Consider the following 144,179-nt stretch of genomic DNA (forward strand, 5'->3'; position numbering starts at 1 on the left):
CTGTCTTCCTCAAAGGTGTCGGCATGTAGTATGTTGATAAAAGAATTCTGCGGAGGCAAGGCTGGGTGGAATGATAGAGCTGTCTTTATTGAAACAGACTTCAGGTAGCCCAGTGTCCGAGCAGAGTGTGGCCGCACATCTGGCGTTCTCCAATCAAACTCCTACGCCTTCAATCTTAGGAATTATACCCAAGGCCACCCCCTCCAAGTCTCTACTCATAGGATCCTTCTTAAAGTCCCTTGGGCAGTACCTGCCATCTCCTAATTGGTCACTGTGGTGGGTTGAAGGTCCATCTATCCAATCGACTAGAAAAGGAGGTGGTCCATCTCCCATAAATGACTAAATCTGTTACTGTAACTCCTTCGGTCTTGTACTCCTAAATTACCTAAATGAGTCCTCTATCCTTTTCTGGAGATGTATGTGTTTAGATATCATCCTCCATTGACACAGGTGTCAGGCTCCATTTTAGTCCCTATAGTGGCCTTGTCCCCTGCTAACCTTTGACCCACTGAATGCTGGCTCCAAGGTCCCTTGGAGATGTGAGCCCCGTATTGTCTGCATTCCATACCTCACACAAGGAGGAGGAACAGGTTATATCTAAACTGAGTTGAATTGAAGGCCAGAATGTGTTGCCGTCCAGAAACCTCACCATCTTGTGCAATTATCCTGTGCAATAACAACAATACTATTTTATTTTATTTTTTACACATTTATATTGTTACACCGAGTCTGTTTATTTCAAACAATGTATTTAAACACTGTATTTATTGATGCATCCAACCTTCAAAAGGCAATACTCTTACACTTTATTTAAATGTATATAATGCATGTTTTTGCCTCCTGTATATAATGCACATAGGGTATAGTCCTTTCTATATTGTATATTTTCTCTCTTATCTAAATCTTTTTAGTATTGTTTAGTATTTTTAAGTCTTGTACTAAGTGTTTGTCTGTATACCTGCTACTGTCACAGGTGACTTTTCCCTTTGTTGGAAGTCTAAAGTCTAAAGTCTCTGTTCTTTTTTCCACTCATCAGTCCACCCTTCTATTCCAGTGTGCCTCAGGGCTTTGCAGCCGCATTATCCTAAAGAATATCTCGACTCTGTTGCTGTCTGGTCTGTTCTGGTGTTACTTGATACTTTACCATTAGAACAGGACAGTTTTGAGGCAGGAGAGGGTAATGTGTGTGTTGTAACAGCATTTTTATGGACCAACTGATATCTAAAAGTAGATCTTGATTTAAACTTCACCCTGTATCAATCTGAATTTGACATGTGACTGATCTTAATTATTAATCTATTCATAACCAACACATTTTTGTGATGTCCTGGTGCATATTTCAGACTCAGGTTGTACTGGGCAGTTGCAGGTGTGAATGTGTGATTGTGTTAATGTAATCAGGGTGTTGCTGTAAAAGAGGAAAAAGGGTATATGTATGCAACTGAGTCTCACTGTGAACTTCTGGGTGCAAACCACTTTTGCATGATGTGCACTTGAAGGTATCGATACATACAACGTGAGGGGGATGAATGGGCATTTTTTTTAGCTAATTATTGAACCATGACACCCTAGTTAATTATTTTGCATGTTGCAACAGAAATGTCACAACATTAGAAACTTGTATGTGTGTTACAGGTAAATGTCATGACTACGATTAACATTTGATATAAACTAATTACATCCATAGGAGCAACTATTGAACAGTCACTCACTGAGAATTCTTTACCTGTACTCTGTATACTTTGATGTAATGCCCAATAACTGAACCTTATGCTCCTGTTTCCATACCCACACTGTGACTGCATTTTAATTTTATACTTTCTGTCTATGGACAAAGTCAGCGAACGCAACATGTAATTGATTTTTGGATGAAAGGTAAAAGGAGAAACTAAGAATAAAAGCAACATAGAGAGAGAGGGAATGGAGAGAGACAGACAGACAGAGAGCTGTTGTGTTGAGAGGAGAGGAAGTGCCTGTTAATGGTGTTTGATCGATCAGAGGAGCAGCTGTTCCTATCCTTGAAACAGAGAAAGAGGAGGGCACCAAGGCTATTTACTAGATTTCCCTGTGAGATGAGCATGCTTCTCCTTTACTGTGCTGAGACCATTGACACAGAGAAAAGAAGAGTTAGTTTATTTAACAACAAGCCAGGACAAACAACTGTTGCTTTCCCCAACTTACTTTATTTGCAGAACGTTATGGCTCAACTGGAATTGTTGGCTCTTTGGTAAATTCTGGAACAGCTATTGAGGAGACCAAAGAAGAACTCTTCGGTGCATCCTGCTTCAGTACAGGATCATTTATTTTGAAGACTCAGGACTAACTGTTTAGCAGACACAAGACCAAATAAGATCTCAAGAGGCTCAGAAGATTTATGACTGACACAGACTTATGACAAGCCCATATTACCTTACAATGTGAAGGATGCAAAATGAACTTCAATTGTAGCTCTATCCAGTGTGGCCACTGTGCCCCTTGTACCTTTACAATCTATGCTGCAGTTCCTGGTGATGGACCCTGCCGGGAATGGGGAACCAGTGGGAGAAATGGTACACTGATTCGTATGTTAATTAGTTTTCAACAAGTAGTACCACCCTTTTGCCTGAAAACTGTCACATTTTAAGACCATGAGTATAGTCTAACCCAACAGCACTGGTATTGGTGTCAGTTTGTTTATAGATTAAGTACATCTTGAAAACTCTGGTTTCTAATTAACGCCAGCATGGGTTTTCTTCAAGCATGTAATGGTTGTAAGGGCTTATGACATGTCATGTTTGGATGGAGAGTTTTAAATTTGCTGTTTGGAATTCCAGTGGAGCCATAAAGTGGTAAAACAAGGTATTTCTTGGAAAGTGTTGTATTTTGTGTAATCTTATAATATAATAGTAATATTCATCATCACAAAATAAATCTATATTACATAATGTAAGTGTCTTACAGAACACACCTCACACACAGCCACAGTAACCACAAATGGAATTACGTCAAAGAGTGTCACATTTCACCGGGGTACCAGACAAGGATCCCTACTCTCTCCTTCATTGTTTGCCATCTTTATAGAACCACTGTACATTAAAATATAATCTGCATATAGGCTAGTTTTCATGATGGAGGTTTGAGGTGTGATTTCCTTGAATAATATTGTCTTGGCATATAGCTGCAGCAGCTGTATTTCAGAACAATATCATTCACAGCTAGCTGGAACACTGACTTAAACGTCTCTCCCTAAACCAACTTCTGGATATGAATAACCACCACTCAATACTGAATGTACCAAACTGGACTGGCAAACACAGACACTTAGGCACAATAGGCATGACAGATAAATAATGTTCACGCACTCTGGGCTTGCCAACCACTCTTTCTAGAATTCTCTTACTCAAAAACTCTCCACCATCCTGGACTATAGAGTCCCACCATACTCACAGCTGTGTCTGCGAGGAGACACTTCAGAAATCAACATACCTAACAAATACAAGAACAGCTTGCTCATTTAACTGTTGGTACGAAAACCAATTCCCTTAAACTGGAAATCAAAAAGATCAATAAGTGTTAACCACTTATCAGAAGAGCTTGGACTATGGGAAAAAAAATCCCTGCTCACAGTCACACAACATCACAGTCCTGAAGGAAAGATGGTCCCCATTACTGTCCTCGTTAGGGTTGGACTAATGCCATGCACATTCCTACATTACCACACACATCATATTGCAACACGCATCCAGCCAGATATACACACCCACAGAACACCCATCTACACACACTCACACACACACCTACACAAACCTACAGGAACCTACACATGCCAACATATACACACACATACACACTTAAAATGAGTTTTCATCGGGTTTGTCACTGTTCCACTGATAGTCACACGATTCTACTCTGGCAGTCAGGGTTCTTTGTTGTTTTGTTTTTTTCCCCCCTATCTGTACCCTCCCCTTCTCTCTCACCTCCTCCTTTCACTATGTGTGTGTGTGTGTGTGTGGATGTAGCAACGGTGTCTGCAGTAGCGGAAAGGCGCACCTGCAGATCATCAACTCATCAACCTCGGCTATATCATCCTGGTCTCCTCTCTGCTTCTGTGCCAGATTGCTCCCTCCCATATGGTGAATACACCATTACTCTATAATTCCAGACTTTTTTCTTGTGTTGTAATTTTTCTTGTAATCTATTCTCTTTTTTTTTTCTCCTAACCAGATTTCGTCTAAAACTCATGTTTTTTCCCTTGTGTGCAGAACCTCCTGACCTCTCAGCTCAACATTCTGCTCCACTGACTCACCTGAGATTCCTTCACGTTGCCACCAAACAACCCAGCCTGCCTGCCCTCCTCGTCATCCACTCCCTCAAAGAACTGTTGCAAAATAAATACCTTTAAATTGATCGATTAGCTGGCAGTTCTGAACGACAGACTAGTTTACTAGTTTGCTGGCTGATTTGTTAACTGTCTGAATAGCTGCTTTGTTTGTTCACTGGTTAAAGGATTAACTATGTTTTTGGCTAACTGGTACATGACTTAGCTAATATAACTGGCTGACTTGATCTCAGTTGGTTGACTGGGAGACAGAAAGAGTTACTAATTGACTTGCTGGCTGGCTGAATGGCTTAATGACTGGTTTGTTGGCTGGTTAGTACAGCAACTTGTCTTACTGGTTTGCTGATGATTAACTGTTTGTTTTTTTTGAATGACTGAATGAGTTGAATGTTTATTAACTAGGCTAATGATTGGTCAATGTAAAAAGGCTGGTTTGTTGAATGACTGGTACCCTGACTGACTGTTTTCCTTGGTAATCTGGTTGGCTGGTTGGTTGATTGGCTTAATGATTGAATTATGTGTATCTGTTAGACTGTTGTGCTAAATGCCAGGTGGACTGGCTGGTTGGCATTTTAGCTAACATAACTTGCTATGGAACTAACTGACTGGTTGTTTTAGGGGTTGTTTTTTGTCTGATTGGGTTTGCAACTGACTGTCCAAATGACTGGTTTTGCTGACAGTTTGTTGGTTGGCTGGTGGATTGAAAACAGTATGTGATTGGCTGTGTCAGTGTCCAGTGTGTTAAAAGATTTGTTGGCTGATTGAATGACTGGTTTGCTGGCTGGTTTGGTGGCTGAATGAATGTTTGTTTACTGACTGATCTGTCGCCTTTGTCTCTCCATGGGATCATTGTTACTGGATAATCTTATTTTGTTACACATGCACACACACACACACACACACACACACACACACACACACACACACACACACACACACACACACACACACATGCACGCACGCACGCACCGTAACAGTGTTTATTAGCCTTTACTCACACCAAATGCCACAGGCAGATGAAGTGATGATGTCATACTTTGCTCTGATTGGTGGGCTCTGCCTTGCTCCTCCCCTCTCCCTCTCCTCCCTGCCTTCTTTGCTCTGTCAATCCTCATTCACCCCATCTCTTTTCAACACCACCCACCTCTCTCTCCTGTCCTCCTTCTGTCTCTCCATCTCTCCTCTCCCCTCTGTTCCACTCTGCTCCTGCCAGGAAGATGATGATGCCGATGATGATGTGACACTCTGGCCAGCCAATGATCATGCAAGGAGAGGGTGGAAGGGGTGTGTCCTTAGCCAGAGCTTTGAGCTGATTGACGCTGAGAGGACCGAGGAGGAAGACGGGGCAGAGAGGGAGGTAGAGGAGGGTGGGGGAGGCCTAGTCCGAGTGGAGGAGCTCCTGCGCTGGCTTAATAAAGGAGGAGAAGAGGAGGAGGAGGAAGAGGAGGAGGGAGGGTGGAAGCTGTCACCTGTCAAAGGGGGATCAACCTGTGCTGTCATGGAGAAGTATCGACCAAAGAGGCCGACCACCCTGGCTCTGTTCCCACAGCTGCCTCAAGCTGGCACCCAGGTAGGGCGGTTGGGAGGATCCCCGGATTTTACAATGTGTGTGAGTGTGTGTATGGTTATGGGTGGGTCCTGTGTTTAGGATTAAGCAGGAGTAATATCAGGCTGAATAAATGGCTTACGATGTGTGTATGTGTGTTTCCTGGGAGGATCCTGTGTTCAGAATGAGCCAGCATTGGCTAGCTGTGTATCTGTGTGTGTGTGTGTGTGTGTGTGTGTGTGTGTGTGTGTGTGTGTGTGTGTGTGTGTGTGTGTGTGCTGGTGGTAGGTCAATTATGAAAATGGTTCAGCAGTAGCTATATGCTGCTGTGTTTCAGTTCCTGCTTTGTGTATTGGTGGCAATACTATTTGCAAACATCTGTATTATATGTAAGTCTTGGTCGGTTTATTCATAAGACAGTCATGTAGCTGGCTTGTTTTCTTCCAGCAGACCCACAGTAGATGAGCAGCTAGGGTTTCACTGACTTGCTCAAGGACACTTTGATAGGATACACTGGATGTTGTGGGTAATAACCCTGATTGCACGGTTAAAACAAGCTGTTCTGACATTTCATGAAATACACATTTAAGAACATCTTCTAGTAAGAGACCAGAGGAAGAGGAAAATACAATACCAGGCCAAAGAGCGATATTTCATAAAAAACAAGTCTAGATGAAGGTGAAGTAGATAGTCTTGGGTCCTCGGGCAGTGTTCAGTGATGAGTGCTCTCTGGAGGGAGCAAACAGTGGAAGTAGTAGTCTACTGGTGTATCCCTTTAAATGAGCAGCATCCTGTTTGCTATGTCAATACAGATCAGGGCAGAGTCATTGCACCCTAAACTGGGTTTCCCTTCAGTATCAACATCCAAATCATTCAACATAGAGAGGAATTCCCTTCCAGTTAAATTGACAAATCATTTCAGATCACTGTTTTTGTGACTGCTGGTGTCAATTGAGCTCCAAATATTAATATAATAGAAATACACTACGGGTGAGATTTTGTCATTAGTTAGCAAACAAGAGGGTAGGAAAGTGTTATGCCTTGAATTCACAAAATTCAACATTTTCAGGTCACAGAAGAAAACCAAAATATCTGTAAACATCTTTTAATGGCTGAGCAGGCAAAAACCTAATTAATGTTCACAATCTGTAGCTCTGCTTGGAAATAAGGTCAGTAGCAAAGGTTAAATGATTAAATGTTGATTAACAGAACATATCTGACACATTCAGATCATTCAGGTCTAGTCCCTTGACTTTCACAGATCTTTTTTAACAAGCAACTGTTGCAAATGTCACAAGTAAAAGTGTTGATGTTTTAGAGGTCACAGAAATAATGCTAATTATTATCTTATCAGTTGTTTTAACTCAGAAAAAACAATGGTTAGTACTAAGAGGTTTGATGAGTCTAGCAAATGTAACGACTATATCTACTGTATCTAAACTGGTGGCCTTTCTCTCTTCCAGTTTTCACTAGTCAGTTTCCCCATTATGTAGCTATGCTACTATATGACGCGCACTTCACTTCACATTTTATTGCAGAACATCTCTGTTAGTACCCTCGCTAACATTTTGTTAACACCCATGCTAACATTTTGTTAGCCTCTTTGTTAGCCCAATAACTGTTAACTTACTAACTAAAAAACAACGTAAGCAGGGATTCTGACATAACCTCTGTGCTGGTTATTGTTCCACTGATATGTTTTTCATGGTTTGTGTCAAATGTTATTCGAAGCTTGGAATGTTAGCTAGCTAGCTATACTGAGAAGACTAAGCTAAGAGATTGCAAAATAACAATGGTACAGTCGAGAGTGAATTAAAGGCACATACATTACACACTACTGTACGTATTCATCATTATTCTGCTTCCCTCTTAATCACTTGTGATGGATGTTCAGTCCACTATAGCTCCTGTAGGAGAGATCAAAGCATGATAAATACCCAGCTCTTGGTGCACCAGCAGTTTTGCAGGACAGATGCTGTATAAAGGACTTCTTTCCAGACTGTGGTAAAGATGAGAAGAGGATAACATTACCACAGTTTCAACAATGAAATTCCCACTAAGCAGTAAATGTTTCACCTCCCAGTCCAGCTTCAATCAGCCAATAAGCTTGACCTTATTGGGGTGTCATCAGCCATAATTGGATTGGTTAGGAAAGTATCTAAATGTTTTAAACCCATTGCCAACATAGTAGTTATGTATTCATGTACAGCAATCAAAATGTTATCAGAATCAGTTAATAACTGTACACTGTAGTGTTGGAAATGCCCTCAGTCCACGTGTCATCAGACATCACATCCAGTAATCAAACATGCTCCATGGTGATTGCTGGACTGTGTGTGTGTGTGTGTGTGTGTGTGTGTGTGTGTGTGTGTGTGTGTCATCAACTGTTAACAAAAAAAAAAAAATCAACTAATTATGAGTTCTAAAACCAGTGTGTGAGCTGCATAGTTCCTATCATTAATGAGTACTGTGGGCCTTATATGTTTCTATCTGATATTTTACATAAGGTACTGATCACTTACAAGTAAATCAATAATAACAAGACTTCATTTGGGCATTCATTAGTTTCCATTTATTCCATCTTACATTGTGAAAACTGTCTTACAAATACTTGAAGCTTAACCTGAGCTTGAGTAGTTAACATGTTTTTTCTTGTCTTATCGCTATTCAGTAAACTGTTTGACATGCATGCCCATGTGAAAAATGGCACATTCACATACTGAAATCTGAGATATGAACAGTGAGCACTGACTTTGCTTTGCTGTGGAAAATTCAAGCCAACAGAGACATGCTGATGAGGAGAATGTGGATTTGTCGAGCCACGGGTTGCTGTACGGTGGCGACGATGCCTTTTGACATGTGCCCTTTCCCTTATCCCTTCAGTGTGCATGGGGGTTTTAAAGGCATGTGGTGAGTAAGAGGAGGAAGGTGCTATAGCTGATGGAACATGCAAGTGAGGCCCAGTAAAGGGACCACTTTGAAATAAGTAATCTAATGATAAATAACGCAGCTGTCCATGGCCTCTGGACAACTGACTGACTCCACACTGCTTACTGCTGTTAAGAGGGAGCGAGGAGGAGGTCGATGCAGCATCACAGGCAGCCACATTGATCTGTTGTGTCTGTCTGAAAGTCATTTCAAGTTAAGTGTCCAGTGTATAGGGTTTAGGGGGATCTATAGGCAGAATGGAATGCAACATTCATTATCATGTTTTCAATAGTAAATAATTACCTAAACTAATAATCACTGTGTTTCAATGACCTCAGAATGAGCTGTTTAAGTCACCAAAGGGAGCTCATCCTCTTCCACAGAGCCCCCCATGTTGCACCGCCATGTTTCTACATTATCCCAAAATGGACAAACCAAACACCTGCTCTACAGAGGGACTTTAATGTTTTTGGTTGTCACTGCAGGGAAGGGTGAGGGGTATCAAGTTGGTTGCAATTTGCAACTTTATTTCTGGGCGCCACTAAATCCTACACATTGGATGTCTTACACTGAATGGGAGGAATCTGGTGTCTGCGCAGGGCTAATGACAGACTTCCTCAAGAATTCAGACCTGTTCTGAAACAGAGTTCGCCGTCATCATAAAACAGTTATTGATCCTTCATAGTCACAAATGGATATGTGAGCTCATCATCATGCATTCTGCCAACAGCTGTGTTTAAAAGAGAGAAATACTATTAAAGAAATGGTGTGTTTTTCTTTCACTGGCTTCCAAAACTAATGCATGAACTAGCCAAGAATCAGAATCAGTTTATGGAGGTCAAAACACAACATTTCAGATCATAGAAAAGGCTTGATTCAAATCTGTTCCATGACCTAAAATGTCATTGCGTTGTCTCAAATGTCATTGTGTTATGACCCTCAGAGCCACTACAGGGAGAACTAGTTAAACCCAAGCAATTGTCACTGGTTTTGCCATTATTAATACATATTTTTACTTAAAAAAAAAAAAAACAAACCAAAACACATCTTTACCAAACAAGTTTCATTTTTAAAGCAGATCTATCAGATGAAGACTTTATTTTCTATTTATCTTATTGTTTGTGTTTTGTGTGAGGTCCATCCCCAATGGAACCCCGATGGACCACAGGATTCATGGACTTGGTTATACATCAATTTAATAAGTTAGGAAATAAGTAAGTTGCTTAAAATCAAAAAGGGCTATGTACAATATCAGTAAGAATATGCATTAAATAAAATAATTTATTATTATTTATTGAATAGTTTATTACATGAAATGATTTCAAAATAAATTCAAAAATGCATTTTCAAAAGAGAAAAAAAACTGTATGGCTGTATTGGAATCATCTAATATATTATTTCATAGCCACTGCAGTAGCCAGACTATATTAGTGTTGTTAATTGGTAGGTGAAAACATCTCCCTGCTCTTTTAGCTCTTGCCTCTCTGTAAAATGTCCTTTGAAATGTAAAATCAGTTCTGTGTGACTGTGGTTGCTGGGAAGTGATTGCCAGTGACTGTTTCACATTAACATTATCTAACATATCTACAGGACATCACCGGTTGATTGTCAGTGTCCTCCAAAACAATGTACTTGGCCTTTTAAAAAATTATTCACTTGAGTGTTTTCTGATCTGCCATCGATCTGTAGCATATTTTCACACGATATTGGGTGGCTGTAGGCTTTCTGTAGTAATCTGATGTCACGTAAATAAGACAACAGTTTTCATAGGGTACAGTTTAATAACCAGATTCCTCCAGCTAGTTGTCTGCTGGAGAACAAAAAAATTATTGGTCATGTATACAGATGAATGAGTTTCCAATCATTTTTTTGCTACACATTTGCATAACAAACATTTCAAACAAGGAAACCACCAAAATTACTTAAAGTAATTCATGCACTGATGGTGGTGGCTGCCATGCAAGGTGCAAGCTTGCTTGCATTGACATTGCAGTGCAGGTTGCCAGGAAATTCGTAAAAGGTCCATTTAAGTGTTTAAAGAGGTAGAGTTTGACCCTAGAACAGTAGGTGGTTATCCATAACACAAAAATTAAGTTTGTTACAACATGCTTACCTGGCATGTTCTACTGACAGTTCATGTTCTAGAGTCCAGCAAAGGATGCACTTTGTAAGAGGGTTATATACGTATCTGTATCCGTATGTAGATACATATACATATATATGCATATGTAGTATGTATTTGAATGCGTTCGGTGTAATCCAGTTCAACACAACCACTTCCTTTGAAAGGATCAGTTGAATCACAGCTTCTCTGACAGAAAAGAAGATGGTAACTCTGTATGTGATACTGAAAGCGAGAAGTTTCTCGGTGTCAGACAGAAAATGAAAGATGGCGTTCTGACTGTTGTTAGTAATGAAACTGGCTCTATCAGCTTCCTGTCTCCACATTGAAATCACCACAATGTTGCTGTAATATCAGGCTCAAGGAGGGTATCATCAGAGAGAGGCATGTGTTTAACAGAGAGATACTTTGATTCCCCGTCTTTCTCTCTTCTACGCATACACACACTGAGTTACCATAGTAACAGAATGGCGTGTGCTACAGGGATGATGCATGATGGGATGTCAGTAAGTGAGTCAGCGTTCTGCATGGCTGAGGCTGGACCGTCAAACTCACTTCCTGGTCGATGCTGTTTCCTCTTCCTGGAATTTACGTGGGTGGGGGGATGGGGGTGTCTCTTCTGTAAGTGTGTGTGTGTGTGTGTGTGTGTGTGTGTGTGTGTGTGTGTGTGTGTGTGTGTGTGTGTGTGTGTGTGTGTGTGTGTGTGTGTATGTGTCATGTCTTGAATTTTGTTCTTACACTACTGCTGTGCTTCATTAACTCTGTCCAGGACACCATCAACAACAACTCTTTGGGTAAGAAGGACAGCTGGAAAGACTCCCGCTCTTCCTCCCCACATGTTACAGGTATGAACCCTACTGAGTGTGACAAAATAAACAACACCAAAAACCAACAGACAATAAAGATAAAGGAACACACACTTAGTGGGAATAAACCATGAAGAGGATCCATGTTCTTTATTTGCACACAATCAGTGACATAGCTCTGTTAACATGGATAATTTGTTCTATAAACAAAAGAAAATAAGACACGAGGATAAGCTCACTATACAGATATTGTGACCTTAAACATGTTCTAGCTTCTAGAAACACACACTAACATTTTAACTGTATACAGCACAGAACCCCAGATCTAGCCTAGATTCTAGTTGAAGTTCAGTTCAAGCATAGTCCAAGATTCAAAGTGCACAAAGTACTTCACATATAAATACATGATGATCCCAATATCGCGCCGACAATTGTACCAAGTCATGACTCAAGAAAGCCTTTCTCTGTTGCTCTCCCTTTCATTTTGCTTTGAACAACTATGAACATCTGAGCAAAGGGATAAAAGATGTCACACTCACTCATTAGTCCATAAAGATCTCCTCACAGCACAGTCTCCTCAGTAATCCAGCAAAAATAGCAATTTAGGGAGATACTTCTGGGCTCCGTGAGCTAATGTGAGCTAATGTACCTGGCCCATTTTGACCACAATCCCTTATGTTTCTCTGATTGCATTGTTTCAGAAAGAGTTAGTCTCTCTACTTTGTAAATGTCATGAACAGTATTTACCAACCTTCTAAAGTTTGAGTGTCTAGTTGTAACCACTCCCTGTTCAGGGCTTTCTTTCTTCTTTTCTTAATTGATGCCATACTCATAGATGTTTAAAGAGATCCTGATTCTCAATCCATAATCTTTTTTGAAAGTTTCAAAACTCTTTCAAAAACCAACAGTATGCTGTTAGCTCATTACTTTATTAATCCATGTTTTAAATCTGGTGTCTGTCCTGCTGTGGATAAAATCTACATCATATGCACACCATCGTTATATTTTCTCTGCACCCCTCAGGTTATTCTTTCTGACTACATTCTGCCAGATGGAAGCAGTTCCTACAGATTCTCCCTCTTCTATTTCCTTCCACCTTGCCTTGAACTGTGAATCACAATCACAGACAAAAAGGTCTTAATTGATCTGCATAATAGTAATCTTATAAGTTCGACAACGCCATTCTCCGTTTCTCTTTCAATAATTGCATTATTTTGTATTTCATTCTTAGTTTCTTACCCATCCAGATATAACAAGAAATTAACTTATCCCATTCAGTTACTTGTTGATCATTTATTTCAATTGGCAGGGAATGAAAAAGATACGGTACACAAGGCAGATAACCATTTTTACTGATTCAGTTCTTGAGTTTAGACTAAGGAACACTATTCCATTAGAACTGTCTGAAGTTCTGAAATTTAAAGAGACATTATTAGCTTTAAAAACTTTTGTAGTTTGAGTAGGGTTAGCTCCCAGATACTTTGTTGTCTTATTGTCACATCTCACCATATTTGGTAAAAAGGTGCTTTGTTGGATCAAAGTTGAAGGCCTTAAAACTAGGACCTCAATGATAATTTATCATAACATTAAATGCATGTTCTTGGGAGAATGTATTTGAAATATTTTATAATCAATTGTGACATTTCTTTCCAATTCATATGCAGAATAAACGGCTTTCTGTTGGCTAATTTGATAATCTCTCTGTATGCGTCATACATAATCTAATACTTTGTTCGTGTTTGTATTTGCGTGTTAAGGGGATCTCATACCACCAGCACAACCAAAAGCAGAGGACAAAGTCCGGCAGAGCACGCGGCGTCCGGCCCCCAAACCGCCCATTGGAAACGGAGCCAAGAGCAAAGCCAACACTCAGGCTGCTGCTGCCACCACCACAGACGCACGCGCCCGACCACGGGACAGACAGGTGTCTGGAGCCACGCACACACAGTCCTCCAGCACACAAAGAGGTCAAAAGAGGGTAGGAGGAGGCGGAGGAAGAGGAGGGGGAAGAGGAGCGACAGCCATGAGAGAGAGGAGCCTGCTGGACATCAGAGGAAAAGGTGGAGTGACAGTAGGGAAGGAAGACAGAAGAGGGGGGAGACTGTGTGAGGGGAAGGAAAAAGACAGGAGTGAACATCAGAGGCCAAGAGAAGCAAATGGACTGAAAGGCCGGGGGACTGATGGGAAAGGAAAAGCAGGTGCTAAAGGGGGTAACAAAGGAGGGGGAGTCAAGCCAAATAACATGCCAGGAATTACCCAGGAAGTTTATCTGACAGCCATGGTGGTCCCACGTACGCCTGTAGCACCAAGAAACCAGGACAAGGCCCAAGACCAAGGTAATCAACCCGCCTTTGAGTGGTGCTGTGAAATTTCTGTTTTTTGTTAAGCACATTAGTTTTCCCTTCTGCTGCAAAATGCCACTTCAGAGGAAGTTCCATCTAATCTAACCATATGTGATCATAGATGTTTAAAGGGGTAATTTGTAAGATTAGTGTGGAACTTGTTACCTTTTTTGTACCTTAAGAGGCAATATTCTGATAGCCCTCATAGGTTCAGCTGGGAGTTTAATATGTAAACAAAACAATGTCAAAACAGTTAATATTCTTACACCAAATGTTCTTATTAAACAGAAGAAACACAATGGTACAGCGCCTGATTCAAGTTGACCTCTTAACGATCATAATTACGGGCTTAATTACCTCATTTAAAGTTTCATGCCCTACATGGTTAGAAAGTTTAGATTCTTGTGATTCCATTCAACTCACCAATAGTGTCTGGGTGTGTCACTAGTACATCATGCTTAAAACACTTGACTTATTCCCAAATGCAGTGGCGGTCCTCGCTTGCATGACACCCTGGGTGAACCTCACCTTTAGCACACCTTATTGCACTTTCTGTTCCACTTACCTTTTCTCTTCGATACCTCAGTATTTTATTTTATTTACTGCAGCATTTTATTATCTACCTCAGTATTTTATTTTATTGCTTCTAAATTGTATGTATTGTATATAGTACTATATTGTTTCTATATTTGCCCTTGTATATTAATTGCATTTGTACTATGTTATTATTACTGACATGTGCTTTATGTGGAAGCAATTCATGATGTGATTGAGTTTAGCCTATTTAGTTGTGCACTAGATAAATCCCCTGCTTCACCGCTACCCTGCTACCAGTAGGGAGAGCTGAGGTCCAAAAGTGAAACTTTTTATTTTTTTTGCAAGTGCTCATGCCTCCCTGGGCAGCCCATATAGCCCATTCTAGGAACCACCCCTGCCCAAAAGTCCACTAGATGCATTTCAGTAGCATATTTTGTCGAAACACAGTATTCCATCATTGAATGGAGACAAAATAGCAATAAATTGGGATTTGGATGCTTTATAATGCTTTTAATTGTAAGAGAACTAATCTCATTTCACAGCAGACGGCATTATCCCTCTACACCAGACATCCTGAGATGGCAGCCATTTGATTGAAAGCTGAGTTACCTGAGCCACTAACACTGCATCAGATGACTGTTTCATCATGTAACCAATCAGATTTCAAATCAGCAATACATTTATTTTATATCAGTTTTTTAAAGCTCTAAACCTGGAAATTGTGTAAATTTATGAGGGTTTTTTTTAGTTAGTTTTCCCTTTTGCATAGGCTGTTGTTCTATCTTTATGATGATTTTTCTATGCCCAACGTAAGTACGTAAGTTTTAGTCACTGTTACTCTTGGACAAGGTATATTGAGTTCACAGAATGGCATTTTTGCTACACACCTAGATATATTTTTAGAAAAATGAGTGTAAATGTTCATTTTCAGTGATATTTTTATTAAATTAGAACTTGGACCATGTAAGTCTATATGATGTGGACCCATTTTGTTTGCTAGCCAATAGGAGCATTTGCAGGTCTTCTGGAGGCTGATATATGCATTAAAACATTTAGGCAAGAAAAATTAATAAATACCTCAGTGTGCTCAGACAGTTTGTGAAAATAAACCAGATTAACTTTTCAGAAGAACTCAAAGCCATATCTCTACTCCAAACTGCTTTGCAATTACTCTGGTAAGGACTGGGTAGGCCTTTTGTGATCATTTTACATACATTTTCAGGTATAAAAAGAGGGTAACTCATCATAAAACACACTTCAGTCTAACTTGACATGAACTAGAATTCAGTTGTCTCCACATTCACCTCTGGTTTGGTCCAAATAAATCCTCAGTTCACAGAGGAAGATGTTAAGGTATTGGGTTCTGTACGCCATTTACCCCCACTGCTGATGTCCAACTCCCCCCCCTCTCTCTCCTCTGCTGCGTCATGCATCTCCTGTCCCCACCTGCTGTGTTTTCTTGCTCCCGGAGTCATAGTCCTGATCAGAGCTGCTGCAAATTGCCTCCGTACTGTCTCCCCTGTCTTCAGACTGGCATGTGTTGTCTCAGAGGCTGCTGCATTAACAAACTGTAAATGACGGTAGCTAGCTACAGCTAGCGAGGATGGCTAGCAAAGAGCAGAAGTTGTTTCTTCCTATGGTGATATGGTGCCCCCTACATTTTTGGAGCTATTTTCATATTCTGGCTACATTTTACAATTTACTCCTTTAAGGTATATATGTGAGGTGGTGTACAAAGACTCAAAAAACAATTTTCAGTTAAGTACAAGCCTCCATGCCGTGTGAGCTGTAATAAACTAAAACTCAGCCACACATGTACTGTACCTCCATCTTGTGCCACTGTTGATGACTAGAGGGACTCAGGGGCTTTTATTGTGTTATTAACATTGTTGAAATGACATAGTTGTGTTAAGAGAGAAATGTTGGTAGGATAAATAATTTTTGCCAGGATGGAAGTGTTGTGTGCCCCCGGGGATTTATGCCTATGGCTAATACGTTTGTCCACATAGTACTGTTAGTAAGCAGCTCTTGAATTGCTATATTACCCCTTGTATCAACCTTTTGTCCATATGTTGTGTTCTTAGGCCAAAACCATGACAGGACCCAGGATAACGCCCCTGCCCTCTCCAGGTCCAGCAGCGAGGGCGGGTCAAACAGAATGTCCCTCAGCTCAGACACAGAGGGCCCCCCTCCAGGGCCCCTGCATCCTTCTCTATCCCGCAGAATCAACCCTGACATCAGCGAAGAAGAGGGGGAGGGAGATTTGACTCCCTTCATGAACGGCCAGAATGGTCTGACCAGCTGCCTTGCAGATAATGAAAAAACAGATATGGACTATACCAAGTCAGAGGTGAAAGTAGGGGGAGGAAAAGGTGACAGTAACACTGAGGTGGATGGCACCAACTCTGTCACTCAGGGAGCTCATGCGGCTGCTCAGACCCTACCAAAGAGTGAAGCTACAGCAGGATTAAATTATGATTCTGTTAAATACACTCTGGTGGTCGATGAACATGCTAAGTTGCAGCTAGTCAGCCTAAAGGACTGCTTCCACCGTTACAATGAGCACAATGATGACAGCGATGCAGAGACAGTCTATCAGTCAGCCAATGAGGAGGAAGACCCAGAGTATAAGGACGAGAGGAAGAAGAGAGAGGATGTAAGGAAGCAAGGTAATGAAACTGATTCCTTCTCAAGATGGATGAACACCGAGCAGTATCACACACAGTTGAAAAGCTGAGGGGATACAGATAACTTTGTTTCTCTTTTGCTTTTCTACCAGTAAGGATGACACCGTCCCTAAGGAAAGTTCTTTAAAGAGCGGAAAATGTTCCTAGATAATTTCATGGTTATCTGTCCATGTCTAAATTCTTTTTTAAAGATCTGAATGCAGGAAAAGATGCTTAGGGTAATTTATAGATTCCCACTGAAGTTTACTGGCTCAGTGCTCTGATGTCATTTTAAAGTGGGAGAAGGAGAGAGAGAGAGGAGGGCCAGGGGCACATTTCTTTGCATCCTTTATGATAGACTTTGTAAAAGTGGATATTGCATAATTATTTACATCTTATAATATGCAATACTAAGTCATTGTGGTGGAGATAGAGGACAGGTTACAGGGTCAGCAAAATCATCAGGAATTGTTTTCTAGGAACCCTGAATATCCATTCTGGATTTCTTTCTGGAAATCTTTGCAGTACTAGCTAAAATATCCTGCCTTGAATCCAAGCTTGTGAGTCTGGTGGTAGGGCATTAAAACAAAGTTTATTGTGTTTGTATGTAGAGCTTTGTGTCATCTGTGTATGATCAGAAATAGATCTGCCATCCTCTAACAGAGTAGAGGACCCAGTAATAAGCCTTGGGGAACACCACTAAACAGACAATGTTCAGAACGCCGCACCTCTTACTCGATGACTGTGAAGGTGTAACCTCAGGAGGGAAGGCTGACTGAATTTGAAATCAAATCTGCACCCTCTGTAGGGACAGGTTCTTGTTTGTTGCTGCTATCAATTTGACTTTCCCTGTTTTCTGCTCCAAGAGAGGAGGAAAGAAGAGGAAAAGGGAATAAGGGAAGAGGAGGAGATGAGGAAGAGAAGTGAAGAGGATGTGAAGAGGAGGAGGGAGGAGGAGGTGAAGAGGAGGAGGGAAGTTGTAGCAAGGATCTGCAAGCAGTCCAAGGTAACATCTACCACGACCTCAGAGGAGGATGAGTCCAATGGAGGAGGGGCCGAAGCCTCCAGAAGCAGGAAGTTCCTTAACCTGTTTGCCAACAACAGTGGCCATTATAGTGCTACTGGTTTGTATATTCTACATATTTAGTTTAAATCAAACAGAATATCATCTCCTGTGGCACATATTACTACACTTAACCAATCAAAGTTGCCAGTATCACAGACAAATAGCTCTGCATCTATGATTTCAGAAAATGCACTGACAACATAACTGTTTCTAATCATATGGATGCAATTATAATGTGCTGTGATTGAGATCCTGACAAAGTTCTTTTGCTCTAAATGACATAATTGAATAATCGCCGTCAGTGGACAGTGGACCCTGTCTGACTCTCACTCATGGGGAGAAATGTTTTCGTTGTTTTCTGGGGGAAAGTGGACTAAAGTCATGGTGACTGTTTTTCTATACAAGTTGCCAGAGACAGACACCGCACTGACAGGGCATTGGAATGAGGCTATTGTCACACATTTTAGGTCTTAGATGTAAAGAAAAATACCACACCACCAACATTGAATCACTTGATTTCTTTAATTGAATTTTATTTATTTATTTGTCCATCTATTTATGTATTTATTAATCTATCTATCTAGCTAGCTATCTATCTAGCTATGTAATTAAAGGATGAATTTGAAACAAAACACAAAGTGTAGGCTCTTGAGTGTAACATCAAGGCTGTATCATTCAGGTGCTGGGTCATTTGGTCTGTTCTCCTGTGTGCTGGATGGAGTGGAGAGACATCAGAGCCACAGAGCTGTCTACAGGTTAACACACACACACACGCGCGCGCGCACAAATGCACACATTACACAAATTTATTGGGAAATGTCCAAACACATTAGATTATAATCTGTACATTTTTATTCCTGTCTTTAGGTTTGTACCTCGTCATGCAGATGAGCTCTGCCTAGAGACTGATGACCCAGTGTTAATGCTGAGCCGGTCTGAGGACCTGTGGTGTCAGGGTTACAACATGAGGACCGGAGCTACAGGCATATTCCCCGCCTTCTATGCTGTCAATGTGGCCAAAGACGTTAGCCAAGGTGAACTGCAAACAACTAGATTGTATAATCAGATATATCTTCATCATCAACAACATTTGATGTGTGTTTCACGCTTCTTTGTCCTGTTTTCTTTTCTCAGTCCAGAAAGATGGCTGTGTAGAGCAGTTCCTGGTGCGATTCCTGGGGTCAGTTCAGGTCCCCATCCACAAGGGCAACGATGTGCTGTGTGCTGCCATGCAGAAGGTACATAAAGACAGAACCACTCAATGAAAGCCATGTAAGCATCAGTGAAATAGTGGTAGGAAAAGACAACAACCTCCATCATCTGGCCTAGGCAAAAACATAAATGAAAAATGATTGCAAACATATGAATGCTTTTTAAAATGATGTATTCTATATTTTGATATTACCACTATAAGTCTAATATTGACATTAGTATTCAAATGAAATGTTCAATCACAGTGACAAGTTCTCAGAGAGTCGGCACCTAATGCTACAGTGGCTTCCATACAAAATAGACTTAGGGTCAGTTTTGATCATAAAGCTTAAGGTCACCCAATACTAAAAATCCCCTCATCATCTCCTCCCCCATGCTGATGAATAGTCAAGCGAAGTTACATTACAGTCCACAAACATTTCTGGAAAACAGCATTGCAGCATTCTCCTAAACAACTGAAGTGTCTGGGACGTTAAAAAAGACAACCGAAAAATACACAAATCGTCTCCGTACAACTTGTCTGATGTAATCCAAGTCTCTGGTAGCCAAAGACATAACAAATTAATTGAAATTGAAATGTTATTTACACCCTTTTGCGAGCCCAAATCTTCACTGTGGCTGCTAAGCTAATTGCGTCAGCACACACCCTTTCTGAAGATGGAGCTCACTCATCCATCTAGGGTGTAAATAATGTCTTTCAGAATAATGACACGTGGATAAACAGTTAGTGTTCTGTTTTGGCTTCTGTAACAATGAGTCTGGTTTTGTACCCAGCTGTCCTCTATCAGCCTGATCAAGGTTTAACACGGCTTGTTGTAAATTGGCTCAATTTCTCCTGCATGAGTTGGGTCAATAACAACATGTTTTTACCCACCCTCGACATGCAGATGTTTAGTTTTAGTTTGATTTGGTTTGGTTTTGAGATTCCCTTTTTCATTACAAATTTCTTTAAAAGGAGAAAAACAGTGAAACCCATTACCAGCGAGATCTGTGGATTATCCTGAGGAACAGCAATGAGCCGAATAACTTTGTGTGGAATTCTGTTAATTTATGCCTCCATCTGTTGCATTGAGGTGGAGGCAGATATCTAAGAGGCAGATATCATAAAACCAAGACAATCTGAGAATTGGTCGCACTGGCCCTTTAACTGGCCTGAATTCACTGTGCTGTATGCAGTCTGTGCAGAGCTGTACCTGTTGCAGCTAATCACTTCACTGAGTCTAAATCCTTATTAAGAACATTACAGCACAGAGCTGGCTACTTCAGCTTCAGGCTTAGTTTGTACAGAGATCTGTTCTATCTTTTCACTTCATGTTTTGCTTTTACTGATGCGATTTATTGATTCCTGTGGTGAAATTCCCTCACAGAACACAAACAAGTGTTCTGAATACTCACTGGGGGAATAATTAGCCCCTTACATAACCATGAAAAACACACAATAGCTGCACATTTGTGTGGCATCAATATTAGGGATGTTAACATAAAAAATTTGGTGTCTGTTTTTTATAAATTGCAGTCGATAAACCATATTCTTTCCAGTTAATCTGATTTGTTAAATTAGTTTAAGTCAGTTGAAAGAAATCAGTGGAAGATAATAGCGCTGCAGTAACTGATTATTTTTTCAATTAATCAATTTGTTTTTGTCAGAAAAAAGGGACAAAGCTGTCAGTCCGGAAATGTTCTCTTTTGTCCACATCCCCAAAATATCCAGTTTACTTTTTAGAGGAGGAAGGAAACCAGAAAATATTCACATTTAAGAAGTTGGAATTAGACAGATTTGCCTTTTAGGGCTTAAAAAGAAATCACTCAAACTGATTAAAAAATATGAGATTTGATCCAAAAAGGTGAACATTAATAACATTCTCTGAAAAAAGCTGTCTGATTTCCGACTGTCTTAAAGCAACATTATGTAGGAATTGGTGTTTTGTGCAATTTGGTGGCCCTGCAGTCTGTACGTGCAACACCACTGTGGTAATAATGTCACATTTAATGTCAGATAGAGTGGGCTGTGCGCTTTGCCCCGTGACAAAAAAACTATGAAAGCTAAAGCAAAAGTTGAATCCCACGTGTGTGCGCGCGCGCGCGCGCGCGCGTGTGTGTGTGTGTGTGTGCGTGCGTGTGTGTAAAACCCTCTTCCCAACTTACATTGGAGTGAATGGAGCAGTTGAGAGCTACTCTTGTCGGTTAGAGGCAGATTATTCAAAATCTGTAAATCCTACCGATAAAGTAGACACATTGTGAGAAAGAAGACAAGTGTGGCTACAACTTTGGAAAATATCACTGTTTTTGCTATTGCTGTTAGTGTAAACTCTGGAGCAATGTTTCCTGATTATTTGTGTTAACAGGTGGCATATAACAGGCGGTTAGCCAGTCATGCTCCCTCACCCTGTGTGCTGGAGGTCAGTGTGAAGGGTGTGAAGATCAGCATGCAGGATCAGTGTCACTCTGCTCACAGGGTGCGTGCACTTCTTAATCTACATATCACCTACCTACCTTATTGAGTGTCACACATAATGGAAAACTTGCAGCTGGTTATTTTGATGTCAGAAACAAGCTACTTTGCTGTAGTAGTTGTAGTAGTTAGGTGTATAGCACTCTACAGTGGCAATCAGCAGTAACTACAAGCTACTCTTAAAAGGTAAGGGGAACTGTGCCAATTTGGATATATAATCCCAGGTGTTTCTTTCAGATTTAGCCCTACATAGGAGCCTCACACACAACTAGACAAACATTACCTCTTTGACTCTCTCAGGGGGACCAGTGTTTCCATTTCTTCCAGCTGAAGAACATCTCATTCTGTGGGTGTCATCCAAAACACAGCAAGTAAGTGGGACAGGCACACACACACACACACACACACACACACTGTCTGTTTATGGCATTTAATTCAACAGACAATTAAGGATATCTCTATGAGCTACAGCAAACAAGCTGCATGTTTTATTGCATTGCAGGTATTTTGGTTTCATCACCAAACATCCTGACCAGCAGCGTTTTGCCTGTCATGTGATGATGTCAGAGACAACATTACATCCTTTGGCTGAGTCTGTAGGGTAAGAAACAATACATTGTTTACTATTTATATTTTAATTGATTATATCTCTGAATGTTTTTGACTTGCATTTGTCAATGCACATAATAGTTGTTATACACAGATACACGTAAGTGTTAACACTGACAGCATATTTACTCTTTGTCAGCGAAAGCACAGCATAGCTTTTTACCTCCATTGATGAAGGCCCAAACCTCAGGTACAGATAACTCTGAGAGGAGTCCCGAAAAAAGGAAAGGGTCAAGGACACAATGAGTACTTTTTAAGGAATTATTTCCTTTAGACTACAAAAACAAGTTAAAAGGGGACAGGTGGGTGCCTGGTGGGTCTGACATACCAGTACCTGTGAAGCAATCAAATACAATCCAGAAAGTCCAGGTTGAGTCACAGATTTTTATAAGGTTTGTCTACAGTGGCCCTGAGAGCTCAACACAAATACAGAAACACACTGCAAACACACAAAAAGAAAACAAAAGTACTTCAAGAGGACACTGTGCTGGACACAGTCTGGACACGTCACTTGTTCCCACGGTTTATGACTCATGAAGTTATCAAAGTTTATGTCTGTGCATCAGCTGTTTATGTACCTGACTGTCAGAAGTAAGACAACGCTTTGCAAAGCAGTGAAACCTGGCAGTACAATCCCAGGCTACAAACGAATTCAGCTGTCTTATCACCACTGCATTGCAGTCCAACACCCAGCATAACTTATTTCAGTTGGGCATCATGCAGATGAAAATGCAACCAGCACATCAAGAGCAGTTTGGGATTCGGTATCTTGCCCAAGGACACATGAAGACCAAGGGAATCAATCCAGCGACCTTCCGATAACAATACGCTGGCTCTACCCATGAGTCCCAGCTGCCCACAGCTCAACACGTGTGCCATCATCTGTTCTGTTTTTGTGATGGTCTGTTTTTCTTCTTCTCCTCTCTGGTGTCCCACAGGAGAGCATTCCAGCAGTATTACAAGGAAAACATTGGCTACTCGTGCCCCACTGAAGACATCTTCATTGAATAACATGTGTCCTCCATCCACACTTTGTACTGAATACTCACTATGTGATTGTAAGCCTGTCTTACACCACATACTGGACCACAGATATCTTGTTTCCAGAGTACTTGCATGGTAGATTTCTTTTCTTACCTGCATCCAGTGATACAGTGAGCTTTTCCTTCTCTTGGCCATGTCACGGTATAATTACCTCTATGGATGGACAGGATCAAATGAGGTGTTCCATACAGTAAGAACGAATGTAACATCAAGTTACCCAAAAACAAATATCTGATACTGATATAATTTATGGGCTAACAGGACTTGAATCTAACTGAATGCAAATATCGACTCTGAACTATATGGTCTTCAGGCCTGAAGTTAATTTAGTGACAGAATGTTTAAACAGTATCATCAATTTGTGAACTTGTGGTGACAGCACACTAACATGAGCATGATGGCAAAGTTTCTGCAGTTGGATCCTGATCAGGCCTGGTATTAACACCTAAACACAAGTGGACAGTTCTGAGTGTCAGCTCACACCTGACATTAACATGCATATGAGTTGCTTAATATTCTCCTCACTCAACAACTTGTAAAATCAGACCATTTGTTAAGGGAGTCTGGTCTTATTGTTGATCAGTTGAAACAGACAGTGGATTCACAGCTTCAGTCTTCTTCTCCTTCTGCTTCTGCTTCTTCTTCTCCTTCACAGCTGTACTCACAGCTTTCCACTTGTGATTGGATCACTAAGGCTACTGATAAAACCAGGTCTGAACAGGGCTTTGATGTTTGTTAACTTCCAGTTTGCGAAATGTGACAAACAGGTCAACCACAAGGAAAACATATTAAAGTCTTGCACATTTTGAAATGTGACACATAATGACTTTAGTAGGAAGAAAGGTAGCAAAATGTTGCCTCTTAGTACACAAGTAGCTGGGTAGGCATTGAGCTTGATCTTCAATGCCATTTTTCACACCAGTTTCAGGTGAGACAAGCATTTCATTTTTACAGATATCACTGAATGCATTGACCTAGAATCCAGCCTTGGTCACCTGCTTGGAAGGCAGATATACTAACCATAAACACGTACTATAAGAATCTGCCTGTATGTGTATGAAAAGGAGGTAAATCTTCTGTCTTTAAATTAACTTCATAGTTAACTTTACTTTAAAGAAGGCCAACAAAAGGCACTGCTTTGAAAGAATATACAATGAACAAATGGACCTGCTTGTTTCTTTGCACAGATGAGGACTGATGTTTCCAAAGTATAAATCTATACCTTATAACCCCCAGACTTGACAATCTACTGTTGAAAGCCTTTGAAGTTGCTGTTAAGGTGCCTAATTTCTCTTTCTGCTGCTTGATGTTCATTTTCTTCCAAATGTGGTTTCAGCTACATGCAAGGTTTCTCTGGTTGAGCAATGACATGAGTCCTTTAACTTTGTGTGAAAACAAGGCCCAAATGACGCTGTGCAATTTAGTATGTGAGCAACAGATCAGACTGGTGGGATGGTGGATCACTGTGCAGTCCATGTCTATGTCTGTCCGCATTACTATCAGCTCCCACTTCTTTTGCACTGCCTGCTCAAATCTAGGATCAAAACTGGGGTTGAGTCAACCTCAAAATACTTTTCATCAGACATACAGATTGTGTCCAGTTTTTTTTAGCTTGGATATCTTTATAAGTAAATACAGAACTTGGCCGCCGAATAGTGATCGGAATCACAATCTTACTTATTGTTGTTCTTTCTGTTCAGTTTTTCCTTGTTGGCTTTAGAAGATGAACTCCAGATTGGTGAATCAAAATCTTATTTAAGTCAGTGGAGGAAAAAGTCTGTGAGCCTTTGGGTTCTTTGTTGCTTCTTCCTCTGATTAAGGGGTTAGCTATGCTAACCTCTGGAGGAGCTGCCACTGTTATTTTCAAACCCACAGCTTCTTTCACTGGTCATCACACTTAAACTACGCCTGTAACAACCAGTAGTTCCTCTTTGGACACTGATTAAACCACTGTGTGTTCTGTCCCAAGCATATAGCTTGAATATAGAACAATAATAGAACTAGCTATCAAATGAAAAATATGGTGTCTGTTCCAGTCCAGTGGGAATTGCTCACCCGGCACATAATGTACGCCCTGGTTATGCACAAAGAACTTACCAAAGAAGGAAGGGTCATTGCGTCAATTAATTGTAGAAAACGGAGAAACATTTATACCCAACATATCCACACTGTATCACTGATGGATAAATGCCTCCAGAACATGAAAGAACAAACTTCAGAGAGGTGATTTACCGCAGAGTTTTTTCACAAATTATTAGGGGTGATAATATCATATAATAACACCCGATGTTGCTGATGAGACTGCAACCACGCTGCAAAGAGGACCCTCACTCAAATAAAATGGAAGGACAATAAAAACTGTCAACATAAACTCAATGTTAACCTCCTCTATGAAGTGTGTTCTTTTATTTTCTGGAGACATTTCTTAATTTCTGTGTGCTTCTCCCATTCACCACAGCCCACAAGTGAGATTTAGTGACCTAATGACCTTCTGTCTTTTTTTAGGAGTTTCTCCCACTGGCTCCACCAATTTAAACAATTTCCTGTCGGGGATTAATAAAGTATTCTGATTCTGATTCTGATTCTGAATAGGTTCCCGCTCTGCCCATAGACTTAATACTGTGATAACATCACAGATTTTTGGATTGCTTTTCTCAGTTTGATGAATGTTTTAAAAGAAATCAACCCCCATGGATCAAAAATGTATAATAAATGCCATTCAAGGTGTGGTGTCAACATTTACATAGACGTCTCTTTCATGATAGAGAACTAGGGCTCCAGGGGAGTTTTTCACTGCTATACTGTAATAGGCCCCTGGGCTAAATTGTTGGCAAGGCTGTATGATGCCAACATATCCAGGTCTAAATAGTAGTCATAAGCTTGAACCATGGCAAGATGGATTTGTGAGCTCACACAATCACGCAATCTCACTAGTCCAGCTGCCTCACAAGGTTAGGAGACCAAACCAGAGCTACAATGATGGTATTCTTTATTTATTTATCAGGTCACATGAAACAAATTCTAATGTTGCTCTGCATCTGCTGGATGGGTAAAGAGACAAATAGCAAATGGCAGTGGCTGCTTTTCTGTTGTGGAAATGTTGTGTTTCTTTTCGTTGTGTCAGCTTGTGGCCAAAAATAATAAGTTAATGCACTTGGACTTGGAACTGACCCTCTTGCAGAAGCAGATGTACTACATGATTTAAAACTGATTTGAGCAGGTACAGTGAATGGAAGTGAAGCCTGAGATGTTTTGTGTTTAAAAACAGTGCCTATTTTCTTTGATTTTTCTCTGGTGTAGTGATGGTGACTGTCCTCTGTGTTAACTGTTGACTTCAGATGTCTCCAATCACAGAATCTCAATGGATACTATCATAGAACAGCAGGTCTCATTCAGATGAGTTGTCATAGTAATAGTAGTGGGAAATGATATGGTACACCTAAGATGGCTGCCATGGCATGTTAAATAATGAGCTGATGAGCCACAGGCCAACTAGGGTTTAGCTGGTATATGGAGCTGCTATTGTCTTTCAGTCAGACGCTATATCATGATCCGATACTGGTTGACTTATTACATATTCACTGTAGAGCTGGTCAGTGTTCTATGAGAAGAAGTGGATCCAACATGATTGTAATGCATTGTTTTAATGAGATTTATGAGAAGTACAGTAGAGTCAAAAGGTCTGAGACCACTTGCCAACATATTTCTAATTTGCATTTGTTTCTAATGTAATGACATTCTTTTTCATTACAAATATCAGTTGAACAGTTTGAGTGAAAAGTGAAATCTTTGATAAAAAGGGACAAGAAATGTATGTAGTTCAGTTAGAGTTAGACAAAGCATTTTTTCTGAAAAGCATTTTAGAAATCCATGGACTTTGAACATTTTAGTTTAGCCATGATTTGACTTGGACTTGATGCTGCAGCAGGATAATGAGCCTGAACACACCTCAAAGCTTTCACACAACTGCTGAAGACCATACAAGTCCAAGGAGTCCTGACTGTCTTGGACTTTGTTTCTTGCCAGCTGGACCTTTGGACATTTCAATGATTCAACTTTTCTTGCCAATTGTTACATTTATATGACCTTTGTAATGAAAAAAACAACAACAATAACAACAACAACAAAAAACGTAGTCCAGTCAAAACAAATGCAAAATAGAAGTCATTTGACCAGTGGCCTCAGACTCTTTAACCCCTACGGTATGTGTGATTAAAAATCATTATGTTTGTAGTTTTAATAGTTTGTGCTGCTATTTTTGTCGAGATTTTTGTCCCATGATCTTGCTGCTTTTGTAGCTTGGGGAGGATAAGAATGCAAAATTTAAAAACAGTAAACATTTAATGGTTTGTCATGAAAATGGTCAATGGAATACTATACAAGGCATGCAGCTTATATTTGACCATAGTGGCATCTGTCTCCAAAACCTGTATCAGCTAAACCCTTAACGTGAGACAAACTTCTTTTTTGACAAAAGAAAAAAAAAAAATCATTTCCAGAGAGCCATTGTCTTCCATTATTTCACAGTACAAACAGAATTCACTTATGCAGCAGAAATTTTACATCAAAAGCAGATAAGAAATTCACTCTGATGGATTATACAGTTTGAGTTTGATTTTCATACAGGTGCACACTAAAGTGCACGACAGTCAATGATAATCTGGAAGAAAATGCTTAAAAAAGTCATCACGTTCATTTCCACGCTGGCCATCTGAGGTGCACAACAGGAAGTTGTGATCCACCAGAAAGTGTCCTTTCCATGTATTCCACTGTTGTGATTCCATGAGGAACACCATGGGGATCTAATGTACATGACTCACTATATATATATATATGTTATATTTCCTGTATAGATACTGTATGTATGTATGTTTGTATAGGAGTTATTATTGTATGCTGTTGGTTTGACTAAACCTGGGTATAACACCGCATGATATCGATGTTGTTAAATGAAGACACACAGATGCACAGACTGATGATGATGATGGTGATTATTCTTGTCAATAAATCACGTTTACAGCTGCACTCAGAATACATGCTCTTTAGTAAGAATCAAATAGAATGTAAGTCACTAACGCAGTAAACATTGTTTATAACAGAAGCTATACTGGTTTTGTCCCATAAAATTAAATTAAGGAACTGCAGATATCCTCCTCCGTGAAAAAACAGTCAAATCAGTTGACAAATTAATGATAGCTGAAAAGTATCCATACACTGTCATTGAGACAGAAGAAGACTACTCCTGCAAATACAAGCACAAGGGGCCTCCTTTTATTTTTTTTAGGTTGCAAGACATCATTGAGTCATTCAAACCTTTTGTGTGTTTGATTTAAAGGGACACTGATTTTTCAGATGAAGGTCAGAGCCCATTCTCCAGGAAAACTAGGTCAACGTATATAGGTAAGAAATAAAAGCAGCTTATTCCGACCCGTATTTACACTTTTTTTGTTAGACGCCGACATCTAGTGGCTGCAGTAATTATTTCTGCAGCAAAGGAGGAATTGAGGATAAGGAGAATTAAGAGTGAAAAGTCAACAAACATGTGATTTGATTGAGGAGACCCCCAAGTGTTATTGAGAAACCAGAAGTCAACAGTGCGTTCTCTGAATTGACTAAAATGGTGAATTTACTTAACATACATAATCCAACAATAGTTTCTTGGGTAACAGGTGCATTTGTAACTGACGTTATAGAAGTAACATATTATTTTATCCCAAACCACCATGTTTTCCTAAATCTAACCAAGAATTTTTAGTGCCTAAACCTGACCCCCTGCAGCTGAATGACAAAGGTCTGTATGTGTTGCTGGAATGCTGCAGTATTTTGTTTTGCGAATGGTGAGATGTGACATTTTGGGAGATACTGACAATTAGCCTACTCAGTTGTGTGCATATAATGAGGTCTGGAGTTGGTATGAGGTTAGTCATACATTCAAATAATTTGCCTAAAACAGTGACTGTAAGGATTTTAATAAACATTCAAACTCATTTAATGGAAAGGTTTTTTTCATCATGTTGAATCCATTGGAATACATTAGTCTGTTTAATTACTTAAGAATTAATGCAGACTTGCACATAAACCTTATGTGCTTGTTATTACACATGAAGTTAAGGTGAACTCGTCTGTTATCATTATTCAAGTGTTATACATAAAAACCAAGTTGGTTATTCTGTCTCCTCTAGTAAATCACAAATCAATACATTTCACATTGACTCAAAATGATAGATTGCGTTGCATAACATTGATCTTATATGACAGAATTAGATGGGGAAAACTTGTCACTTCCTTCAGTGTATGTCTGTTTTTTCAGTGTTTAACCAAAACAGGGAACTAATGGGTGAGATATATTGAGCTCTGCAGCATCCATTTTACTTGTCTGGTAGTTACTTGAAGACCCCACTTAACATCAGTAATATATCCCACTGAGTAAGTGAGTAACAGAAATCATCTTTATTAGGCATCACAGTTACATCTTTATTAATCACAGTGTGAGCTAGGATATTATACAAATCATATCACATTCACATATCAACCTTAATGCCATTCTATTCATAACAAAGTAACAAATACATCAGCTGTTCATGCTTGAGCTGTCCACTGTGCAGATTATGATCAGGAGGAACGAGGAAATGCATAATTTAACAGTTCTTTAATATGTTCACACAACAGTGGTAGCATCTGCCCTGCATTCAGTGATATTCTGTTTATCCTTCAGTGCTTTACTGGACAAAGAGAAAACAATAGCAGGATGGAGGGTTCTCTTATGCACTGATGTGTGGGTTTAATGGGCAGGAAACTTTTCACAAATACCATCCAGCCACAGTGTGTCCTGGACTTGTGAAGGAAGGCGATGTGTCACAGAGTGGTGATAGGTCAGAGGTCAGTTTTCAGAGGAGTCCGTCTCTTCTGTGGAGCCATCACTTTCCACCTCCATTTTCCTCCTGTGGTGGATGTTCCTCCTGGGAGAGGCCTTCCTCTGCACCTCCTTCAGCCCCCCAACAGCGCTGCCACTGCTGTTGCTGCCAGGACTCACTGAGATCTGGGCAATTCTGGACAACATGGGGACAAGAAAGGAGATTTATGGAGAACAAAGGATAGGAGAAGAGAGGACAAAGGAAAACAAAGAAGACAGAAAGTGCAAGTACAGGAAAGAAATGGGGACAGCAAAATCAGAGGAAAGAAGAAACAGTCATCCCATGCAGTATACAGTATACTGTGTGTGTGTGTGTGCGCGCGCGAGTGAGTGCGTGTGTGTATGTGTGTGTGTGCTTACAGTTTATCCAGTTCCTGGTCCATCTCTGGGTCAATGAGCAACTCTGCCTTGCTTGGTAATGCCCCTGCAGAAAAACAAAATTCAAGTTTGTAAAGCTGTTGTTGGGATCCAAAGATGAATTCATTAATTCTGAGATTTGCATCAAATTGTTTTTGAGACCACTTGCTCTATATCTGTGACAAAGTTGAGCCAAGGACACAATTCACCACAATCCTCTCGGTATTCTCTCTCCAAAGCAGCAATGAGAGGTCCTGCTGGTACCCCAGCTCCATTAGCACCAGAAGCTGTGACAAAAATCAGCTAACTTCACTAGCAGAGGAACACAAGCAAATACGCAGAAAGCTGCTACCCGCGCAAAGGAAAGGAGAAACCAGTTTCCTCCACCTTCTCTCACTGGGCACGGCAAGACGGTACTGTTCAACATTGGGAACAGCTTGGCATCAGCTAAGGAACCACCAGAACCTTTTCTTCATAGACTGGTAACGCAGAACTGGGCCCGGATAGCAGACAGTATGGCATAGCATTGCTAAGCACAGAAGTGTTTAACTCTGGTTAATGTAATGCACATGTGCTCCACCTATGTGGTCTGTTCACTGTGCGGGCCTTACTGTGATCTCTGCAGTCAGGTTATTGATAGTTGGCTTTGCCACACAACTAAGTGACTAAGACTCAGGATATCTGCCTGCTACTAACCACCTTTCTTATCCTGGCACCAGTATCTCATATGCTCTTTCATGCTCAGCCATATAGCATCTATGCCATTTTTCCGCATCTGCCAGCCAGGATTTGCATTTCCACTACAACTTGGCTACCTGCTTGAAGGTGTGTCTTAAACCAATGATGCACTTGTCTCAATCCCCAAAGTGCTATTGAAGTATCGCCGCTAACAAAGCTAATTAAGTCACAAACCTGTTTTATTTACTGTAACTTCTTCACAAACAATGTTGTGTTTTCACCAGCAGTCACTAAACATGACACAGCTGAAAGTGAACACGATGCTACAGTAAAACATAGCAGATGTTTTAAAGAACAAACATGATGAGAGAAACTAAAGAGATTCAGTTAGAAGCTACAAAAGTATTATAGCTTTCTTAGTCGGTGCAACATGGCATGGCATTACAAACCCTAGCCACCATTTTGTTGAGATATTCCAGATGTACAAGCACACACGCACGCACGCAGGCGTATATAGTATATGTCAGTTAGATTGCAAGACCTTTTGAACCTACATGCTTTCTATTTGTACAAGTATGAATGTCACCAACCTCTACTCCAACATCCCTTTACTATACTAGTTTTTAAGTTAATTATTAATCAAATTGAGAGGTTAGTATATATCTATGAGACTGAATCTTTGTCTCAGAAGATCCAGACTACAGCTGCAAGACCTCAATCCCTTCAGTCGAGTCTTAGAGGGAATTCATACTATTCATATATGGGCCACTGTTATGATTAAGCAGCATTATTGAGATCCCTCTTGTTAATATAGCCGCCTCTATTCGAGAACATGTCTGATAAAAGTGAACAGCCAATCAGAGTGATTTCTCTCTCTGATGCATTGCCGCCAATTCCAAATGTTCAGTTCACCAAAAAGCCTCAGACAAGGGCTGTCCAGTGCCTACAGTGCGGGACACATAGCTCTGACTACAGCCACAGACGGTCACTGGCAGCCGTGACAATGCCAGACTGCAGCCTGGTGTGTCAGGGCCTTAAGTCTCAAGTCTTCAGCTCTGGTATAAAATAATGTAAATGTATAATCATACAGCCAACTGTGCTCACTCATACATATATACATTTGTACACTTTAAAACCTATGAAATTCTAACATTTTGTTGAAAATGTACATGTATGATGGTAGTGATGGTAGGATGTAATGTTGAACTCACCAACAGTTTGGTTGATGGTCTCGTGTTTAACCAGTCCGATTAGGAAGTCGTAGTAAGACACTTTGTCAGTCTGTCCCAGTACTTCCCTTATGCTGGACCTGGGAGGATGACTACACACAGACACAGACACCTTTCGTTAACTTTATTGAAGTTCGTTAAACCTCTGGTCATATCAACAACACACAGACTGTCAGTTAGTGCCATTAGCAACATGAGTCTCCTGTGGTTGAAGGCTGTGGGATTTATATTACGTAATATTGTAGCAATGAGTAGTGATGGGTCTAAATTAGGGCTGTCAAACGATTAAAAATTTTTATCTGATTAATCACTGAGTAGCAGTGGATTAATTACGATTAATCAACATTCCTAAATATGACCAAAGATTTCACATTTTCTCTGTATATTGTTGTTGGAATGGAAAGATAAATGACAGGAGGCAGATATATATGTTTAACATTTGTTTTGTATTCATGACAAATCCAAATGATGTTATTACTGAGATTGAAAAAATAACTCAATTTCCTAATTTCCCAATCTCCTATGCCATTCTAAACAATTTGTGCATCTTAGCCATTGCTCTTTTGGATGGATGAAAGATTTTTTTTTAACAACTGCAATTTCACATAATGAAATGTGTCCCTTTTACCTATTCTTCTTTTAGCCAGTTGCTGGGGCAAACTGTCACTGTCAGCCATAACGTTAGAGCGAGGACAAGTGGACAGAGTGGGATAAATAATGGGATATACGGGGCGGGTCATTCTGTGCATGCGTTAAAAAAATTATCGCGTTAATTCCACAAATTAATCATCTTGCGTTAACGCGTTAATTTTGACAGCCCTAGTCTAAATGTAAACATTTTGCCGTGTTGTGGCTGGTGTGCCACACGATGAGGCTTCGTGACAACTCCCAGCTGTGTCTGTGGCAAGGAAAAACGTTTTTTTGTTGTGTAGTTTGTTTAATTGAGTGTAATTTGTGTAGAAACAAAAAAAGACATTTCCTGACCTCCCATCAAAAACATCCAATGTTAATTAATTATGTGGTGTGTGCGTGCAGTCAAACACTTAGGACAGGGTTATACAAAAAAAATCCAAAAAGGTCCTGTAAGAGAAAATGTCCTCCATCGAAGGTCCAGAACATCATAATGAATAACTTGATGCTCGATTGGATTGAGATCTGGGGAATTTGGAGACCAAGTCAACACCTCAAAGTCATTGTTGTGCTCCTCAAAACCATTCCTGAACCATTTTTGCTTTGTGGCATGGCGCATTATCCTACTGAATGAGGCCACAGCCATCAGGGAGGTCTGCAACAATGCTTAGGTAGGTGGTATGTGTCAAAATAACATCCACATGGATGGCAGGACCCAAGGCCATCCAGCTATGCAGCCCCATATGCAACAAACTGCAATGCACTGTGTATTCTGACACCTTTCTAATCTGAGCAATAGTAGTTTGTCAGTTGGATTGGACCACATGTGCATCAATAAGCCGTGGCCGTCTATGACCCTGTCGGTGGTCCACCACTATTCCTTCCTTGGACCACTTTTGATAGGTGCTGACCACTGCAGAGCGGGAACATTCCACAAGAACTGCAGTTTTGGAGACCCAGTCGTCTAGCCATCACAATTTGGCCCTTGGCCCTTTGGCCCAAACTCGCTAAAATCCCTACGCTTGCCCATTTTTCCTGCTTCTAACACAACTTTGAGGACTACATGTTCTCTTGCTGTCCAATATATCCCTCCCACTAACAGGTGCCATGATTAAGAGATAATCAGTGTTATTGATTGTTGTTGGTAGTCATAATGTTGTGCCTGATCAGTGTATTCCTCTCTGACAGTCATGTCTTTTCTTGTAAATACTATATATTATATACACTATATACACTATAATATCAAACAACAGGTTTGGAGAGAGTGTGTGGTCCCAGCGAGTGATCACTGGAATGTGTATGTGTGTCCTACCTGTGTTTGAACCTGTCACAGAGGGCGTCGATACACTGAGCCAGTGTGGATGGTTCCACCCCATCCTGCTGCTGCTCCTCCTTGTCATTCTCATCTGCAGCCACTGAGGGAAGCTGCTCAATGGAGGTGGACGTGGGGACGATGACAGTGTTGGGACTCTTCCCGGATAACAGATCCTGGTAGATCACCAGCACACTGTCCAGAAACTCTACAGACACATAGGATAACAGGCTACATTTGCTTTCTGTTACATTTATTTATTTATTTCACTGTTCAGTAGTTATTAGTCGTCTGTGTAGCTGGTAGTTCATTGACTATCTAAATCAAAAACAGCTTTAATGACCAAGTATGTTTACATATATAAACTGGTACTTTATGAGAATTAATTTGCATGTATAAGGTATTAAGGTCACTGTCAACCTCCAGACTGAGGCTGAATTAATAAAGTGGCAATCATGGGTAGGTTCCTAAGATGAATTGAATGCAGGTTGAATGTTGGTCTCTGTTGGTCTCAGTAATATTGATCATTTTGTGCAGCTGGTATTGAAAACAATCACTTCCCTTCATCTTTTGCACAATCAGTGCATGAACACTATTATTTTCAGAATAGATATCTCACCACAGAGAGCGTTCTAGTGTGGTGATGGACAAGAAGGTTCCTCAGCAGAATATACATTTTCTCTCTGCCTTATGGACAGTGAAGATTCTCAACAATGAGAATTTTACCCCATGATGGACTCACTATTGTCAAGACAGACATATTAAACACCAGTATAACAAAATGGTCTTTAGTCGGCTTCATTTGGAATATCACCAACAATTTCGCACATTAAAATTACTCTTCGAAGTTTGATTCTATTGAGAAGTAATTGAAAGCAAACACCCACCCCAAAGGAAAGATTACAGACATACTGCAAACAACCAATTTAACACAGTAGTTTCATTGTACCTTGGTAATAAAACTGCAGCTGGAACGCATAAAGGAAGTCAGAGAAGGACATCAAACAATCTATGGCGTCGTCCATCAGAACAATTCTTGAGGACAAGGTAAGAGAAAACAGTTAACAACAGTCTACTGTCAACCGGTGAAGTCCAGTAATGAGCACGTCAATTAAGGGACCCAACTAACATATCCAAGAAAAAACAAAATGGACAAAGAAATTTTAAAAATCTGAGTGGTATGCAACAGGAAAATAAATACATAAATACTGACTGTTAAATGTAAAGGGCACAATGACCATGAGATAACAAATGTATTTGTTAGGTCTGTTGTAATGTGTTCTCATTAAACACAGCATAAATGCATGATGATGACTACACTTTAATACTAATACAACTACTTTAGTTGATGAAGGTTTGCAGTCATCCAGGTCATGGGAATTCTTGGAAACTATTCCATCCAAGAGGCTTCTACAGTTCTAACTAACTGGAGGGGAGTGTCCTTACAGAGTCATTAGAGACACATATGGGCTCTGAGTTGTCAGGGCCACTTGTGGGTCGTTGACTCAACTGGCCTTCATGTGGGTTGCTCGGGCTAGGTGAGCCCAGGTATGAAAGTTGTTAAGCTGTCTGGGGAGGGAACTCAGTACTCCATAGGAGGTGGGTGATAAGTAATGTCGTAGGCCATCTCCTCTGTTCCAAGATAGTTGCTCCAGTTTGACATAGATGGATTCCTTTACTCCTCTTTCAAACCATCTGTCTTCTCTGGCCAAAATGTTTCCATTGTTGTCCTCAAAGGAATTATTTTTATCCTTCAGATGTAAATGGACAGCACAGTCTTGACCTGAGTTGGCCCTCCTGTGATGTGCCATTTGTTTATGGAGAGGTTGTTTTGTCTCCCCAGTGTACAAATCTGTGCAGTCCTGGCTGCACTGAACAGCATAAACTACATTACTCTGCTTATGCCTGGGTGTTTTGTTCTCAGGATAGATAGGTTTCTGCCTTAGTGGACAGCAGAGTCATGACCTGAGGAGTTGACCCTCCTGTGTTAATGGTGGTACTACTACTTTACTATTACCGTACTATTTACCATCAGATGAATGGGTCATTATTTGTACAGCACACTGTACTCTCCCTGTGGTGCATCTAATATGTGTGTGTATATATATATATATATATATATATATATATATATATATATATATATATATAAAGAGAGAGAGAGAGAGAGAGAGAGAGAGAGAGAGAGAGAGAGAGAGAGAGAGAGAGAGAAAGAGAGAGAGAGAGAGAGAGTACAGTGCTGTCTGTGGTGTGTCTCAGTCTGCTGACCTGGCTGCACTCTGTACTGTTTCTGCTGGGAAGTCTGGACACAGTAACTGCAGCAGAGACCTGTACTCCAGCATGGACAATAAGTCTGGGAAACAACAACACAAGTCATTTTAGTTGCAGGAATATAATGTTGTTGCCAGTCAAACTAAGACTAAATCAGTAAACTATTATTTGGCAAATAATTAGAGTAAACTACTGTATATACGATGTGACATCATGTTTTTAATTGACATGAAATGTCTGTAATAAGGTAGACTTTTAATGACTATCACAACATTATGATCATCAGATTTTTGGTGCTCACCCCCACTCTTGCCGATCTGTCTGTAGCACCTCCAGAAGACTCTGATGAAGGAGGCTCGGTTATGAGGAGTGGCCTTGATATAGTTATACTCCCTGAAGAGAACGTGGTTACTGTTCTTCACACTGCTGAAACTACAAACACACACAAATTAAAACAAAGAAGCAAAATTGCACCCACGACTAAATTCATGTACTCAGTTAGCTAAAAATTATACACAAGATGCATGACAGTCTGACTGTCAAAGAGAAATGAGATCTTGTTGTTAACGACATTTAGCACAAAAACAAGAGTGGCACATGTGCATCACTGGCAGTCTACACCACATATACAAAGAATACAAGCATGGTGTATTTTTCTTTATTTCTTTATTTAACAGTTTGAGAAAACCGTGTGTGCTGGGATACACAAATGTGTATTGTTAGGTTAATGAGCTAAGATTTATCTGCACTGGTTTAGATGAAGTTGCCAACAATAAAACCAAAGAAAGGTAATCTACTATGGTAATTTATTTGGTTCAAATGGTAACCAAATATATTAGACCATATTCTATCCACAAGCTGTTTTGAAGTGGGGTTGACTCAAGTATATGAACTTGTGTTAAACGAATTCTGAGTTCTGAGTTTTAACATGATTTTCTTTGGATAAAACCTTTGGCATGAACTGGGAAGGCATAGGTAAGTAGGTATGGAATGACCCAAATATAATTAAAATATTCTTATTTTAGCCTGTCAGAAAGTTTTAATAGGTCTGCTTCCCAGACCTACGGTGGAACCCTCCCTACATACGTAGCTAGATAGCTGACCAATACATTTTGTGTACATACTATTCAGCAAAGTAGCGGATCACCCCAAACTGGGTGTATTCCTCCTTATGCTCCAGGAGCTGGGTCACTGCATCACTCAGGTAAAATAAGACATTACTGTCCGCTGTAAGGAATAGACATACACATAATCAAACACGCACTGATGATTACGATATCTGGGAAGCAATACATTTATTGACAATATTCCGACTGTGAATAAGACGGACGGTGAAAAGTTGCACTCGACCGTTGAATTAAAGTATATTCAAAAGGAGAGTTAGCTCGGTTGCAAACAATGCACAGCTAACACACCCACCAAGGTATTCTTCAACGGGGACGGTGGAGTTAAAACGGTTCATCCTGCTGGTCTTTTCGGCCGGTAAGGTGGACATTAACATGAATAAATTTGAAGTGTATGTAGCTATAGGCGGCGACCTCTCTTACTTTATACACAATTTCAGAAATTCATTTCTGAAGCCCTAGGATTTTGCTAGCTATCGCCTCACTGAATGTCGTGACATGGTTGACTACCATGGAAACAGCGGAATGTTGTGAGTTGCACTGATTTCGAGCCCCTGAACCACAGACTATCTAAAGGTTCCTATGCTTCTTTGTCTTTTTTCTTCTTTTGGATTTGATTGGCGGTTGGCATCCAGCTTACAGGTGCATTGCCGCCACCTACCGGACTGGAGTGTGGTGCATTAGATGACGGAATAAAAAAACCTTAAACCCTATTAACCCTGTTTCCCTCAAGTACTTCTTCACATGCCTCCTGATGCTTTCTGATCTTTGCAACATGTTCCCTACCGTGAAGCTCACTTTTTCCCTTTGCAGAGCTGCTTTTAGTTCTCTCCTCTCTCTATCATATTCCTTTCATTCCATAAAAACATGGTGCACAGATTCAGGTAATCACAGAGACTACAATTACCAGTAGGATGTCTACAATTACCAGTAGGATGTTACCAATTCTGTGTAGCATGCTATTAAGCTCCGTGTGTGGTTCCTATGCTATTTTCCATTAAATAAATAAATGAACTACTACTACTACTACTACTACTACTACTACTACTAATAATAATAATAATAATAATATTGATAATAACTATAGCTGCTGTGCAGCGATGGGTCAGATCCAGGCTATTTTTGGCAAATTTAGGCAATTCCGAGCAACAAACAGGAGAATAGGAAGACAAGTCAATTAACAACAATGTTCATTTTGGACCACCTGAGGCTTGAACTCACAACCTCTGGAGACAAAGACTATCATCTGTTGCTCTGAGCTAATTGGCAAGTGGCATAACCTCAGTGGCTTCACAAATTGAGGAAGCCATTCATTGTTGTGCATGCAAATTTGAAACCTCTGTGAAAAATTAGTTATCAAGACAAAAATCTGAAAATACACATATTGCAGCATGGAGATGATTGTTTTTAAAAATGATTGATTTGCTCCATAAGTGAATAACTGATGTTTAAAAATGCTGCTTGCATTGACTGCAGTTATTCACATGAGAGCAGAATCCAAAATGTTCTCAAAAATTCAGTTTTTTAGGTAAAATTCTGATATTTGTCAAACATCATGACTCCATGACTCTAAAAAATTTTCATTTTTTCATGGACATTGAAAATTTATTTTATATCAATTTGCCGGTATATGTTTACAGTAGTGTTCACAGTCAAACATTTTCATGCACTGTAGGCAAAAATTGTGGGAGGAGATTTTTCAATGTTTTGAACTTTAGATTCTTGCTGTAGCGCCACCATCAGGACTATTGGCTTGGGTTTACAGCTGAGGTAATCTGGCATGAGAATGGACCTTTACACAAAATTTGGTTAGCTTTCACCCATGGCCTGGTCCAAGCTATTTGCTTTTATTTAATTCAGAGGCTTGCTGTGATGCCACCTTAAAAACAATTGTCTTGTGTTTCATGTTGAGGACATGTGACATTTTGATCTTTTATCATCATCCTTGCTGGGTCTAAAACCCATAACCCCAAACCCAAAATGTCAGAAATTGTGTTAACTGAACAAAAATCGGATAATACATAAATACAAAAACATAAAAAAAATCTTGACAGTTTTTTGCTTCATAAGAGAAAATCTGATGTTTAAAAATGCCACTTTGACTCCAGTTGTTCCCATGAGAGCAGAATTCAAAATGTTCTCAAAAATTCTGTTTTTGAGATAAAATTCTGATATTTGCCAAACTTCATCAACCATGACTCCAAAATATTCTCAATTATTTTCAGGAAGATTGACAATGTATTTAGCAAGAATTTGATAGTATATATTTACAGTACTGTTTACAGTCGAACATTTTGATGCGCTGTAGGCTTAATTTTAGACAAATCAAAAATCCGAGAAACAAGTTTTGTGGAGGACGGTCTGAAGATGCTCTCTAGCAAGTTTGGTGACGATTGAGCGAATATTATGGGAGGAAATAGGTTTTGTAAGTTTTACAGGTTTTGAAAAAAACTGAGTGATGGACTTAATAATTTGTAATGAGTTTAAGTGGACTAAAGTTTCAGAAGTATTGGGGCTACAGTTTGGTGAAAGTTTCACCAAAACTTTTGAAACTTTGGTACTCTCCTTATTTACTATTTTAGTTATTTTAATGTTGACAATATGTTTCTCCACAGTATTCATTTCAGAGCAGTGTTTTGAGTGTTAGTACACAATGTTGAACATAAGTAAATCTACAGTGTTGTTCAATAAAAGTGAAGTGCTCTTTCTGTACTTGACTGGTTTCCATTAAATCTGTTTAAAATAAGACTAACATATCTGTGTCCTGTGCTGCTATGTTGAAGTTGCCAATTTCCCAAAGGATTTTACAGAACCCTTTGGTCTTTAACTGTATATTTAATTGAAATCACATGGGTGTAAAAACGATACATGAAATAGACCAGTAATGGAAAGCTTTTTATTGTTAAACTTCAGGTCAAGGGAGGGTTTATTTCAGAGCAGCCAATCAAACACATTTCAAGGTTAAGCGATGTGTGAGATGGTCCAATCAGTAGGGGAATTTAAAATTTTGGGGGCGGGCCACAGTTCAAATGCAACCAATCAACGGCTTTGTCCAGTGACTGATGAGAATGCTCATTAAACTATCACCAATGAGGAAAATGTTAATACGTGAAGCTATTGTTTCCGAGACACAGTTGAATTGAACAGTCTGTGGAGTGTGCTGGTGTTCCTATGTTTGTATTTGATTTTTCATTCTCTAAGAATATACATAAATGCTATGACCATGGGTCAAACAAAAGTGATGTAGTTAGGGTGGTGCCCCTGTCTCCGCCCTCCTCTGTCTCTCCGCCCTTGGAGAGATTTCAAAAAATTGCAACAAGTTGGACAAAGGCATGGCGAAAGGACCGGAAATCGGTGTTGCGCTCCATCAAAAGTAAGAGCGTAACATTTCTTACTTGCACAAATTGATACATAAATAAATGAAACTAATTCCAAAATGTCGGTTTACGTTAGATGCTTACGAATAAATAATCACGTTAACTATATCAATACTTTGTGTTAGGGTTGCTAACCCGAGAAACATTGTCTTTTTTTTTTTATTCCATACCGGAAGTTGTGTTTTGTCTTCGCCGTGACAACACTTGTATAAAGATCGGCTGGGTTTCTCCGTAGTGTTCCCACTATCACCTCATCTAACTGGACAGTCAGCATCGTCTTGTCTCTTAGACACGCAAACAGGTATCCCAGCGATATAAAATCTTTTTCTTTTTTTTGTGAGAAGACATATTTGACTCCGAGCTAGTATACCATGCTATTGTGTTTCTGCAGCTGTTGTTGTGAACTGCGTTGTTCGGCCTGTCTCTGTTGGCGCGGATGGAAGGTTAACGTTAGCTTATAGCCTTGTTTCTGAGCAGCTAACGGTGGCTACCGACGGCTAGCAAAAAAAAAAAAAGGTCTCGCTATGAACAATTGCTGGACCTAATACTTAAAAAAAACATATAGTGACAAGCTACGTATTGGTCTTCAGCGCGAGCTGCATGCATTTTGCTGAAGCGGCTGTCAGCAGAATGCCGTGCCAACGTAGCAACTGTGTCGTTGCTAAGTTAGCTAGGTAATGGCGCTCATCTGACTTGCTACTAACTAATGACTGCTAGTAAATATGATGACCACTCCCAGTCCGAGCAAACTGGAAAGAGCATCAGTGACAACCACGGAAATGGTTATATGATAGCCCAGCTTGCAAGGTTTACAAATCTAATTGATTTCGAGGGGTTTTAATTGAGGGTTCAGTCTAGTGTCTGAGTGCACTAAATGTAGCTGTGTATGGAGTGTCCACAGCTGTCTGTGAATGTGGTATTTTTTTAAAGTATTTATTTTATCCTAATCTAAATTCTGTGAAACTTCGGATCCTGTTGTTGTTGTTATGTACGCAGTTTAACATTCAGTCTGAATTCTGGCGGTTTAGTGATTCATGCCAATGCTCGTAACTGTCATGCGTGTGAAAGAATGTATTTGGGACTACAACCGAGCATTATATTGAAACATCAGTCATGTAAAAATGTGTTCAGCTATCGTCTGTGGTTTTGGTTATGATGTTGTTATTGTAACTCTCAGAAAATGTGGTCTTTTTCATAAACATTCAACCTCTTACTGCTTCTTAATAAACATCTCCGAACTAGGCTGGTGTGTCAGCGTGTAATGGACATCGATCCCTTCTGCCTGCTTGGACATTATATCCTGCAATAGGTTACTAATGAGATTCCATAGATCATCTCCACATCCATAGTTCAGATCATATATCTGGTAGCTTACAGTATCTAGTCCCTTAAAGTCCCCTCCAGTCAAAAATGGGCTGTTCTTCTTGTTCCTTCAATCACAGTGTGCAGTGATGTTGTGAGTTTGATAATTGAAGTCTGTTGTCACATTTATTGGTATTTTAACATTTTTTGTGCATGGTCAGGTGAAGATTATTTGTGACATCACAATTTACTTTGGACGCCACACCTGGTTTTCCTGCTGGAGACATCCTGTGTCCAGTAGTTATTCAGCATGCTTAAATCTTACACAGAAATTTGAAGCTGCAGCTCCAGTGCACATGCACTAATAATTTATTTTACAGTGATGTGGTGATGTCCTGTGTCCAGTACTTACAATATACACACAATCGTATATTCTGGAATTCCTAATGACAGATTAAGTATAGCTGCCATTTTAAGGATTTAATGTGGTGATTTCACTTGTTCTGTCTGCAAATACAGTGTTAGGTATGCATGAGAGAATCTGTATGTATGTATTTTAAACACATGTGGAGGGGTTCTTTTGAATAAAATATCCAATTGTCAATTGTCAGAGCTGCAGCACAGGGGAGATGGAGTCTGTGTGAATGGATAAGCCGGTGGTATTGATGTGTGTCGGTCTGATGGTGTTACAGGTCTGACAACTAAACAGATCTTTCACTAATCAGAAGGAAGAGAAACTTCAACCCACAAATCAACCTTACAGGACCAAACAACAGTAATGTGGTAACTGGTAGTGTCTTTGGCAGCTTATAAGGAAGAAAATACATTGTCCATACTTGGAAAAGTGTCTGTCATCCTGTCTGTCCTAGTGACTCTTTGTCACATAATGACACACATTATGCCAGAAAAATGGGGTCTGCCCCTGGGAGCAGAGCTGTTTCAACTTCATCCATATGATTACAAACAGTGGGAAGATACATGTTTAGATAAATCGTGAGGAAACAAATTTAAAAAAAAAACAAAAAAACACATGGATGTCAGGGTCATGATGTGTACTGTCATGCCTCTTGGGCTTCCCTGTGAGTGAACAAGCAGTGTGAAGATGGGCCTTCGTTGCAGCGATAATGTGGAGTCTCTGTGTGAAAAGGGCTTTTCTCACTGACTGCAGAGCCTGTGACAGAAGAAACAAGGGGCAGATGAGTCCAGCCCAAATAAAACATGTGGATATCATAGTTAATGGATTAAGGGACTTAATTGCTCCTGTGGAGCAATTTTTCTGTTGACATTTGGGCATATGTTTGTGTGCTCTGCTGATAACACGATACTGTTGATCCACAGATGATATGATCCAGATGTAATTTTGTGTCAATAATGTTGTTGTTTTTCAGTTGAGTACCTTTGGGGAAGCCCAGCCCCCGAGTGGCCACCATGGGGGACGATAGCGAGTGGATGAAGCTTTCCATTGACCAGAAATGTGAACACAAGGTGACTGATTCACTGTTTTTGCTCAGTTACTTTATATTGTCCATAGTAATACAATTCCTTTTAGTCAAAAGAGGACTGGAGATTTTTGTCATATCTGTAACTCATCTTTTCTCAAACAGCTCTTTTACAATATATTTGAACGTATGTTTGAAAGACAGACGGAAGTAAAAGATATTTGAAAAGAAACAGTCGGTGGTTTCCCTGTCACCAGTAACTGATTCTTGCTGTGAGCCAGTGATTACTACCGTGCATGTGCAGCTATCAGCAGAGATGAGAAAACAGAGAAGAAGGTTTACCAGCATTCCGAAAACCCAAATATACAGGGTTTCTGCCTGATAATCCTCATTCCCAAAAGGTTTTATCCATCAAGACTAATCCAAGTCCTTCTTGCATCCTATAATTTTTTTCAAACTTTGTCTTCAAAATACAGACAGCTGTGGACACCGTGGATGCTTTCAAGCGTGTATATATTTTTCTGTAGTCCATTTCGAGGAAAAATTTCACACATGCAAAAGCTACAGGAGAATACGGGACATTTGCACAAGCATATAGAAGAATTCCGTCTCAGCAATCCCATAAAAAGACCAGCAATGCATCTGTTCTACACGCAAATATTTTGTGTCAGTACATATCTTATTTCACTTCATTATGATAAAAACACACTGTAGTAGATCAGGGAAAGCTACCGATTTCTAGCGCTGGCAGTGATGGCTTATACTACCAAACGGGCCAAGTGAATTTGAAGCAAAAAGACAAAAAGAGCTGCTTCAAAACAAAAGGGAGTCGTGAAGGTGTGGTGACATAGAGAGGAAGGAGGGATCTGCTAACTGCAAAAAAGAAAGTTGGCTAAAACAACAACAGCAGCTTTAAGCGGCCTCCTTCATTTAGGGAGCTTATATACATGAGCAAGCAAAAGTATAGAAATGATTTTGGCAGATAAAGAAAACAATTACTTCCAGGGGTGTTTTTAATCTTGCTGAACATTTGACCATGAGTTACTTTTAGACTCCACAGTGAAATGTGAGTCCATGTTGACGTGGAACCCCAGCAAGAATAATAATCACACTGACCACAGGCTAAACCACGTTTCCTTTTTGCTACCACTAGTGCATTGCCCGTAGGAAGTATGTATTCCTATAGAAAAGTTGGTGGTTAAGTAGCTTTTTCCTGAATGGCCCAATGAGGCTTTGTTTGAAGGTGGGACATCAGGGATGTTTAGGTTTGTTGAGAAATTTGATATTCCAGGGTATAATTGGCCGTTTGTTGACTACTTTTTATTTTGCCATTGTATTTCACCTTATTTTTAGCACAACCTCACATGTGTGACTGTAGTTATTTTTTCATTTTGATATACTGTATAAACACAATGGACCTCAAATCACAAAAAACATCAAATCTGAGTAGGAAAAAGTTAGATTTTTTTTACTGTGAAAACCACAAATATGTTAAAACAAACCATTGTTATTACTAATAATGCAAGCATAAATTGCTGTTTGAAAATTTCAAAAACTTATGCACAAATTTTGCAAAGTGGGTTAGGTAACTAATGCTTCACATTCAGCAGTCTCCTGTTTTGACTCGCATCACAAACAAATGACTACACTACACACCAAACGCTGCATAACACACCAACTATACACTCCAAACACAATAAATGTCACAAATCTCTCAACTCTCAAAACATGCTGTCTCTTTCACCGTCACTGCTGCTGTCACTCTTTCGCCGCCGTCGCTCCCACAACTTTCCCCTGTTCTTCAGCAACCAAATCACGTGTTTTGCCATATAATTTTGTGACTGGTTGGTGTGGTGCCATTTTCCACCAATAGGAACGTGTTTTTTTTTTTTGCTTGCAAACAGTTCCTGCTTGCGGACACTTTCGTGACAAAAGCCCGTTTTTACCGTTTCTTCCTTGTGACAAAAGCCTTCTTTACCGTTCTTCCTGCACCAGACACAATAAAAACGCAACGGCAGTGTTCGCAAAAAAAACATCATTTATTTATCATTTATTGTAAATCCGGTTTTGGATCTGGCATGTCCATCGACTCAGGAGGTGGGGCATCCTCGTGTATCCGGATCTCCTCAGACTGGAACAGACTCGGTCCGGACTAGTTCAGTCTCATTAATCCCCAAGAGTCAGTTTAAATGCACAGATCAGGACTGAACTGCCAGCAAAATCCCAGCCCAGCTCGCTCTGCTGCAGGAATAAATCTGCTTGTTTCATAAAGTGTGTCATGGGGGTGGGCTTTGCAGTGATTGGCTCTGGTGCGCACGTGGCTATGGTATACAGTGATTGGCTCTGGTGCGCATGTGACTATGGTGGCTGTGGTAGACAATGCTAGCAGAATTGTTAAATCATTTATGAAATCATTTTGTTAACGGTATCATTGTAGTCCAAACAAATCTGACATTGCACACCCTTAAACCAAGCAGCAGCCATGTTGAAAACCTCAAGTCAGTCTGATCCTGATCTGCAGAGATATTTGAGGCACACAGACAGAGACTCCTTGCTTTTATAGAGAGACTTAACATGGCTGAATTGTCTTTTATAAGTCCCTTATTTTGGTCTGTACATCATTAAAACTAAAACTTTACCTCAGTCTTATGAGAAACGTAAGCGCAAAAAATTACCCAGGAAGAATGTCCTACAGCTAACATTTTGCCTGTACTTGAAGGCAAATGGAGAAGATGTGATAATAATGATATGGTCGGCCTCCATGAATGTAGGTCACATCCCATATCCTTTAAAACAGACTTCTATCTCTACACATCTCTTACATCTCACTGGAAACTGAACTACCTTTCTGTTTGTCCATGCAATATAATGTTGCCCTTTCTTTTGTTATAACATCACAGATTCAACTTTATACACTCCTTTCTCTTTCTGTTCTTGACCTTTTTCTATGTGACTCTTTCTCTCCCTCAGGTGTGGAAAGCCCGTCTGAATGGTTATGAAGAGGCTCTGAAGTTGTTCCAGAGGATAGAGGATGAGAAGAGTCCAGAGTGGGGGAAGTATCTCGGACTAATAAAGAAGTTTGTCACGGACTCGAATGCTGTGGCTCAGCTGAAAGGCCTGGAGGCAGCCCTGGCCTTCATTGAGAATGCCCATGTAGCTGGCAAGTAAGTGATCAGTTGTCAGATGCCAAAACACTACATAACTTTGTGATCAACAGACAGGATTTTATAAGTTGTGAGGTAATCATTTAAAATGCCCTATTCACGCTACAAAGAAATCCACTAGGAATGTGCACTGGCATGTGTTTGAGTGGCCAATGCAGGGCCTTGACTGATTACATTGTTTCAGTGACAGAGCAAGGTTTTAACTTTTTTGCCAAAGGGTTATGTGTTTTGTTTTTTTGCCAGAGCCTCTGGACTAGCCCCATGTGCTGCATGGAAATGAGAGTACTGCATTTCTCAAGCAGGGCTCAAGTCAGTCTGAACACAGCCCTGGTGTTGGAATGAGATGTTAAACACTCAACTTAAAGGCACAAACGTGTATCAAATGTCTTTTCCACCAAATCTTTATACAACTCACTCCCCTTTCTGTAAACCATCAGAGTGACATGATGCCTGGCTGACAGTAATGTATGGTGTGGCCTGGTAGTGATCTTGATAATACTGCATGCTCTTGTTGTTTCTAGAACACCATTTATTTTGAGAGCTTAGCCGACAGACCACTGAGATGTTCTCTGGTCACTGCATAAATTATCATAGAAATAGTATGACAATGATCCTGAAGACTGTCCATTTGTATAGTGTGGAGGAACTGAGAATCTGTAGTATGTGAGAGGAGATAAAAGAGGAAAATCAGAGCATTGATACTTACTGAAGGAAGACGAGCCATACTGCTTGGAGCATTGGGCTGAGGTGCTCCTAGCTGTACTGATGGCAAAACCCCACTAGTGGTCTGCACAGGCTTGAAAATTAAGCCAGTGCAGGGGATCAGTTCATGATGTAGAGGCCAGACCCCAAATTAAGCCTGACTGTATTGCGACATTTTAACAATCAGAAATAGATCTGTATGCCCCTGGGTGTATTGGTCTTAAAGGAGGTGGTCAGGCAAACTGAAGGACTGCTATGTTGAGGCAACAGAAAGTGACAGTGACAAGGACCAACAAAAAGCTGGTCTAAAGTCTGTTTAGTCTGCCCGTTCGGGCCAGTGACTAACCAATCGCCGATTACACTGATTAAAGTGATTGGTCAAGTCACTGCCCATATGACAATCGTGATTCGCTAGTATGCATGCGGGAAATGCTTAGAGTGATGACGGGAAAGTGATTCTGAAAAATGTCGGCGAAGGATTGCTATAAGTCCAAGAGGAGGAAAAGGGGATTTCTCCCGAGATGGAGGGATCAGTATACCTGGCTGAACAACCAACGGCGTAATGTATTGTGAAGTATGTCGGCAGTTTCCGGCGAAGGCTGACCGTGGTCAGGGGTGTCGCACCCGTGGGGGAACATTTTTCCCGGTGAGAGGGTTCAACACCCACACTTTTTCTGCCGTTTATCCGCAGTTTTGCACAAACGTCTCTCTACAGTCGCTTTGTGTCTGTGCTCGCTGCAGCTGCCTCCTCTCTCCTCCCTCTTCTGTTGCTGCTTCAGACATGACACCGGCCTTGGGACTGACCGGCTGATTGGCTGTTCTGCCTAAAGTCCTGCCTCTCTTGCTGGGTTAGATGTATTGTTAAGCTCAGGCGTTTATTTGGGACAGGTTTTTCCGTGATGCAAATTTCACAAACTTCTCCAGCTTCTGTGTGAATTCCCTGGAGATCATCAAGGAAGAAGATGTGACCAGTGTCACCGGTCACATCTTCTTCCTTGATGTTTTTTCAAAATAAATTAGACTCAGCATTTATTTGGAACCGGCAGTTGTTTCCCGAAATATACACCTCCACCCAGCGTTTAAAGGGGACCACATGATGTGTTTATAATGTTTTTATGTGTTTACAGCTGCTAATGTATGTAATGCTGTTACTGTGATCGTACATGACAGTTAAATATTGAATATGTCTATAATAACCACATCCTGACATGTAAATGTGATTTTTGATGGGTACTAATAATAACAATCATGACAAAAAATTAACAAAGACTGTGGATCACGATAAGAAGCTGCAACTGGCATATAAAATATGATAATGTATAAAATAACATTTAATGGTTAAAAAAAGTACAGTTGCGGTAGGCTTCTATTGTAAATGTGCAGCATATATAGATTATTATTGTTGTTGCTGTTATTATTATTATTATTATTATTATTATTATTATTATTATTATTATTATCACTACTATTTTTCTGCATATTCTTGACTTTGAATGGGAGCTGCTGTAAAGCATTTCTGTTTGTGATTCATATATTATGCAGTCAGTTGTCCATATTTTAAGTTGAGTTAAATGAATCAAGACAGAGGTCACATTTACATGTCAGGGTGTGGTTATTATAGACACAGATTCAGTATTTAATTATTTATTACTTTTTGCCATCATTGCCAGATCATACTGATTTTGCAGAGACAGACTCTCTAAACAATTAAATGGGAACAATTTCAATAAATAAGTCTTTTTTTTTTTTTCAAAAAATAGTTATTTTCGTTTTTTTCGTGGCTGGGCCACTAAAATTACACATGGGGCCAGTAAAACTCGAAACTACTGACCAAGCGGGCCTGTAAGGAAAAAAATGTTATGTTGGACACTGAGCAAGTAATATTGTTAATGATACAAGTGCTATGAAACTGATTTAAATCTATAAAAATGTGGCTAAACCTTGCCTTTACTTTTTCATGTAATCATAAAATGATTGTCATCCAATGAGGTCATGATTAGATTTAACAGGCAAGTAGCCATTCAGCTGGCAGACACATCACAGCTTTAGATTCCATGTCAAGAACATATTCACCGATGCTGGCTTGAGAGTTGATCTTTAACAAGTTGAGATATTCCCTCCAGTGCACAACAGCCTCTCTTAGGCAGTGCTGGTGGCAGGGATGCACAGGTACTTTTTCAGCAAACTGCTGATCTGGGGTTCATCTCATGCGATTTCCACTATGCGATTGGATCAATCCTGCTCTCTGCTGGTGGACGGATTTGGAGGCTGTGTAACTGAGCCTTGATTGTCTCTCCCTCAGACTGACCTGTCTTCTCTGTTGGTGCTGCTCTTCCCTTGAAAAAGCTTCCAAGGGTGGTCTTTTGTCTCTTGCAAGCGCCTCTGGCGACATCTGCTGATGAGAAAACAGTTTTCAGATGCAGCTGTGCCAGTCTGCTCTCGTTGAAGGGATTCCACTTCTCTAATTGCGCTGGCTTGGATGGCTTTGCTCTCCCTCTGGTTCTCTCTGGAAACGTGGGTCAAGCAGAACTGCTAGATTTATCAGTTCTTCAGTCAGTTTCATAGTATTTTCTGTTCATGTTGTCCAGTATTTTATTCTTTATTGTCTTCTTGTGATCTGTGTCAGTGTCCTTTTTACATGTATAATGTTGCTGTTGAATAACTGAAGAATAGGTTTCACACATGAGATTGTGTCGTAGTCCTCAGCAGTCCACTATTATTATAGTAGGATTATTGTAGGATGTGTTGTAAGGCTCTCCATCACACTGACAGTATGTACTGAAAGTCATTTTTATAAAATATGCTTTGTGCCTCTGCCGCGTGTGTTTATCGGCATAATTTATTTTTTCAACTCTCCTCTCCTGTCAGAATATGACACACTTGTATGGACTTAACAGTGCATTCAGAAGCACCTCTCAAACTCTGAAATCTACAATGGTTGATACAGCAAAAGTTGCCTCAACCAGGAATAGTGCATTCAATTGCACTTCATAAATTCAGAAATCTGTACTCAAATGGTGACATTTAAAATGGTCATTCCCTCAGGTGAAACAAGCTGGCCTACATCTGTTAGAACTTCCTCCTTTCATCGCAAAACTTTTAATAATTAAACTAATGAGAATATCCCATTCATTTCTATGTAGATTTTAAAAATGGTATCAAAATCTTACCAAATTGTTAAATATTATTTTCTTGTGCAGCAGCCTTTGATGTTCAAGTTGTTTTACTGCAGCATTTTTAACTAATTAAGACGAAGACATGAGATGTAAATATGTGTGACGTTAATTAATTGATAATGTTGTTTATCGCCAAACAATCCGGACCCCTAGCCCCCCCTTCGAGCTTATGTAATTGTCCACCACACTGTGATGTTGATCCAGACTCTTCTGCAACAACCGTCAATTCACTCTTATTGATCATAATTTTACTTTGCCTTTTAACATTAACATTATGACTGAGCATAGGGAATTAAGGCTCTATTCACAGCAGTGCACCAAGTGTTGTTTGGGGTTTTTTTTTTTTTTTTTAACAGTCGATTAATTTATGGTTGGTTGAGTTCACCCAACAACCAATACTAGAGGCATTGGTCACCTAACTGTTTGTGAGCATTGTACACTATAAAACAAATATAGCAAAATCATGATGACCTCTCTTGCTCAAAGCAATGAGGTTTTGTTTGTTCTTGTGCTGTCAAAGTTACTGTTTCATGTGGATAGAATTTTAATCTGAACTGTATTACTCTTTAACTTATCTGGTCAAGTGTTGTTTTCAGTAGTGTGAACTAAACATGGATGCCAGATTAAATCCAGACATGCCTCTGTTTAGTGACCCATTAAGAAGCCCACATTGTTCATAAGACTGTGTCTGCGTGTTGTGACTGGCTGTGTTTGTATGTTTGCCCTTGTCGACAGGACGACAGGTGAGGTGGTGTCTGGCGTGGTGACCAAAGTTTTCAACCAGCCAAAGGCTAGAGCCAAGGAGCTAGGTACAGACATCTGTCTGATGTACATCGAGATCGAGAAAGCTGAGGTGGTTCAAGATGAGCTCCTTAAAGGACTGGACAACAAGAACCCCAAGATAGTGGTGGCCTGCATCGAGGCACTCAGGAAGGCTCTCAGGTCAGTGCTGCTCTCTCTACAAGTAAGGAACCATGGATAAACCACATATGATGCCTCAGATTTGGTTATTAATCATTTGTGAAAAAGATATGTATTTAATGGAGGCAGGATATTTTTTACGATGTGACAAACTGTGTCCAAAATGACATCATTGCACTAAACCAATAAACTTCACAATATTTGCAAATTACCCCAAGCATCTGTTCATGATGCTAACTTTCTCACCTTTTTGATCTGTCATTATCATTCCATAGTGAGTTTGGATCTAAGATCGTAACATTGAAGCCCGTAGTGAAGATTTTATCCAAGCAGTTTGAGTCCAGAGAGAAGGCGGTGAGAGACGAAGCTAAGCTTCTTGCTGTTGAGATCTACAAATGGATCAGAGATGCTCTGAGACCTCCACTGCAAAACATTAACTCTGTACAGGTGGGGCACACTGATCATTTCACACACTCAGCCATTAGTTAATGCAACTTGATTCTGAAAGCAGAACATGAAAAGGAGACTGTTTGTTCTGTCTGTCTAGCTGAAGGAACTAGAAGAGGAGTGGGTGAAGCTGCCTTTGTCTCCTCCCAAGCAAACCCGGTTCCTGCGCTCACAGCAGGACCTGAAGGCAAAGTTTGAACAGCAACAAGCCCAAGGAGGAGAACAGTCTGATGGTAGGTTTAACTACAGCGCAAAATGCTAACAAATTATGGATGCAATACTTTGTACTGTTGCTTTCCTTTTAATGAAGAGGAGTTGTAGAGTCATGGTCCACTGCCATCACTTGTTCTGTTTATTTTTCAGGAGAGGATGAGACTGATACAGTGGCAGCAGTGGATGCTTATGAACTGCTGGAAGCTGTGGAGATTCTGTCCAAGATGCCCAAAGACTTCTATGAGAAAATAGTACGATCATTTAACTGTGTAGAATTCTTAGTACACTTCATGTCTTTGGATTGGTTTCTAACTGACCAAACCTTGTCTTGGATAGCCTCTCAAGTTGTCTAATTACCAGAGTGTGAGCAGCTTTGTTAATTTACATCTGAAACGCTCTTCATTAGAACATGATAGGTGTGAAGTATTTTAGTTCTGGTAAGGTTTTCAGTGTAATGGCAACCTAAATATTGCAATATGTGACGTAGGGCTGTGCAGTTAATCAAATTTTGATTTGTGATTTGGATTTTTGGGTCAGACAATCTCCAAACTAATGTAATCGAGTTGAAATGATTTTTTTTTTATTTATTTATTTTTTTTAAGCATTTTTCGTTGTACAGTAGGCCTAGAGATTTTCTGAAAGAGATGCACAGGCTCAATTCAGGCCCTCCCCCAAAGCAACGCAGCACTGCTGACTGGCACTCATCCACCAGCTGATAGGTTTCACTTTAATGTATGTGTTAACTTCCACCAGATCCTGTGCAATGCGTATCTGCTCCGTCCCAGCTCCAGCAGTCCAGAGCCCTCCGGAGCAGACACGCAGGACTTCTGTTTCTGGTGGATAGGAGCCAGGACGCAGCAATAAGCCAAATTTAGCACAGAGCAGACATGAAGTCACACACCAGTCATGTGACATCTGGTTACTTTTGAAAATAAAACACAAACCAAGTGTTTTCTTTTTTTTTGTTTGTTTTGGAGAGAAATGCTGAATAAATGGTCAAAATTGAAATCAAGTTTAAATGATCATTTTTGAGTTTGGAAACATAATGCAAAGTAATCCTGATTATGTTGTTGTTGTTTTTATTCATTCATTCATTCATTCATTCATTCATTCATTCATAAGCGAGCAGCCCTGATGTGATGGTTCTCTGTCTTTGTGCAGGAAGCTAAAAAGTGGCAGGAGCGGAAGGAAGCTCTGGAGGCTGTAGAGGCACTGACCAAGAATCCTAAACTAGAGAATGGAGACTACGGTGACCTTGTCAGAGCACTGAAGAAGGTTAAATACTTTGCAAATTTTTTTTTTAGACTGTCTTATCTGGAAGTAGTAGGACATATAAGGTGATTGATTGAAACTTCAGAAATCAGAAATCCTTTAATGTCCCGCAGATGGGAAAATTTGTTTGTCACAGCAGCGACATAATATTACAAAAACAGAAACATATTACAATAACAGGAACAATAGCAAAAATAAGCAATAAAATTAAAAAGGGAAGAAATAGACACATATACATATTTACATGACGTAGTGCAAAATTAACAGCAGTTTTTGTTTTGTTTCTTGTTTTTTTTGTCATTATAAATAAAATTCAGCCTAATAAGACTATTGACTCGACGTAGTACCCTAAGTAGTTTTCTTTTCCAGGTTGTGGGGAAAGATGCCAATGTGATGTTGGTGTCAGTGGCAGCTAAATGTCTGGCTGGGCTGGCCACCGGTCTCAGGAAGAAGTTTGGAACATATGCAGGACAAGTAAGTCCAAAGAATCTTTTTACTTTGTCAACAATTTTGTTTTGTGTTTTGAAATGGCATGTATATACGCACAGAAAGCAATGCATCAACTCCGGATTTTCCTTGGAGTCTCCGTTTTATATTCCCCTCTTCCAATTTCCTTCCAGGGTCACAATTCTCCTGCAGTTCTCCTGATTTATGACAAATTGTCTCACCCTTTTTCCCCTTTTTAGCTCTCGGACTGTGTTTCTGGCACTGTACAGCATGTCGGCTACTTTAATGTTACGTGTCATCCTCCTCAGTTAGTGAGAGGCTGATAAAAAAATTTCAGATATACTTAGAATTTCTGTTTTTTGTTTAAAGTTTTAAAGGAAAAGGGCATAAAGTAACTGTGTCAATTTCTAAAAGGGTCGCAACAGCACCCATCACCATTTAGAGGCTGTGAAACATTGGCCTATGGTAAGCACAGACTTTTTCCGAGGGGCACGGGAAAAAAATTGGAAGTGTTTAACAAAAGAAAATCTGTTTTAGTTTTTTTGTATTATTCTTTAAAAATCCCCAGAATGCAGGAAACAAATGGTCCGGCAGTCCTCTCCAAGAAATGTTTGATTCAGATACCTCACTTTGGCTTTGTCATCCTTCCTTTTTTCTAGTTCTGATGATTGACAAGTTTGCCAAACAGGTGGTTTTGTTTTCATGGGGGCAGGATGGTTGTGGTCATTACTTAAGTGCCTGAACTAGTAAGATAATACGGTATTGTTATTTACTCTTTTCTCGTTTCACTTCTCATCATTAAACTGAAGCTCTTTGTGTATGTAGGTGGTTCCAACTATTCTGGAGAAGTTTAAGGAGAAGAAGCCTCAGGTTGTCCAGGCCCTGCAGGAGGCTATTGATGCTATCTTCCTCACTGTAAGTATAGTCTTAATAATTCCATTAAATATTTAGTGTTGAGCAATGGAATGTGATGAGCATTAATGGAAGAAGGAGCCACTGACAAAGTCTGTCATAATGTTCTCCAGTCTCCACCCTTCACTTTGTGGATTCTGCTGGAAGTAGATTTGAATATCAAACAGGCCATTTGAGATAGAATGGAGAAAATAAGTGCAGACTAATTCTTAAGCAAAGTAATCATTAGTTGCAGCGCCAGCAACCATTGGGCTGTTAAAAGGCCGGCTTTTTCTCAGCAGAGGTGCCCTGTGTTTGCTCGTGGCTCTCTTGAGTTAGAGCTAGACCATACTCTGGCCCAGGGGTAGCATGTGCAGAGAAAACAGGATGGGACCAAGGATGGAACCCTGAGGCAACCCTTATGACAGTGGAGCAGATAATGACACAAAATGTACTAAAAATGTGTGCGTGTGTGACACCTGTCCCGCTAAAACCCCATCCTAGGGGAAACACTGAGCAAACATTCTAAAGTTGGATAGATTGATGGATTGTCATATATTTGTCATATTTTAATATATCATGTCTTTTTCTAGACCACTCTGCAGAACCTGTCAGAGGACATTCTGGCTGTGATGGACAATAAGAACCCTTCTATTAAGCAGCAGGCTTCTCTGTTTTTGGCTCGTTCCTTCAGACACTGTACACAGACCACACTGCCAAAGAGCGTCCTCAAACCTCTCTGCGCTGCTCTCATTAAGGTACATACACCCGGCTGGAAACTTCCTCAGTTTTACTTCCTTAATACTGCATATGATCAGACCACACCAGTTGTTTCTTATTGTGGAATCAGTACTATAGTACTGTGTCATAAGTAGTAGGTAATGTACTAATACGAGCCCTTTGTTATTCCCTACAAAACAATGATTGTCATATTATACCAGGACATTAGAAAATATAGGCTATAAGAGGATTTCAGTTGGTTTATCATATCATCAGAAAGAGTTGGAAGGACACTTGTCTCCTATTTTTAAATGTTATCTTTTTAATATGTATCTATGCTTTTTTTCTTTAACCATCTCAGCAAGTAAATGACTCCGCTCCAGAGGTACGTGATGCTGCCTTTGAAGCTTTGGGGACAGCCATGAAAGTAGTGGGAGAGAAGGCTGTGAACACTTTCCTGGCTGACTTGGATAAACTCAAACTGGATAAGGTAAGGATCTGTAGAAGGATGAAAGGAGAGGAAACACCCACTAGCTTGGATTAATTCAAACCAGCAGAAAGCTACCATGTTTATAATCATTTCTCGCTAACCACTTGGTGACCTGTGTCTTATGCTAATAGATAAAGGAGTGTGCTGACAAAGTGGAGCTTCCTGGAGGCAAAAAAGGTGGTGGTGGTAAAGGGGTGGACAAGAAGCCAGCAGCTAAAGCTCCTCCTGCTGCTGAAGCACCACACAAATCCTCTGTCCCACCCAGGAAGACCCAGTCTGCTGGCAGCAAGGTATACTCAGATCAATTTACAAAAAAAAAGTCTGAATTTAAAAACAAGTAATTTAATTCATTAGTTAATTTATTATTTAATTACCTGGCTGTGCTCCAGTTTTACTCAGTTCAGGAAATTGGTGACATCAGCTGTCCACAGTTGTATTTGAAGTGTTTTGTGTCTGTTTTGTGCAGCCTTCAGCAGGTCCATCTAAGAAAGGCAAACCAACATCTGCTGCTGGTGGAAAAAGCAAGAAGAACCTGGACAGTAAAGAAATCACAGAGAGTGAACTGTCTGTAAGTCTGTGTGCAAACAGTTGTCCTTGAGTTGAAGCTTTAGTTAAAGGTGTGTCATAATACCAATGGGAATGTAGTATTGCCTTCATGCGTTTAGTAGTTTAATTTGCTCCCCAACCACTATTGCACATGCAAGTATTATTTTGCATGCATTATAATTTGTGATTATTTGTGACCTGTCATTGCAGGCTGAGGTGAGTGAGGAGTTGGCAGCAGGTGTACTTCCTACCTCCTGTATTCAGCAGCTGGACTCAGCCAACTGGAAGGAGAGACTGGCTAGTATGGAGGAGTTCCAGAGGGTAATGTCCTTTTTTTCCCCCCCATGGTCAGGGTGTGAACTCATGATGACATGTGCATAAAAGCAATGATGTCTGTCAATCTGCTGCAATTGTTTCGACAAAAAACAAATGGATATACTTTGTTTGAGAGCTCCATCAATAAGTCTACTACAGTGAACTTTTTTTGTAGATTATGGCACCCTGTGTGGCCAAAAGATGAAACTGGTGAAACAGGGAACTTTCAGGGGTGTGATTCTTCCGGATAAATCTGGAAATCCGTCTTTTCCAACCTGAAAATGAGGCTCTCTCTTTTTTTATTTTTTTATTTTTTATTTTTTTCCCCAGTGTGGAGACAGGTTGCGCAAGGCACGGGTCATAATGACCGCTCACTGCTGTCAGTGTGCCTCTGATTCATGTCTTCATGTCACTCCGCAAGTAGTCCATTTGTTTGTCACAACGGAACTTCACTGAAAACAGAGCTCCACCAAAAAGCCTGCAATTGAAAGTTATGATGTGTCAATGTTTCCCCCATATGCATTCTGCTACTGGTTTTTCAGCGCCGCTGTAAAAAAAAAAAAAAGATGATTTTTGTCCGTGTAATATCACGGGCAAATGGCGACTTGAAGTTGCACACAGTGAAAGTACTACAACTTAAGTTATCTTGAAATCGTTTAAGTTGAGTGACTGAAATCCTCATCATCCTATTCTAAGGCTGCAACAGACGACTCATCGAACCGCGGTGAAGTTAGTTTCAGGTTGGATATTGGGTGGATATTCACTCGGCTGTGATTTCACTGAGGTTCTCCCAGTGTTAGCAGCAGGAGGACGGTTAGCTCATCTCCCAGAGCCTCACGCAGAACCGGTGGAAACTGATTTTGGGACCGTCGTTTAATTACTTGGCAAAAATATATTAATACAAATTTATTGCAGTTTTTTCAATATCTTCCATGTCATGTGGGCCAATGACTCCAATCCAGCAGCAGATTGTATTAGTAAACTGGATGAATGAGACACAACTCTTTTTATTGTATTTTAGTGCTTCCTCTATTTTTATATGAATATATATAACTTCCATGTTATGTGGCCCATAAAGAATATATAATGATAAAGAAAATAAGGGTAAAAAAGTTCTCCAATGCACAAGACATTTTTTCTAGCAGCATTGTCAGCTTCTACACTATTTTGTCTTAGATTCTGAGTCTGAAATTCTGAAAATGAATTTTTTTTTAGTCGCCATGTAGTGTAACGTAGTAACCATTTAAAGGGTTATTTTTTCCATTTTTGCATTCCCCCGGACTCCCCTAGTGTTGCTAGGTTACCGACTCAAGGTGCCGCTGCTAAAAAAACAATCTAGGGGAAACACTGTGTTCTAAGAATTTTGGACATGTGGGGCGAACTATTTCTTTCTTAGCTGAATCTGACAATGGGACAAAATAAATGTAAAGAGAGAGAGAGTGACGTGGTGGAGTCATATATTTTCCTGCTTTTTTGTCCTTTGCCAATCACACCTATGAACTTTGTTGCACCATTAGACTACAGAGTAGTTTCTTTGCTACAGCTATGAGACTCCTAAATCCATCCTTCACCACTTCACCATAAGAAACAGTTAAATTTTATGATGTCTTCTGTTGGGTACGTCATAACATTTAATAATGTCTTATGGTGAAGTCTTTAGGATGGATAACTATTCAGGTATTTGATTTCTTGTACAGTTGGTTGAATAAAACGAGAAAGTTGAATCAGTCACCTTGAGCATTCTGATATTGTGCATTTCTCTCTTATTTTACAAAGATGAAATTATTACTCAGGAAAATGAATGTGCACTGCAGCCCAACACTAAATATTGAAAGTTTTTGTTATGAGATTAGCAGCCAATCTTGATTGAAGCCTATTAATACTTAAAACTGCCTGTTGAAGCCATTAAAAGACTTGATGTATGAGAAAGGGTAATTATGGCTTGCATGTATGCTTCTAGGCTGTTGAGACCATGGACACAGCTGTGATGCCCTGCCAGGCCCTAGTCCGGATGTTGGCCAAAAAACCAGGCTGGAAGGAGACCAACTTCCAGGTAACTGTCTCGTTACAGCAGCTAATATTTCAAATGAACGTAGCTCTATTTGCGGCCAACTCTTTGTCACACTGTGCTGAAGTTGTCTGGAGCCAGATCAAGGCCAAAAAATGTGATTTACAAAATAACATTTTAAGCTAAAAGTTAAATGTATTCAAAAGAATATCAGAATTAAAATTATATTTAAATTGAATCGAACCTCTTATTTTTTTAAAAAAATGTTAATTTATTTTTTTCTTCTTGTAATTCAATTCTTCTTTTTTCTTAACAAACATTTGGGCCTTGCTCCTGCTCTCTGATGTTGTGCTCACTAAAGGATACAAAATAAACAAATGTCTCATCCTGTAAAAGCCCTCACTGATAGCTGGTCTCAAACATGGCCTTCACAATGGTGGATGACAACCTTCTGTGGGTCATGCAAGGAGCCTCATACCTTCTAATGTTGTGGTTATATCTTTGTGCAGGTGATGCAGATGAAGCTGCACATCGTGGCTCTTATATGTAGAAGAGGACAGTTTTCAAAGACATCGGCCTCTGTGGTTTTGGATGGCTTGGTGGATAAGGTCGGAGATGTTAAGTGTGGTGGAAACGCCAAAGAGGGACTGACTGCTATCGGAGAGGCCTGCTCCCTGCCATGGACTGCAGAGCAGGTTTTTAGCCCATTTCTTTAGCCTGAAGCCAGCTACTTGACATTGATGATATAGAACTTGGAAAGATCAAAAAGAGTGGGTATTGATGATGGATATACTGTATTTCAGATATTTGTATTTCATTTGTCAGGTTGTGTCAATGGCATTTGCACAAAAGAACCCCAAAAACCAGGCAGAGACACTCAACTGGCTGGCCAATGCCATGAAGGAGTTTGGCTTTGCTGGGTAAATACTGAAGTAGTAAAGTCAAGGCTTTTTCATTATTATACATACTTGGTTACATTTTTAATAATTCATTAAAGCATTTTTTCAAAAAGATACATTTTGAAGGGAAAAAAGGAGGCAGATTGTGAAGGCAAAAGCTGTTTGTGCACCAGTTGACCTTTGACCTCCGTCTCTCTAGTATCAATGTGAAGGGTTTCATCAACAATGTGAAGACTGCTCTGGGAGCGACTAATCCTGCTGTTCGGACAGCTGCCATCACCCTGCTGGGAGTCATGTACCTCTACATGGGAGCTCCGCTGCGCATGTTCTTTGAAGACGAGAAGCCTGCACTCCTCTCACAGATAGATGCTGAGTTTGAGAAGGTAGGGACTCAAGTCATGTAATAGAAGTGAAAAAGGATTTCGTTTGATGTTAAACTGATAGAGAAAACAGCCAAAAGGCCAAGAAAGCTGTTGGCCTCTCACCACTTGGTTATCCTGACAGTGAGTCATGTCGAGGGAATGAACATACAAAGCATGAGCTATGTATTTATGTGTGTGTGTGTGTGTGTGTGTGTGTGTGTGTGTGTGTGTGTGTGTGTCTCACAGATGCAGGGTCAGTCTCCACCAGCTCCAATCCGATTTACCAAGAAGGCCACAGCGGCGGAGGAGGAGGGGGATGAAGGAGAGGAGCAGGAGGAAGATGGTGGAGGACAGGATATCATGGACCTACTGCCCAGAACAGAGATCAGGTAACTAGACAGTGACTGTGTGACACAGCATTTCACTCGACCTGCACAAATAAATCAAAATGAAACGTCATACAGTGTTTCTTGTGATTAAGCAGCTGTCTGCTTTTGCTGGCTTTAAAATATTGTTTGTTATGTAACTATAACGGGTCAACCTCACATGTTTCCAGCTCACACGTACTTTACTGCCAAATTTCTATTTTCTATTCAGTGCCATTTTATCTAGGTTTATTTAATCAATTTTTAAGGTCATATCATATTCATCTTGGAATTGGCAGGATTAAAAGGGTTTGTTCAGTCTGGACAAGTATAGTTTCAGACAAGTCCAAATCAAAAAGAGTCCTGTTCCAAGACTGAGGTGGCTCTGACAACACTGTTTATATTTATGTGCTCAATTTTGTACCCGATCTTTCTCCCTTGTCCTCTCATGTTTTTCTTCCCTCCTCCCTTTTTAAGTGACAAGATCACATCCAATCTGGTGTCTAAAATTGAGGACAAGAACTGGAAGATCAGGAAGGAGGGTCTGGATGAGACTGCTGCAATCATCTCAGAGGCCAAGTTTATCACAGCCAACATCGGCAGCGAGCTTCCATTGGCCCTGAAAGGACGACTTGGGGATTCCAACAAGATCCTGGTTAGTTAAAGAGCACATCTGTCCTGCTGTGTAACTCAAGTCTGCAATGCAAACTTCCGTACAGCTTAATTTAACATGAAACAACTTTGTATGTAGAAAGGATAGGCCCTCAGTCAACATATTGTCAGTAGTTTCATCTGATTGAGTGGCATTGCTTTTGATTATTAAATCTGGATTATGGGTAGTATTTTGCCACAAGTTTCTGCTTGTTTAATACTTCAGACCAGAGATGTGTATTTATTTTTCTGTTGCATGGTTGCAATGAAATGGGACAATTTTGTTTATTGTGGAGATATTAATGTGATGTTTTGTGATGTGATCTTTTTTTATTTATTTTTTTAAAGCAGCGCTCTGTATTGCCAATTAATTTAGGTTTGTAGCCTAGAGAAGGTTTTAATAATAACCTTTTTCACAATATATTTTTATCAAATAAAAATGAAATTTTTAAAATGAGTGTTTTGTGGTTTGCAGGTCCAGCAGACCCTGACCATCCTGCAGCAGCTGGCTACAGCCATGGGTCCTGGACTCAAACACCATGTTAAAGCACTAGGAATCCCTATTATCACTGTACTTGGAGACAGCAAGGTACTGGACACAAACACTCACATTAGAAACACTGCACCCGCCGTAAGATACCTGTGTTAACACAGCAAAGTCTGGAGGACTGGACAGGAATCAGATCTGGACATTGTCCCGTGTTACCCTTTCACACACAATAAGGAGACTGTATTCATCAGATGTCTTCTCACTACTGGTAAAATACTCAGTTTGGTTTCGTTCAGGGGTGGCACCTAGGAGGAGGACTCATTGGAAATGATGACTGTTTTTGTGTTTATCAATACTGTGTGGTGTTGATGGACATGTGTCTTTGTTCCTCCAAAGCTTAATGTAAGGACGGCTGCCATGACCACCTTGCAGGCCTGGGTGGAGCAGACCGGGATGAAGGAATGGCTGGAGGGAGAAGACCTATCAGAGGAACTGAAGAGAGAGAATCCCTTCCTACGACAGGAGGTACACACACATGCAAATCCTCTTCCTACTTGTTCAGGAAAAATAAGCTCAGAATTTTTGTTACCTCTGAAAGCATAGTACACATGATGCTGATCAAATATACCTGTTCTGCATCATCACCAGGTGCTAGGTTGGTTAGCAGAGAAACTACCAAACATGAGAACAGTACCTGGTGATCTGATGCTGTGTGTCCCTCATCTCTACACCTGTCTGGAGGACAGAAATGGAGACGTGAGAAAGAAAGCTCAGGAAGCCCTGCCCACCTTCATGATGCACCTAGGCTACGACAAGATGACCAAGGCTACAGGGAAACTCAAAGTACTCAAAACCAACAAATTAAATGAGCCTGGCCCCAGGTTCTGTTATGTGGCTGTTTTTTGTTTTGTTTTGTTTTTTGTTTTTTTCTTCTCGATGACTGTCTCTTTTCTTCTCCCTGCAGCCGTCCTCCAAGGATCAGGTGTTAGCCATGTTGGAAAAGGCCAGGGCAGTGATGCCTGCTAAACCCGCTGCTCCTGCCAAGGCTGGAGGCGGGAAAAGTTCTTCAGAGCCAAGCAGAAGTGCTTCAGGTTTGTATGACATTAAGACGAATGACTTCCAAACTTGTTACAATCACAATCTCAGACCCTAAATGTCAAACCGAATCTGTGCTGCTTTGTGGTAGTTTTTCACAAAATGTAAAGTAAGGTATGGTTCTCCCTGCAAGCTGGTGTGTTTACATCACATATCATTTGTAAGAGGGGGAAAAAATGTTTGTATCTCCAACTCTACTTCATACAGTGAAGCCCTAGTACTGCAGAATAGAAAATACAAGAAATGCTCTTCTTTAAGTTGTTTAAGACTTATGTTCTCAGTAGATTTTAAATTTGGGTCTATTTGAGCCATAATTAGCATTGCGTCTCCTAAATTTATTCCCTCGCAATTTTCCACTGACACTTGCAGTCTGCACACATTCCTGCTGATTTGTGTCTCACAATGCCAGTTTAAGCAGGTTGAGCCACACTGGAGATGGAACTTCTCCAAAGTGGGGTCAAAGTGCATTTGCCCCACCTCCAAGCAGCTGCATGGACTCCCCCTCAAACAAGCAAGACTTGACTCGTGTCTACGCAGGAGATCAGGGAAAGGCATTTTTAGTTTAAAATACATGTTGTAGCTTCTTACTGATCTTATTTGGCAGCAACCAACCTTGAAAATTGAAGACATGAATGAGCATAGCTTTGTTAGCGGGTATATTTCGATAGTACTGAGGTGAAGAAGAATTTTGTATAGGAGCTTGTTTGACCACTATTTAAGGCCGCATCATTAGTTAAAGACAGACCTTCAAAAAGGTAGCTGTGTTGTCATGAACATTCAGATCGCTGCTGTGTTGGGCTGACAGGGCAAAATCAAACTTAGCCAGCACATGTTAATGGACAAGCCCAAAGTGTGTTCCCCAAATCCATGCATCAGTCCCCAAGTAGCCGCTCTTTTCTAAAGGTTAATAAAATCACCTCCTAACCACAGGCCTTCTTGACTCCCCATGGCAAGTGTCCCTGGGCAAGACTCTCCACCCAAACAAATGTGTTCCCATTGGTTAGCTGAATGAGTTCTTAGGTGACTAGGAGAGAAGAGGTTTATAAAAGTCTTCCATTTACACTTCAAGTGCAGTGTGTGATTTCAAATGATTGATTGGTCTGTCCGCTAACTGTTTAATAGACACATTATATTTACATATGTATGCCTCTCTGCTGCAGCCTCCAGGTCCCAGCCAGCCAGTGAGGAAGTTGATGGTAAACCTGAAGTGAAGAAGGTCAGAGGAGGAGTGGCTGCTAAGAAGGTATCAACTTCTGTTTTTGTATTTTCAGTGTGCACAAAGAGAGAGACAGGGTTTGGTCGTTTTGTCACACCATTTTGTCTAGCCATTGTAAAATTGGACTGTCACTTCCCATTCATCTTAATGAACAGAGAGCTGTATTTGGTTTTGTGTTTAAATCCACCGGTGGTGTGGTTTTTAAAATCTTTAAACAATTGGTGACAGTCTGTTAGTTTAACTATACATTCATAAAACCGCCATTTGTACTTGTAGCTGTAGCATTTGTACACATCAGTCATGTTGATTTATTTATTTTGTCTGTGAGCACCACTGGGTTTTGGTTAGTCATTTCATGTTCGTGAAGTGTAAACATGATGTGGTTTCTCTACTCACCCAGCCTCCCTCTCCTCCTGAGGAACCTGCCCCTCCCCCTTCCTCCAAGGACAAGGACAGTAATGCTAATAAAAAGCCCCAGAGCAAAGGGAAGGCTGCTGCTGGCAGTCAACAGGTAGATGCGTAGTAGGGGTCCTCTGCTCATAAGGAAACTCTGTCCACATCTGCAGCAGCATGTAGATGAAGTGGTAAAACATTCTGGACTGAGTTTCTCAGTGGACACTTGTTTGCCTGACAGATGTTAACCTCTGTCCAGCCTCTATCTGACTTGACCTGGTTCGGGTCTTGGCTTAGTCTAATTCTGTCTCTCTAATTACTAACAGCCGCTTACTACCACTGTTATTTTGCTGTTTTTATAATCAAATGCTCATGGACATGTAGTTGTTTTGGGAAAAAAGATCAGTAAGACCATTTTTTAAAAAGATTTTAACATTTAAACAATGTGCTGACCCGAGAAGAATCAAAGTGCAGTATAAGCCTGCTGAAAAGACCACAAACAGAGTCAGAGTGTCATATGTCACTTTAAGGTTTCAGCTCACTACACTGCATGACCTTGTTTCTGAATGTGTGTGGTTCCTGTTTGGGAATAATTTCACATCAGTGTTTCCTGCACTCTGTTTTAACCTGCACTGAGACGGTCTCAGCATAACAGCTCTTTGTCTCCTTATTCTACCTAATGCCCGTATCCTACACAATGATTACATGCCACTCATATCATTCAAGTAAAACCTATGAGAAAACATGATTACACACAGTAACAATAATGTATCCATAGATGTAATGCATTGGCTCACTTGCTCTCCCTCACACACTCGTCTTGTGTCCTCTCTCAGGGTGCAGCTGGTAAGAAGCCTGCAGCCAAAAGCCAGAAGGATGAGGAAGATAGGTCTGGGCCAATCTTTATCTTCATCCCCAATGCTAAGGAGCAGAGGATCAAAGAGGAGAAGCAGCTGAAGGTAGTTTACTGGCTTAAGAATGTGTCATGATCCCAGTTTTTGTGTTTTTGCTGCCCAGATGTTCTCAGCTCTGATGTTGAATGTTGGTAAAATAAGTACTTTTAAAACAGACACTGGTGTATCTTCCTCTATTGGTGTCCAGTGTGATTGACTCTTCTTACAAAACAGCCAGCAGCCCAGCTAGAGATGCTCTGTAAAACATTAGAATTTTATTTGTGAACCACCCCTTGGATGCACTCTTTATGTTTCTGACGGTGTTGAAATGTAATGTCACATCACAGATTACAACGGAATCCTGCAAACTGTCTACGATACAACGATATATTTCTTTACAGTAGCCCTTTTTACACAGCGTCAGCGCATTATCTCCAGAGCGTTGGTTCACCAATTCTCCGCCAGTGGTGATTCACACAAAGCCAAGCATCTCCGCCTTAAAGACGAACTGCTGTGTAATTCACACAGAATGCCGGCGCAGCTCCTAAAGAGGAGAGACGGTACACGTCATGATAATGACGTCAGTGTGTTTTCTAGGTGTTTCCCAGGTGTCCCCCCTGACAATCTAAACCCGCAGACAGTTTATAATCATATGGATGCTGTTATAATGTAGTGACTGAGATCCTGACCTACCAAACATCCTAGAAAGTGACAAAGTTTTTTAAATAATCGCCATCAGTAAACTGGAAGCTATCTGACTCGCTCGCGGGGACGGAGGCTGTTTTCCAGGGGAAAAGTCACTGTGGTGAAAATAAATCACTGTGACGTCCCTCCCGACCGAGGCTTCAAACACTCTGTGAGGTACAGTGTTTGCCGGTGACAGATGCTGTTTTTCAGACAGAAATGTGACGAATAATTGGTACGACGGGTGGGAGGACACATGCCTCTTATATCTGATATCTGCAGTATTTTTTTCCTCATAAGTTGCCAAAGACAGTTACAGTTACTACGTTACTGTTGTTTGGTCATGTAACGTTGCTTTGTGGGAAATTTCTCTTTATTAAGTTGAGTCAGTTATCAGACTGTAAGACCGACACGCTCTGCTCCGCGCGGCCGACGTATACATTCACACTGGTTCAGTTCCCCAATAATACGGCCCTGATGCTACCTCCAGAGGTGAGTCAGCGCCGGAGAGAAATTTCACCCCTCGCCGCATCTGAAACTTTCACACAGAGGAGGCGGAGAATTGACACAGGATCCCCACATGCAAACAGCAGTGTGAATGGGGCTAGTGTCTCAGTAATAGACCTTCATGCCCGATGACTCCCACAGAGTTGAACAGTTGTTTAATTGTTGTCCTGGACTAGGTGGCAACTGGAAAAAACAGCTGGCTTAATTAGACATGAACTTGTCAGTTGACCTCTGTTAGTTTACTGAAGTTGTCTATCACAAGAAAAAAATCAGAAGGGCTGTCGACTACAGTTTAATTTAAAATGTTTTGTTGGTAGATTTTGAAATGGAACTTCATCACTCCTCGAGATGAGTATGTGGAGCAGCTGAAAACTCAGATGTCCACCTGCTTTGCAAAGTGGCTGCAGGACGAGCTCTTTCACTTTGACTTCCAGAGACACGTCAAGGCCATCGGAGTCATGATTGAGGTAGCTGTTGGTCTTATTTCTTTTTTTACGAGTGGGTCAAGTTTTAGGAGTAGGCCACTTATACTCCTTATGTTTGCTTGTCATTTGACAGAGGTTGGAGAGTGAGAGCGAAGCCACCATCTCCTGTCTGGACCTGATTCTGAAGTGGTTCACCTTGCGGTTCTTTGACACCAACACCACAGTCCTGATGAAGGTCTTGGAGTACCTAAAATTGTTGTTTGCCATGCTGAACAGGGAGAACTATCACCTGACTGAATACGAGGCCAACTCCTTCGCCCCTTACCTCATACTAAAGGTGAGCGCACATGACACTCAGAATGATAAAACAGCCACTGTAAAGCGCTGTTTGGCTCAGTTTCTTTTGCCTTCTTCAGGTTGGAGAGTCAAAGGATGTAGTTCGCAAAGATGTTCGGGCCATACTGGCCATGCTGTGTAAGGTTTACCCAGCATCCAAGGTCTTCCCTTTCCTCATGGATGGAACCAAGTCCAAGAACTCTAAACAGAGAGCTGGTAGGTCTCAACTTATATAGAGTTAAAGACTGATGTTGCACCAGTCTCTTTTCAAACCTCTTCTGTTCCCCTGTAAATCAATTTGATGGAGTTATTGAAATGGAAGTATTTTAACAATACTGTTTTTATGTGGTTTCCTTACTGTCCTCAGAATGTCTGGAGGAGTTGGGTTGTCTCATAGAAGGCTATGGGATGAATGTTTGCCAACCGACTCCAGCCAAGTCCCTGAAGGAGATTGCGGTTCACATAGGCGACAGAGACACATCTGTCCGCAATGCTGCCCTGAACACTGTTGTCGCTGTCTACAATGTCTGTGGGGACCAAGTCTACAAACTAATTGGAAACGTAAGATAGAGACGATACTATTGTCATATTTATTTAAGTTACATGAGGCTCTCTGTACAATTTTTACATTTTACCTCTACCTATCCTTTCCAGTTATCAGAGAAAGACATGAGCATGCTGGAAGAGAGAATCAAGCGTTCTGCCAAGAAGACTCCTCCAGCTCCTGCCAAGCAGAGTGTGCCAGAGAGGTCTCAAAGAGAGCCCCCAGCTAACCCTAATGCCACTTTCCTCCGCAAGCCTTCACAAGAAGACCCCAACAAACTCAAGTAGGTCCCCTCTGACTCAGGGCTGCTGGATGTGTTAACCTAAGCTGAATAAAACCCAGTGAGGAGACCCATCATACTTGTTCACTACAAAATGCGTAATATTGAGAAGAGCTGCTTGATAGTGGAAAAAATCATTCTCACAATAATTTTGGTCAATACTGAAAACAGGATTATTGAAATGATTATTTTTTTATTCTGGAAATGTGATGCATTTATTCACATTTATTCATCATCCCCCCCACCCCCACCCCCCCCAAAAAAACTGAGAACTTGAAGTTCTCCTTAAAAAGTACACTACATGTTCAAATGAAAAATTCAAATGTTTAGATCAGCAATAATGTGCAAATATGTATCCAACTGCTATGCAATTTCTATAAAACATTTAATTAATAAAATAAATAAGCAATTTTGCTCCGCCCTCAGCCATCTGGCAACCCCCACCGGTTGCGTTTTGAGTCTGCCACGGCACAGCACTGACAGCTGGCGTCGCGAGACTGAAGAGTTCCCATGATAATCACATAGATACTCACGACCGCAGTTATAGGTATGTGAACACAAAGTGTTCCTGACCAAAGGCTTAGCAGAAGAGCTTGTGAGTGTTTTTATTTTGAAAAGTAACCAGATGTTATCTTGTTGTTTCTCTGCGTGACTTCCTGTCTGTTCTGTGATAAATGTAGCTAAATTAATGCATTGTGGCGCCGATCTGCCAGAAATAGAAGTCCTACGTATCTGGTCCGGAGGGCTCTGGACTGTCGGAGATGGGACTGAGCAGATACGTAGTGCAGTGGACCTGGTGGAAGTTAACTCATTGATTAAAGTGAAAGCTATCAGCTGCGGTAATGCAGTGGACACATATCCGAATAGTGCATTTACAGCAAAAAATGCCAAATAAATTGTTTCATCTCGATTATATTAGTTTGGAGATCGTTTGACCCAAAAAACTGAAATCACAATCAAAATTTGGTTAATTGCACAGCCCTGATATTGAGGAACAAAATGCCAGTGCATTAAAGGTCAAGGTCTAGGTGGAGTTATTATCTATCCAGTTATAGTCCAACCACATAGCTGGGTTGGTACATCGCTGTGAGATAACGAATGCCTTAACGGTTCAGTATGCAAATAAATGTCTTTTTTTCTATCTTTATTTACAGACAAAATGACTCATACAAATATAACCACTGGGACTCGAAACTCTTGGCCCAGACCATGTAGAACCCATGATCATCAAACACGACCAAGACATGACAACGAAACACAACAACAGAATAAGAAAAAAACAACAACTTGACTACACAATAATAAATAAACATATACATAAATACACAAGAAAATGAGAGGAAATAAGTAGGGAGGAAATAAGTACCAAACCAATCAGACATTGCACATACTCACAAGTGAGCATTATGCTGCATAAATTAGGTACTGGTCATTCAATACCAGACCATAATCATTTCCCAAAGGAACTGCAGAGGGCCACTTATGGGTCCTCCCCAGGTGGTTCCACCAAATGAGACGAGTCTTTGTTTGCAAGAAAATTTCTAACGGAGCCCCAGATGTTATCAAAAATTGATTGCTTACCTCGACTGCATGCGTAATCTTTTATAAGGGCAGAGTCGTTGTTAGTTCTGAAAGCCATTTACCTATCCGTGGTCTGTCTACCTCTTTCTAAGCAATTGCAAACACTCTTTTTGCCAACAGCAGGCCTAAATCTAGAAATATTCTATGCTTCTTTCTTATGTTAGAATTAGCTGGATAAATGCCCAAAAGAAAAAAAATATGGTTCCAACTTTAAATTTATCTCTAAAATTTCCTCAATGCAAATAAACTTATTACTATTTAACAACAAATAAAAGTATCCAGTTATGTATGGTGACACTTTAAGTTACGGGGGCACTTACTGATTGATTGTTTTTTTTTTTTTTTTTATTGATTAATTTATCGATTATTTTTTGTATTAAGCTCTTTTTTTTATTACTAGGTTAATATAACAAAAAACTTATCCCACATAACATTTTAAAACTTGTAATTGATGATTTTTAATCATCAACCAATACACTGGATCTGCCATTGTGGCAGATATTTACATCCTCCGTGTTGATGCACGTTACATAAATTGGCGCATTTACGTTTATGATTGCGTTGATGCATCACACCAGCACTACTTGAAGTATTCCCTTACCTCTAAATTGATGAAATTCACTTTCCAAATGAAAAGTCTAGCAGCTGGATGTGCGGTGTCTAACTTAAACCAATCAATCAATCAATCTTTCCATACTGTATTTCATAAGCATGTCATCCATTCTATCAAACAACCACCTCAGTGTATCAGACCTTTAAACAGACTTGTACATGCTGTGGACTGTTGTGACTTCACTCTAGTTGGACTCATGCCATACATTTTTTGAATGTTTGTTTTGCTTGCAACTTATCTGTACTTCTCATCTTGTTTTACTTGGTCATTGCATGTTGGGTTGTTTTCACAGATATCTAGTTATAAAACAAAAGTAGCACATGAAATCCTCTCTCCACTGTGTCTGTGAAACCAACCTTGTTTGTATCAGTGGCCAGCTGCTAGGCCGGCTACTGGGCCGGCCGCCCGACTTCGGCCTGTCTGTCTCTTAACCCTTCATCTTTCTTCCTGTGTGATTTGCTCCTTTTTCTGCTCTGCCTGCCTTCCATTCTGGAGCAGAATAATGTATCGTACGTATAGGATGTGAGTACCTCCTCCTCGCTCCTTTCTACCTACATATTGTCATTGTACAAGAATTCCGCTCTGAATGCCTTCTAATGCTCCATTACTCATGAAACTAATGAACAGAAAAGCTTGCTACGCCATTTGAGATTTAGTCGTGCTTCCTCAAATGGTGGGCAATGAGGGTCTGTTCTTCTTCCCCACTGTCGCATGACGGGTAAAGCAGCAGACTAAAGCTTAAAATTTGCCGCTGTCACTTTCATATGAAGTTCATTCTTCTTCTCGTGTCACCCCTTTGTCTTGCGTGTTTATGTTGACGACTGTACCTGTAAATGTGATGAAGTGTTTCTGCTTAGTTTTACACAACTCTGTTGGCTAGAAATGTAGTGCTACTGTATTCTGGAGAAAACAACTTTTTTATTGTTTAAAAAAACCATCAACCATCGATGGCCACATCCTCTTTTTTTTTTTTTTTTTTTTTTTTCTTCTTTTTTCTTTTGGTTGGTTTTGGGAAATTTTAACTTAAACAAGAGGACTGTGCAATCCTATCAATTAATTCCAATTCACCCACCTAGAAAAAAATGTATATATGTTTAATGTGATACATGGCAGTTTTTGTCAAAGCCCAAGTCCAGTCACTGCTTTTTTTTTCCTAAGAAACAACAAGGGTGTAGTTAAAAGTTAGAGATCATCCATCACCACGGCAACCACATCACCATTTTAGTGAGATAAACATTGTTGTCATTGTGCCTGACAAAACCTGCAGCTTTACGTATGATTTGTAGATTCTGCAATAGTCTAGGTATAGTTTGGGCAAATGAATTGTGCTGAACAGTGCAGCAAGTTGTCAGGAAAGATATCATAAAAAAGATGCACTGGAGTGGAGCTTTAATTTGTTTATGCTTTAAATGTAGAAACCTTAATTTTTTTTTGATGATGTATTAGCTGAAAAAAAAATGTAAAAAGTGTACCATGTTGAATAATTTGAACAGTAACAACACCAGGAACTATTTCTTGTATTGATTCTCTGGGCTTTCAGATGCAGTTTTATTTTGAGACAACACAATAGAGCATTTGCAAACAACCAGTTGAAAAAAGACTGTCAGAAAATAAGCCTGCTCTCTGGTTTATGCACTGTCTGTTAGTTTAGCAAGTTATGGCCGTCTTTCTAGAGCTCCAGGCAATTGTTGCCTAACCTATCAAAGCTTGGCTAGTTTATTGCTCATGACAATGTCAGCAAGTGAGTTTTATGCGACTAAAAAGATTGCACACATTGTTACCCTATTCTTCAAGGCTCAGCTTCAGCTCTGGCCTTGGTATTTGTTAGTAGTTATTTGGAAATGAAGTGCAGAGTGGTGGTTGGTGCTGAAGCCCAGACAAGTGTGCTCTGTCGATATTAACATTCTACCGTTAAACTATTATAGCCCAGCAGGACTCTTTGGTTCTAACATGACCTCTAACTCTATACCTTGAACTTTAAGTTTCATTATTATTGTGAAAAATACCTTTTGCATTTATATTTTGCTACAATATTCATAGCATGATATTCAATACCAGCTCACATTCTGCTGTCTGCTTGTATAAATAGAAATCACAGTCCAATTTGTCTTGGATCCTTTATACATATATTATTACACAATAAGGGACAACCCTAAGTCAACTTGGAAAAAGGAGAGAAGAAGACTCATGCTAGATACAGTACTAGATCGAAAGCAGAGACGAGCCGTGCACATTTTATGAAGATTAGTTGGCTTAAAGTCATCTGCTTAATTAGTCTCAAAACAGTTTGTAAAAGTCACGAGCAATCTTTTAAGATTGGTTTGGCCAGTTGTTAAATAAGGACGGGTGAGCAGCACGAGAAGCAGAAGCAACTTTACATGGCTATTATTAGATATTACAAATATCTGATTTCTTCATGTCATAAGACCGGACTATCCCCCCTGTCAGTCAGTTTAATAAGCTGTCATCAAGCAAAAAATCTGCATTGTTAATTATTAATCAGTAATGTGGCTAACAATTGATGGATGGAAGGAAAATCCTTTTTTTTTTCTCTCTTTTTTTATTGCCAATTATCAGGGCAGCTTTTCAGTGTGTATGTTTTTCAGTCCTTTCTAAAGGATTCAAATGTGTGATGTTTGTTTTTAGATCAGAGCTGGTCAGCTCCAGTCCTGATGGTTCAGCTAACATTTGTAAAAGGCTAGGCTGTTGATACTTGAATTCTTAAATATTTGGTTCTCCCAGACAGATCTTCATTAGACTCAAAGCAGGGAAGGTACTCGAGGGTCAACCCACCACGCTAATCTTCTTATTTAAATGTCTGACTGAATTTAAGCTATTTAAAGGTGGTTGTTTAACATTATACATTGTCATTAGACTTAATGTCACATGCTCTCTCTCTTTTTTTTCACATTGGGGAATGTATGATGGTATTTGCATATATCCAATGTTCCTGAGGACTGGAGTTGAAAGGCACTGATCAACAGTACACCCAACTAAATATACTGTCCCCCCAATCAACCCTTTCCTCCCTCCGTCCATCCAGTCAAGCCCGTCAGAACGCCCAGCACACAGAGTCCTCCCACCCTTCCATCCCCAAGGAGTTCCAGTTAGACCTGGACATGATTGAAATGGACCAGAGCAGGGTGTGTGAGCTGCCGGACCTCGTCCAACACAAGCTGGATGAGCTGCTGGAGCCCATCATGATCCCTGAACCCAAGTAAACACACAGTTCAGATAGAAAGCAGCATTAAAAACACAGATTTAAATATATTTTGTTACAAACAATATTGTTTTTTGTGTTGAAAGGATGCGAGCTGTATCTCCACACTTTGATGACCTCCACAATAGCACCGCCTCGACCATCAATTTTGTCATCTCTCAGGTGGCCAGCGGTGACATCAACACCAGCATACAGGCACTGGCACAGGTATCGCGCGCGCACACACACGCAGTCATGCACAGTACATATATCTGTTTATTCTAACACAACAGTGTAATTGTAAATGGTGTGGCAGTGAATTGTTGTCAATAGATAATAAATATGCGTAATAAAATTGTCCAGATCAAACCAAAATGAGAAATGGGTTATGTGTAGAGTATGTATTGCACAGTGCACAGTGAGCTCTACTGGGAGCAGTGTTGGTTGTAGAGACTGACAGCAGCAGGAAGGTAGGATGGGTTCTGGTATTTGGAGAAACTGTTGACTAATAAAAGCCAGGGTTAAGATGAGGAATCCAACTACAATACTACAAACGCATGCCATACTTATTTTACTATATCCATACAAATGTTAACCGAGGATGAGCGAGACACAGCTGCACAAATAAGTCCCTTTTCTGAAATAGCATCTTAAATCATCATTTCTTTTATTTTCCCACGAAGAACAAAAGTGAATTGCTTAGAGCAACTGCTAAAACTACTGTAAGGATAAGTCAAAAAAATGGAAAATTCAGTATGATGCCCCTCTGTCACAGTTGTAAACCATAACCAACAGCAAAACAATCAAGTTGTTGACCTGACAACTAAACGATGAGAACTTAAAACTTACAACAAAGCTCTGTAAAGCAAGGGGAGTTACATAGTCTGTTTATGGCTCTCTATAGGTTCATACTATGAGACACAGTTCACATGATAATGATACGCTGTTATTAAAGAAAGATCCATCATTGTTTCTTTAAAGCAGATCTCAAGTGTTTATTTTGTCCCTCCAGATCGATGAGGTGTTGCGGCAGGAAGACAAAGCAGAAGTCATGTCAGGACACATTGATCAGTTCCTCATCGCTACCTTCATGCAGCTGAGGCTCATCTACAGCACGCACATGGCTGATGACCGACTGGACAAGAAGGACATCATCAAACTGTACAGCTGCATCATAGGAAACATGTTATCTGTGAGTGTCTGCCTGCTGATGATCTGATGCATATGATATCAGGCTCGCCGCACAGGATGCTTGTTTAGTGTGTGACAGCTTTGTTGCTGAGCTGCTGCCGCTCGCTCCCATATTTCAGGCACCCAGTGTGGCCAGCCTGTAACTGGTGAGGTTGATTCAGGACCAGAGGCAAGGAAACTCTAACATCTCTCTGAAACTGTTCTTGTTCAATTCTGTCAGTTGTTCTCTATGGAGTCCCTGGCTAGAGAGGCGTCTATGGGTGTGTTGAAGGACCTTATGCATGGTCTGATAACACTGATGCTGGACGGCAGAGTGGAGGACATTGAGGATGGACAGCAGGTCATCCGATCAGTAAACCTGCTGGTCATAAGAGTTCTGGAGAAGTCTGATCAGACCAACATGATAAGGTTGGTATGAAAAAACAGTTCACCTCAAAATTTAATTCACCTTCACTTTCTCAGGACTGAACATTGTTTAACAGTCATGCAACAAATTCCGAAAGCCCAAATAAGTGATTTATGTATTTAGACTTAACTGCATCTGTGCTACTGAGTACCGATTCAAGAATGGATGGATGACTGGTAATTTACATGAAATATTAGGAGACACATGTGGACACAGGCCTGAGCATTTTGTTATATTGCCTCCAACAAGGAGTGCCCAGAGAAAAGGCGCAGAGCTCCATCTTTTCATGTGCAGCCGCTCCACGAACTTTTAAATTGTAAATCCTGCACTACTTTATAAATCTTTGGGTAGTCATTGTTATGAAAACCAATTATTGTTTGTATTAGCATAAGGAAAGCATAGAGACACAAAGTCCAGCAGAAAAATAAATGACAACACGAAAGAAAACTTAATCTCTTTCTTGTTTCTGATTAAACTGGGAGCCAACTTCGACGAGCAACCGACATGTGCAACAGACATGTACATCAACAGCTATGGAGAGCAATAAGAAGGAAGGCTGACAAGAGGGAAAGGGACAAATTTCTTCTCTGGGGCTGTAACCTTTACACACCTAAACTGGTCCCACCAAATACTGCTGACCAGCCCCTGAGAAATGGTTCTTCATCTGCTCTTCTCCCCCTTTGGTCTTCGCAGTTTCTCTGATCACGTTACAGCTGTGGCCCAGAGCAGCTCTATGAAGCTTAACAGGCAGAAGATATACAAAATTATGCAAAAATTACTAAATGTACACTTTTCATTAACAGAGCTGTCTGTCATTTGTTTTATGTACACATATTATATAAAATATGCCAGATATTCTGTCATTGCAAATTGTAAATTGTGTCTGTTCAGTACATGCAATATATTTGCATGTCTGTCTGTCCTGGGAGAGGGATCCCTCCTCTGTTGCCCCACTTGCGGTTTCATCCATATTTTATTTATTTCCCCTGTTAAAAGTCTTTTTTTTTAAATTGTGCTTTATTATTATTATTATTATTATTATTATTATTATTATTATTATTGTTGTTGTTGTTGTTGTTGTTATTGTTATTATTATTGTTGTTGTTTTATTTTTATTATTTATCATTATTATCCATCATCCATTATCCATCCATCCATTTTCTTCCGCTTATCTGGGGCCGGGTCGCGGGGGCAGCTGCCTGAGCAGGGACACCCAGACTTCCCTCACCCCAGACACTTCCCCTAGCTCCTCCGGGAGGATCCCAATGTGTTCCCAGGCCAGCCGAGTGACATAGTCACTCCAGCGTGTCCTGGGACTTCCTCGGGGTCTCTTCCCGGTGGGGCATGCCAGGAACACCTCCCGAGGAAGGCGTCCAGGGGGCATCCGATATAGATGCCTGAGCCACCTCAGCTGGCTCCTCTTGATGTGGAGAAGCAGTGGCTCTACTCTGAGCTCCTCTCGGGTGACAGAGCTCCTCATCCTATCTCTAAGGGAGCGCCCCGCCACCCTGCGGAGGAAACTCATTTCGGCCCCTTGTATCCGGGATCTTATTCTTTCGGTCATGACCCAAAGTTCATGACCGTAGGTGAGGGTAGGAACGTAGAATGACCGGCAAATTAAGAGCTTCGCCTTTCAGCTCAGCTCTCTCTTCGCCACGACAGACCAATACAACGACCATATTACTGCGGCTGCTGCACTGATGGCTTGACGGAGCCAACAAGACAACATTGTCCGCAAAAAGCAGAGATGAAATCCTGTGGCTCCCGATCCAGGCCCCCTCCAGCCCCTGACTGTGCCTAGAAATTCTGTCCATAAAAATAATGAACAGAACCGGTGACAAAGGGCAGCTCTGCCGGAGTCCAACATGCACCAGGAACAGGTCTGACTTACTGCAGCAATGCGAACCGGCAATGCAAACCAGACTCCTGCTCCGGTCGTACAGGGACTCTACAGCAGAGCAGAGGGCCTCCAACCCCATACTCCCGGAGAACGTCCCACAGAATGCAGCGAGGGACACAGACAAATGCCTTCTCCAAGTCCACAAACAGGGAGGCTGTGGAGTGTGATCCCCCAATAGTTGAAACACACCCTCCGGTCCCCCTTTTTGAATAGAGGGACCACCACCCCGGTCTGCCAGTCCAGAGGCACTGTCCCCGACTGCTACACGATGCTGCAGAGAAGTGTCAGCCAAGATGGCCCCACAACATCCAGAGACTTGAGGTACTTAGGGTGGATCTCATCCACTACCGGTGCTTTGCCGCAGCTCCCCACCTCCACCGTAAACGGTGTTGGTGGAGGGCTGCTACCCCCTCCTGAGGTGCCGGATGGTTTGCCAGAATTTCCTCGAGGCTAGCTAGCAGAAACATTAGCTCAGGCTCTTTTCCCCCCAGCGAGGTGACATTCCATGTCCCCATGGCCAGAGTCACCATCTGGGGATTGGGTCGTCGGGGCCCCCGCCCACGACCACCACCCAAATCACATGGCACTGGCCCCTTCTGACCCCTCCTGCAGGTGGTGAACCTACTGGAGGGCAGGCCCACGTCGCTCTTTTGGGTCGAGCCCGGCTGGGTCCCTTGGGGTAAGACCCGGCCACCAGACGCTCACCTGCGAGCCCCAACCCCAGGCCTGGCTCCAGGGTGGGGCCCCGGAAACGCCATTCCAGGCGACGTGAATGTCCTTGGTTTTTATACTCGTCATCAGGGGGATTGGAATCGCTCTTAGTCTGACCTGTCACCTAGGACCTGTTTGCCTTGGGAGACCCTATCAGGGGCATTAAGCCCCAGACAACATGGCTCCTAGGATCATTCGGGTACTCAAACCCCTCCACCACGATAAGGTGGTGGTTCAGTGGAGGAGGATTATTATTATTGGCTATAATTCCCACAACCTTTGCCCTATAATCACAAAACTTGGTGGGTAGGTTCACAACTGTACTGTGAATCTGCCTACCAGAGCATGCTGAGCTCAACCTATAGGGGGCACTATAAATGCTGCACATGCATATCTCAAAGACCATTGGATGGAATTTCACCAAATTTGGTATGCATGCTCTAGGGACGAGTATTGACTAATATCTTAAGTACCATGTTGATAGGTGAAAGTGGGTGTGGCCTGTTCGTCATTAACCATCATTGTTTGCATTTTATTAATTTATGGCGAGCTGGAAGGACCCAGAGACACAAAACTTGGTATATTGAGTGTAATTGTCGTCCAAATGCTTTTCCAAGAATTTGATCCCAATCCGTCAGATGGGAGCACTATAACATAGGGTGTAAACTTCAAAAGGCTCTCCCCGCCAAGCCATAAGTGCTATTGACTTAAAATTTTTCATAGATGTCCTCCTGATAGTCCCCTACAAAAAAGCTTCGGGACTGGGAATCTGCCTACCAAAGCATGTTGAGCTCAACCTATAGGGGGCGGTATAAATTCCATTAGCAAATTCCAAACCTATTTGGAGAGGGTTGGAGGGGGTTGTCATGGTTATGTATTGCACAGATCTTTGAGCAACACGGCGGCTGATGTCATCAACTGTGGGGGATGAGGGTTAGGGTGGCCGATTTGGGGCAAAAGAGGTTAGAACCCGTGGATTGCCGCTTGCGGCTATATTTTTTTCTTTTCTTTTCTTTTTTTCTTTTTTTTTATGAACTCAAATCAAGGTTCTAAGGCCAGAGGATGTAGTGCACTGTACAGATTGTAAAGCCCACTGAAGCAATGTGATTTGATTTTGAAAAAAGGTAACAGTAGGGGTCAACTGATTCAAGGCTGTCGTCCTGGATTGACCTAAAACTTGTCAAACTCATGGCGACAAGCAAGAACCAGAGCAGCACTTTGTAACCCACTTAAACTGGATACAATTTAACATTTTATATGTAATTATTATTTTTTTGTATAAATCTAACATGTAGTTCTGTACAAAACCTTTTAATACTTGACTGTTTCATGTCTTTTTAAATGCAAATTCCTAGCGATGCCTTGTTTTAGCATAAAGCGGTGTCTTCAATGACATATGTATGATTGAGTCAGACTTATCCTTAGCTGTAAAAGTATTTTCGATATTTATTGTTTCAGGTCATTAAGTGACTTGAATAGAGGGGACACAGTGACTGGTCACAGCCCATGCATCATACAGACTTAATCATTTTCAAAGAATTTAAAGACACTTTGTTGTTTTTTTTTTTTAATGTTTTTCTTACCCATTGACTTAACACCGTCTTCCCTCCTTGCCTCTCTATAGTGCTCTGTTGGTTCTTCTTCAGGACAGTTTGGTCACAACAGCTGGTCCCCCAATGTTCTCTGAACTGGTCATGAAGGTAAGTAGTGGACATCAGAGGACCAGATATATCCAAATGTCCTACTAGTTTACTGTCCTTTTTAGAATGGTGCTTTATATATGTCATACTCTACTGTGTTTGTGTGTGTTCAGTGTCTGTGGAGGATGATCCGCTTCCTCCCAGAGACAATCAACAGTATCAATCTGGATCGGATCTTACTGGATGTCCACAACTTCATGAAGGTTTTCCCCAAAGAGAAGCTCAAGCAGCTAAAGAGTGACGTCCCTCACAGAACCCTCAAGACTCTGTTGCACACACTCTGCAAGCTTACTGGGGCCAAGGTAATGCAATCACGCACACATGCCCACACCCAGACTCAATTTATATAATCCAAATATGTTGATTAAGTGGTTTAGATCCTTTTATTTGTGATAAACAGATCCTGGACCACCTATCAATGATAGAGAATCGTAATGAGTCAGAGTTGGAGGCCCATCTTAGGCGGGTAGTTAAACACTCTGGAAACCTGTCAGGACTTAAGAGCGACCGCGGCAACGAGAAGACTGGTCTGCGCACAGTAAGCAACACATCTCCACAATGAACACATTCAATGGCCATTTAGGTTCTTCACTGAAGAAAATTCAGCGGCCTCACTGTATCAGAACGAGTCGTGTTGCATAACTGACAGTGGATGTAACAAGGATTTTGTCCTTGATGTTTTGTTCCCAGGAGGATCGGATGTCAAAGGCTAAGGTCAGTGACATTCTGTCTGAAATCTTCAAGAAGATCGGCTCCAAGGAGAACACTAAAGAGGTCAGCTCAGCCCACATAAACACATTCAGATGAAGCTTTATTCACTTCTCGTTGCACTTTAGCACTTGAAAGAAATGTTTGTACTTTTTTTTTTTTTTTTTTACTTGAGTAACTTCACTAACAGAAAACAAGAGGCTTATAACAAAGAGTCTGCAAAACATGAGGCAATCTTTAACACATTATCTAATTTTCTTGTCAGGGTTTGACTGAGTTGTACGAGTACAAACAGAAGTACTCTGATGCAGACCTGGAGCCCTTCCTCAAAAACACATCGCAGTTCTTCCAGAGCTACGTGGAGCGAGGCCTTCGTGTCATAGAGTCCGAGAGGGAGGGCAAGGCTCGTATCCAGACCTCAGCAGGTACATCTGGGCGCTGGCAATGTGAACGTACTGTAGGTCAGAATGAAGTGAGGAGTGTGTGGTAACACTGGTGTGTGTTTGTGTCGCTGCAGTGATCCCTCAGCATGGCGTGGACTCCAGTCTGAGCAGTAACAATGAAGAGCTGAAACCAGCTGTTTACTACGAGAGACTCAAGATCCTCAGACAGAGACAAGGCCTGGAAAACACCTCCAGAGTTAGTGAACACACTCACAAACTCTTGGCCAATACGGTTCTGTTGGGTTCTGTGCATCCGCACTGTACATGTATACTGTATATGTCATTCCAGCAGAAAAAAGCTAAAGATGTGTCTAGGTGTTGTTCAGACTGCAGACAAATCAGATTTGTTTCTCACATCTATAACAGACTGTCTGCACTTTGATTTTCAAGTGATCAGGTCCTATAGCCTGTCTGCATGGGCTGCTGTGGTAACGCAGTAGGCGTCAGTAACTATGCAAGCTAGTGATACAGCTTTCCAACATGGATGCATGACAAATTCCAGCTTTGCCCCATAGAGAACCCTCCTGTCTAGTGCCAGCAGACAATTCTGGCTACCATTTGAATTCTGGCTGTATTTTCCAATGACACCTTTTTAATAAATGTGAATTAAATTGTAACTGTCTTTTTTACTTTTAGATTTTACAGTTTTAAAAACGTGTGTGATTCTTTTTGTCTTAATAGGAGAGCACAAATACAGCTCTCTGTTGTCATTTGTCAGAAATCTCATTTGCAGCATTGTTCTGAAAAATGTACACAATCCTTAAATTGTTCAGCCTTAGCATAGGAATTGATATTAGATGAAGGTGTTTTCTGTCAGCTCACAACATTAAAGATGCGAGTCCAATTGCACAGTAACCACACTGTATATATTACTGAGGACATTTCTAAACAATGCAGCTGCTTTTGAAGCTTTAAAGTTTGAACAGCTACATTCCAGAAGTGAATCTCACCAAGTCTTTCATCTCTCAATCTCCAGCAGGGTGTCATAGGAAGCGAGGATGAGCCTCAACAGCGACCTCCCATCTCCTCCCTGCTGTCCTCAAAGCCATCTGTGGCCTCCTCCACCGATATGCTCCACAGTAAGCTGTCTCAGCTCAAAGAGTCCAGAGAGCTGTACCAGCAGGAACACACCCACTCTCCAACGCATGCACATACCCGCTCAGCTTCCCCGGCGGCCAACCTGGACGACCTGAAGAAACGTCTGGAGAGGATAAAGAGCAACCGGCAGTAAGGAGCTCCGCAGCACCACCTCATGTCATCCGCAAAACCTGTGGAGCCCAGCTGGTAGAAAATACAACCTCCTCCTTTTCAACTCCTCTGTGTTCCTTTTTCGTGTTCTAGATGGAAGTAGAAAGCACCTTGACACTAAAATCCAACCCTCTGTAACAACAAACCAGGTAGCAACAGACAATTACATCCACAAGTTTGAACCTGACTCCACCCACTGTGCCTGTAAGTTATTAGAAATCAAATACACCCTAATCTGATTGTAGTGGAATACATTCAGATTGAACTAAGGCTGTGACTGGGATTTTTAGCCTTCACACACACACACGCGCACACACACACACACACACACACACACACACACACACACACACACACACACACAAAGTGTTTTAGCTTCTATTCCAGCTTCTTCTTCTAGCTCTTATATTTAGGCTTCTAGTCTTTTTGTTTTCAAGTGTCGACCATCAGGGCAGAAAAAGCCAGAGTCTCAGAGTGAGTTTTGATGTTATGTGTACAGGATCACGAAATTGTCAGTCTGTACAGTTTCATCTTGATGACTGTCACTGTATCCTGCCCTCTTCCTGTCCTGTCCCTGTCTAACGTTTTTGGGTGCCCCCCATTCAATGTACACCTCATACTGTATTATAATACTGAAATAATGAACTTACCCTTCTCTTCTCTGTTTAAGTATCACAGCACAAAGATGTTTGTACATATTTAAAGCTTGTTAAAGCCACTTAACTGTTATGGAGCGCTTCTCATGTGGTTGGGGGGGAGTAAAGAAATGTTGCTGTTTTCTACTACTGCTGAGTTTGGATGGAGAAACACTGCTTTAAAGGAGCTGATTTCAGATTTGTTGCTTTGTAAATGCAGCATCTGACTGCCCCCTTGTGGCTGAACACTGTCCTCATATCAGTATGTAGTTCTCAGATTTCAGCTGAAGTCCTGTTTGCAATGGGGGCATCTGGAGATTTGTGATAATTTGCCTAAAGTTGACACATTATTATCAGAACAATAAAAAAAAAAACAAATAAGTTACAAGGCTAACAGTTGATGTGTAAATGGGGCTTGATGCTCCAGCACTTACTTTAGTCAATTAAGTGTCTGATTTCTGCCCATTTCAAATATTTATGCTGCAACAGTATAAGCAGTGCTGCATTTCCACAGCAACATCAAATCCTCTGTTTGTTTGTTTTTCACCTTTTTGATGGGGTTCAAACTGACAGGGCCCTAAAAGCCACAGCTGTATGCCCATATTGAAGGATTCTTTTTGTGTCTGTTTTTAACAGGGGGTTTGGTAAAGGTTCTGTAGAAGAATCTGTCCTGTTTTATTTTGAAAGTATTTGGTGGCCTTCTGCTAAGCTTTTGTTTCATATGTCAGTGGTCTTAAATCCTTCCTTGAAAGTGATCAGCTGTAGTGTCTGTCTTTAAAACCTGCAGACTTCAGGTGGGACAAGGTTAAAAAGTAGTGCTTTTATTCTGGAGAAGTGTCACAATTTGGTGCACCCTGATGCCGCTTTTCAACCTATCGGGACTGAGAATTTGTCCCTAGCTGAAGCTGGGACCAAGCGGTGCTACGTACAGGTGTGTTGTAGTGGTGTGATGGATTGTGCTTTGAGTTGACATTTTGCTGTAAATACTGTATGTAATGTCTTCGATTAACAGCCTCCCTCAGTTATTTAACAGCAGCCACTCAGTTGTGTTTGTAGGCTTGAAGAGCATGGCATGAAGTCTGATTGTTTTTATTTTCTCATGTAAATAAAGTTCACATTAATAAAAGCACTGTTTTAATCAAGTCATTGTTTTTCTGATGATGATGATGATGATGATGATGGCTGATCAGTTGGTTGTCTGTTCTACAGCCGAATGTTGAGTAAAGAAAAACAAAAATAGCATTTTTTTTTTTTTATTTAATTCAAATGTCAGTACTAGTCTTATATTGTTGCTCTCCAGCTTTCCTTGTATAATCCATTGTGGAAAATCGCAATAAAGTCTTTTTTTTTTTTTTAACAATCCATCTTAGAGTTTTCTGATTGTTTCCTATGAATGGCTGCATCTTAATGAGCTTGGTTCTTCATCTGTAGGTTAGCGAAGTGTGAGGGGTAATGCTGTGTCACTTAGCATCGGAATAGCTGAGCTGCGGTTTAGAGCTTATCCGGTTAAACGGGAACCTACATCATAAAACTTTCAGCTGCTTGTTAAATTCATTAGTCAGAAGATGCTCACTGCGGATCGTGGTTGTCGGAGATTGCCTTTTAAGTTTAGTAGAATAAAAGTGAACGATTTAATAAAAATATTCTGTTCATATTAGATTGAAACACACTATTTTTTTTTTCTTTTTATTAAATACTACAAGTGTTTCAGTACAACTGATATCAGCTTAGTAGTTTGAGTGAAGAGCTGAACCTGTGGAAAATGTTGGACTATCTCAGTACAGGGTTCCCCCCAGACAATGGAACGGTGGCTCAGCGCCACTATACTGATTTTCAATATTAGCTGCTTTGTAGCGGGTGACGGTGACGTGTCAGCCTGACTCATGTTATCTGAGCATGATGTGACAGTGTTCCACAAAGCCTCTTGGGATGTCACAGACTGCGTGGCTTTCTCAGTCTTCAAGTACCCCCATTAATGTGGAATGGGGCTGTGGTCAGGTAACTGGAGGACAGTCCTAGACAGTCAGGTCTCATCGGGTCTTCCTTGTGTTTTTTGTTGTTTGTTTTTTTTCTCTTCATAGGTTTTTAAATCACCTTGGCTCAACATTGATATAAACGTAAGACCTGGGTGAATCCGCTAAATTCGCTACACTAAAAAGTTATAATGACATATTAACATCCAGTGATGTCATGTTATAAATAAGGAATTTGGGATGCGGTCTATTTGGGATGACTTATTACTGGACACAGTGTTGGAGGCAGAGCCCCGTTTAACTATGAAATGTGCTCAGTGGTTTTTTTTTTAAGCTAAAAAAGCTTCCCAACAATGAAAATACCGTGATTGCCAACTGAGCCAGCTACCTCCTGGTTTAGCGCCCGACTGACTTAAAAGATAACTTGGTCGATTTCAACATGCAGCTTTATCCCTCAGCTACCCTTGACTTGCCAGTACCGGAGCCGCCAACACTTTTGGTGCAACCCTTTCAGGGCTCCTTGAACGGAGAGTTAGAATTGACAGCTAACAGCATGGAGTCAGAGCTTTACACGTCTAAGCGTCTTAACATGCTCCAAATCTCACCCCAAAAGTTGTGCAACATTAGCAGACACCTTACGACACAGCACTGTAGCGTGTATGACTCAAAATGAATTGGAAAAAAAAAAAAAGTGGTTAAAACAGTGTGTTTGTGCAGGATGCTACATACTGGTTTGTTTACATCCCTGTCCTCCAGTAGTCCAAACTAGTCGATCCGTCGAGCGTGCGCTTACATCCTGGGACACATTAGGCTGTATGATGTCCCACTCCTTACAGCATAGGCTTTCCTCTTCTGTATCCATTTGGACACAACATCCACAACAGCACCACCAGGTCACCGATGTCCCTGGCTGTGAAGCCGCCACTGCCTGTTCCGCTCTCTGCGCCTCTCTCTCCGCACTCTCGTTCTCTAGTGCAAGTAATTCCTCATCTGTGTACTCCGGTTCGATCTACCATCGAATTCAAAATAGTCGGGGAGCCAAAGTCTCCAAAAATGGGCTGAACCTGACATGGTCTGCCATACTTTTTATTTGTGTGGGGTTTTTTTTGTTAACTTTGGCCCTGAGAACCAATAAGTGGAGGGTCTGCTCCGCCGAAAATATCGCTAGAAAGAATGTGGTCGTTTTACTGTATGCATCTTATCAGAAAAATGTTTTTTTTTTTCCCTCAACTCCTCAGTGGTTAGGCTGTCAGTAAATGGATTCCAGATACACAGAACACATGTGCTGACAACATCCACTGAAAAAAATAACTCTTAAAACACATTTCTACATGATTTCACATCAATTTAATGCTAAAAATTAGGTGTTTTATTACTTGTTCCCAATATTTTCATCTTTACTTCTTTGGCAATCAATTATTCCTCCAAGTTATGACATCTGTCAATATTCCATTCTTTTCAGCAAGTACCATATCGAACTAGAATACTATGACTGTGGTTAAATAATATAGAGAAAGGAGTATGATACAAGTCACAGGTCGAACACAACAGTCTTGAAGTACAGGTTTTAAAACACAAGTATAGCCAAAAATGTACTTGTACTACTCTGCACTATATAACCATATCTTTATCATCAACATCATTGTCTGCTGTGTCTTCATCTTCTTTAGACTCTACATTCTTGTCGTCTTTGTCTTCTTGCTGTGTGTGTGAGCAGGTTGCAACATTTACTGTCGGAGACGGTGTCTTCAGTGCTGGGGGGGTTTTACACTTTCATTATATGTCGTATCTGGCGAGGTTCAGAGATGCAGACTTCCTGTGGTTGTACAGAGCCAGGAACAAAACCCTCACTGCCTCTCTGGTTTGCAAGTCAGTAACTCCCTCCTCTCTGATGAAGTGAAGCAAGTCACCAGGTGCTACTGTCATGGCCATGAGGGCGGACACCTCCCCTTTACCGACGGGATAGGAGGTGGTGTCAAACCCAGAGAGAACGTGCATAGCTAGGATGGACAGTGCTCATCAAGATTCTAAACTGTAGAACTGATGTTGAGAACAGTGCCATCCCACCTCTCGAATCTGCAGGTGACATGTGATACTCACCTTCCAGCTCCAATATCCGACCATGAGCACAAACACATCAGTGTCATCGCTGAGAATATGGACAATTTAAGCACCACACCTGGCTGCATCGAACATGTGTTAGATGAGGGAGACATCAGCTTCATCAGGAATGGCCATACTATCCGCTCTGCTGACCATCTCGATGTGATCTCCTAAGTTCTGTGTGCACAGGAGCTTGCCTAGCCTTCGCTTGTTTGTCTGGTCCTTCATCACTTGATTGCGGCTAGGTAGGGGGGCTGTCAGTGAGAGTTGATACCCTGTTGAGCTCTACCCAGCTCTTCTCTGCCTCTCGTGGTCTTTGGCAGAGACTTGCTCGTAGTTAAAGAGGGTAGAAAGCTCCATTCTTCTCTTGCTCCCCACCACCAGCAGCCAAGCAAACAGCACCACAAGGTCATATATGATCTTCCCATTGACCTTCACTCCTTTTCTCTTGAATTTCTTCGGCACCACCTTATTTGAGATGGGTGCATGAAATCCCCCAGGAAGCGATGAAGAGAAAAGTGTGTTCATGTCCTGCCGGATCTTCAGTGCATCTTGCACATTCACCTTTCCATCTGCCACCTGGCCATTTATGATGTGGTAGAGGGTAACAGTCTTCGTGGTGAGTGGGTGAGAGTTTTCCCATAGCACTCTCATACCGTCTTCTCTGTGTCTGTTGGGCTTCATTGTCTTTTCCAACTCTTCAGCATCATTGTACAGTACATCTCATCCAGTGACTTGGAGAGATGGGAGCAGATGCTGAAACACTGGATCCACACTGCGACCTGCTCAGGGTTAGTGGAGATGTCCTTCATGCCTCCTACCCTCTTCCCTGGCTTGACGCATATCTGCTCCGCAAACATATCTCCACTCACTGCAGCTGCACCATCTGAGTGGCGGCACACATGGCTTCCGGTGAGGAGGTGAGAAGGTGCTGCATGTCACACAGATGCCATGTGATCCATGTTGAGTAGTTCTGATGACCGGCAGCAACGAAATAGGGCAGGTTGTTGTTGCAGCAGCCAGTCACCCTCTCTTTCTGCTCACCAGAACTTGTGCTCTATCAGGATTGGGGTGATGAAGCAAAGTAGGCTTACTTTTTTTCGGTAGTACTGGTAACATTAAGTGTTGATGTATTAATTACTGTGGATCATGAACTCCTACCATATTTTAATAATTTAAACCACCCCAAGAGACGGTTTAGAAGTAGGCTATAGAGATATTAGTCTATATACAACATTTTAAAAATGAGATATGGACTATATACACACAGTACTCGTGGTTATCTGCTTCTATCTGATCAACTTGTATTAATATTATATGATCCATTCGGCCTTTCATTACGCAAGGCACAAGTAGTGTTCATGCAACAATAAAAGGGAGATTTAGGTTAAATTAGGATAGATAATAATAATAATAATAATAATAATAATAATAATAATAATAAATATGGATTATTTGGGATAATTATTAATTATGATAAATAACATGATCCAATTTGCATTAGATCCCCTTGGGGCACCACCCTTGAAGATTTTACTAAATCGGAGTCATAAAAATGTACTGAACTGTTTATATCTCTGATTAATAATTAACTTAATAACTACAACCAAATTTACTATTCAGCTAGTAATGGTTAAGGGATTTTGGAGTTCTTGAGAGTGTAGAGGTTGGCAACATTCACTCCTGTACAATATTAAATAGACAGCAAGAAGGTTCAAAAGTCTTTCATTTAACGCAAAGATGAAAACACACTAACTAACATGTACTATATACGTGTGTGTGTGTGTGTGTGGCAGAACAAAGAAACAATGGCGCTGACTTAGTGCTTTGCATGACACTTGAGAAAAACGAATTGGTGGGTTAGTCCGACTATGATCGGATTTTTAAGATGCATGTATACACCTTAGCTTGACTTAAATCAGACCAGATTGGATTTGTCATAGTCGGATTAAAACACCTAGATTATTCCATTTATAGTTGCATTTCTCGTGCATGTATACATTCTATCAGATTGGATCGGATTTGTGCGTTCTGCGCAGGCTTGAGTTTTTTTTTCCCCGGGGTCATGAGCCGGAAGTAGAAGGACGGCGGCAGTGTCTTTCCTCCGAAATAACTGCAAGCAAGAGCACCATTGTGCATCTAGTTTGTATGATTATTATGTACACCATATACAAAATGTACAAAGATATAGCTTCGTCTCGCTCTTTGTACGCCATCTTTCTCGAATGCCGAGGCAGAGTTTGCTGTGGCTGGTGACATAAAGAGGTCAGTCGGAGGTGGCTCTATTACCACTAGTTGAAATGGGTACAGCGCCACCTATCGCACCGGCATGTATACTCGGACAATTGCAGTTGTCCGATTGAGTAGCACAGTCGAACTATGGCTGTAATCCGACTAAGCTGTGCATGTAAATGTACTGACTAGGGCTGAACGATATATCGTTATCGTATCTATATGTAGATATGAACATTCAAGATAATATTATCGAAAATGAAACGATATAAACGATATAGATTTCCCCGCTCGCCCTGCATGTACAGCTCTGGCAGTCACAACAAACATCATTTTTACGATTGCCCTTGAATGCACCGCTAAGGCCAGCCAACTACAAACCTCATTTCATGCTTGCTGTGGATCGACAGCTGAAGCCAACCAATGACAAACATACGAGGGTGTTAGTGAGGGAGACGGAGACACACACACTAGTGACAAATTTAGCGACTTATTCAGATCATCAGGGGAAAGACGAGAAATATATTATATTGTGATTCTCCTGCTGCTCAGAGTCAATGCAGGCCTCGGCTCCTCTGCAGCAGCACCGGGGTCTCTCCCCTCCCGAGCGGCTGTGCAGGCGGCAGGCCGGAGTGTCGGGGGCTGGCTGGAGCAGCAGGAGCGACACTGCAGCCGCTCGCTCTGTGGATATGAGCCCAGATAGCTGCTGTTTACTCTGTTGATCTGTTAATTCTCTGACTTCTTTCTAGATTCCACTGGTACTTTACCGATAACCTGAAGCTGCTGAGTCTCGATCTTCACTTTCACTCTTTCTCTCCAGATTCTAGATAAAAGTGCACATAGTCCGTTTGATCTTCTCCCTCCCTTTACTGTTGTTACTTCAAATATATTTGTCTCTGTAGTGAGTTTGTGATAATAAGGTAATGATTTTCTCTATCAACCATTTGTATATGGCTTAAAATAATCTCTTTATTTTTCTGAAAAGTGCTTGGTTTTCACTGAACATGTAGTCATATTGTATGTATCAAGATATCTGGCATGAATATCGAGATATGAAATTTTGTCCATTTCGTTCAGCCCTAATACTGACTGACATCACATGTGGGTGTGATATGCTCTAGCCTCAAGGAATGTGTGTGTGTGTGTGTGTGTGTGTGTGTGTGTGTGTGTGTGTGTGTGACATGATGCCAGGTTATAGAAGATGGTTAGTTGCATGCGGAGACCCTGAGTCTGTGTGAAGCATAATGTCGAACGTCGAATTAGCCGTCTAGGAAAGCAAACTACCAATAACTTGACTTGAGGTCACAATAACACCAAAAACAGTGAACAAGCACATAAATTGAACACATGTGCATCACATCAACCAGGGTTTAAAGTCCTGTGCAATGCTATGCTATCTAAGTCCAGTACAGCGTTACTAGTCTTTGAAGAAAAGGTGCTGGTGGTTGCAGGAGGAGGTTGGGGTTCCAATGTAGAACAATGCTTTTCTTGCTGTGCAGGATTTGATGAAAGTCGGCAGAGCAGGTAACTGGTTTCCTTTGCAAGGATAGCAGCTCGGTGCGAACCTGCTTGGTGTTCCTCAGATCCATAGATTGGCAGGACCTTGTGTCGCTGCAGTGAGGAGAAGTTCTTTGGGACTGCTGTCAAGGCAGCTTGCAGTTCTCCACAGCTCGTTGGGCAGCCCTGTGGGGGGAGGTGGAGAGGAGCCCTTGAAGATCCGAGGTTGAAGAACAGAGGGCGTTGAGTGACAGAGAGCGAACAAGGAAGGTGCTGGGGTTTTAACTACTTGATCGGCGGGGGGTCTGTCACCCTGACCAATAGTAGCTCAAACCTGAATTTTGCACCTAGGTGTGAAGAATGGGGAATTCTGGGACTGAGTTCAGTTCAGTGTCCACTTTGAAAGCCACAATGAATGACTTCATCTGTTGGTCCCAACATATCCAAATATAAAAAGCTCTTTCCATCCAGCCAGTATTCTGCCCTACGCAGTAACCACAGCGACAATGACACAAAGGTCCAATGTATTAAGCATATATGTAACCTCAAAATACATAAAATTAATCAAAATCGGTCCACTGGGAGTTAAAATATGGCCACTTTGAATTTTGATATGGTACTTGCCTTTGTTATCTCCAACGTCACCTCTGAGTGTAATGTTTTGTGATGTAAAAATGTACATATTCTGCGTCATTTGGATAATTGTGTTCATAAATATTCTACAATTTATTTTTATAGATTCAGCTAAGACTTCTAAATTGACTCAAAATTCATAAAAATCGGCACATTGGGAGTTGAAATATGGCCACTTTTGGTTTAAACTGCCATTTCGAATTTTGAAAATGTCAGAGATGAATTCTGCATCCTCAATAACCCCCAAAACCATGCCAATATTGTCCAAATCGGCCAAGCAGTTGCTGAAATATTGCCCATATAGGCGATTAATGCTAATTAATGCTAATAATGCTAATTAGACAAATTGCCAAACATATGCAAGTTAGCATTTGGCAGTTTCTTAATGCTGGGGACCCATACTGTACATTTCTAACATAAAACTCTGGTATACTCAACATTTCTAGGTTCACGATGGGGCTCTATGAGCTGGCAAATAGACTAATATATCAAAATTCTACTGAGGTTCTGAGCCTGTCGATTGCCAACTAATAGTGAAATCTCCACAAATCCATTGATTTTGGTTGGTTTTTTATGTGTTTTTCTGTGGAATGAGTATACTGTTTGGTGAAAAGAATGGCATGTTGATTGATGTCAGAACTTGGAGGAATAAATGATTGCCAATGAAGTAAAGATGAAAATACTGGAAAAAAGTGAGAAAACGCCTAATCTTTTTGCATTTAATTGATGCAAAATCATGTAGAAATGTGTTTTAAGAGTTATTTTTTCAGTGGATGTTGTCAGCACATGTTCAGTGTATCTGGAATTCATTTATTGACAGCCAAACCAACCCACTGAGGAGTTGAGGGAAATTTTTTTTTTTTTCACATTTTTCTAAAAAAAAAAAAAAAATATATATATATATAGGGTACATACACTAAAATGGCCACTTTTTTTGTTTCGCGATATTTCCGGCAGAGCAGACCCTCCAATTATTGGTTCTTAGGGTCAAAATTAACAGAAAAAACAGATAAAAAGTGTGGCAGACCAAGTCAGGTCCAACCCATTTTATTGAGCTTTTGAGATTTTGACTCCTAACAGGCTATTGTAAGGCTCATGGCTCATGACAGGCTGTAACATGGACACGTACATTATGAACAGAAAAACAAAAATGCTGGAATCTGTTTCCGTCTGCAAAGTTCAAGTTTCCGTCTCTACCAGTGAGGGAGTAAGCGCACACTCGACGGATCGACTAGTTTGGACTACTGGAGGACAGGGATGTAAACAAACCGGTATGTAGCAGCTAGCACAAACGCTGTTTTAACCACTTTTTTATTCATTTTGAGTCATACACGCTACAGTGCTGTGTTGTATGGTGTCTGCTGATGTTGCATAACTTGAGCATGTTAAGACGCTTAAAACACAGTATAAAGTTCTGACCCCATGCTGTTAGCTGTCAATGCTAACTCTGCGTTCAAGGGGCCCTTTAATAGTGTGTTCAGGGTTCACCCGCGGCGAACAGATGCCATTCATTTTTAATGTATGCTGGCGATGAGGAGCGACCGGTGGCATGAGCGACGCGATTTCAACGACGTGACGCAAGTGATGCAAGCAACGAAATTTGACAGATGCTCAAATTTATGCAAATGAGCAGCGGTGCGACCACGGCAACAGCCAATTTGGAACCAATGTAATAGATGGATTATTATATAGGCCTATGCAGGCTGCTTGAAAGACCCGCCCCTTTGGTCGCTTCAGACCAGAGCGACCACAGGCGATTTTATCGCTTTTGGTGAGAATGCAGAGTAAGGGTTGCACCAAAAGTGTTTCCGTCTTTGGTACTGGCAAGTCAAGGGTAGCTTCAGTGATAAAGCTGCATGTTGAAATCAATCAAAGTTATCCTTTAAATGGGGTTTAAAATAATTTAATTGTCCGGCTTTCTAGAATTTCGTAATGTTATTAGGACGAATGGTTCAAATCATGACGGTGAAACAAGTCATTTGTGGGGGTCTGTTGCTCAAAATAATGTATCCACAGTTTTACGGATGCTTCTAGCACAATGTTCTGTTGGTTTCTCCTCTGTTACAACTGTTTCCGTCGATTCGTGACCTGAAACATGACATCAGTGACGCACAACGTGACGCTTCAGATAAAAATCACAGATGGGCTGCCATGTGTATGGGGTGTGAAATGGGGTCAGTAGTCAGTTTAGCAGATTGAACTGTGTTTAAAAACCTGTGCAGACCCACTAATGGCTTAAAGCATCTCATAGAAAACTGTATCACTTGTATCCAAAGCACACATTGTTGAGCTGATATAATTTAATTTGTAATAAAGAAAATATTCTGTTACTTCTATTTTGTATCAAATATATGTCCACTTTTGGACGCCACAGTCTATTTAATACAAATACATCAAACTGTAGAACACTGAACATTTGAAATAATCTGCCCAATATATCAGTTCACATTACCATTGCAGCAGGAGCTGGTCTTATTAATTAATTTTAATTAATCTAATTGATTAATTTTCCTCTGCTATTCACACAGGTGAGTGAACACTCACCTCATGGGAGGATGGGAGCCAGGATGACATGCAGCAAACATATTCAGAGACACTGTTAACATGTAAGTAAATGATTATACTGATGATAATGTGTCTCTGACTGTACAAGATTTTTTTTGGAGCTGCAGAAACAAATCTGCATCTGTTAAAGTGAAACTCTCACCAAAAAATAATAAAAGCGCCTCTCTCATCGCAGTTATGCATTTACACGAAAGTTTGACTCATATACATTCACAAATAGAGCCTAGGTTGCTTTTTGGTGAGAGTTTCACTTAAAACCTGAATATGCAGACGGTCGACAATAAACCTCAGATACAGCAGCCTCTGCTGGCATTCAGGAGACGTCCACAAGATGCAGCTGCTGGGTTTGGGTACAGTCTAAACTCTGAGGACACAGCAGCTGGGTTTGGGTGCAGTCTAAACTCTGAGGACACAGCAGCTGGGTTTGGGTGCAGTCTAAACTCTGAGGACACAGCAGCTGGGTTTGGGTGCAGTCTAAACTCTGAGGACACAGCAGCTGGGTTTGGGTGCAGTCTAAACTCTGAGGACACAGCAGCTGGGTTTGGGTGCAGTCTAAACTCTGAGGACACAGCAGCTGGGTTTGGGTGCAGTCTAAACTCTGAGGACACAGCAGCTGGGTTTGGGTGCAGTCTAAACTCTGAGGACACAGGAGCTGGGTTTGGGTGTAGTCTAAACTCTGAGGACACAGCAGCTGGGTTTGGGTGCAGTCTAAACTCTGAGGACACAGCAGCTGGGTTTGGATGTTGTCTACACACACAGCAGTTGTATGAGAGACAGTTTCATTTATCTCAAAGGAACAGCCCATGCTCATTTCACATCATCAGGATACTGAACATTAACAAAAAGCAAAAGAATACTTTATAAGATTTATTTGAGAAAATAGAACAATTACAAAGTACATTTTTATATATAAAAGTTGCAATCTACAAAGATCTAAAAGAGCTTAGTCTGCTGCATATACATATTCTGAACTACATATTAAAGCAATATAGACAACACTGTACACAAACATGGACTGAGGGGGAAAGGCTGAGAAAACAGAGCTATGTATTGTGCAGATTCCTCTGCTATTTACCGTACTTCCATTCACTGGTTTCTTTAAAAACTCCTTATTTTGTCCCATCATCCTCTACAGCTGACTTATTTCAATCAACAGTATAATCTGATTACTTAAGCTTCCATCAAGCTCTTACAAAACTGTGATTTCCTCACTGTCTGACTCTGAGAGCTCTGACTGTTGTTCTGACGGGGAGGAAGGACTGTGATGGTGGTGGTGGTGGTGAAGATGCAATCTCTGGCTGTCCAGCTGTGCTTGGCCAGTGGTTGCAGTCCTGTCCAGACGGTGGCAGTAAGTGCTGCCTACATCTGTGAGGTCTGGGTGGGGGTTGGTTTTGGTGGGGAGTGTCTGCTGGCGGCAGCCGCCTGTTGACAGCAGCTCTCTCTCCTTGGAGTTCCTCCATTTCATCCTGCGGTTCTGAAACCAGATCTTCACCTTCACAGGACAGAATAAACACTATCAATACGACTGACTAGGTTCAAAAGTGGCTTAGGCTACAGAGCACTGGAGCATAATCTATGTCTGTACTTGCTCATTATATATACGACTGTCTGATATCAATGGAACAAACAGTCAAATTGTCCTTGGTGTGTACCTGGGAGTCTTTAAGTCCCAGTTTACTGGCAAGTTTCTTCCTGTCTGGTTTGCTGATGTATTTCTGCTTCTGGAAAGTTCTCTCCAGGGCCTTCCTCTGAAGGTCTGAAAACACAGCCCGCCGCAGCATGCCCCTCCTGGGCTTCCCTCTGGGGGCCAAGGGCCATGAAAACGTTCCGGGGACAGGGACCACAGAGGAGGAAGCTGGAGGGACAGAGAGTAGAGATTTAAAGAGGAACCGCATAATTACAAAAGGTTTGATGAGTATGATTATTTTGGTAAAACTGAAAGACACCCTTTTTTGTATACACTGTTGTATTTGTTCTTTTTATATTGTGTACACAGTATTTTTTTTCCTGTATTTGCCCTTATATTTTGATTGTATGTGTATTTGAATGCACCGGCTGCTACGATATCCTAATTTCCCTTCTGAGATTTCTACAAGTATAAGTAATATCTGAGCCCTGAGACAAGGCTGGAAGTGGCTCCAGCAACAACACCCCATGACCCCATGGAAAGGGATATGCAGTTACGGACAATGACATGACTGCCAATTAAAAAAAATCCTCAATGTAACTAAAGCTATCAAATATATATAGATAGATTTATTCTTCTCAGTCGGATGCTGATTAAGCGCAGAAGTTTTGTTGGATCGGTTCATATGCAACATGTTATAAAATGTGACTGTGCTGAGCAATTTGCAATGTCACCATTTTGTTTTATATTCAGTGATGTCTGTATGCTCAGCTGAATGATCGGAGCTTTTTGGCACATGTGTCTTCTGTCACTCGTTTGCTGTTTGCCTTCAGTGTGTCAAAAAAATTAAATGATTCGTAATATTTTCTTTTTTTTGTTGAATCATATCAATATCTATATGTTGTTTCCCTTCCATCTTAGTTGGTCTGAATGGATAAAGGTCTGAAACTTTTATGCAGAATTAACCTGAGTTCTGTTTTGCCTGTGCATTCTGTGCCTTGTCTGCATTCTCAGAAAATCATTATCCCATCTTGTTTCCATCATCGTCTCACAGGCTCCCTGATTCAGCCAATAATATACTTGTTCTGCCTGAAATCTGCCCTTTAAAGCCCAATTTGTCCAGCAGTGGAAACAGAGCCTATGCTAATGAGACAGGCTTTCCAAAGCTCAGCTCACACTGCCTCTAATGAAGCATGAAGGGGGAGTGTATAGGCTGCAAATGCACAGAGAAAGGTGATTGTGTTGTAATGAATTGAGTGGAAAAGGCCTTCGACAGGCCAGTATATTACAGGCCCATTAAAGACAGTTCAGTATAATGTAGAGCTGTTCCTAAAGCTCTAGAGGATAAACAGAGCTAAGCGCTGTTCAGAGTCACATCCCTGCTTGCAAGAACTCCTGCATGTATTTTGTCTGATGATATATTGTGTTGTATTAATGAATATGCTGCTGGATGTTGGAAAATCAATCCAATAGAATTGTCCCCAGTTCAAGAGTTCAAGCCTCTGAATTTAACAGCGAGCTTGTAAGAAACTCAAATCTTTGTGTGGGTGCATACTTGTGTGTGTGTGTGTGTGTGTGTGTGTGTGTGTGTGTGTGTGTGTGTGGTTTTGGCTCCTATTGGTCATGGTGCTGGGAGCTTTGTGGGCAGGCAGAGGGGCTTGGTGGGAAAACGACGGCGCGTGAAGAGGCGCTGAGTTCCTGAGCTGGGAAGATACTTGCCTCACATTTAGACCATGACAAACGGCACTAATATGTTTAGAGCGTGACAAACTGGACTAATTTGTAGATTAGGACAACTGGTGCTAATGTCAGCAGTCAGTGCGTCGCCTAAATAGGCCTTCAAATTGGCGGAGCTGATTCCATGCTGTCCGGGGCATTCCCAGGCTAAAAGGCTGACAATGTCTCTGAGGCTCAGGCTGAGAGCTCACCATCAACACAAGGTGGTGAAACGACTTCTCATCACATTTCTCAAGTGAAAAACCAAAAACGTTTGCAACAAACTCTCCAGTAAGCAGAGCTGCGTGCTAGAACTCCAAGTCCAACTCAGCTGGATCACAGACGTGTGCTCGGTGTGAAAGAGATGTTGACCTCATTTGGAATCAAAGTCCAGTGTTATCAGAGAATGAACTAATTCACATCCATTCATCCATTAGCTATGAGCACACATCCTTCAGTCGCCAGTCAGTGTAATATCACGGGGGATCATTCATGAATATGTTGATCAAAATTCAGTCACACGCATGTAGTGTGAAGCCCCATAGAATCCATATGGTGCCACCATGTCTTACATTTACAACAAGCTTGTGGCTGCCTAATGATTCTAATTTAAAGGGATAGTTTGTGTTTTTTAAAGTGAGGTCATATAAAGTACATATCTATAGTCGACCTGTTCCCTGCCATACTCACCGATCAGCGCAGCCTCAGTCTGGAGAAGCAGAGAGCCGCTCCAGCTCAGACGCTCAGCTTTGTACTGCAGTGAGTCCAGAGAAAAAGCGAAATTTAACCAACTAAAACAAGGCTCACCTAAAAGATCTATAACAGTTCAAGTGTACGTTGTATAGGTAAAATTCACATCACTTTACATCGTCATCAGACCGCCCTTTCTTTTGGCACTACATTTTCTCAACCGTAGAACCTCCACATGCCTACGCATTAGCGCAGCTGGGCAACAGGTGATCTGCGAGCGGCGTAATGCAGTGCGAGGCCCATTTACTGGATGAGAGGTTTGCTTCCGATAAAAAACGAAACTTAACAGACCATCGAACCTCCGTATCCCTAAGCATTAGTGCAACTGCGTAGGGATACGGAGGTTCTACGGTTGACAAAAATGTAGTGCCAAAAGAAAGGGCGGTCTGATGGCGATGTAAAGCGGTGTGAATTTTCCTTATACAACGTATAGTTGAACTGTTATAGATTTTTAAGGTGAGCCTTGTTTTAGGTGGTTAATTTTCCATTTTTCTCTGAACCCTGTTCACTGCAGTACAACGCTGAGCATCTGGGCTGGAGTGGCCCTTTACTTCTCCAAACTGAGGCTGCGCTGATCGGTGATTACGGCAGAGAACAGACCAACTATAGATATGTACTCTATATGACCTAATTTCAAAAAACACGAACTATCCCTTTAACGGACATGACTCAATCAATCCATTCAACTGCTCTATTTAATTACTTGCACTTTAATCTGATGAAGGCGGATCTGTGCAGAATAACCTCTATGTTCCCTCATTCCTCTGTCAGCACAGTTACAGGATGTATAGGGATGTAGAATCTGCCTCTGCACTTGTAAATGGATGTGTATGGAGTACTGATATGGTTAATTAAATACCTATTCATTATTTGTTGTATAGGTGTATATTGCAATTATAATCTAATAATAATTATCTGGTTGTAATCTAAAATACATAAGTATTTAAGTAATGTGCTGCAGCGCAACATTTGGGAACAACTCACACATTACTTGTGTTGTTGTATTTTGATTAAAAATTAAAATGCAGATACTTCCAATTTTTACTCGAGTACATTCGTATAGCTGACTTTCACTTTTACCGAAGTCATATCTTTACACTTATTCTCTGAAGTATGACTTTATACAACACAGGCAGCTGGATGCTCTGTGATTGCCCATGAAGACAAGTGAACTAACTAATCAGGGTAAAAAAACAAACATTAATAGTTTTGGAAATGCAGTATATGCTGTTTGTTTGCAGGACAGTAAAAGATACATCATATTCAGATAGCTTGGTTGTATTTATACTGTATTTGTGTTGTAATCTATATCTGCATATATATCCATCTTCTCCTCTATATCTATTGATCTTATATTTCTTCTATATCTGCATATATATCCATCTTCTCCTCTGTATCTATTGATCTCATATTTCTTCTATGTCTGCATATATATCCATCTTCTCCTCTGTATCTATTGAGCTTATATTTCTTCTTTTATTTGTATCTTTATGTGTTAAGTTTCATTGTGAAACCATTTACTCTGTTTAAGCATGATACTGAAATGTGAGTAAGAAATGAGAAATATCTTCTGATGTCAGCACTGAACATAAATTGACACCTGGATGTAATAAATGTGACTTTAGTGACACTTTCACAAAAAAGGGATGAAATGATCACAAATCCATCCGTTATGCATCATTTCTAAAAGTACTAATGCCGATATATGGATAAAAGTGGTGAGTCCACCAACCTGTGAAATAAGAAGCTCTGATGAAAGGATGGAGGCTCCCGTCACACAAAGGCAAAGGGAAGTTCTTAGTCTGTAAACTGTGGACTGAGGAGCAAGCAGAGAAAGAACACAAACACAGTTCACATCTGGGCTTTTTCAAAAGCTGCACAAATAACATGTACCCACACATCAGTGCCACAGTAACAAGATATGTGCCTGTGCCTCCAGAGAAACAACTGGTCACAAAGTATAAACTGCTATTAGGATAGTAACAACATTTACAGTATGTCTTATCATTATTGTTATTGTTATAGAAATTGACTTACTCTGTCACTATAAAACTGACAGAGAAGACTATTGAGTATAGCTAATATAGTAAACACTGATTGACATTTAAAGGCTAGAGGCGCAGTAAACTAGTTAAGAGTCAATAATGTGCATCAGACATTATTGACCATATACTAGCTACAGTACAGTAATAGAAATCGCGGGATCATCAAACTTACCGCTCCGTGTGGACGGCGCCAGTATCGCTCTGACGCCGAACTTGAGGTAGCCGGAGTCGGCGGAGGCAGCCTGCGGAGAGCCGGGGCTGCTGCGGCTCGGGTGGCCGGAGCTCTGAGGCACTGAACGCTCTGTGCAGGGACCCATCGCCTGGGGAATAGCGCCCGGCCCCGGGCTGAGCGGGAGAATGGACCGAGGACTGCTGGAAGAGAAAGTCCGCTGTACATAGCTGACAGGCTGGCTTAATCGGAGGAGATCTTCAACCAAGAAGCCTGAGGGGAGTGACCGGGTCAGGGGCGAGCAGAGAGCCGCAGGGGGACGCAGCAAGCCCGAATAGAGAGGAGGCGGCAGAGCGCCGCATGGAAACATCATGATGGCTCTCCAACCCGGAAAGTTCTGCAAGTTCAACAACAAACACTGACTCTTCTGCGGTCTCGTGGAGTGCCTTTATACCCCTACACACACACACACACACACACACACACACACACACACACACACACACACACACACACACACACACACACTGGCCCACGCGCGCCTGAGCCCTCGGGGATGTTGCCGGTCCTCCTCGTGAAGCTCAGTGGACAGAGTTCAGGGCACAGGATTGGTCCGCGGTGCTCTGATTCGTTTGTGATTGGACCTATTTGAAGCTTGTGTGCGGGTCTGACTTTGTGTTTCTCTCAGGATTTGCCAGCAGCTGATAGAAACATGTGCGGGGCTAATAAAATGAGACAGACTCAGGTTGTAGTGGAGCTGTCATTGTGAACTGACACAGAGGAAAACTGGAAAACTGCCTCTACTTGATGATTTGCCTTTGTAACAGCCTGCTATTGGCAACATGAAGCCTCATGCGTTATTATCAGGGACAGACCAGGAGCTGGCCTCTCCATATCTGGCCCCGTACTCATTATTGTCCTGATCATGAGTAGGCCTACCTGTACTTGTGCAGTATGGGAGGAAGTTATTTTACATTTTTACACTAAGATCTGCATTTTTACTGCAAATGTTTGTCGGTCCCAAACGTGGGTTATGGGCCTCCTGGATTGCTAATGATTAAGTGACTGGTTTTAACAGTCCGGCCTGCGGCCTGTTAAAGAGAAGGCCTGAGCAATAAATAAACAGGCACAGCATCAGCTGTTATGATTATGATAATTATTATTGTTATTATCATCATTATTATTATTACTAGTGTTGTTGTTGTTATTTTATTATTATCATTATTGTTAGTGGTAAGAGAAATAATCTTGTTTATTGTTTATTATTAATGTTATTATGACAATAATTATGTATAATTGCTGTTATCATTATTATTATTATTATTATTATTATTATTATTATTATTATTATTATTATTATTATTATTATTATTATCATCATTGTTAATGTTAAAATAATAACTATTTTTTTACTTGTAGTAGTATTGATGGTATTATGTTATTGTTATTATTATTATTATTGCTAGTATTCGTCATAGTATTAATGTTATTATTATCATAATAATGATTATTATTATGATAATAATAATTACTATTCACAAACAGAGGCGCGCACACTGTGACGTGGCCTTGGCCTCGCACTCCCTCTGATCCCGTTAAGCCTGAAACGACGGTCGGCCACGCGCTCCGCCGACTGTCCCTCTTTGATCCGACACCGCTGACCGTCACTGTGGCATCAGTCCGGCAGCAGGGTGAGACCATCATGAAGGTGTAGAGACAACAGAATGTACAGAACAATGTGAGGGCGAGAGGCCCCTCATCTACAGGCAGACGTCCAGTTACAGCTCCAAATATTTTCACAGGTAACCTGCGCTGCATCACTGTCATCATGTTGTGATGTCATCATCTCCCCATCATCCATTCATTCCCTCTCAGAGAGACTCAGCTTTGTTCTGGCTGTCTTTGATCAAGCTGACAGTCTGAATTTGTCCCCTGGGGACTGTGGGGTGTAAAATAATTCAGTCGGCTGCTGCTCAGGCAGACAGGTGGCTAGTTATGTCCTAAGCTCATTGGGCTGCTCAAACAACAAAGCTGGTCCTCACAGGTCAACATCAACATCTGGAAAAATCTAATTCTCCTGATTCTCCTGATTCAAATCACTTCAGGAATTACTGGAGTCTTACTCCACTTGTTGTGGCAAAATGTTTTGTAAAACCAAAATGACAAACTCACTAACTTTACATTAAAATGTAAAAACATCAAATGGCTCCATACAACTTGTCTGCTATTATCCAAGTCCCAAGAAGCCCTGAGAGCCCAAAATGATTTGAAAAGACTTAATTTACACTAACCTGTAGCTGCTATGTTAAAAGTGTTCGCGTGCACCTTGTCTGAAGTGGGTAACACAAGTCTGACCACATGTTGAAGTTGTAATTAATGTCTTTTCCAATCAGACCTTCGTGGAAAGGAAAAAGCTGCAGTGATGTTTTGCTGTGAAGCTCCAGAATTTTTTTTTTTTTGACAATGAGACTTTCCAATGAGCGTGAGGTTAACAGGTGAATTATTTTTTAAATGACTTTCTTGTCAATAATATTAGAGCAAGAGTGAGAACATGTGATTCAGGAGAAATAGGCTACATGGAAGTTGACCTTAGCAGCACGTGCTCAAATGCCATTAGTCACAGGTCTTATCGTGGCCCTCAGGGACTCGCATCCCTCAAGTCCCGGACCAAATCTTCTTTAAAAGCTTCTTTGTTCATTGCTCACCTTTGTCTCTCTGACGTCCATCCACCACAGCTTATAAACAGAGCTCCACCACAGTGACATATTGTCCCAGACCAGGCCATAACAGCTGACTTGTTTAATAAAAAAAAGTTTACGCTGCTCTGTTTTAGGAAAAGGTCAAAGGTGAGTATGATATCTGAAAAATCTACAAAACAGTGTTGAAGCTAGATTTTACAGTGTTACTCATAAGTGGCCACTTTGCAATATAGCTATATATTTTACATTTTCAATGAAGTTCACCTGTTGGTTCAGTTTTGCTGAATGGAAATTAAAATACAGTTGGCAGTGTTGAAGTGTCCTAAACAATAATCACTCAAAAGTAAGAAAATAAATGACCAATGTTGCCTCTATAGTGAACTATCCTTCTGATAAAAAAAAGAAAAGAAAAAGGCCTAAAAAAGACTGACTTCACAGATATAATCTGTCAGAATGGGCCCCACGCTCCAGCATTCTGCTTTTAACCAGAAGGAGAGAACCACAGTAAACAGTAAGACTCATTTTGAAGACATTTCTGTAACTGAACTGGGAAAGTATTCGTATCATACTGAGGCCCAAATCTGTATGCATTGAAATGCATCTTATTTTGGTATAGTGTTGTTGGCATCATGATGACACGAGCAACTCTTTAACAAAAGGAACCAATCAGTAAATGTCCGACAGATCTTCTGAGTGGCAGTCCTGCAGGGAAAAATGACACCTTAACCAAGAGCCCCCTGATAGAGAGGGAGAGAGAGGGAGAGAGAGAAATTGTTGTGTTCAAAGCATTTTATTCCTTCAGAAAATCCCTCTATTGTACTGAAGTGGAGCAGATGGTTCTCTGGGAGGGAATATGGGCATCAGCAGAACTAATTTCTCCCCCTGGTCCAATTCACAGACCGGCCTGTCGCTCGGTTCTTAAACAGTACAACAGCTGTTGGTGAATTAAACACCAGTTAAGACTCATTTTAAAGCTATTAGCCTCTTGAAGTCTGAAAACATGAGCCCTCCCCACTGAACTGCCTGAATTGATTACACACGCAAAGTGTCGAAAACAACTGAGACTGTGTCTATGGTGATGTTAAGACTCATGTCAATGCTCTTAGCCTCCAAATCTGAACCAATATGTTGCCAACAAACACAGTGATCAAATGAGGATAAACGCAAACTGAATGAGTGCATGACAGAGAAGAACACATAGAGTCATTAGTCTTTTCAAAAAAAGAAAGGGGAGAAATGTTTTATATGAAGCTGCGTCCTGTCTGTTTCCCTTAGCTGTCGTTCATGTAGGCAACAGGAACAGTGACAATAGTTCCCATTAAGATAAAAGCTAAGATGAATTCATTATTTTCGTAAAATTAAAGTTATTATAGAGGAACTGTGTCAATGTAAGCTTAAATAGCCTGAACACTGATACAAGAACCATGACTAAGCAATGCAGAATTGTAGAGCTTCTGTTATAATTGAAGGCGAACACAGATGGGGAAACCAGGGATGAAACAAAAGCTTGAGAGATGAACTAGCACATTGCTATATTTGTTTCAGCAGCACACACTAGTGTTCCATCCGAATCCACACAAATCAGTGTTGGATCAAAGTGTCTGACTGACATTACATTTCCTAGACAGCGTTCATCTATTCTTCTTCTTTAGTTTTTGTGCATCACTTTAGGAGACTGCAGGGCTGTCAGGTTTTCACTACATGATTATCGTAGCCAAACTAGCTTTAGTTTAGCTTTGTTTTCTGTGTGTTTTGTGTCTTTTTTAAGAAATAAATGACCCTTAAAATTCAAGTGTAGGTAAGTGTGTACCATAACTGTAAAGAAAAGCGTACAAAACTAACAGTTGCTATCAAGTATTCAGATGAACTCATGCACAAGAGATGATGCACAAGGCAAAACATCTTTGCTTGATTATTCAGATGATTTTATCAAATGTGCATTATTAAAACCAAAATCTATATGTAATTATTTTTAATCACACTTTTCGTGAATATGGTGATACTGGGACACCCCTACCAAGGAAACTAAGCATTGTAGCTGTATGAAAAGTGTTTTTTTTAATTTACTTCATTATAATTTTAAGACAACCATAATAATTTAAAGTGTTGCAACAGACAAAAAAAGGCTTTATAAATCATTTATTAAGACATGGTAAAGGTTTAACATCAGTGTAACTTTATAATAGCCATCCAAATACTGTAGTATTAGTATTAGCCTAAGCAAAAATCATAACTAACGCACCAAGTGTTTAGGTGGCTGAGCACTAACTAAAGTGTGGGTAGCATTTATTCTTTTTTTTTTCTTGTATTCTATGAATTTTCTAGGTGCAGTACAGTTGACAAATGTGAACACACATATATCTATAACATGACACAAGATGAGACGGAGGAACTCATAACAAGGACACACCAAAACAATACAGTATTAGTATTAGTATTAGCATTAACAACATTTTATTAACAGTTTAGTAGTACGTGGTGACAGGTATCATGGGGCATGGAATATGGTGGATACACTTCAGTCACAACTACAGATAAAACAATATTAAAAAAAGCATTTATAACCTTGAATACCTATCAACTAGAGTTTAATCAACTAATTGTTTACCATTAATTAATGACAGTAAACCATAAATGTTAATATTAGTATAATAAATAATACTTTGAAAGAATTAGTGCAGTATTTGTGTAGAGATATAAAAGTCCTATGTTTGTAACAGACAGGGGGGAGCTATAATCGAGTGGTCCGAGCTCATGGTCAGAAGTTGATATGTCACTGTGGAACTACTGTATGCTGACTGAACACTTGGCTCAGTGTGTGGAGAGACAATAGTATCTTCTGCCTCCTCTCTCACTCTTTTTGTACTCTCTCTCTCTCTCTCTCTCTCTCTCTCTCTCTCTCTCTCTCTGCCAGAGCATCTGTATCCAGGCAGTGTGGAACCGAGTGGATTAGTGGGCCTTCGCTGTCGAAGTGCGGCGACGAGCATTAAAGCCATATTAACTTTCCATTAAACATCACCTCGCTGTTGAGGGAGAGAGACACAAGCCCTGGGATAAAGCTCCTCTGAGAGTGAGAAGGGTGTGTGTGTGTGTGTGCGCGCGCGTGCACATGTGTGCATCTGTGTGTGTGTGTGTGTCTGTGTGTGAGAGACAGAGATAAAGATAAAGAGAGAGAGAGAGAGAGAGAGAGAGAGAGAGAGAGAGAGAGAGAGACCTTCAGTGCACCTGTTTTTTCAATGTACGATTTTACATTGGAAAGAGAATGCAGAACAAAAGACTTTATCAAACTGTGAATATCACTCAGATTATTTTTTTTCAGAAATGTTGATACAATATATTTAAGTTCATAAAGACTATGTTGATTCTCTCTGAGGGATTATGGAATGTAAGTACACCAACTGTACTTCCGTTTCTTGCTACTTTACATTCCACTATTAAGGAGGCAGATATTGTACTTTTACGCCACTACATTTATTTTATAACTATCGTTACCAGTTACTTTGCAGATCACATGCAACATTGAGCCAAAGTAGTGGATTTTGAATTAACATATATTATTGGCAACTGGGTTACGGAAAATGCTGGTCAACCCATGATACACAGTGTATACATACATTAAGGTATGTAGTAGTATAATTTGTCTTTACTTGTTCTTTCGATACTGAAGTACATTGACTTTAAGACTTTTAATAAAGTACTATTCGTCTTGCTGACTTTCACTTTTACCAAAGTAATATTTTGACACAATTTCTTTACTTTTATTTAAGTATGACTTTTGGCTACTTTTCAGTTGATGAAGTTTCTTCACATGCTTTTTAACTGCATTGGACCAAGGAATGGAAATATCAGTCTGTGGGACAGCCCACTACTTTGGTGCAGACTAAAACATTCATTGGTGGCACAGCATGTAAAAAAATGTCACTTTTTCTGTGAAATATTTCAATCTCTACATTTACATTTACATTTGGGGCATTTATAGCAGATGCTTTTGTCCAAAGTGACTTACAGTACATTTGCCGTCTAGTGACTTTTAATTCTAGCCCCTCCATCAGGTCAATTTGAGGGTTTCCAATACTGCAAAACTTTTAACATTCTCCTCAGCTTCAGCTGAACTTTGTATTAACTGTTCATTTCCTTATGCTAAGATGGTGAACATGGTATATGCATTATATGTTCCTGCTTAAAGGTCCCATGTTATACTGTTTTTCATCAATTTCACACAGCTGTCAGAGGTCCAACAACTCTGTATTCGATATGCATTGCCCCAAAGCCATCTGTGGTCCTGAATAACCTGTAAAAGTCACTCATCTGAGCTCTCCTGACAGCAGCCTGTTTCTGTGCCTGCATGTTTACAGTTTTTCTCAGTCGCTTTGGTGCTTCTCTCAGATCAGAATGAAAATTCTCATAACTATTAGTTCAACCTCCACAACATTTAGTCATTTGTGAACATCATAGTAGCAATTTCTCCTTCCTCTGAACAACTGCAAATGCTTTTGGACATGTATCAGTTGCTTTCATACAATTCTCTGCTGTTTTATAACATTATCATTTGCTTATGTCATGTCAGTCAAAATGAACTATACTTATGGATGCTGAATAGTCGTTCCCAATAAAGCAAATAGTCTTGATTTCATTGCTTCAGTCATTACATACACAATTGTTGAACAAATTCTATCAAGCAAATTTTATACCTTTCTTTGTCATTTTTTCCTGGAAATGTCTCCAAAATTGAACAATTGCTTTCAGGTGAACTTCAGCTTTCACTCACGAGGAGGTGCGTGAAGTATTAGTTGTAACCAATGACAAGCCACTTGTTCACAGTCAGTCAGAGATGAATCCCATGAACCCTCACTTGGCAAGCATATATGACCCAAGCGGGACATAGTGTGTACCATTTCTACAAGATCAGATCAGCATCGTGGAAGAGGGGTGAGGAGAAGAGGCCAAATACATAGGCAGATTCCTAATGAAATTAGGGCTACAGTTGTGGACCATGTTGTCAATCACGGCCTCACAATGGCTGAGGCTGGTCAGAGGGTGCAGCCAAATGTTGGAAGAACCACTGTGAATTTAATCATTCAAACATGTCATAGGGAGAGCAGGTATGTATAGTATTTGACAGTAATCCAACATCTCATAATATCTCATGTTTACTGTACAGTACTGTAATTTTACTCTGCACCACACAGGATTGAAAGACAACCTTGCAGAGATGGGAGAGGGCCCCTTTTTAGCCCACAGCAAGAGGAAGCCATTTGTTCAATGGGGATTGCAAACAATGCAAAAAAGTTGAAAGAGGTGTGTCTGAGTTCTGACCTTTATTTTGCATTGGAAAACACTGAGAGAATAAACTTTCATAATGAAAACATGACAAAGCCATTTGACTATCTTGTTCATAAACGATGGTGTCAAGACTTCACATTTTGATGACACTGGCAGTTTCATTGACATGAATACTTGCTTTTGAGGAATGGACTATCCATTTTGAGCAAGTGACGTGCTTTTGCAGGTTATCCACTAGGTTTTGCAGTTTTTGAGACTGTTTTGAGAAATGCACTAACTGCTGTGCAAATGTTAATTGTGAGGTGAGAAAAGCACCAAATCAACTGAGAAAAACTATAAATGCTAATGAGCTCTGTCTGTCAACGCCTACTTAGAGAGCCTTGCCTGCTACGCCTCCCTCTCAGGAAGACGATGCCTCTTGTGCTAGCGGTATCATGCGCTAATGTTTATGTTCATTTTTATGTATCGCTATGGCAAGATGCTTTCGTTCAACCATACCAGTTTGACCCAGAATCGGACCCAGAAGGAGAGGCTCCTGAAGAAATACAGTGGCTGCAGCAGGACATTTTAGAATGGTTAGTGTGTCTGAATAATATTAGTTTGTTCTATGTGTTGTTACAGTTACTACTATGTAGCTATTGGCTAACAGCTAGTGAAAGCTGTGTATGTCTCCAACACAGTCTCCAAACTGTTCACATCGTCTCTGTCTCCATTCTGCACATTTCCAGACTTTTTACTGTGACAACCAAGCTCCCTCATAATATTATTAATATTAAACTCGCTTTAAACGCCATTGCATAGCGGACAGAAGCGGAGCTAACTAGCTACCCATTTCCAGCTGACTTCACCATACTCGTAGGCAACTGTTGATACTATCAAAACGTGGCGACACTTACCTGTGGCTCAGGTGCAGTTTCTGGGTCCAGTATGGTTGGGACTGATCCTTTTAGGAGGGTCAGTGTCGAGGCAAAGCCAGCTTTGTACTGACCCTTGTTACTGAAGCAGTCTGATGTGAAGCAGTTAGCACACACATACAAGCTAACACGAACCGCAGATGGAACACTGTCATTAAAAATGAAATGCAACCACTGTCTCTGCTGTTCTTCTGTAGCTGGGACAGAATATAGGCACTGACATTGATTTTTACAACCAACAACAGAGTAATTTGCATGTCTAGCTCTGAGCGATGACATTGTGAAACACTGCTAACTTACTGCTGGACATACTGAACTTCACCTCGAGGATGGACGCCCCCCTCTCGGATATCTCCAATCACTGCACAGAAGAGGCCGGCCTATGAAAATGACTCCTTTCGTTACGTAACAAAAGCAGCTGAATCTGAACAGCCTGTAAAAGCATCGTTTTACCAGAGGGTGGGCTGCAGAGACCATGCAGGAATCGCTTGTTTTCCTCATTCTGGGTGTTGGTAGGCTCAGGGAGGACCAGCTTATATGTGTAGAGACCAGATAAAACGTGTTTTTCATAATATGGGACCTTTAACATTAACAATGCTAGCATGCTAAAGTCAGCATTTAGCTCAAAGCACAGGCTCACATTGCTACTAGCATGTCTGCAGATTCTTAGTTTTGTTGCTGTCCATTAGCACTCGGCTGAAATAAATATCTGGAAAAAATAAGTACTTTTTACAGGTTTGATATAAATTATGAATAGGTATGAGAAATGTATCAATATTTGTACTCTTGATGAAGGAAAATCCTCTGGGTAGCTGACTGATGTTCATTCATTCAGGTTTATAAAAAAGGTTTGGTTTATGCCCCGCCCATTAAAGCCCATGCCCAATGGGACCTTGCTCTGAAATAAGTTCATTATTTAATGTTGAGTCTAAAATATGTTTTTTGATCCTGTTTGGACTTAGTCATGAAGGACATATTTAATGTTTGTCCATTTAAAGGATAATTTTTCAACTTTTTCAGGAGAGTCACTGTTCTTCATAAATAAAGTAAAAAACCAAATAGTTTTGTTTGAATACTCTCAGAGAACTACATCATCTCACCAACAGCGTCACAGCTGCTGCATTAGCACAGAAAAACACAAACAAATCTGGTCATATTGACACCTGCAGTTATGGTAAAGGATAGTCAGTCAGATCTCTGAGCTGTTCATATACAGGACCGACCCTTCAAGGTTTCAGTTTTGAGTTAAGTGGAATGTCAAAATGAACAATTTCACTTATGCAGTTGATGGATGTATATTCTTCTTAAATTTTGTATTTTAACAGTGTTATACTTGAGTAGGTTTATTACAAAGAGTGACTTTCTTGATTTAAAAAAATATCCTTTATATCAACAAACATCATATGTGTCATTTATGGCACAATTCACGGTACTACTGTGTATATATCTGAAACAAGGTCCCCGGCGGGGGAAGGACTTGACCTTTCTACAGATAACTTATTTGGTGGCACAGACACAGATAAAGGTGTGTTCCCTACCATTCACCATGACACAATTCACAATTTTGTTAATTTCAAACATCCATCGGTTGTATGCCTGGGACCTCTTGAACAACCCTATACAGAGTCACTCAGTAAAAGTTTAAAATTTACAAATCAAACCATATTACAAGAACAAGGCCTCAACTTTATTTTAGATCAGAATATATTTTGGAACATGTTTTTCTTTTAAGTTTCCTTGGGCTTCTTGTACAACGAGATGTCAAGTACAGATCCCTGGAATGAAATACTCCCTTGATCAGCCCCATGAATTTTCATCAGGCAGTGTGAGAGTGTGAGAACATCCTCTGCATATTGAATTGATACAACAAAAGTAAAACTTGACCAAAGCGATTAGCTTGTGTTGCTGACAAATATGAGAAATTGCTTGCCTCAGTGTCCCCATCATAGCCTTGGGACACTTGTGACATAGAGCACGCTCACTGAATGCTCAGTAGTTGTAGATTGGTCATGGGAGCTCAGAACAACACATCGCTGTGCTAACAATCTTTCCCATTATAAGAGCTTCCATTCTTCCATTCACAGCCCATTCTGCCCTAATCTTATTGGAGTCTCATAACGTTCTGCGGCCCTTCAGCGGGAGGCTTAAAGCACCTGGCAGGTTGTTAAGAGGGGAGCTTGTAAATGCCTGTGGTTAAAATTGGTTCTGGGGCCCAAACACAAGCCAAGCACTGCCGGGGAAGAGGGGAGGGAGACCGATTTGGTTGTCAGGTCCATTTTACATTTTTGTCAGTTTTGTTAGTGGAGTGGTGGGGAGAAAGTAAGTGAAACCTGTTGCTTCCATCTACTTCTGTTGTTTTCTGGTGCTATTCAGATGGTGCTTTGGATCAGGTCTCATCTCAGAACCAGAGGACACTATGGTAAATGGTGTTGACAATGGGTAGTCACTGCACCAATACATTTTTTACAGCAAAATATTGAATGACTCAATATCTTTAAGCAACAGTCATACAAAATATGCAGTATATGAGGTTGGAGCCTAGACACCAAACACTGTATTACTGCTAAGATAAATATTTCAAAGTTGAGTTGTCTGACTTAACTCAAATCGAAACTTAGTCTAGAACCCTTCCTCAACAGTATGTTGTATGTTGCATACTTTTTAATTGATTCTGTGGCCCCTGTGGACAAAAGCAGTATGAGCACCACTGCCGTATATGGGAAAGACCAGCTCTGGTTAGCTTGTGCATTTATTCAGAAAGCCAGTGAACGATTTTTTTCTTTTTTAAACACAGCCATTTGCTGAAGCTGTTAGAGTGCTAGTGGCACAAGAATGTTACACAAAGTGCAGCCAAACCACAAGATGGACATGAAATGTAAGGTGAGACATTATATTATATTATATTATATTATATTATATTATATTATATTATATTATATTATATTATATTATATTATATTATATTATGTGAGACATTGCCCATTTTACTCTTTCATCATTTTTGCTGACTACACAATAAACATCAATAGTAGAGGCAGTCATTAACACGAGAGAAGAATTTCAGTCTTGTTATTCACATGTGAGCCATTTCTTTGTTAATCATCTTTATATTTTATTTGGGTATTACTGTAATATCACTACCCATGATAGTGTACAGATATAAGTAATTGAAGATCTAATACATGGTGGAGTAGGCAAGTATGAACATGTGAACAAGTAGTTGAGGGTATTTTGATGTACAGTAAGTTTATGGCTAAATGTGGGAATGGAAATTAGGCTCTTGCCTATTCCAACACTCCATGACTGCGGCTCTCTATGAAGGCCAGCTGGAGTGATGAGAGTCACCAGCACAACAGGTTTACCTTTTGGGGCTGAATATAATGGGAGCTTTTCCAACTAAAATGACACATTATGATAACGGTAATTGTGGCACTCTATTGCACTGCTATTCCTACATTCAAATCAATTGCTCATTAATGCAGTACTCATTAATCATCAGTGATTGAAATCATCTCCTATAGGCCTAAACCCGATTTCACTGGGGACATCCTGGCATGTAAAATGTGCGTACTGACTCAGCAGAAACTACATTCACTCACAAAAACATCACAGAATTTCTTCACACAGACTTCCTGTCTTAGTCCTGTGTGTATATTATTATATCAATAGCTATTCATCTCCATGGCAAGCTTAGGGCCTTTGGGTAGTTCAGTGGGGATTTTGTTTTAGCTTGGGGGTTTTCAGAGAGCCTGGGGAAGCACCTTGTCCAAAGGCCTGGATTAAGCCAGGCTGGTGGGTTGAGCATAGAGTTGATGGGAGAGACTGAGAGCTAGCTGAGGTGAAGAGACCAAGGTTAGTGCTAGGCCTGAGGATGAATAAGGCCAGTCTTATTGCTGAGGCGGGCTGAATACAAGGACGCCAGCGCAGCACTGCATGGCTAGCAGGTATTGAGGCGGGCCACGCCACATAATTGGATTGAACGCTGGCCACGGTATTTATGTCACTTCTCGTCTTGTCAATCCCATAACAGGCATGGCAACGGCGTGGGGATCTCCCATGGTGACGGGACTTTGCCTTATTCAGATTGAAAGGAGAGAAAAGAGCCAAGCCTCATTTAATTCACGTTTAATACTCACTCAAACCGTTTTAAGGGCTGATGTTATTTGCATAACAGGGAAAAAGGGACTCTGCCTTTTCAGTGTCCCTGTGTGTGTATGTGTGTGTGTGAGAGAGGGAGAACAGAAACAGTGTTGTAATTGAAAGTGTATAGTAGGCTTATATATGCATATGCTGAGGGACAAGCGTTCTCACACGGATCAGCAGACAGAGAGATTCTATTGCAGAACACTCATGCGTACTGCTGTTTATCCACAGATTCAAATCATTTATGTGATGGCATTTCTACTCAGCAGGACACAGTTACATCTCACCATTGTTATATCACCCCATAATTACACAACTATTTTGCCACAGAAACTATATCTTTAAATCAGTGCATTGCTAAATGAATTCCTTTCACATTCTCTAATTTAGCAACAAGTATCTGCGTTCATCCCAGATGCATATACTAAAATGCAGTTTCAGAATAGAGGCTGAATTTGTAAGCGAAAACTAAAATGATATTTTATTGGAATTTGATCATGGGATATATCGAAATATAGGAAAAAAAATAAGTATCATAGATACCACCAATTCAATTATGACACTAACACTGTATGAGTAACAACTGGTGCGGACATCAAAGACATATCAAAGAATGTAACCTCATAAACCAATCTGCCAGCACCAAAAAAATCATGGCATTTGTCAGTTCTGGATCAGTCTTCTAGATCATAGTCTTCCCTTGTGGAGCATCAGTCTGATAAAAATCTTAATTACCTGTCAGTAATGACAGACGGGAATGCAGCTCAATAAGGAAAGGAAAGCTAGAAGCTGTGGGTAACATGAGTGGTGTTAAAATCATAGTGAACATTAACAAAAATGCCCCAAAGTAAAGGTAACACAAAACACAATTTGCTGACAACTTGAATTTGTCATGGTTGCAGGATGGTGAGGAGCCAAATGCAGACATTGAGTTAGGCAGGTTGAAATACCCAATTACAAAAATGTTGAATCCCCAAAAATTACAGATCACAAAGTCTCAAAACATCTGACTGCCCAAAGGCAGGAGGAAAAGGGCAAGTGGGGATTTCGGGCAAAAGGCAGAGGTGCTGGGAACAATGATGTAACATTAAATCTGGACACACAGTTGGAGCCTCATTTAATTGCTCATTGGCGTTTTGAAGCCAAAAAGTTCAACTTATTGGCTATGAAAATACGAGGATCTTTTCCATTTTGTGTGGCACATAGACAGTGGGCAATAGACTTATGCGACCAAGCCAGCTAACTTTCTGTTTACAGTTTTTCTCAGTCGCTTTGGTGCTTCTCTCAGATCAGAATGAAAATTCTCATAACTATTAGTTCAACCTCCACAACATTTAGTCATTTGTGAACATCATAGTAGCAATTTCTCCTTCCTCTGAACAATTGCAAATGCTTTTGGACATGTATCAGTTGCTTTCATACAATTCTCTGCTGTTTTATAACATTATCATTTGCTTGTCATGTCAGTCAAAATGAACTATACTTATGGATGCTGAATAATTGTTCCCAATAAAACTAATAGTCTTCATTTCATTGCTTCAGTCATTACATACACAATTGTTGAACTAGTTATCAAATTCTATCAAGCAAAGTTTATACCTTTTTTTGGTCATTTTTTCCAGGAAATGTCTCCTAAATTGAACAATTGCTTTCAGGTGAACTTCAGCTTTCACTCAAGAGGAGGTGCGTGAAGTATTTGTTGTAACCAATGACAAGCCACTTGTTCACAAAGATGAATCCCATGAACTCTCACTTGGCAAGCATATATGACCCGAGCAGGACATAGTGTGTACCATTTCTACACTTCTGTGACACAGAAATGGAAGGTCAGCATCGTGGAAGAGGGGTGAGGATGTGGGGAGGAAGGGGAAGGGGACAAACCAGGGGAAGAGGGAGAAGAGGCCAAATACATAGGCAGATTCCTAATGAAATCAGGGCTACAGTTGTGGACCATGTTGTCAATCACGGCCTCACAATGGCTGAGGCTGGTCAGAGGGTGCAGCCAAATGTTGGAAGAACCACTGTGAATTCATTCAAACATTTCGTAGGGAGAACAGGTATATATAGTATTGCACAGTAATCCAGCATCTCATAATATCTCTTATAGGATTGAAAGACAACCTCGCAGAGGTGGAAGAGGGCCCCTTTTTACCACGCAGCAAAAGGAAGCCATTTGTTCAATGGTGATTGCAAACAATGCAATAAGGTTGAAAGAAGTGTGTCTGAGTTCTGACCTTTATTTTGCATTGGAAAACATCCATCCATCCATCCATCCATCCATCCATCCATTTTCATCCGCTTATCCGACCAGGTTGCGGGGGCAGCTGCCTGAGCAGGGACACCCAGACTTCCCTCTCCCCGGACACTTCCTCCAGCTCTTCCGGGAGAATCCCAAGGCGTTCCCAGGCCAGCTGGGTGACATAGTCACTCCAGCGTGTCCTGGGTCTTCCTCGGGGTCTCCTCCCGGTGGGACATGCCAGGAACACCTCCCGAGGGAGGCGTCCAGGGGGCATCCGAAACAGATGCCCGAGCCACCTCAACTGGCTCCTCTCGATGTGGAGGAGCAGCGGCTCTACTCCGAGCTCCTCTCGGGTGACAGAGCTCCTCACCCTATCTCTAAGGGAGTGCCCCGCCACCCTGCGGAGGAAACTCATTTCAGCTGCTTGTATCCAGGATCTTATTCTTTTGGTCATGACCCAAAGTTCATGACTATAGGTGAGGGTAGGAATGTAGATTGACTGGTAAATCGAGAGCTTTGCCTTTCAGCTCAGCTCTCTCTTCACCATGACAGACCGATACAACAACCGCATTACTGTGGCCGCCACACCGATCCACCTGACAGTCTCACGCTCCATCTTTCCCTCGTTCGTGAACAAGACCCCAAGATACTTGAACTCCTCCACCTGAGGCAAGAACTCTCCCCCAACCCGGAGGGGACAAGCCAACTTTTTCCGGTCGAGAACCATGGCCTCGGACTTGGAGGTGCTGATTCTCATCCCAGCCGCTTCACACTCGGCTGCAAACCGTCCCAGGACATGCTGGAGGTCCTGGCTCAAAGGAGCCAACAAGAGCACATCATCCGCGAAAAGCAGAGATGAAATCCTGTGGCTCCCGAACCAGATCCCCTCCGGCCCGTGGCTGCGCCTAGAAATTCTGTCCATAAAAATAATGAACAGAACCAGTGACAAAGGGCAGCCCTGCCGGAGTCCAACATGCACCGGGAACAGGTCTGACTTACTGCCGGCAATGCGAACCAGACTCCTGCTCCCATCGTACAGGGACCGTACAGCCCTTAACATTGGAAAACACTGAGAGAATAAATTGAGAATAAACTGTCCTAATGAAAACATGACAAAGCCATTTGACTATCTTGTTCATAAACGATGGTGTCAAGACTTCTCATTTTGATGACACTGGCAGTTTCACTGACATGAATATTTGCTTTTGAGGAATGGACTATCCATTTTGAGCAAGTGATGTACTTTTGCAGGTTATCCACTAGGTTTTGCAGTTTGCACTAATTGTTTTAAGAAATGCACAAACTGCTGTGCAAATGTTAATAGCGATGTGAGAAAAGCACCAAAGTGACTGAGAAAAACTGTAACACCAGGATAAATGAAACAAAATAATTTAATTGTGCGGCTCTACTAGACTTTTTAAATGTTACTGGACCAAATTTCTCAAATTATGACAGTGAAATTAGTCATTTCACGGGAGTTGTGACATACACACAAAAAATGTATTCACTGTTTTACAGCTGCTTCGTTCACAATGTAAGCTTATGGGTAAAAGTCTTTTTTGGCTGCAGTGAACCATGTGACAATGTAACTACATGGTTTAGCCACTACAAAAACTGGCTTCAAAGCCTTGTGCTTGTCCTTGGGCCATGGCTAGAATTCATGAAAACCAGAAGGCATGGGTGAAGGACCAAACTGATCATTTCTGAAACTGTGATACATGTCAAAAGTGTCATATGGACGAAACATTGAAAGTGACAAACAAAATTATTATTTATAAGACAGTGCACGCATATTCTATGCTGGTTTCCGTTCATAAATCCCAGTTGCGGGATAAAAATATGAGTCTCCCAGGTCATTCTGTCCCCATACAATAGGAGATCATACGTATCTTGTAAGACGTTAAAGTCTGGATAATGATAGCGAAGACTGCTCTTTATATAATCTTCTCATGGTCTCTGCAACCTAGATACTCAAAGCTAAAGTCGTCAAAGCTGTCTGATGAACCAAGCCAAGGCTAAGCTAACTGTTTGAGTAAAACTAGTAAGGACACCTTCAATCTATCTATGTTAGCAGACCAAGTGTCTCTGACCTATTTTACCTCTCTCTCTCTCTAGTCCTGGCTAGAGGTGAGAGACTCTGCATCACCCCCTTGCTATGTTAACAGATAACCACGTATAGGTGCATTAGGTGAGAGCATTCCATTAGCAAATATCCCTCACCACTCATCAGTTGTGCCCTTGCTATAAACCTCTGCATCAGAGTAACAAGGAAAACAGCGTTGAACACACCACTCAACCACTTTAGGTATATCTTCGTACTTAAAACCCCTGCTGTTTCCAGAACTTGGTCAATGATATGCTGAGGGACATGATTGGATGCTTTTTTTTGTCTATCTGGGTGACGTTCAAAGGACACTGAGACTCATCAGAACACCCTTGGTGAGCCAGGTGGGCCTTGTGCTTTGTTAGATTCAATATCACACTCACTTATCAAACTTATTGAGCTGGGATTATCAAGCCTTTCCGAGTTCACTGCCTATTACTCTGGTTCCAAGCCTCATTCCATCTGCACTGTTCAGCTCTTACAGTGAATCAGTGAGTCTACGCCTCTAATCTTTTTGACCAGACATCTAGTTATCCCGTTGTTGCCTGTTATCTTTGGCCTGAGGCTTAATTTCTTATTCCCTGCATGTTGGCGATACTAAAGGAGGTAAAGCTCTGCTCTGGTGTGCTCCAGACCAGTCTAACCCCTGCCTATAGTGAAAATGATAGGCAGCTATCTTTAATTCTAGTAATAACACCTAGCTTCCTCTGCTATAATATGTCTTAATGATTGTTGGGAAATAAGCCTGATGAGGTGCAAGGTCTATTTAACAGTCATGCTCCAACACAGGATTGTACAATGAAATGTGAGCTGTAGTCCCTTCATGCTGCTCTCTAAGTATATTATTATGATTATTATGATTATTATTATTATTATTATTATTATTATTGTTATTATTATATTGTTATTATGAGCATCATCATCAACAACAACAACAACAACAACAACAACAACAACAATAATAATAATAAATCTCCAATCCCCTGGCAGTCTAAACCATGGACTAATTTCTCTGCATACTTTTAAGACAGGATGTTACTGATTTTTGCAATGATTTGTAGTTGGAAGGGGCAGTCAACGATAACTCCAAGAATCTTTACTGTGGTGCTGGAGGCTAGAGTAATGCCATCCACAGTAGCTATATCAACAGATACAGACAGAGACAGAGTCTCTAAAATGAAGTATAATTGTGTATCATCTGCATAGCAGTTCCTTGTGGAACTCCGTGTCTAACTTTTGTATATGGTGAGGATTCATTGTTAACTTGAGATCTGTCTCAGTTAAATAAATAAGACTTTAACAAGCTCAATGCAGTTCTCTTAATACCAATGAAATGTTTCAGTCTTTGTAAAAGGATGTGATGGTCAGTAGTTTCAAAAGCTGCACTAGGATCTAATCTCTCTATAAAAGCAAGGAAACTGTGTGTGTGTGTGTGTGTGTGTCTGTCTGTCTCTCTTTGTATTTCATAAATGCGAATTCCGCTAGCATTGTCAACCATAGCCACCATAGTCAGGTGCTCACCAGAGCCAGTCACTGCAGAACTCACTTCCACGACATACCTTAAGAAACAAGCGGATTTATACCTGCAGCGTGCGCTGGACTGGGATTTTGCCGGCAGTTCAGTCCCGTTCTGTGCATCTTAACTGACTGTTGTTGATTAATGAGATGAAATGAGTCTGGACCAAGAATGGAATCAGAATCTGTGGATGTTCGTGTGTAGCTAGCTGCTAGCCCACCCCCACACGGCCCACCCCCCGAGTCAAAGGATCGGATGCACTGGCACGTCCAAAACTGGACTTAGGGTAAATAAAGACCGCCACGCTTTTTTACGAACATTGCCGTCATGTTTGATTTGTGTCTGGTGAAGAAATGGTAAAAACGGGCTTCTGTCATGAAAGTGTCAGCAAGCAGCAAGTTTGGTTGCTGAGGAACTGGGGAAGTTGTGTGAGGGACGCTGGCGGTGATACAGACAGCGACAGAGATGGCGAGTTTTGAGAGTTGAGAGATTTGTGACATATAGCGTGTTTGGAGTGTATAGTTAGTATGTTATATAGTTCTTAGTGTAGTATGTTTAGTGTGTAGTGTAGTCGATTTTTTGTGTTGTGAGTCAAAACAAGGAGGAGACTGCTGAATGTGGAACAGGCAGGAATGAGCTGAGGAGCCCTGAGCCTGAGGCATTGCTTGCATTTAAACGTAAATAGTTACATATGACTTTGTAAATTTCAAAAACTTATGCACAAATCTAGCAAACAAAAATGTATATATGTATTATAACTAATACACTTGGTTTGTTAAACATGTTTGAGGTTTTCACAGTAAAAAGATCTAACTTTTTCCTGCTTTGGTTTTATATTATTTTGTGATTTTAAGTCCATAGTGTTAATATAGTATGTGAAAATGAAAAAATAATTGAAATAATTGTACAGTCACACATGTTAGGTTGTGCTGAAAATAATGACACCAAACAAGGCAAGCTAAATAGTTTTTAAGTTGAAATATAATGGTATAGGAATACATGCTCCCTACGAACAATGCACTAGTAATACTAACACAGAGAGGAGACCCTTGTTAGATGTGGAGGAGATCCTTTGCAACTTTAACCAATGCTTTTTCAGTGCTAAAATGCACTCTAAAACCTTATTTGAAATTTGCATTTTCATCAGTCTCTGCAAAGCCATTTTTATGTAGAAAGTCGCGTAGCTAATTAGCAGGTCTTTCTCAAGAATTTTAGAGGAAAAGGGGTCATTAGATATAGATCTATAGTTGTTAAAACCTCTGTCAAAAGTTGGCTTCTTGAGAAGCGGTTTATTTGCAGCTACTTTAACTGTGACTGTGATAATATGGACAGATTGATTATGTCAAGTGTAGAAATGCTAAGTAAAGGTAAACCTCATCAAGCCATTTAGTTGGGAGCGGGTTTAACAGACGTGTTTTTGGTTTAGATGAAGAAAGCTGGTGAAGGTCAATGGTAGAAAAGAATAGTAGATTTATTTCTGGTTTTATAGAGGTTTCTGAGGTTTCTGTGTTAAAGGCTAAACTGGTACTGTTTTACTCTGGTTGGTCAAGGGTTGGAGGTAACAATGAGGCTCTTTAACTGTTCAGCATTTTTGTTCAGAACAAAAAAAACACAAAAACTAGCTCTGCTGAGCGTTCCCTCAACCCTGATCAGTGAACCAGTCCCTTCTGCTGAAAAACAGCCCCAAGGCATGATTCTGCTACCACCATGCTTCATTGTTGGGATGGTATTGGGCTGGTGATTAGTGGTGCCCGGTTTTCTCCAGACATTATGCTTAGAATTGAGGCCAAAGTGTTCAATCTTGGCTTCATCGGCCAAAGAGATTTTGTTTCTCGCCATCTGAGTGTCCTTTAGGTGCTTTTTTGCAAACCTTTACTGAGGAGGCTTCCATCTGGCTACTCTGCCCTGAAGCCCAGAGGAATGTCTCAGTGATGGTTGTCCATCTCTGAAAGTTTCTCTCATTACACACAGGATCTCTGGAGCTCAGCCAGAGTGACTTAATTAAAATGATTTTAGAATTATTGTAGCACAAGCTGCAACATAACAAAATGTGGAAAAAGTGAAGTGGTCTGAATACTTTCTGAATGCACTGTATATAGGTATAATGTTCTGTAATTTAAAATGAATGTCACCAGGCATATCTGATATCTCTATTCCTTGAGCCAATAATAACATTGTCACCATGCTTGTTTCAGGCTTTGCTACAACAAATTTGAATTTAATCATCAACTCAAAATTGGCAAAATAATAACCGAAGAAGAACAAACTTGGGCTTAACAATACCAAGAGTAATGGTTACTTATTTTTTCTTATTGTTTTTGGGTTATAGGAACACTGACCAGGAAACAGACAATTTAATCTGAGCACTGAAACACATCATAGGGCTCTTTTTAAACCTGAACTGTCCCCTGCTTACCTCCCATCAATCTCCACTCAGGACTAATCCCTGGTTCAACCTTTGAGTTTAACTTAAACTTTCTCCCTTGATCCAGCCGTCTGCCCCGGCAGGGAGAGAGAGTGAGAGCCAGGGATAAAGTGACTAGTCAGCTTCCTGCTGCTTCCTCTTCTTGTTCTTTGTTGGCTTTCGGCCCTTTAGCCTAGCTCTTTGCACCCAGCATGTGCACACAAAAATACACACATGCACATGTTATGATATGCACAGCCTACCCATGTATATTCGTGTGTGTGGTTTGATCTGGTTTCCTGGTGGACTCTTTTGTGTCTGGGCAGGAAACAGCTAATCCAGCCAGATCCAACTCAGCTAGGGTTCTGCTGCTCATATAATCTGAGTGGCAGGAGTTCTGCTATGGGAAATAAAAAATAAAAAACAACTATCGCATCTGGACCGGGTTGGTTTCTGCTGAGAGATGGATGTCATTACTCTGTCTTCAGTGGGAAATAAATAAATGTTTTTAAATTCAAGTCTTCATTTGAAGTAAGGGGAGTGAGACTGAATGATAAGCCTTCAATTTTCATTGTTAGGGTCACTTGAGGCTGTCAGTGAATGCTGATGCATGTGAATTGTTAATGATCATGGCATTTCAATAGAACACTTTATTGATTCATTAGCTTCAATTAATCTTCATTTATAATCATAATCATAATTATCATTTAGTTTTGTAAATGTTTGGGAATACTCTCATTTTCTTTTACAAAATGTTAAAGGGGAATTTGGAAATTTGGAAAGCTGGACCCTATATTTCCATGTTTGGATGAGTACATGATTTGTATTTTCGAAAAGTTTCGGAATTGGTCCAGTAGATAACCTCAACTTGCATCTAGTATCTATAATTATGGCTGTAATGTCAGCAGCGCAATCCTTTGGGGCAACACAGACTGTCAAAGTAAGGTAACAATGAGCAAAACACATAGACACATACAGTTGTACGATGTCCTGGTATCTTGCAACATTACAGAAACAATTCTTACAGAGAGAGATTTCTCTGTTCAGTATAAGATCCTTTTTGTAACCAGAAACCCAAGTCTCATTAAAGTGAAGTGTTGCTCTGAAATCTGATGAAAAATGAGTCTCATAGTCGCTAATGTGTTCATATCAACTACGATATTAATTTATGCATTATTTAATAGTAATACTTACTAGGTTACTTATGGGTAGGTCTGGGGTAGGTTGCCAATCTTAGGATGGGGTTAATTATGGTTATGTTACTTAAAGGAGGATTGTTTCAACTTCACAACCAGGGTCACAGAGAGAAATGACCCCAGTTATGGTTAATCATGCAGTATAACTTGCACAATAATTTATAGGTTAGGCTATATGGTAATGAACGTTGAAATGAAAAGAAAAAGAACAAGAATACATGAAGAGCATGAAGTGTGTCTGCTGATATTTACCTTTAACAAAAATATGTTGGAAGTTGGAGGAATAATAAGTGGACAGTCATTACACTCATTAGCTTATTAGTCTCTGAGATAACCCTGATGATATTATTAGGGCAATTTTCTCAGCGTGACAAAACTTCTTCAGAATAAAGAGGAAATCGTACTGTTTTTCCATAGCAGCTTACCAAGTATGTTGTACTGACACACATACACCTGTATGTGTTTTGCTCATTGTTAATTTACTTAGACGTTTGAGCTTCATTGTGCACAAGATTCACAGGTAAAGTTGCTATGACACAACTGACCAATCACATCACGTCAAAGCCTTGCAACTTGAGAAAAAAAGAAGAGAAAGTATCCCTCTGAACACATACCACTCTGTGAAAGGGTCTGTTTAAACCAAAACCATGTTTTCCCAAACCTAACCAAGTATTTCTGTTGCCTAAACAGCGACAGAAACTGAAATAAACATTAAATAACAAATGAACTTACTGTTAACAGTTTAACAATCTCTTCTGTGTGATCAAAACCCATTCCCATCCCATTCTTGTTCCATTCAGCCATGACATTAAGTGCCAGATGTGTTTTTTGTTGTGATGGTCCTGGTCCAACGTTTATTATGATGCTCAGATATCACGTACACATTCATCTCCTGAACAGAAAGGTTCACTGCATGTACACCTTAAAGGTTAGTTTACAACACTGAGAAAGGAGGTAGTAAGTAGGAGATACATCCTGTCTAGCCGTTAAACTTTTGAAACAAAAAACATTTGCATTTCATAGATTATGGATTTTTCAATGAGCGGCGTGTAGTTAAGAATCGTGGTTGTCTAAGGTTATAATTTATAGCAGAGTATTTTTATATTTCTTAAAACATAGATGGGAGCTTTGGGTGCATAAAGTTAATTAATCTTTTCGCACATTATTCTAACAAATTATTTTATAAAAATTGTTAGTATTGATATTTAAAACAGAGCACATGGTCAGTTTAGTCATACTATGGCCTTCATCAGTGAGGAGAACATCAAACTGCAATAAGTAAGTCACAAATATGACATGATAGTGCATTCATTAGTATACCAATTAACAAACAGCAGCCCTTCCCACACAGAGACTCTGCACCAGTCTATCAATTTAAACAGCACTATGGTGCTGCAGAACCAAAAGCAGCCTGACGGTACACATCATGACGTTGCGATGTGTGTTTTTTTTCAATGTGGTTCCCTGGTTTTCGCCTGTTAAACATGTATCCGGTGACTGTTTATAATCTTATGGATGCTGTTATAATGTGTTGTGATTGAGACATATGAATGCTTTCTTTCAGCCAGAAATGTGATGAAAAGTCAGTAAGACAGACAGAATGACAGACACTTTTCCATGTATGGATACTGTATTTTTTTTCCTTATAGAAGCTGCCAAAGACACTACCAGTTACTACATTACTGTTGTTTGGTCCTGTATCGTTGCTTTGTGGGTTGAAGTGTGGGACATTTCTCTTTTATTTGATGAGTGAAGGATCGTTTTTAGCTGTTAGCGTGTGAACACCATCAGACCGACATACATGTGTAGCCTTTCCCATGCTACCATAGGTAATCTTGGTGAGCAACACACACACAGTTCTGGACTAAGCTGGTCTTTATTCATCTGAAACCACTCAGTAGCAACCAACACACAGTAATGCACTATAAAGGGAGAGTTTGCAGCTTGTGCGCCTCATCTACAGCTGCTTCCAGCCGCTCTCCCGTTCATCTCCCCTGCATCTCCCCTCTGAGATCCAGCACGCTGCTGGAGTTAAATGGAGACAGTGATTAGCAGACAGGTGCCAACTTTGCCAATCACTCACCTGGTGCTGCTCTCCTGAGCCTTCTCCACCTCTCTCTCCTGCAGCTGCACCTTGACCACACTTTCCGCCACTGACTTAGGCCAAGGAGCCATCTGGCCGAATTTACTCAGCCCCATCTAAATGGCCACAAAGCCAGATACCACCGGGTGATGTAGCCTTTGGCATCTTTCATATGGTGACGTCACTGGAGGTGAAGCCCTGTCAGAATGCACAACCTTGTAGTCGACGTCGCCCTCTCGCCGTGTGTCCTTGCCACATGGTGAGTAATTTGGAGCTGGATGACGGGAGTAATACAAGCACTTCATCCCGGTGTCAGTACAGTCCCTCTGTTGTACAGGCACTATTTACTGTCCTGGGCTTTGAACATATTCTCCCGTGATAGCTGCCCTAGTGTGCGGAGATTTGCTCTGAGGTCCAGGACATACTGAACTTCATTTTTACTAAGGCTTGGCCCTTCCTCCCAACTTTCCTTGACCAGGTCCAGACCCCCCACGGCGTCCTGCCAAATGGTAGTTCAAAGGGAGAAAATCCCGTGGAGGCCTAGGGTACCTCCCGCACTGCAAACAATAGAGGATCTAGCTACGTATCCCAATTGCAGCCATCCTTGTGCACAAACTTATGGATCATGGACTTCAATGTTTTATGTTTTATCAGATGCTTGACAAGGCAGTCAGTCTGCGGGTGATGCAGATTATTCATGTGGGCGATGGCCACTGCCAGGTCCGGCGGTCAGTGACGCCACACCGGCTCTGAAGTCCCGGTTGGGAGCCCATCCATGAACTGCTCGAGCATCCGCCCCTCTCCCACGGACTCCCCTGGCTTCAACCACCTGGTCGCAGTATCCATCAACTGCTGTGCGAAGATGAAGGGACGTCCAGCAGACTCCAGCCAGATGGTCCGGAACCAAACACAGTGTTCCTCGGGGAAGGAGTCCATCCAGTCGAAGACGGCTTTCTTGATGGACTGGAAGCTCCCCCCAGGCGGAGGCCTGCAGGCTGAGGACTGCAATCTGGGCCTCCCCCGACAGTGAAAGAAGCAGCCGCATGGCCCACTCTGCTGCTGGCCAACTGCACGCCACTGCCATTAATTCGAACATCTCCAGGAAGCTCTGGGGTCATCCTCCACCGCCAGTTTGTGCAGGGCAATGCCTGAAAATGAATGAAGAGGGGGAGATGGTGACCTTGCCCCCGACCGAGCCAGAAGCAACTGCAGCAGCTGGGTCTGCCTCTCCCCAAGCATTTGCCCCAGAGCCATCCCTGGCTGAAGCTGCTGTGACTCTGTCATCCTGCACATCGACTTGCCGTTTTATGTCAGGCGCCAGTGTGGCCTTTGCTGTGCTACCATACTGTCTATATTCAGCTTAAACCACTCAGTAACAACCAACACACAGTAATGCACTTTTAAGGGATTGATAGCAGCTTGGGTGTCTTGTCTACAGATGCCTCCAGCTGCTCTCCCGTTCATCTCACCTCTGAGGTCCAGCACACTCACCCTGAGCCCTCTCCTCCTCTCTCTCTCTCCTGCAGTCGCACCTTGACCATGCTTACCTCCACACCCTGATACCCTGATCGCTGAATGATTCTCACATGAATAAGACAGTGTGAATGGAGCTAGTGAGTGTCAAAGTTTGGCATAGCTGGTCACAGTGGCTCCTCATCACCAGTCAAATCCAGCATATATTCTCCAGCCTCACAACATTCTACAACACTTCTCTCTGGACTTGTTGACCAGCTCATCTCAGTATATTCACCTGCTTGTTGTCTCTGGCTTTGAGGGTTTCCACTGCTTCCTGGGATACTGCTCTACCTGTATACTATCGAGTGAGTTCTCCATCTGGCTTCTCTTTGACCTGCTGTGTTGCTTTACCTGCTGTTGTGTGTACATCATGTGCATATTCACCTGCTGACTTCCACATTGACAAGGCCATTGCCTGCCTGCCTCTGCCTGGTATTGTAACCCTTGTTCTTCTGTTCTACAAGTATGTTTGGACTAGGTACACTGCGCACCCAGAACATATCCTGCCTGATTCTGTCTGCCATATCAGTGAATCCACTTGTTAAGAGATATTTCTGTAATGTTGCTCACCTTGCTCTGTCCCCCACGAGAAAGCGTGGCTCTTGCCAACATCATGCCTCTCCGGTGCCCAGCTGCCTGTCTTCGATGCTGCCCAGGTGCTCATCTTCGCTGCTGCCCAGGTGCTCATCTTTGCTGCTGCCCAGGTGCTCATCTTCGTTGCTGCTGAGGTGCTCGTCTTCACCACTGCCCAGCTGCTCGTCCCACTGAGCCAAGTCTGCCCAGTGCCCCAGAGCAAAGTCTTTCCAATGCCCCAGCTCTGGCGTCAGGGATCCCTAGTCTGTGGGATAGCCAATGCACCTTGTAATGCAACGTCTGACCTATTCAGTAAGGATGGAATGAATTCTTTGCTGATTAGAATTCTACAAATGTTATTGTTGTTTAAATGGAAAAAGGATAACTGTTAATGCTTCAAAATGTATTTCCACACACACTACAATATCTTCATATTTCTCGTTCTTCATCCGCAGCAGGAGTACCGTCCTGAGGGAAAAAAACACCATGGTCTTGATGTGAAAAGAATTGAAAGTGCATGTTAGATAGAAGATATTCAAATAGCTCAAATGACTAATTTAAATATCCATACAAAAAAACCCACAACACTTTTCATATAACAAGCAGACTGACAGTTTAACATAAAATCACCATTACTGGTACAAGCAGAGCATGGTGTCCATTAGTATTGACCCAAATTCAGAGGGCACGATTCAAAACTGCTCAAAAAGAAAACGATAAAAACATTTTAATTTCCTGTTTGAAGGCTATGTCAAGCCATTCTTTCTCATACATTGAGTGCCCACAGAGACACAAACACGTGCACACACACCAGATTATGGTCATGGTGCCCAGCATGAGTGCTATTCATTCTACTTCCTATTTCAGCTTTGTTAATTTCACATGGACCAAAGTCAGCAGCCCACGCAAATCACCCTGCTCATACACACACACACACACACACACACCTACACACACACACACACACACACACATACACAAGAATAAAGGAACAGTCAGGAGGATATCCCCATTTCTTCCATATCAGGGCTCTTTTGAAAGCTTTGACTCTGAGCTGAATGAGAGCTTTCACTGAGGCCATTCACCTCAATCATCTGCTCTGATCTACTCACAATCAACCATATCTGTCATACATGGCTAGGTCTGAGACCCAGAAAAGGAGGGGGAGCTTATGAACAGAAAGAAATAACCTAAGTACAAACGAAAGAGAAAAAGAAAGATGTGTCAACTCATGCAAATCAATATGGTATGCTCACGTGTCACTCTCTCTCTGTCTCTCTCTCACACAAACACACACACACACACACACACACACACACACACACACACACACACACACACACACACACACACACACACACACACACACACACACACAGTTAGAAAGTCAACAGCAAGAGGTGGAACATAGGAATGGTCTTTCGTTCTGCCTTTTTCACAACCAGACAGTTATATCAATTTACCATGGGCATTAACCACCATGAACACACATATACACACACACACATGCATGCGTGTGCACACAGGGAGTGAGTGATCCCTTAGTCAAAGAGTGATTTCATGGGGGTCTGTCTTGAAAAAAGCCAAGGAAAGCTAATGTGTAAATCCCTTCCTCTCACATCCAGGTGCTTCCATGCTCCAGTGCTTGTCAAAGTCAAAGGCGACTATACTATAACTTTTGTTTTTCCACCTGACTTAAAACCTGATTTAAAGTGTTTTACTTTTTATTCTGGAGAAAAGTGTCTGCATCCAACCACTACATCAATTAGCCAACATTTTAAAATGCTGTTAAGGCATCAAAACATCCCTTAATCATGGTTTATATGCTTAATGTGTTCATTTTTCCTGTGAAAAATGAACACATTTTTTAGAATATTAGGAGACAGGAAGAGACAGCCATCTCTCCTTCCCACAGTGTCAGAGCTCTGAACCAGTTCAAATGAGCCCTATGTTCTGATATATATTAGATACTATATTTGGATTATATAATTTCCATAAATGCTCTAATCATAGCCATACATGTATAAATCGTAACTGAATACTCAGTTATAATTGTGTCTCTATGATGATGATGGTGCAAATCGATCTGGCCAGGCTTCAAGCAATGCTCTTGGCAGCAGACTCAGACACAGTGTTATGGGTAACTACTGGCAGTGACAGATGTTGTTATGCCAGTGAGAGAAGACTGTTAATCTGTAAACAACAATGGCCGCTCCTTCAGAGGTTAACATACTTTAATACACAGCGGCTACAAATCACTCACCTTCAGCTGTGCTGGGTGTGTGAGGGAGAGCGAGAAAGTTGTGTGTGTGTGTGGCCTGCCCTCCCTACATCTCTAATCCTTGTAATAGAGGGAAGATCATGAAAAGCCCCCCAGCCAGCTCCACTTCACCATATGTCCGATAGCGCTACATTCCCCTCAAAGTATAATTCCCATCATTTACTTAAGGACCACTTCTCTCCCTCTAGCCTTTCCTTTTTTACTTCCATCCTTCAATTCGATCAATCCTTGTCTTTTTGTGAGAATAATTGTTGCTTTTATTGCCAGAAAGACAGAAAGGGAACAAAGGGCCTACATGGCCAGTTGCATTTTTACATAACTCTCTCATTACCATTTGCCTCCTCGGAGAGATGAGAGAGGAAAATGGAAAAACAACAACAGAGTCAATCCACAGCACAATTATGCAGGTTTTGGTTTGGGTGGCCTCATTTTCTCCAGAAACAGCAATTATTAATGCATTTTAGTGACATGTTGGTCAGCAAAGATATATATTTAAAATGTAAGATTTCTGCAAAGCCGTCATTATATACTTAGTTTTGTTGAGTATGCCAGCTGAAACTCGTGGTATTTTTTTGTAAAGCTAAACCAAACCCAACTGACCAACAGGACAGTTCCCAGGTTGACCAGTGCATCAGCAGAGCTGGGCGGCTCTCGCAGTAAAACCTTAACTCACCATGTCTTTGTCACCTTCCATTATTGTGTCGTTATATTTACTGTCATTTTACTGCCAACTTGTATTTTAAAAAAAAAGTCATTGCCTCGACCGAGACTTCAGTGAACTTTTCCCCAGAAAACAGAGTGCAAGCCAGACAGTGTCCTCTATTTAGTGATGATGATTATGTAATTATTTGATTTCGATCAAATAAAAGGTAACTTTGTCATTTCCCAGGATGCATAGTGGGTCAGAATCTCACACGGATGTCAGTGTGATAATGTGTACCGTTATGTCTCTTTTGGCTCCTGCTTGGTCCAGTGTCAGCACTCAAGGGCGACATAAAGACAAGCCTTCATTGCGGTGATAATGCAGAATTTCTGTGAAAAGGGCTTGTCTGTATAAGCCTAACCCTCGGAATGGATGAATAAACCTGCGGTCAAACTTGCGCAACTAACTGGAATGAACACGAATAATCCCATGTTTAAACTTGTACAATTTGCACAAGGTGATTCACCTCTCTCTCACCACAGCCCACTTGTTAGCCTTAACTAGCTCAGTAGCTTCCTGCTAGAGTTAAGTATTAGTTAGTCAGAGTCAGGTACTCCCGTGTGGCCAGCAGCAAGATTTAGATAACATCTGAGTGTGTTGTGACCTTGAGTGAATCTCTAGGACGATATGCAAGGGGACCGCAATGGTGCTGCATCGCTTTCACCTAAGTTGTGTGGCTATAGTCGGAGAGAAGAAGGGCGTAGGAGACATCTTGAGTCCAAAACTATGGAGATTAACCATTTAAAAATGGAGAGATGGTGAAGAAGGGCACAAGACAGGCAGAAATAGTTCAGATTGGATTACTGAGATGGTGAGCGATGGAGGTGGGGTGTTTGGCAAACCAACAACATTTCTTACCCACTCTGGAAAAAAGTAAAGAAAACATCCTATTTCAGCAATTAAATTATAATGCAGAGGAGACTGAAAACGAAGAGCAAATGTTTCGACTTACCTTTCATATTAAAGCAATGCGTTATTTAAACGAGCAGGGTCTAATTCTGAAAGGCAGATTTGCTAATACTATATACCTCTCAGCACTTCTCCATGATCTGCTGCATCTCTCCTTCACAAGCCTGCCATGGCCTTTTAACCAAGAGTTAATTAGTCTTTTCATTAACCATGAATGAGTTAATTGATTAATAAGAAATAGGAATGGTTTTATCCGTAAACAGCCTCTCATTTGCTTTCAATATCCACCTCTTCGACTCCTCTCTCAGTATAACCCAGACGTGTTTTCCAACACATTATGTTCTGAACTCAGAGAGAAAGAAAAGCCTGGTTTAGAATTCCTCAGGAGTTTTAATTAAAAGCCAAGAAAGGAGCCTAGATACTTAACGCTAGCACTCTTTCTGCCTCTCACATATCTGTACTTTGGTCATACCCCACTTACACCGGCCATACTCCTTCTCCTGATCCACTTCTCTCCTTACCCTTTCTTCAGAGTGGCAGAAGGAATGGCCCTATCATTCCTTCAGGGACCCCTTGTGGCCTGACAGCTCTCACAATAAGAGCCATTAAATACAATGTGAGAGAAAGACGGTGCTCTAATTTAAATCCCCTCCTCCTCTGCCTCTTAACATCATTATGGTATTAGTCATGAGCAAGACAGGGACACTGATAGAGAGGGGAGAGAGGAGAAAGAGATGGATGAATGTGAGACTTCAAAGAGCTGCTGCAGCGGGAGCACTTGAGGGGAATAATCAGCCAGGCACTCTGTGGCAGAGGCTTGTGTGTATAGAGCTCTATGTGGCTTAGCAGGGCTTCACCAGCCTTCATCAAACTCAGCAAACAGAGAGGGAAAGTGAAATATGGTGATGTTGTGGGTTTCACTGTGGGTTTTACAGCGCTGAGTAAAATCCTCCCACATTAAAATAGAATGTTTTTTTCCTTGTTCTTCATCATCAAAAAAACACAACAGAGTTGCATTATGGGATGAATTTTAAACTTGAAATTTTTTTTTTTTGTAACTCTGTCAAACTTTTCTATTAATTATGTATTCAATGTTAACATTGAACACAGAACACATACAAATGTGCATTGCAACAGAGACAAAAACTTTGGTTTCTCATAAATATGGCTTGCTCACGGTTGTTATATCCTAATTTGTGTTCTGATAGCTACTTTGCTCTGTGTTCTTAATCAGTTGAGATTAATTTAACTATGGTACAGCAGGATGTTTTTTCTGAATAGAGGAAGCATTCTAAATGTGCTACAAATTATGGATATAAAAATAATAATAAAATGACATAAAAAAGGGGACAGAGCCAATGTATTAAAAAACAAAAAGTCTGGACTAACCAAAGAATGCTGTAGCAGCTGCATCAGATCTATCAGAACTGGAGAATTTATTCCATTGAAAGAAGAGCAAAGAATGAAACGTAAGCAGGTCCTTCCTTGTATGATGACCTGGGCAAATGCAAACACAATTTTTTTTATTTAAAGAATTTTGGCTCTCTGTCCTCCCCTCACTGTGTTGCTCACTTCCTTGGAAATTACGGTGAGATGGGAAGTTAGTGGCAGTGATTAGGAGTTGGATTCAAGTTTCCAGGCCCAATTCAGTAACTGAGAGAGACCATAGAAAGGGCAGTGAGGCATGCTGGCGTACAGCGAGTCATCGGCTGGCTTCTTTTACCTGAGAGGAAACACAGAAAACAAACACACACAAAAGCGTGCTCATGCATGCACACGCATGTACACACACACACACACACACACACACACACACACACACACACACACACACACACACACACACACACACACACACACACACACCAGACCAATCGGCTGTCAAGTGCAGCTGAGAGAGGCTGTTAGTGGGGCAATAACAATAAGCTCCTGGGGATACAGGGTGACCCCTAAGAGTCTGTAGTTCAGAAAGGAGTTAGTGTATCATTCACACAGTCACACACACTCTCTGAACAGACTCACATGGGAAAGACAGGCTGTTCATTATTACTGAGGAGAGGCAGATGGGAGGAGGAGAAAGGAAAGATAGGAGGAGGGTTAAAAGGATGGGAAGGAGAGGGAAGCAAAGGAAAAGAGAAGGTGCAACCAAGTTTTAATAATGAATTCAAAAAGCAAAATAACCTTCAATTTTCAAGTTAACGTTGTATTGAAGAGAGAGCAAAGGTCGGACAAACAGATCCTTAAGGGCTTCTGGAACAGAAAAAGTTAGATTACTGGATATATTTCATGGCATATCCAGTAGGGGTGGGAGAAATAATCCATTCTTGGATGAATCGTGATACAGACGTGGATGATTCTCAATTGATTCACAATTGTCAAAAAATTGTTTCTCTGAATGTCAATTGACGACGTAATGTTGATGGAACTCATAAGTAAAAGGGAAAAAAGACCTGGACAAGAGCCTCACCATGTGCGAGTTGTGTCTAACTAAACTAAAATATTTTGGAAACACAACAACCATAAGAAACCACATCACGCGTTTCTACCCAGAGATGGAAGAAAAACAGTTGGTTGTAGTTGCTTCCAACCAGTGGACCATCAAGCAAGTGATATAAAATATTTCACCCAACTTGGAAAGGGCAAAGTGAATTACAAACTCTACTGCAACTTTTATTGCCAAGGACTTGTGTCAATATTCAGTCATCGAGAACTAGGGCTTCCGTGATATGTTGTGCACTTTGAAGCTGAGATACAACGTCCCATCTCTAAGATATTTCACTGACACGTGATCCCAACACTCAACAACGAGACCAAAACTGAAGTCATGGAATCACTGAAGAAAGTGATGGCTTTCATTTGTTTTACTAATTAAACATATTGGAAGTACATTCAGTATGGATCATTACAAATACTTTGCTTTGAAAGACCAAGTAGTGAAATCCTGTATAGAATATAAGTTTTATCATCACAGCCCTCTGAATTGTAACTGAATCAGATTGTGAGGTGCATAGAGATTCCAGCCACTTATGTGCCGATATAAACATTTAAAGGTTAAAGGTTCATATATTTGCCATTTTACAAGTGTTGGACAAGTTAGACAAGTGTTAACCTTTCCTGTTCAGCTCCTAGACTATAGTTGGAGAGTGCAGGGGAGTCCGTTTTCCTCCTGGGCTGAAGCCGATTAGCTTCAGGGCGAACACCCTTCACTCTTACAGACAGCAGTGGGTACACCATAGAGGAGCTCCATCTCTTTTACCTGAAGCACGCTCTCTTGACTTCCTCAACAACACACACATGCTGTGTCTCAATTCAGGGTCTGCATCCTTTGAAGGACCCGGCATTTGAGGTCCTTGAAGGCGAGTCCTTTGGAGAGACCTTGTTAACCATGCCAACTGTTGTTAAATGTGATGGTCTAGCCTTTGGAGCATTTCCTGGTTGCGTCACCAGATGTTTCACTCTTATGTCATAATTTCTGCCACCCAGGCCCATGAAAGTGACTTTCTATGCCACGCGATGTCGCCATTTTCTCACTTTCTTTCTTCTTTTTCGGGCACTCAAAGAATCTTGGGATACGTGAGGCCACTAAGGATAGTAGCGGTGAATCCTCCAAAAAGAGAGAAGAATGCCGCATTTGTGGGCTGCGTGGGATGCCTTCACAGGGCGTTGTGAAGTAACTGGCTTTCAAGCTGAAGGATGCAGACCCTGAATTGAGACACAGCAACAGACTCTGCACACACATGCACTGCTCATCCCCTAAAAGGGACCACACCACCCTTATACCACTACCCCCACTCTGGATGGCAATCTTCATCAATTCCACTCCAGCACAGTAACATACATCAATATGTGTCTTCACATACAGTACAAACAGGTGTACAGTCCTCATTTTCATTCAGTCCATGTGAGAGGATTTAGTTTACCCAGTAGATTGAAAGTGGGGTGATATCAAAGTTGCAGCTTCTAAGTGCATTTGTTTTTGTGTGCACACCCTACAATTGAGTATAACAAACCCTGAAAGGCATTAGTAACACCCATATGCAGGCTATAACTTATTTCAAGCAATAGATTTGGCAAGCAGGAGCATTCTAAATTAACATCTCTCCAATTACTCAAGATTTTACCTTCAACAGAAAACAGTACAAATACAGTTTTAGTCACAGTGCATCCAGTACTGAAACCACTACATGTTTTTTAAATATATACATTTAAGGTATCACTTAGCTTGAACAGTAGCAAAAGAGTTGACCTTAATATATATATATTTTTTTAACCCTGAGAGTCCCTAAATTGTGGAAACAGTTCATAAACATGCAAATGGTCCTTCAAACTCAGGAAACAGTCCATAAACTGTGGAACTCAGTGAGCCACCCACTCACCACACCTGGCTGGTGAAATAGTCTTGTATCTTGTTGTAGCCTTTTCCGGGCTACCATGAGTTCTTCTTGCACACAGCAAGCACACAGTTCTGGTGTTAAAGCCTCTTTTATTACTTGACAACACCAACTGCACAATAATACAGCCCAGGGGACTTGAAAGGCTTATGTGTCTCATCTTCTTGCTTCCCGTCTGCTCTCCTGAGCCTTTCCCATGCCTCCTCCATCTGAGGTCCAGCACACTACTACATATAAAGAGAGAGAGTGATTAGTAACTGGGTGCCAGCTCTGTCAGTCACTCAGCTGGTGCTGCTCTCCTGAGCCCTCTCCACCTCGCTCTCTCTCCAGCAGCTGCGCCTTGACCACACTCACCTCCACACTTGTATAACAGTTGTTGCGCTCTGTCTCAGCCAGCGGCCCCATGATGTCCAGGGTGATGTGCTCCATAGGGGCTCCCACTCAAACAGTACCCATGGGGGCCTGTGGTGTCTTACAGTTTTGGATGCGCAGCTGGTTCAGATGCCACACCAGAGGGCTAAATCCTCTCTCATTTGGTATCAGAAGTATCAGATTTGCAGCCAGGCCACAGTGTGCTCCACACCAAAATGTCCACCTACTTGCCCTTCAGGCATTTGTCTCATAACATCAGGTCGAAAGAGACGAGGCAGTACAACTTGTGGATAAAATGGGTGTTGTCCAGGCAGTAGAACCGCCTCACCAGTATCCCATCTCGAATGTACAGCCACTTTCACTGGCTCCAGTATATCTTTGTGGCTGGACTGCATGGGGAGACTATTGCCCATGGGGGCCTCCATCCATGCTCTGATAGGTCCAATATCTGAATCATTTTTCTGGGTCTGTTGCAGCTCCAGGAGGTACTGCCGAAAATGTGATGTGAGCTCCACCATGGTCCAGCATGCTGAACTATTTGGCGGTGGAGAGGGTGTCCAAGGTATCTTGGATGTGGGGGTATGCATCTTCGATGGTGCTGTCATTCTGGGCTCTATAGTCTATGCAGACTATAATACGTCCCATCCTTTTTCATACCATCATGTGATGCCCAGCTGCTGTGACTATGGTAGGCTAGTCCTGCTTCCAAGCTCTGTGTTATCTGTCGGTCAGCATCCAGTTGTTTCTCCCACGCTATCCAGCGTGGTGGCTGCTTGACTGGCATGCCTGACCAAGTTATGAGTTAAGGCATAGTTTTTAAGAGCTGAGCCTCTACCAGGACTCGGGTGACCAGCATTTTGTGTTTTCTCAATGACACCTTTGGTGGGGTTCAGCATCACCCCCCTTTCTACTGGTTCCACGAACTGGGTGTGGCCTCGTACCAGATTCTCCTGTCTGGCCTCCAACACCACAGTTCGGGCTACTCTCACACATTTGGTTTGCTTCTTGAATGGATATAGGGCACTTCCTCAACAGCACAATATGTTGAATACCAAAATCAAGGTGTGCTTGGGCTTGGGTCAGGAAAGGCTGCCCTTACAGAGCCTCCTCACTATCTATGTCAGTGACCAGGACATGGATCATCACCTGGCAGTTGTTGATCAGAACAGGGACGTTCAAGCTTCACCAAGCACAGATATGTTGCCTGGCCTGACACCAAGCTGCACCTCTTCAATTGAGAGTTGGAGTGGACGTTGAACCTCTGGGTGAATAGCGTTGTATTGGCGCAGAGGCAACACCCGCTTCTGTGCCCCACTGTCCAAAACAGCGCATACTTCCAGTTTGTGCATAAGCACAGTGATACTCATCTCTTGACCGTGAGCTGTAAGGTGAAACACAGCAGGCTCTGGGGTTTCGGCAGAGACTGTCAAAGTTTGGGCTCTGATGGTTTTCCTTGGTAAGGGGCAGTTTCTCCTCATGTGACCCAGCCCCGAGTAGTTATGACAGCAGATCTCCTACCATTTAATGTCTGTCCGTTTTTGTGGTGTTTAGTTCAGTTCAGGAAAAGCACACAGGATGTGTAGATTGGACTGAGGGGGCTTAAGTCTCCAGCTGGTTGGTTAGGTGGTTAGGTCAAGCTCCATCGTAATATTTTTAACTTTAAACTCACTTCAAACGCCATTGCATAGCGGACCAAAGTGGAGCTAACTAGTTAGCAGATTTCCAGCTTACTTCACCATACTCGTAGATAACTATAAATACTATTAAACTGCGGTGAGACTTTTTGCGGCTCGGGTGCAGTTGCTGGGTCCAGTGTGGTTGGGACTGATGCTTTTACGATGGTCAGTGTCGAGGCAAACCAGCTTTGTACTGACCCTTGTTACTGAAGCAGTCCGATGTGAGGTGATTAGCACACACACACAAACTAATATGAACCGTAGCCGGCATGTTGTCTTAAAATATGAAACGCAACCACTGTCTCTTCTGTTGCTCTGTAGCTGGGACAGAATATAGGCACTGATGTTGATTTTTACAACCAACAACAGAGCTATTTGCATGTCTAGCTTTGAGCAACGACATTGTGAAACACTGCTACCTCACCACAGGACTCACCAAACTTCAACTCGGGGATGAACACCCCCCTCTCAAATATCTCCTATCACCGTGCAGAGGAGGTCAGCCTATGAAACTGACTCCTTTCGTTACATAACGAAAGGAGCCAATTCTGAACAGCCTGTAGGAGCACTGTGTTACCAGTGTGTGGGCTGCAGAGACCATGCAGGAATCACTTCTTTTCCTCATTCTGGGAGTTGGCAGGCTCAGGGAGGACCAGCTTATATATGTAGAGACCAGAGAAAACATGTTTTTTATGATATGGGACCTTTAATAGTTATGCTGCCGCCTACAGTTTTGGAATTACTTTTGAATTTTGGCTACTTCAAACATATGACACCTGTACAACAGGCAATACTTATTTCATACCACAATGATTTGATACCCAATGCCGTAAGATGATATGCAGTCTCCTGATAACGTTATATATTGCCAAGCTCTAATTTCTCTAATCTGAGTTCTTGAAGCTCAGCACAAAAGTTCACCTAATGTCCAAAATGCAACCAAAATAGTTCCCGCTCACTAGCTCCCTATTTGTCTCCCGATAAGAAAACACCACTCCTCATACAATGACTAAAAACACTAACACCAGGTACATGTGACGCAAAATTAAACCTTTTTTTTTAGCCATGAACAAAAATTTCACCACACCAAAAAACAGGCACTTCTTTACCACATGGTATTAGAGGTAACTAAAATAGGATCACTCGAGGGAACATGGCGGAGAATGTAGACGTCTAGTTAATGAGCTCTCCCAAGTTGGCTTAAAAAACCCACATTCAAATGTAACTCGACAGATGAAAGAAGGCATGAGTGGAGGAAACAAACACGGAAGCCGAAAAAACACTGAAAAGCCGAACAAAGCTGAAAAACAACTCGTAATGGAAGAAATCTCCGAGAGCGTTGCTCGCGCTACTAGAGTCGCTAGCGCTGCCAAAGCTAACATTAGCGAAGGCGAAGACCCTCTGGGCTGGACTCGCCACAATCAGTAACGACATAAGAGAGCTTAAACAGGAGCTACGACAAGAGCTAATTACACTTAAAGTCGAACTGAAACAAGAGGTGAAGGAAGAAATCAGTAGCCTCCGACAGGAAATTGACCGTAAGCTAAGTGAGGCTAGCAGCGATCTATAGGCACAAAAGACGGACATCGCCGAGGCCCAGACACGCATAGCTGAGCTGGAAGAGTGGAAGGTGGACGCGAAAGACGTATTGGCTGAGATGTGGGAGCAGGCAGACCGGCTGAGAGAGAAAGTGACGGATCTTGAAGGGAGGTCAAGGAGAAACAACATCAGAATTTTTGGTGTTACGGAGGGCACGGAGGGCACCTCCGTTGCCAAATATATGGAACATTTGCTAAAAACCGAACTCGAACTGCCTGAAGGGACTAATCTTCAGATTCAAAGAGCACACAGAGCCCTCGCCCCAAAACCGGGACCGGGTGCCGCTCCCAGGTCAATCGTAGCTAACTTTCTGCAGTTCGAGATGAAAGAAACAGTTTTGAAGAAGGCATGGCAGAAGAAAATGCAGGTGGGAGGAAAACCAGTTTTCTTTGACCATAACTACCCTGCTGAAATCATCCAGAAACGGAAGACCTATGTGGGCATCAAGAAAGTGTTAAAGGAAAAAGGAATCCGTTTCCAGACACCGCTCACAAAAATACGGATTCATTGGAACAACGGTGTGAGGACATATGGGAGCGCCAGAGAAGCGGCACGAGACATGGAGGAAAGAGGTTACACTGTGGACATGCCAGGCAGGGACACGGAGCTTGCGGCGGGCGGGAGGATGCAACGAGAACCGGAGTGGCAGAAAGTGACGGGGCAAAGTCGGAGCCGGGACACAGCGCACCGAGCTAGACAAAAACTACAAGACTTCCAATGGAGATCTTAAAGAGGCTTTGATGGGTGAAAAATTGACCTGAGACAATACAGGTATGGACAATGACAAACAACACGATCTGATAGAGGAAAAGAGACGATGAAAGGTCTCAAAAGCAGCAAACATTATCTGTAGAATATTGAACAGGACCTTGTCCACGCATTGGATTTAAACGACTGATTCAGAAAAAAAGATCGACAGTGGGATTACCTGATCAGGCTTCCTTAGTTATAGTTATTATTTTATTTTTCATTACCATTATTATTTTTTATTTCTATTAAAAACTAAAAAGAGCCGACTGGGAGTGGTCAGGTTACTTCAGTTGGACTTATCTAGACGCTATGGAGCACCGAGAGCCGGGCTCACTTTTAGGTCTAGGAAGGGGCCCTTTCTTTGAGAGGAGGATTTCCCCTTCACCCACCAACAGGGATTTGGGGAGGAAGGAGCGACCCCCCCATCTTTTGAAGTTGTCTTTCCGGATGTTTCTAGTTGTTGTTGTTGAGTGTGTTGCTCAGAACTGTTTGGGAGTGCACTTTCTGGGAGTAGTAATGTATAATGACGTCTAACAATGTCAAAAAAATGTTGCTGAACGTAAATGGTCCGAACACACCAAAGAAAAAAGAGAAGGTCATGACAGAACTGAAGAAGGAAAAAGCGCAAATTATATTTTTACAGGAGACTCATTTAACACAGATAGAGCACGATAAACTTAAAAGATATGGCTACAGGAATCTATATTATAGTTCATACAAAGGGGGATGCAGAAGAGGGGTTGTAACCTTAATATCGAACATGATTCAATTTGACTGTGAGAAAGAGCTCAAAGATAAGGAGGGGAGATATATTATAGTAATGGGTAGATTAGAAAATGAACCAGTAACATTGATAAATATATATGCACCCCCTGAGAGCGATAAAAAAATCTTTAAATCCTTGTTTGATGTAATAGCTGCTGAAGCAGAGGGAATCTTAATAGGTGGAGGGGATTTCAATGTTATTATGAATGATAATATGGATACCACGAGCCTCAAAAGGAATAAAGAGCAGTTAACGAAACATATCATTGGAGGAGATGGGAATGGTAGACGTATGGAGAAACCTTCATCCTCTGCTCAAGGATTATACACATTATTCAGCTGCACATAAAGTTCATTCACGGATAGATTACTTCCTGATGTACCAGAGTGATAGCTTCAGAGTGAAGGAATGTGAGATTGGGGCTGCAGATGTGTCAGACCATAACCCTCTCTACCTGAAAATTAATATAAACAACAGGAAAAGACATACAGTATGCAGACTCAATGTAGGAATTTTGAACAATGAACAAAGAAAAGACAAAGTAAAAGCAGAAATAAAAAGATATATTGAGGAGAATAACAATGGAGAGGTGGACCCGATAATATTGTGGGATGCCATGAAGGCTGTCATTAGGGGAAAACTGAACTAAATTAGAGACATATAAAAAGTATACAGATAATCTGAGGGAATTGGAACAGGAATATCAGAACACAAAGGATACAAAAACCTATCAACAGATCAAAACACTGAAAACAAAGATAAATGACCTGTTACTGGAAGAAGTTGAAAAAAGGAATACGTTTCTGAAACAGAAATATTATGAAGCAGGCTCCAAGGCCACTAAACTGCTAGCAAAAAGAATAAGAAAACAACAAGCGTTAAGCAATGTATGTAAAATCAGAGATCCAAACACAAGAGAGTTAACCCATAACCCAGAGGAGATAGAGAAAATCTTTCAGAGATACTATGAGGAACTATATACACAGCCTGACTCAGCGGATGAAGAGGAAATGAAAGTGTTTCTGGATTCATTGGATCTGCCATCAGTCGGGAATATCCAAAAGGGCTAATAGGCTAACAGCTGATATTACGATGGAAGAGGTAAATGATGCAATAATTGCATTAAAAAAATAATAAATCTCCAGGCAGCGATGGCAACCCCATAGAGTGGTACAAAGTGTTCAAGGATGAGGATATATCAGTAAGTATCAATGCAGAGAAAGCGTTCGACTGTGTGAATTGGAGATTTTTATATCAAGTGCTACAACGATTTGGATTTAACAGTAAATCAGTATAATGCATAAAGACACTATATCAACAGCCCACTGCCAAAATTAAAATAAATGGAAGTTTGACTGACAAAATTAATTTGCAGAGGTCTACCAGGCAGGGCTGTTGCCTATTACCCACTTTGTTCACTCTTTTTGTTAAACCGCTGGCACAAGCAGTCCGCCAGAACGAAGAACTGGAGGGAGTAATGGTGAATGGAACAGAACACAAAATAGGACTTTTTGCAGATGATGTTATAGCCTTTTTAGAAAAACCGAACAAGTCACTCCCTGTACTGATGAAACTTTTAGAAAGGTACAGATACCTCTCAGGATATAAAGTAAATATTTCGAAAACACAGATACTATCATTTAACTACATTCCATCAAAAGAGATCCAGGAGTCATATTATCTTAGTTGGAATCTAAGAAAAATAAAATATTTGTGAGTCTCCATCACTAAAGGATTACCTAAACTATACAAAGAAAACTACGATAAAATAAGCCAAGAGATACAAAAAGACATTGGAAGATGGGCCACTCTGCCGCTAGATTTTAACTCGAGAATCGAAACAATCAAAATTAATTTGCTACCGAGACTCCTCTATTTATTTCACTCTTTACCAGTGGAGGTCCCTCAAACCCAGTTTGTGACCTGGAACAGAATGATATCATGGTTTATCTGGACAGGTAAAAAACCTAGAATTAGATTAGAAACTCTCCAGTTGCCTAAAGATAGGGGGGGAATGGGTCTACCAAGCCTGAAAGAATACTACTTTGCAGCCCAGCTGAGATATTTACTCTGCTGGTGTAAACCAGGCTCCACTGCAAAGTGGAAAGAAGAGAAAGAGTTTGGAGGATACCCAATCCAGAGTTTGATTGGAGATAAAGAAGCATACAATAAAATTAAAAATAAAATTGATTCAATTACATTGTTCACTCTGGAATTATGGTATAAAATTATTAAAACATATGGGATGAATAGGGACATATATTTATTAAAGTGGGTTTCATCTCCTTGAACCGGCACCTTATCGTGGTGGAGGAGTTTGAGCACCTGGATGATCCTAGGAGCTATGTTGTCCGGGGCTTAATGCCCCTGGTAGGGTCTCCCAAGGCAAACAGGTCCTAGGTGACAGGTCAGACTATGATCGGTTCAAAAGCCCCTAATGACAGAGATAAAATCGAGGACGCGTACGTCGCCCTGATTGGCGTTACCGGGGCCCCACCCTGGAGCCAGGCCTGGGATTGGGGCTCGCAGGCGAGCGCCTGGTGGCCGGGTCTTAGCCCACGGGACCCGGCCAGGCGCAGCCCAAAGGAGCGACGTGGGCCCGCCCTCCTGTGGGCTCACCACTCGCAGGAGGGTTCAGAAGGGGCGGGTGCGGCGAGCTGGTGTGGGCTTGCTTATAGCTCCTCGGCTCAGCCGCCATGTGTTGGAGTTTACCCCAGTGAACGAGAGGGTCGTTTCCCTGCGCCTTCGGGTCGGGGATAGGTCTCTCACTGTTGTTTCGGCTTATGGGCCGAACAGCAGTGTAGAGTACCCGGCCTTCTTGGAGTCCCTGGGAGGGGTACTGGAGAGTGCTCCAACCGGGGACTCCGTCGTTCTTCTGGGGGACTTCAACGCTGACATGGGCAGCGACAGTGTTACCTGGAGGGGTGTGATTGGGAGGAACGGCCTCCCCGATCTGAACCAGAGTGGTGTTTTGTTACTGGACTTCTGTGCTAGTCACAGTTTGTCCATAACGAACACCATGTTCAAGCATAAGGGTGTCCATAAAAACAAAGTCTATTTCAGGGTACTGGAGAGGAGAATTCAGCCGATAGTCAAACCTCGGATCCAGGAGGAACAATGTGGTTTTCGTCTGGGCCGCGGAGCACTGGACCAGCTCCATACCCTCCGCAGGGTGCTCGAGGGTTCATGTTTTTTTCCGGTCGAGAACCAAGGCCTCGGACTTGGAGGTGCTGATTCTCATCCAAGCTGCTTCCCAGAAGAGCTGGAGGAAGTGTCCGGGGTGTCCCTGCTCAGACAGCTGCCCCCGCGACCCGGTACTGGATAAGCGGAAGAAGATGGATGGATGGATGGATGGTTTCATCTGACAGCAATTTCAAGCCTGCCAGGTACGACAAGGGATTCAAACAATGGGAAATTAAGGGAATTACAGCTTGGTGCATGTTAGAGAAAGATGGGGGGCTGGAGAGTTTTCAGAACATGAGAGCCAAATATGATCTGAGTAAGCATGAATTCTTTAGGTACATACAACTAAGAGATTACTACAGGAAAGAAATCAGGATGGACCCCTCCATGGAAGTGAATGGTGTGATACAAACAATGATTAGTATTCATAAGGACACCAAAATTAAAATGATATCAGCACTGTACCAAAAATTGACATTAAATAAGAATACAACTAACTATAT

At 41.2% G+C, this 144,179-nt stretch overlaps 4 protein-coding genes across 6 annotated transcripts; 2 read left to right on the top strand and 2 right to left on the bottom strand.

Moving 5' to 3' along the window:
- The first annotated feature begins 5,281 nt into the window (after positions 1–5,281).
- On the top strand, positions 5,282–28,673 carry LOC119024785 (C-Jun-amino-terminal kinase-interacting protein 1-like). Its single transcript, XM_037107899.1, has 12 exons — positions 5,282–5,888; positions 11,684–11,759; positions 13,478–14,056; positions 16,684–17,268; positions 18,132–18,389; positions 19,011–19,086; positions 19,199–19,365; positions 19,466–19,569; positions 21,889–21,999; positions 22,296–22,366; positions 22,498–22,596; positions 23,543–28,673. Exons 1-12 carry the CDS (start codon positions 5,322–5,324, stop codon positions 23,613–23,615), a joined length of 2,766 nt encoding a protein of 921 aa, XP_036963794.1. The 5' UTR covers positions 5,282–5,321; the 3' UTR covers positions 23,616–28,673.
- Positions 28,674–30,075: 1,402 nt separating this feature from the next.
- On the bottom strand, positions 30,076–38,719 carry c8h11orf49 (chromosome 8 C11orf49 homolog). The gene is made up of 9 exons (XM_037107906.1): positions 38,458–38,719; positions 38,163–38,265; positions 37,340–37,470; positions 37,036–37,120; positions 35,717–35,802; positions 34,768–34,975; positions 32,808–32,917; positions 30,922–30,985; positions 30,076–30,697 (listed from the first exon to the last, which is right to left on the bottom strand). The coding sequence occupies exons 1-9, from the start codon at positions 38,537–38,539 to the stop codon at positions 30,529–30,531; spliced, it is 1,038 nt and encodes a 345-aa protein (XP_036963801.1). The 5' UTR covers positions 38,540–38,719; the 3' UTR covers positions 30,076–30,528.
- Positions 38,720–41,322: 2,603 nt separating this feature from the next.
- Positions 41,323–106,081, top strand: ckap5 (cytoskeleton associated protein 5). 3 transcript variants are annotated; one of them, XM_037107892.1, is made up of 48 exons: positions 41,323–41,535; positions 41,716–41,840; positions 44,230–44,326; positions 47,251–47,444; positions 52,058–52,264; positions 52,519–52,690; positions 52,791–52,923; positions 53,054–53,154; positions 54,065–54,178; positions 54,545–54,649; positions 55,448–55,537; positions 56,107–56,271; positions 56,595–56,723; positions 56,855–57,013; positions 57,190–57,291; positions 57,480–57,590; positions 59,545–59,637; positions 60,102–60,287; positions 60,418–60,512; positions 60,691–60,874; positions 61,100–61,242; positions 61,696–61,873; positions 62,345–62,458; positions 62,756–62,884; positions 63,008–63,202; positions 63,324–63,450; positions 64,615–64,697; positions 65,071–65,181; positions 65,900–66,022; positions 67,465–67,614; positions 67,706–67,909; positions 67,989–68,124; positions 68,276–68,469; positions 68,563–68,735; positions 71,425–71,448; positions 73,970–74,143; positions 74,233–74,353; positions 75,138–75,317; positions 75,537–75,724; positions 79,958–80,033; positions 80,147–80,335; positions 80,434–80,571; positions 80,724–80,807; positions 81,007–81,166; positions 81,259–81,380; positions 82,161–82,411; positions 94,034–94,111; positions 95,800–95,912. In XM_037107892.1, the coding sequence occupies exons 3-47, from the start codon at positions 44,270–44,272 to the stop codon at positions 94,035–94,037; spliced, it is 6,168 nt and encodes a 2,055-aa protein (XP_036963787.1). In that variant the 5' UTR covers positions 41,323–41,535; positions 41,716–41,840; positions 44,230–44,269; the 3' UTR covers positions 94,038–94,111; positions 95,800–95,912. The 3 variants fall into 3 exon arrangements, with proteins under 3 accessions (XP_036963787.1, XP_036963786.1, XP_036963789.1); XM_037107891.1 differs by lacking the exons at positions 71,425–71,448; positions 94,034–94,111; positions 95,800–95,912 and adding an exon at positions 105,991–106,081 and having other exon boundaries at positions 41,326–41,535; XM_037107894.1 differs by lacking the exons at positions 71,425–71,448; positions 94,034–94,111; positions 95,800–95,912 and having other exon boundaries at positions 41,329–41,535; positions 82,161–84,209.
- LOC119024791 (homeobox protein DBX1-B-like) lies at positions 94,133–100,828 on the bottom strand. The gene is made up of 4 exons (XM_037107907.1): positions 100,381–100,828; positions 99,896–99,979; positions 95,723–95,925; positions 94,133–95,562 (listed from the first exon to the last, which is right to left on the bottom strand). The coding sequence occupies exons 1-4, from the start codon at positions 100,748–100,750 to the stop codon at positions 95,260–95,262; spliced, it is 960 nt and encodes a 319-aa protein (XP_036963802.1). The 5' UTR covers positions 100,751–100,828; the 3' UTR covers positions 94,133–95,259.
- Positions 106,082–144,179: the final 38,098 nt, after the last annotated feature.

Source organism: Acanthopagrus latus, chromosome 8 (assembly GCF_904848185.1).
Source record: "Acanthopagrus latus isolate v.2019 chromosome 8, fAcaLat1.1, whole genome shotgun sequence".
In the NCBI taxonomy this organism is placed as follows: domain Eukaryota; kingdom Metazoa; phylum Chordata; class Actinopteri; order Spariformes; family Sparidae; genus Acanthopagrus; species Acanthopagrus latus.

Excerpts from the sequence above, each read along its gene's own strand:
- ckap5 (XM_037107891.1), top strand. The coding sequence starts at position 44,270 with ATGGGGGACGATAGCGAGTGGATGAAGCTTTCCATTGACCAGAAATGT. Across the intron at positions 62,459-62,755 it reads CTGTACTTGGAGACAGCAAG|CTTAATGTAAGGACGGCTGC; the intron begins GTACTGGACACA and ends GTTCCTCCAAAG. Across the intron at positions 75,725-79,957 it reads GATCAGACCAACATGATAAG|TGCTCTGTTGGTTCTTCTTC; the intron begins GTTGGTATGAAA and ends GCCTCTCTATAG.
- c8h11orf49 (XM_037107906.1), bottom strand. The coding sequence starts at position 38,539 with ATGTTAATGTCCACCTTACCGGCCGAAAAGACCAGCAGGATGAACCGT. Across the intron at positions 37,471-38,162 it reads ATCCGCTACTTTGCTGAATA|TTTCAGCAGTGTGAAGAACA; the intron begins GTATGTACACAA and ends GTGTGTTTGTAG. Across the intron at positions 30,698-30,921 it reads GACCAGGAACTGGATAAACT|AATTGCCCAGATCTCAGTGA; the intron begins GTAAGCACACAC and ends CATGTTGTCCAG.
- LOC119024785 (XM_037107899.1), top strand. The coding sequence starts at position 5,322 with ATGCCACAGGCAGATGAAGTGATGATGTCATACTTTGCTCTGATTGGT. Across the intron at positions 11,760-13,477 it reads TTCCTCCCCACATGTTACAG|GGGATCTCATACCACCAGCA; the intron begins GTATGAACCCTA and ends TTGCGTGTTAAG. Across the intron at positions 22,000-22,295 it reads AGTGTCACTCTGCTCACAGG|GGGGACCAGTGTTTCCATTT; the intron begins GTGCGTGCACTT and ends TGACTCTCTCAG.
- LOC119024791 (XM_037107907.1), bottom strand. The coding sequence starts at position 100,750 with ATGATGTTTCCATGCGGCGCTCTGCCGCCTCCTCTCTATTCGGGCTTG. Across the intron at positions 99,980-100,380 it reads GGCGCCGTCCACACGGAGCG|TCCACAGTTTACAGACTAAG; the intron begins GTAAGTTTGATG and ends CTTGCTCCTCAG. Across the intron at positions 95,563-95,722 it reads TGGGACTTAAAGACTCCCAG|GTGAAGATCTGGTTTCAGAA; the intron begins GTACACACCAAG and ends TGTCCTGTGAAG.